The sequence below is a fragment of the Oncorhynchus clarkii genome, chromosome 10 (genome assembly GCF_045791955.1).
Source record: "Oncorhynchus clarkii lewisi isolate Uvic-CL-2024 chromosome 10, UVic_Ocla_1.0, whole genome shotgun sequence".
Classification (NCBI taxonomy): domain Eukaryota; kingdom Metazoa; phylum Chordata; class Actinopteri; order Salmoniformes; family Salmonidae; genus Oncorhynchus; species Oncorhynchus clarkii.
In genome coordinates, this window is record NC_092156.1 from 11,364,209 (window position 1) to 11,508,387 (window position 144,179).

At 42.6% G+C, this 144,179-nt stretch overlaps 2 protein-coding genes across 4 annotated transcripts; one reads left to right on the top strand and one right to left on the bottom strand.

Annotated features, from left to right (window-relative positions):
- Window positions 1-13,878: 13,878 nt before the first annotated feature.
- LOC139419432 (BTB/POZ domain-containing protein KCTD16-like) lies at window positions 13,879-110,578 on the bottom strand. Its single transcript, XM_071169381.1, has 2 exons — window positions 109,735-110,578; window positions 13,879-14,336 (listed from the first exon to the last, which is right to left on the bottom strand). Exons 1-2 carry the CDS (start codon window positions 110,576-110,578, stop codon window positions 13,879-13,881), a joined length of 1,302 nt encoding a protein of 433 aa, XP_071025482.1.
- Window positions 110,579-131,188: 20,610 nt separating this feature from the next.
- Window positions 131,189-143,928, top strand: LOC139418006 (protein YIPF5-like). Of its 3 annotated transcripts, none has more exons than XM_071167081.1 (8): window positions 131,192-131,270; window positions 132,996-133,118; window positions 136,580-136,755; window positions 140,173-140,318; window positions 140,491-140,672; window positions 140,959-141,144; window positions 141,246-142,920; window positions 142,964-143,928. In XM_071167081.1, the coding sequence occupies exons 2-6, from the start codon at window positions 133,006-133,008 to the stop codon at window positions 141,119-141,121; spliced, it is 780 nt and encodes a 259-aa protein (XP_071023182.1). In that variant the 5' UTR covers window positions 131,192-131,270; window positions 132,996-133,005; the 3' UTR covers window positions 141,122-141,144; window positions 141,246-142,920; window positions 142,964-143,928. The 3 variants fall into 3 exon arrangements, with proteins under 3 accessions (XP_071023181.1, XP_071023182.1, XP_071023183.1); XM_071167082.1 differs by having other exon boundaries at window positions 131,193-131,270; window positions 141,297-142,920; XM_071167080.1 differs by having other exon boundaries at window positions 131,189-131,270; window positions 140,959-141,195; window positions 141,448-143,928.
- Window positions 143,929-144,179: the final 251 nt, after the last annotated feature.

Sequence of the window (144,179 nt, forward strand, 5' to 3'; positions counted from 1 at the left end):
CCTTCCTCGCACTGCTCCAGCGAATCCCAGGCGGGCTCCGGCACTCTCCCTGGGTCGGCCGCCCACCTGTCGATCTCCTCCCAAGTAGTATAGTCCATACTCCTGCTGTCCATAACGTCCTCCCATGTCCATTCCTCTTTACACTGCTGTTGCTGCCTGTTGACACGCTGCTTGGTCCGTTGGTGGTGGGTGATTCTGTAACGGTTTTCTTGATGAGAAGGAGAGTCGGACCAAAATGCAGCGTGTCGATTGCGATCCATGTTTTAATAAACAAACGTAAAACACGAATCAATACAAACACTACAAAATAAAGAACGTAACGAAAACCTAAACAGCCCTATCTGGTGAAAACACATAGACAGGAACAATCACCCACAAACACACAGTGAAACCCAGGCTACCTAAATATGGTTCCCAATCAGAGACAATGACGAACACCTGCCTCTGATTGAGAACCATATCAGGCCGAACATAGAACTAGACAAACTAGACATGTAACATAGAATGCCCACTCAGATCACACCCTGATCAACCACAACATAGAAATATACAAAGTAAACTATGGTCAGGGTGTGACAGACGTCATGTTAATGATAATCTCTCATGGACAGATCAACGTAGACATAACTGGTACCATAGAATCTGTCGGGAAAGAATGGGATGCGTGGGATAACGAACAGCAGTAGTTCCTGTGGTTTGGGTTTTTCCTCAAATCATGATTTCGCAAGTGTTCGTATATTTCAAATTTCGGAAGGGGAGGCGACCTTCGGCATAACAACATAAAGCAACAGGCAAATGTATCATACATTTACACAGCAGCCGTGCATGGCGTCAGTTCTATGTGCTGATCGCTTTTTTACAGAAAATGAGTTGACACAAAAATGAGTTCACACCATTTAGATTTAAGAGGTGATTTTGCATGAGGGTTCCGATGCATGTGAAGTTCCATTCCCACGGGGAGGTTAATTAACACTGTAAGTACTCAAACATTATGCACTAATAATGTCACTAGTTATTCTTTATAGGCCTTCTCCCAGGAATCCATTCAGCTTTTCTTCCGTGGACTAATACGATGCTCAAGGCATGAATCAATTGCTATTACATTGCCAAATGACCCTGGAAAGATTTCCTCTGCTATGTGGGTGGTTTAGACAGAACGATTTCCTCTGCTATGTGGGTGGTTTAGACAGAAAGATTTCCTCTTCTGTTTGGAGGTTTAGACAGAAAGATTTCCTCTTCTGTTTGGAGGTTTAGACAGAAATATTTCCTCTTCTGTTTGGAGGTTTAGACAGAATGATTTCCTCTTCTATTTGGAGGTTTAGACAGAAAGATGTCCTCTTCTGTTTGGAGGTTTAGACAGAATGATTTCCTCTTCTGTTTGGGGGTTTAGACAGAATGATTTCCTCTTCTGTTTGGGGGTTTAGACAGAATGATTTCCTCTTCTGTTTGGGGGTTTAGACAGAATGATTTCCTCTTCTATTTGGAGGTTTAGACAGAAAGATTTCCTCTTCTGTTTGGAGGTTTAGACAGGGAGATTTCCTCTTCTGTTTGGAGGTTTAGACAGAAAGATTTCCTCTTCTGTTTGGAGGTTTAGACAGAATGATTTCCTCTTCTGTTTGGGGGTTTAGACAGGGAGATTTCCTCTTCTGTTTGGAGGTTTAGACAGAAAGATTTCCTCTTCTGTTTGGGGGTTTAGACAGAAAGATTTCCTCTTCTGTTTGGGGGTTTAGACAGACAGATGTCCTCTGCTATGTGGGTGGTTTAGACATAAATATTTCCTCTGCTATGTGGGTGGTTTAGACAGAAAGATTTCCTCTTCTGTTTGGGGGTTTAGACAGAAATATTTCCTCTGCTATTTGGGTGGTTTAGACAGACAGATGTCCTCTGCTATTTGGGGGGTTTAGACAGATTGGTGGGATCCTGTGGAAGACCTATATTGAGAATGAAGAATGTGTTTGTTTTAATTGACTGTGTTTTGTATCTTAATGTCTATATTGTCTATATGTCACATCTGCTCCTGCTACACCCCCTAGTGGACATTCGTTGTCTCCTTGACCTGCAGCCACTCCTCAAGTACACTTTCTCTCTCTCGCCCTCCCTTTCTGTTTGTTTGTGATTGTGTGGTTGGAGACTGGTGTGCTGGAGCCAGAACGGATCCTCACCAACTGCAACCTGTTCCATAATCAAGACCTCTACAAATGCTCAGTCTTGCCACTTCCACTCTGCCACATTGTAATCCCTGCTCAGTCAGCTTATGATTCTAGCTATTTATCCTCTCACTGCAGTTTTGACATTATGACTCTGGCTCCTGTTCTAAATTTCACCACCCTGCTACCCTGTTCTGGATTCACCACACCACCACTCCATTGGATTCCTCTCCGGACCTGTTTACCCTGTTCCAACCCAGCTCACTCCATCCCTCCACATCTAATTTCCTACCACTCATCCGAGCTTCTCCGAATCTGCACTCCATATCTCCCTGTGTTACAATAAATACCTTGGTTCATTCATCCCTGTTTCTTGGTCTGAGTCTGATCTTGGGTTCCCCTGTGTTGCTCCGCCTAACACTATATTTATGTTTATCTATACTTGCCTGTTGTATGGGTTTGTTTTTGTATTGTGCAGTTCCCATTTGTAAAAGAGACTTTAGTCTCAATATGACTTCCCTGTTGAATTAAAGTTAAATAGAGTGTGCTCCTTACTGACCCAGGCTGATGTAGAAGGACGTCAATATAATGTAAAAATCCATTAAAAGATCCTGTCCATGAAGGTGAAATGTTCAATATCTGTGTAGGGGATAAAGGGAGAGCATGGTACGATATCGAATTGCTAATTTCCTTTTTAGTATATTTATCTTATAGTCCCAGACAATCTAGACGTCATGTCTAACTGGGGATTGAGCTGTTTTGTGAATGCTACTGTACAAAGGGAAACATTGACATACGCGTCCAAATGCATAGCTGCAAAGACAAAGTACAACTGAAAACAAATCCGCTTCCAACTACAACTGTGCACATATGAGCCTGTGTGTTAATTTATGCAAATCAGTAGCTTTTGTGCTTTGGTTTACTAAGCTTTTCTAAATATTGCTTTTTTATTGTCATTTTATCTATTTTATCTGAGAAGTGAAAGACAACAATGGTGGCTGGATGGGACATGTGAAAGGAGAGCAGAAGTAAATAACCCAGAGGCTCCAACACCCATACATTCAAAGAACGTTGTGAAAATTGCTGCTTTTGCAGATGCAACAACTGGTTTTGTTTGTGAAGCCTTAAGAAGCTATTGGCTATCTCAGAAAGAGATTGGTACACTATTGGCTATCTCAGAAAGAGATTGGTACACTATTGGCTATCTGAGAGAAACACAGAGAGCGACCGAGAGAGATATTTAAAAATAGCTTTATTGGCCCACTACTCAGCTATGTGCAGAATACCGTAGCTTCTCTCTGCTACAAGACAACATCCAGGAGACACATTCAACAACAACTAACACAGGACTGTTACCTACTCCTGTTTCCGTTCAGAAGTTGTGCTGCAAAACGCACTATTCATGACTGTTCATTTAGTTTCTGTGATTCCTACACTATGCTAAGCATGTCCTGAGTGGCATAGCGGTCTAAGGCACTGCATCTCAGTGCTAGATGCATCACGGGTTTGAATCCCAGCTGTATCACAACCTGCCGTGATTAGGAGTCCCATAGGATGGTACACAATTGGCCGGTATAGGCCGTCATTGTAAATAAGAATTTGTTCTTAATTGACTTGCCTTGTTAAATAAAGGTTACCTTTATAACAAATCAAATGTACTTTGTGTGGCTTCCTAAGAATAGAGTGACAGTGGGGCTGAGTTGACTCCCCGAAGAGTAAGTCCAATGCTTGTCCTGATCTTCTTAGTGGATACTAAAGGCTGTATGTAGTATGTTGAGAATGGTGTGAGAGCCATTCAATAGTTTTGTGGGAAGGATTGTTTCCTTTTTCCTCTGCGCCTTATAACAACCTGATAAACACTGATCATCTGATTGCTGTACAGGAGCGACTGCTTTCATCCGTTCTGCTGAAAAATAGATCATGTTACATACATGTCTGAGAGATGGTGCTGCCAGTCCCAAGGTCTCCGGGTCCCTCCCTCTGAGCACACAGAGCACAATCCACAGGAAGATGTTAGGAAGATTGTTCTGCTATTTCCAACCCTGTCTTCCCCTTGTAAATGTGTTTCAGGGAGAGCTTCTCTTCACAAGACAAAAATATTTAAAGCTCACTCATCATCCCATAAATTTGGCAACTTCGGTCTTCTAACAATCATATCCACTTCACGCACATAAATGTAACGTTGGATGTTTGTGATTGACTGGGGGTAAGATCAATCCCATTTACTTTTACCGTCTGGGTTAGCTCTAAGGGGCAAAGTACTGTACATATTTTGAACAAACCGAGATTTGGAAAATGGAACGAAATAACATGTTCTTTGGAACTGATGGTGTTCCAAAGAACACTACCCTCCCTCTCCCCCATTTCCTGATACGCTTTGGGGTGGCAGGTGTTCTAGTGGTTAGATAGTTGGGCCAGAAACCAAAAGGTTGCTGGAAAGAATCCCCAAGCTGACAAGGTAAAAAATAAATCTGTCATTCTGCCCCTGAACAAGGCAGTTAACCCACTATTCCCTGGGAGGCCGTCATTGTTAATAAGAATGTATTCTTAACTGACTTGTCTAGTTAAATAAAGGTTAAAAAAATCGAAAACACACCTTCCCTATCTCCCAATTAACTACAGTAATCCTATTTATAAACCTCTCCTCCAACGTTCAACACCAACCAGGGGTTGGAACCAGTTCAGGGAACAGAACCGAAAACTGGAAAATAACAAAAAAAATTGAGGAACAGAATCAGAAATGGGAACGAAAGTGATCTATACTGTTCTGGAACAGAACCGTTATTTTAAAAGCCTGGGAACTGGTTAATTACATTATTTTAGCTTCTCTGTATTTTTTTAAAGTGCCACCAAAAAATGTTTACAAAGCGCAAAGCTTTTTGCGTATGCAAAAGCCCACTCTGTCACCGTATTCCAGTGTCTGCCAGCCAGTTGAAAATCTTTGCCAGTGTGTTTGCGTGTGTAAGCATTGCCTACTATAGCCTACTGACATTACAAGCGCAATTCAGAAGTTAGGGAGAGAGATGTTTAATGATAAAATAATGGATTCACTTTTTCAATATAATTCTGTGGACCTAATTTAGATAATGCATGTCATAACAAGATGCCCAGTGCTTCAAGCCTCCTCCTCCTCTCTCGCTTTCTCCCCACCCGCAAAATGTCTGTCGAATCTTTCGCCCTACACTTCTCTGTCCAATGCATATACAGTTGAAGTCGGAAGTTTACATACACTTAGGTTGGAGTCATTAAAACTCATTTTTCAACCACTCCACAAATTTCTTGTTAACAAACTATAGTTTTGGCAAGTCGGTTAGGACATCTACTTTGTGCATGACACAAATAATTTTTCCAACAATTGTTTACAGACAGATTATTTCACTTATCACTGTATCACAATTCCAGTCGGTCAGAAGTTTACATACACTAAGTTGACTGTGCCTTTAAAAAGCTTGGAAAATTCCAGAAAATTATGTCATGGCTTTAGAAGCTTCTGATAGGCTAATTGACATCTTTTGAGTCAATTGGAGGTGTACCTGTGGATATATTTTAAGGCCTACCTTCAAATGCAGTGCCTCTTTGCTTGACATCATGGGAAAATTTTAAAAAATCAGCCAAGAAATTGTAGATTTCCACAAGTCTGGTTCATCCTTGGGAGCAATTTCCAAATGCCTGAAGGAACCACGTTCATCTGTACCAACAATAGTACGCAAGTTTAAACACCATGGGACCACGCAGCCGTCATACCGCTCAGGAAGGAGACGCATTCTGTCTCCTTGAGATGAACGTACTTTGGCGCGAAAAGTGAAAATCAGTCCCAAAACAACAGCAAAGGACCTTCTGAAGATGCTGGAGGAAACAGGTACAAAAGTATCTATAGCCACAGTAAAAATGAGTCCTATATCGACATAACCTGAAAGGCCGCAAGGAAGAAGCCACTTCTCCAAAACTGCCATAAAAAAACCTGACTATCGTTTGCAACTGCACATGGGGACAAAGATCGTACTTTTTGGAGAAATGCCCTCTGGTCTGGTGAAACAAAAATAGAACTGTTTGGCCATAATGACCATCGTTATGTTTGGAGGAAAAAGGGGGAGGCTTGCAAGCTGAAGAACACCATCCCAACCGTGAAACACGGGGGGGGGGGGGGGGGCAGCATCATGTTGTGGGGGTGCTTTGCTGCAAGAGGGACTGGTGCACTTTACAAAATAGATGGCTTCATGAGGTAGGAAAGTTATGTGGATATATTGAGGCAAAATCTCAAGACATCAGTCTTGGAAGTTAAAGCTTGGTCGCAAATGGGTCTTCAAAATGGACAATGACCCCAGGCATACTTCCAAAGTTGTGGCAAAATGGCTTAAGGACAACAAAGTCAAGGTATTGGAGTGGCCATCAGAAAGCCCTGACCTCAATCCTATTGAAAATGTGTGGGCAGAACTGAAAAAGCGTGTGCGAGCAAGGAGGCCAACAAACCTGACTCCGTTACACCACCCATGTCAAGAGGAATTGGCCAAAATGCACCCAACTTATTGTGGGAAGCTTGTGGAAGTCTACACGAAACGTTACCCAAGTTAAACATTTTAAAGGCAATGCTACCAAGTACTAATTGAGTGGATGTAAACTTCTAACCCACTGGGAATGTAATGAAAGAAATAAAAGCTGAAATAATTAATTATATTATTCTGACATTTCACATTCTTAAAATAAAGTGGTGATCCTAACTGACCTAAGACAGGGAATTTTTACTAGGATTAAATGTCAGGAATTGTGAAAAACTGAGTTTAAATGTGTTTGGCTAAGGTGCATGTAAACTTCCGACTTGAACTGTAAACAAGTATAGTTTACCCGCTCCATAGCAAGCTGCTCAATCTGCACTAATTTGTGAAGTAATTGAATGTCGAGCTAAATGTAAAACAAATGTTGACTTCTGAGGTTTAAAAAGGAACAGAGAGAAACAATAAACTGTTACTTTTTGTGGTTTCGAACCGGTTCAGAACTTTATTTTGCTGGACGGAACAGTGGAACGATACCAACAAATAAAAAGGTTCTGTTCAGAACGAACCGATTGAAAATGTAGTTGGGTTCCATCCACTGACACCAACACATCTGACTGAACAGCAAACCCACTCTTGTTTTAACGGCTCTGCATTATAAATATTTGAGAAAAATGCATTGTACTGTAGTCTATCTTTTCACAACTTGAGAAGAAATCCAGCCAACAGGTCATTCATTGTACATAATGTTTTTTTATTTGATGGAAGTACATTTTCAAAATTCCTATTCTTGTATCTAAAGACATTTCAGGGGAAGTGGTACTGTCTTTAATTCATAACGTTATACACCTGTGGAGAAACATCAGCAGACACAATCCACACTTTTTGTGCTTATCTTTTGTTGCAAGTATTTTTTGGGGTATTATTTCAGTTTTCACATGTTCACAATAACAGACTAAATTATCTTCAGTAATTCTTATACCAACATGCTCACAATGTTTCTGACCTTTTTGTAATCAAAACAACACCAAACAACACTCTGTTTCTATGTGCTGGTCTATCGTGGCTGCTTCAGTCTACTGTGGGTTTCTTTATGGATCACAGATTCAGAAGGGCGTGTAATAAAAACAACATTACAGGACTTGAGTATTCACTTAGAACAAGGGCTCTACCACTGTGTATAACTAGCTAGAAAACAGTCTCAGACAGATCGCTCCAACTGAAATAGAAAATTGCATACTTTAATCTCCCTCTCTCTTGTAATATATGTTTTTGACGGTAAACAGATCCATCCTCATTTGCATTAATTTCATAATTGATACCTCAAACTGTGTAGGATAGAAGTTTTTAAAATGGCATGGTCTGAATATTCTATTTATTTATTTTTGTTTTGGGACTGAGAAGGCTCTATTTCTGATCATTAATTAATTATCAACTATATTCAAATACCATCCTCTCTGATTGATCTATGATTATGTTACCATATAGTGTGCATTAAGTGAGTATGTACAGGTTTATCTTTTTCAAATACTTTCTTGTTATGTACAATATAATTCAGCCAACATTGTGCAAAAAAGCTCCAGTCTCCATTTGAAGGCCACCGTGTGTCTTGTCATTCTATGCTCTTTTCCAGAACTTGTAAACTAGAGTACTTAGTAAGACTAATCTTTTTGAACTGGGTGTTAGTTTAATCTTTATTTAACTAGGCAAGTCAGTTAAGAACATATTCTTATTTTCAATAACGGCCTAGGAACAGTGGGTTAACTGCCTTGTTCAGGGGCAGAACGACAGATTTTTACCTTGTCAGCTCGGGGATTTGAGCTTGCAACCTTTCAGTTACTAGTCCAACACTCTAACCCCTAGGCTACCTGCCTCTAACCACTAGGCTACCTGCAGCCCAGTGAAGTGGTAAGTAAGGTGATGTAAGGTGGTGGTAAACAATATACAATCAACTCAAAGGAACATGATGTTTTTTAAAACACTGAACACAAACTGCACTCAGGTCCTCACTGTCAGTTCAGTGACTCTGGTTGTAACCAACATGTACAGTATTCAGATTGACAAACACACAAAGGAAATGATCCCATATTTACATATCTGCAAAATGTGCAGCATTCACTTGTACATAGCCATCGTATAACCATCTTTGTTGAGTGTTTAACATGCTGAATAATCCTCTTTATAGGCTCTGCTGTTGTGGAAGTAACACAAAACCACCTTGCAGACTCTCCTGGAACAGGGCTACTCATGTGAGCCTACAACGTGTGTTACGCTCACTGCATCATCAGTTACAGCATATTACAAACTGGGTGGTTTGAGACCTGAATTCTGATTGGCTGAAATTGATATGACAAAACATGTATTTTTACTGGTCTAATTACGTTGGTAACCAGTTTAAAATAGCAATAAGGCTCCTCAGGGGTTTGTGATATATGGCCAAAATACCATGGCTAAGGGCTGTATCCAGGCACTCCACGTTGCGTCGTTCATAAGAACAGCCCTTAACCATGGTATATTGGCCATATACCACACCTCCTCGGGCCTTATTGCTTAATTCGACTATGCACAGGCCAGTGTGAGACACCTCCCACTATGATTCTACAGGTATAATGAAAAGAACAACATTAACATCAGTCTGCTGTATTACTCAGACTTTCATTCAGGTCTCACAGGGATGAGAATGTTACAGCTTGTTGATGGATGTCATTATTTACATATAAAATATAGTACATTTTAGGGTTACTTAGAATATGATATTTACATATGAAAGGTTCTAAAGCTATCCTTTTAAACAAATGTAACTGACAACATAAAATACTTTGGAATGAAGTTAGTCCTTTGTAGCTCAGTTGATAAGACATGGTGCTTGTAACACCAGAGTAGTGGGTTTGATTCCCGGGACCACTCATACGTAAAATATATGCACACATGACTGTAAGTTGCTTTGGATATAAGTGTCTGCTCAATGGCATATGGAATATCTTGATAGAAAATGAATCAAAATGGGGAAAACCACATTGTGTACTGTATTAACCTCCAATCCTCTGTTTGGATAGGAGATGTAAACCATACCACTGAATAGTAGTCAAAATGCATGGATGGATTGCTCATGTTCTTTTTAAAGAAAACATATGTTTTGTATAGGAAGTCAACAACTATATTTTATATTTGTGCTGAGTATTTCATTATAATGTATAATTTCCATGATAGTGATTCTGGAAAATACATAGAATGGGCAGTGCAGGGGCAACTAAAAACATCCTAACAAATAGAGACTGTTTTCGACCGAGACAAATAAATATAATATTGCATCAAATAAAGAAAAATGATGATTTCTGCTTTTGTCTTTTCACTATTTTGGTGTTATTTCAACCCATATCTTTCATGAGATCTGAAACAATTATCACTATTGATCAGAACTGGGTTGAAATACTATTTCAAATAGTTGAATTACTTTCCCATACATTGTAAGTAAGTATTCAGATATAATTTATTTGAAAAGACAAGTAGTTGACAATTTTAATGTATTTGAAAATTGTATTTGAAATAAGTATTTGAAAATCCTCTTAAAATTGTGCATTGTGCATTGAAGATTTGATTATATCTTTCAGTGTTTGATGAGCAGATATATTGAATGGGTTTCATGATATTCATAACATCCCTGTTGTATATCCAAATCCTTTCACGTCATAACGCTTTAAAAACAGACAAAGCCATCTAATAAGCAATAAGCTAAAACTGTGAAGTCACTATGAAAAGTACAACATTCAGTAGCAATGCCTAGTGGAAATTATTGAAAGCTCAACAATTGATCATGCTGTTTAATTAAATATAGATATTTTTTAGGCTGAAGAAACGAGAACATCGTCACCCGTTTGACCTTTGAATCCATCGCTAGAGTGAAAGTATATCCAAAAGAGCGGTTCTGAGGAGAGTGACGAGGTGCCCAACAGCTCACCATCATCTAGTACAGGTTGTTGATGTTGCACATCATAGTTCTGTTGTTCAGTTAGCCTTGAACGTTTTAGCGACTAGCTCTATAGAACTGAAGTGTACTGCAGCAGCAGTTAAATAGACCATGCAGTCTGTATCTGTATCTCACGATAACAAAAGAAGATTTGCAAAGTTTGGCCATATTGTATCAGTTATACTGTATGTAATATTACACAAAATAATGACATTATTATGGAAATGATTAGAAAATGTCTGTGCTTTGTCATTTTTAATTCTCTATTGCGCATTATAAAAAAGAATTGCTCACATAACAAACGTGTGTTGTGACTAAATTGCAACATAATATTTAGATGTGGTATACAGTGAAAACAAGAGCAGCATGTCCTCATCAATGACCTACAAGCCTCATCAATTTCTGCAAGGATGTCCCCAACCATGTCTATTACCCTCATCAATGTACCCCAGCACCTAATCATCAATATCTATTGACCAGCATGCCAACAACTACGACAGAAACCATCAACCTGTCATGGGATGTTGAGCAATGCTATCCTGCCTATTCTTTTCTGCACTCAAGTCACACATCCATTGTTAAAATAAGCCCCTGTGCGTGTGTGTGTGTGTGTTTGTGTGTGTGATTCGTTCTGTGTGTGTGCGTGTGTGTGTGTGTGTGTGTGTGTGTGTGTGTGTGTGTGTGTGTGTGTGTGTGTGATTCGGTGTGTGTGTGTGTGTGTGTTTGTGTGTGTGATTCGGTGTGTGTGTGTGTGTTTGTGTGTGTGATTCGGTGTGTGTGTGTGTGTTTGTGTGTGTGATTCGGTGTGTGTGTGTGTGTGTGTGTGTGTGTGTGTGTGTGTGTGTGTGTGTGTGTGTGTGTGTGTGTGTGTGCATGCACGTGTTAACACCTACGATAACTGTTGTTAACCCCTTTGGGGAAAGCACCTTCTCAGGACTACGCCTCTCTTTTCAGTCCTGTTTCTTGGTTTTTGACTTGTATCTCACTAAAACAAACTCCTCCTTCACGACCCCTTAAGGAACATCTTAATGTGTGTCCATTTCCATCTGAAAGCTGTTTTGATATGTCTTTCGGTGTTTTTCAAATTCGCCAACTGACTATGGCTGTATCCATTTTGGGAGGTTAGCCATCAGTTTGATACTTGGGGGAGTTTAAAGAATAGTGGTGAAAAAATCCCATACTTCCTCTGGAGTCTCCTGCGTTCCTGAAAGTGTTGAAATCGAACCAGCTATTCATCCTACCTACTCTGGCAGCAGGTATTTTTAGAAAGAGCATTGTCGGGACAGCATGAATAATTTATCATTCTGATGCACATTTATCTTCGACCTCCGTGCCATCTGAATGCAGCTCCTCCACCAATAACATCATGGGGTCAAAACTCATCAATGTGTGTAAAACAATGTCACACACAGACCAATTGTGCTCTTTAGTGCTTTTAAAAGATTGTTGATAAAACTGTGCCATCAGATATATCCTTGGAGAGTAAGCGTTTGAGGAAGAAAGATGTATTTTGTCCATTGTCATTATTTCATTGAGAACAGCCATCCAGAACCTAAAGCATAAGTTATACAGTAGACGCTCCGAGGCAGTGGTGAACACATACATACATACATACATACATACACACATACATACAGTGCCTTCAGAAAGTATTCACGCCCCTTGACTTTTTCCAAATGTTGTTGTGTTACAGCCTGAATTCAAAATGGATTAAATGGACACAATACCCCATAATGTCAAAGTGGAATTATTATTATTACATATTAATTGAAAAGCTGAAATGTCTCGAGTCAATAAGTATTCAATCCCTTTGTTATGGCAAGCCTAAATAAACTCAGGAGTAAACATCTTCTTAAAACATCACATAATAAGTTGTATGGACTGTGTGCAATAATAGTGTTTAACATGATTTTGGAATGACTATCTCATCTCTGTACCCCACACACAGAATTATCTGTAAGGTCCCTTAGTTGAGCATTGAATTTCAAACACAGATTCAACCACATACACCAGGGAGGGTTTCCAATGCCTCGTAAAGAATGGCACCTATTGGTAAAAAAAAGAGACATTGAATATCCCTTTGAGCATGGTGACGTTATTAATTACACTTTGGATGATGTATCAATACACCCAGTCACTACAAAGATACAGGTGTCCTTCCTAACTCAGTTGCCGGAGAGGAAGGAAACTGCTCAGGATTTCAACATGAGGCCGATGGTGACTTTAAAACAGTTAGAGTTTAATGGCTGTGATAGGAGAAAACTGAGGATGGATCAACAACATTGGAGTTACTCCACAAAAATAACTAAATGACCAATTGAAAAGAAGGAAGCCTTTACAGAATAAAAAATATTCCAAAACATGTCTCATGTTTGCAATAAGGCACTAAAGTAAAACTGCAAAAAATGTGACAATTTTTTAAACTTTTTGTCTTGAATACAAAGCGTTATGTTTAGTGCAAATCCAACACAACACTGAGAACAATCACTGAGAACTACTCTTAAGAGTTTCAGGATAAAAAATAAACCGAATGGAGCTAAGCACAGGCAGAATCCTAAAGGAAAACCTGGTTCAGTCTGCTTCCAAAGGACACTGGGAGACAAATTCACCTTTCAGCAGGACAATAACATAAAACACAAGGCCAAATCTACACTGGAGTTGCTTACCAAGAAGACAGTAAATGTTCTTGAGTAGCCGAGTTACAGTTTTGACTTAAATCTGCTTTAAAATCTATGGCAAGACTTGTCTAGCAATGATCAACAACCAACTTGAAAGATCTTGAAGAAGTTAAAAAATAATAATGTGCAAATACTGCACAATCCAGGTGTGCAACGCTCTTAGAGACTTACCCAGAAAGACCCACAGTTTTAATCACTTCCAAAGGTGATTCTAACATGTATTGACTCAGAGGTGTGTATGCTTATTTAAATTAGATATTTCTGTATTTTATTTTCAAAACATGTTTTCACTTTTTCATTATGGGGCATTGTGAGTAGATGGGTGGGAAAATCAATGTATTCCATGTTGAATTCAAGCTGTAACATAACATAATGTGGAATAAGTCAAGGGGTAAGAATACTTTCTGAAGGCACTGTACATATATTAAAACATACATACGTGCAAACATACATACATACACACATACAATACCTACATACATACAATACATACAGTTAGCTAAACAGTCATGGTTTTATGCTTGTCTTTGTGACTCCTACAGCAGCTAGCCTGGCTCCGTCTTTGTGACTCCTACAGCAGCTAGCCTGGCTCCGTCTCAGAGACGGTACTTTCTCAGCAGCTCCGCCTGCCACATGTACTTCCTCTCCGGGAAGCGTTCAGGGATCTTGATCTTACGAAAGTCCTGGATGCACTTCTCCAGCTCCTCCTCAATGGTCATCTTCTCCTTAGCTGGCCTCTTCTTACAGGTGCTGGTGTCTCGGGAGCTAGTGGTGAGCGTGCGGAGGAGATCACTCTTCCTGCGCTGTTCTGACTGCTGCAGCATCTGCACTGGGCCCTTCTTCAGCGGCCGGTCCAGGGTCTGGACATGGGAGTGGGACTGCCGGTTGACTGGCCCACAGATGACGGTGCCCTGGGGTGAGCTGGCCTCTGACTGGCTCTCAGAGCTGGAGGTGGAGAGCTCGTTGAAGGAGGTGCCGCTCTCGCCCTCTCCGTCACCCTTGTGGTTCTTGCAGCAGCAGTCACAGGGTGGGGAGGACCACCGAGAGGTGCCACCTGGAACACAGAGGGAAGAGACGGTGAGACAAGGTCTAGCAACAAAATAAAACACAATAACAAGGTTAATTTGGCGCTGGCAATATGCTGCTGTCACTACATATGGCAAACCTGTGAGTATTACATTTTATCTAAATTGTGTCACCTAAAACATGGATTGTCCTTGGACAAAGAAATGGACTCTAAACAAATAAACACACACCAAAGAAGTGAAGTAATCTCTGACACAGAGGAAGAGGAATAAGAAGACAAAGAAAGGTCACAGAACAATGTCCCTTCCTGAATGACATGGTTGCTTTACATAAGAATCAAAGATCCAGACAATTTTTGTTGAAGTTTTAGTCACAATAGGTGGGTCGGAAAGTCTATAGACTATTTATCTGGAATCTTCTTCAGATGTGTTTGAAGCAGACAGCACACTCACCAGCCCCAGACTCAACCGTGCATTGGTAACTTCCTTTGACACTTGGCTATTGTTTGCATGCAACTTTGTGTGTGTGCTTCAATTGTTCCCCAAAAAATGTAACTCAAAGGAAGTGATGTTATGTAAGAAATTGCTGGTTGTATAGTAGAGCAGTGTTCTCAGCTGTAACGTTTAGGTAGCATAGAAACCAAGGCTTATTTATGTTTCATGGTTACCTCTTAAATAATTCAATAAAGAGGGAGCTATTGCCTAGGAATTTATTTCCAATTTAGCAAGAAGAAGACATCGCCTCTTGAAACACGTTTGCTTTGCACACATTTTATTTTCATCAAGTTTAACCCAACAGTTTAATTTTATGTACAGCACAGCATTTAACATAAATAAAAAGTATCTACTGGCAAATATATAATTTAGCTTTTATTAATCTAAGCATCAACAGTGGTTTAAGTTTGTTTACTTACTAGCATGACGAGAATCTATTTATACATCCTACATGTATTCATTTTATACCCCAGTCTTTCCACAAGACCCACCATGAATCATTCACAGTAGGCTATAAATCTATACAGTAATTACAGTCATATAAATACGATATTATTTGCAGTCAGATTTCAGGGAGCTCTGATGTCGTTTTCCAACACTCACTGTCATCTAAGTATAACCAGTGCATAGCTGCACACAGTCGAGTGCTACCTCTGTGGAATAGGGCATGCCATCAAATCTTGTGACAGAAATGGAGCGAAACGCCCTCAGTCACAGCCACTCCGGCAGCCACACAAAAACTCCATGGCTGCCTGCCCTAAGGGCCCTGGTCGAAAGTAGTTCACTACATAGGGAATAGGGTGCCATTTGGCATGCAACCTGTAATTACCACTGACAGCACAACACATCTTCCCCTACTCACTGGAGGACTGTGAATACTAGGCTGACATCTGACATGAGGGTTGGGTTCTTTCTAATGTGTTTATGTGCCGGGGAGGGAAGGCAACAGACATCTCTTGTGTTTATGTGCCAGGGAGGGAAGGCAACAGACATCTCTTGTGTTTATGTGCCAGGGAGGGAAGGCAACAGACATCTCTTGTGTTTATGTGCCAGGGAGGGAAGGCAACAGACATCTCTTGTGTTTATGTGCCAGGGAGGGAAGGCAACAGACATCTCTTGTGTTTATGTGCCAGGGAGGGAAGAACACAGACATCTCTTGTGTTTATGTGCCAGAGAGGGAAGAACACAGACATCTCTTGTCTTTGTGTGCCAGAGAGGGAAGGCAACCAACCTGGACCCAGGGGTAAACGTAAATCCAGGACACTCCAATTAGTATGATACAGTATTCTAAGTTTTGTATGGTATGTATTCATTTGTGGATGTCCATCATCAATTTCGGATGATAAACTCAGCAAAAAAAGAAACGTTCCTTTTTTAGGACCCTGTCTTTCAAAGATAATTCGTAAAAATCCAAATAACTTCACAGATCTTCATTGTAAAGGGTTTAAACACTGTTTCCCATGCTTGTTCAATGAACCATAAACAATTCATGAACATGCACCTGTGGAATGGTCGTTAAGACACTAACAGCTTACAGACGGTAGGCAATTAAGGTCATAGTTATGAAAACTTAGGACACTAAAGAGGCCTTTCTACTGACTTTGAAAAACACCAAAAGAAAGGTGCCCAGGGTCCCTCCTCATTTGTGTGAATGTGCCTTAGGCATGCTGCAAGGAGGCATGAGGACTGCAGATGTGGCCAGGGCAATAAATTGCAATGTCCGTACTATGAGATGCCTAAGACAGCGCTACAGGGAGACAGGACGGACAGCCGTCCTCGCAGTGGCAGACCACGTCTAACAACACCTGCACAGGATCGGTACATCCGAACATCACACCTGCTGGACAGGTACAGGATGACAACAACAACTGCCCGAGTTACACCAGGAACGCACAATCCCTCCATCAGTGCTCAGACGGTCCGCAACAGGCTGAGAGAGGCTGAACTGAGGGCTTGTAGGCCAGACAGGACTGGCAAAAAATGCTCTTCACTGACGAGTCGCAGTTTTGTCTCACCAGGGGTGATGGTGGGATTTGCGTTTATCGTCAAAGGAATGAGCGTTACACCGAGGCCTGTATTCTGGAGCGGGATCAATTTGGAGGTGGAGGGTCCGTTATGGTCTGGGGCAGTGTGTCACAGCATCATTGGACTGAGCTTGTTGTCATTGCAGGCAATCTCAACGATGTGCGTTACAAGGAAGACATCCTCCTCCCTCATATGGTACCCTTCCTGCAGGCTCATCCTGATATGACCCTCCAGCATGACAATACCACTAGCCATTCTGCTCGTTCGATGCGTGATTTCCTGCAAGACAGGAATGTCAGTGAAGAGCCCGGATCTCAATCACATTGAGCACGTCTGGGACCTGTTGGATCGGAGGGTGAGGGCTAGGGCCATTCGCCCCAGAAATGTCCGGGAACTTGCAGGTGCCTTGGTGGAAGAGTGGGGTAACATCTCACAGCAAGAACTGGAAAAATCTGGTGCAGTCCATGAGGAGGAGATGCACTGCAGTACTTAATGCAGCTGGTGGCCACACCAGATACTGACTGTTTCTTTTGATTTTGAACCCCCCTTTGTTCAGGGACATATTATTCAATTTCTGTTAGTCACATGTCTGTGGAACTTGTTCAGTTTATGTCTCAGTTGTTGAATCTTGTTATGTTCATACAAATATTTACACATGTTAAGTTTGCTGAAAATAAACACAGTTGACAGTGAAAGGACGTTTCTTTTTTTGCTGAGATGATGTTACAAATTACAATTCATATGGTATGTAAAAAATTGTAATTTGTACAATATGTTACGAATTGAAATTCGTACAATATCTTACAAATTTGCAGAACGTATGATATGTTACAAATTCCAATTTGTTGTGGCTAACATTACCTAGGTGGCTAATGCTAACTTTAGCTAGGTGGCTAACGTTAGCTAGGCTAGGGGTTAGGCGTTTAAGGTTAGGGTTAGGGGAAGGGTTAGCTAACATGCTAAGTAGCTGCAAAGTAGCTAATAAGTAGAAAGTAGTGACAAAGTTGCTAATTAAGTCAAATGCTAAAGTTGTCTGTGATGAGATTGGAACAAGCCGAACCATCCTACTTTAGTTTTTGTCTTAAGTAACTTTGTACAAATCTGTCGTTTTGCCCCTGAACAGGCAGTTAACCCACTGTTCCTAGGCCGTCATTGAAAATAAGAATTTGTTCTTAACTGACTTGCCTAGTTAAATAAAGGTTAAAATAATTTATTTTTTTAACCATACACAAACGTATAAACGTAACATATCATTTAGTGTCCTGGATTTACATTTACTATGTCTATGAGACTAATTGTGTCACTTAGCATGCATAGGGACTTTTGATCGATGAGCTGGTGCCTCAAAATTGGTGTTGATAAAAATTGGCCCTGACTATACAGAACGGCTAAATCCGCTAGTCAATTTTCATGTCCAAATAAAATTAACAGCTACACCAAAACAGTATTGAAAAATGTTGCCTGTTAGACTTGGTCAGGGTTGGGTAGGTTACTTTCTAAGTGTAATCCGTTACAGTTACTAGTTCTCTGTCCAAAATTGTAATCAGCCACGTAACTTTTGGATTACCCAAATTCAGTAACATAAACTGATTACATTCCGTTATGTTTAGATTACTTTCCCCTTAAGAGGCATTACAAGAAAACAAAAATGTATGTTACCAAATTAATGACATCTATTGCAGGATAAATCAATGTTAAAGTTAACAAATCTGGCCATATATGGATGTTAAATTTTACTTTATGGGTTGGTTACCCATCGCTTTCTACTACATATAATAATGCAATTAAATTATATCTTTACATTAAAAACCAAAGTCGATCAGAATTCCAGTCACTGCAATAAATGTTATACCCCTTGATCTTCAAGAATAGGACTTGGAAATATGGAAGTATAGATTAGCCAAATTGTTTTACCTGAGCATGACCCCAAAACTAAGGACTTATTAGCCAGCCCTACTATGTTTAATATTTAGTTGTCATGGAGAACTGATTGGGTTCATTGACTCCAGTTGAAAATAAATGCTGCGCTCATGGAATGGCATGCTTTCAGCACTACTGAAATGTGCTATTTTTAATTTTTATTTGTTATTTTTATTTCACCTTTATTTAACCAGGTAGGCTAGTTGAGAACAAGTTCTCATTTGCAACTGCTACCTGGCCAAGATAAAGCATAGCAGTGTGAACAGACAACAACACAGAGTTACACATGGAGTAAACAATAAACAATAAACAAGTCAATAACATAGTAGAAAAAAAATAACACAATATACATTGTGTGCAAAAGGCATGAGGAGGTAGGCAATAAATAGGCCATAAAAGTGAATAATTACAATTTAGCAGATTAACACTGGAGTGATAAATGATCAGATGAACATGTGCAGGTAGAGATAATGGTGTGCAAAAGAGCAGAAAAGTCAATAAAATAAAAACAGTATGGGGATGAGGTAGGTAAATTGGGTGGGCTATTTACAGATGGACTATGTACAGCTGCAGCGATTGGTTAGCTGCTCAGATAGCAGATTTTTTAAGTTGGTGAGGGAGATAAAAGTCTCCAACTTCAGAGATTTTTGCAACTCGTTCCAGTTGCAGGCAGCAGAGAACTGGAAGGAAAGGCGGCCAAATGAGGTTTTGGCTTTAGGGATGATCAGTGAGATACACCTGCTGGAGCGCGTGCTACGGGTGGGTGTTGCCATCGTGACCAGTGAACTGAGATAAGGTGGAGCTTTACCTAGGATAGACTTGTAGATGACCTGGAGCCAGTGGGTCTGGCAACGAACATGTAGCGAGGGCCAGCCGACTAGAGCATACAGGTCGCAATGGTGGGTGGAATAAGGTGCTTTAGTAACAAAACGGATGGCACTGTGATAAACTGCATCCAGTTTGCTGTGTAGAGTATTGGAAGCTATTTTGTAGATGACATCGCCGAAGTCGAGGATCGGTAGGATAGTCAGTTTTACTAGGGTAAGTTTTGCGGCGTAAGTGAAGGAGGCATTGTTGCGAAATAGAAAGCCGACTCTAGATTTGATTTTGGATTGGATATGTTTGATATGAGTCTGGAAGGAGAGTTTGCAGTCTAGCCAGACACCTAGGTACTTATAGATGTCCACACATTCTAAGTCGGAACCATCCAGGGTGGTGATGCTAGCCGGGCGTGCGGGTGCAGGTAGCGAACGGTTGAAAAGCATGCATTTGGTGGTACTTGTTACTTATTTACTTGTGAAAAATGAATGCCACATGCTGCATTTGCTTTAGGCCTATTGTTTACCTTGTTGTTGGTGACACTGATATCTTGATAATATGCAGCTGTATAAAGGGCAAATCCATTGATGAAACAATAACAACATGGTCGCACCTTCTCTGTTTAAGTAAAAAGCTGAGGGATGGACTTGGAGAAACTTATCCACTCTCAGATGAATAGACAGAGCTATGGATGCAAGGACTAATCATCCATGATATAACAAGTATTGTTTTAACCATGTTATGAGGGTATACAGTGTTTGTTTACATTTACAATGTTTACAAACATTGGAGAAAGACAAGCTTATATTTTGGGTTCTCATGGAGTGTGACAGTTTAACCCACGAGGCATTTATGAGTTACATTCTGGATATATATCATTTATAAGTTCAAAAATTGATGTAGCAACTACAGATTGTCCCTTTAAGTCTATGAAAAGTGTGTGAGTTTGAGCATGTGTCCGTTAGGCCTATGGATATGTATTTATCAGCATCAATTAGATTGAGCAATAAAAGCCTATGTTATTCCATAGGCTTGGATCGGCACTATGCACCTGTTGCGAGAGCACATTTTTCACTGGCTGTCCACTGGTTTCAAAAACAATGATTGATAGGCAGCTTAAACTTCTTGAATTCAACCATTATTGGGTTCAAATACACATTAAGAATTGTGAACAGCCATCCACAACAACCACAATCCGTAAGGCGCAAATAGCAAACATCAATACGCTATGTAGATATCAATAATAAGTGATATCCGTATCACCGTAGACTACACCACTGCTGTCATCCTTACCTCCAAGCATTTATTCAAGGTGGAAGACAGCAGTCGCACCATTTGAAAACATAGCTTGGACTGTAGCTTACAAAAAACTATTTGTGCTCTTTTCTCATGATTGATCAGATATATTTGGTGTGTCATAGTGGTCTCTGACATCATAGTGGTCTCTGACTTGTGGTCAGACTCACTCAGGTGGAACAAACTTAAACTTGCTTCTTTTTCAATTCTGATTTTAATGTCATTGACAAAACAGAGAAGTGTAAAATATATTTTATTTTTGCAAACATCCTTTCTGATTTTAAAAGTAATCCTCAAGGTAATCATCCAGTTTTTTAAAATATCTATATATTTTTTTGTAATTTAACGGATTACAGTTACCATTTTTTTGTAATCCCTTACATGTAACAGATTACATGTATCTGTTACTCCACAACCCTGGACTTGGTTGTGGGGACAGTAGTTAGGAACTGTACTGCTATTATTTTCTTACAATCTGTTAGGTAAATGACCTGGTGTTGACAGAAAACTTGGACACCTTTTACAGTGTTTAAAACACATGGCATGGTCCTATATACACTTCTCTCACATTCACATCTGGAATGATCACCTGTTTGTCTACGATGATTGAAATTCTTATAATTATGATAATGTCCTTTTAGTGTAATTTTTTTATGTTTGAAAATGCCGCCTAACATTTTTGTCTGTTTTGGTGGGATGGAGTTTTGGCTTGACATCATCAGGCAGTACTTTTTTACTATTTTTGTATATAGTTGACCATTTTGAAAACAATCACAGTGACTTGCTAAGAAGCTATTTTTGTTTCTAGTTGACAATTTTGAAAACAATCACAGTAAGGTACTTAATTGTTACACAGAAATGATTTGATATTGAGATCAAATTGGCTGCATAGGACCTTTAACAATGGTTGTGAGTGACAACCTGAGATACAAATATTACAGACATGACATGACAATGAACTCTAATTCTCTACACTAAAACGGTCAAGAGATTACATTGAAGATGTTTCTGCTCATCACAGGAGGTTAGTAGAAAACATATTAGTGACTCGGGCTCTGACAGCTCTATTCACATCATAAACCACTGGATCAGTGCAGATGAAGGGGAGGAGACAGGTTTAAAACGTTTTTGTTAAGCCTTGAGACAATTGAGACATGAATTGTGTATGTGTGCCATTCAGAGCATGAATGGGCAAAACAAAATATTTAAGTGCCTTTGTATGGTACTGGTACAGTATGGTACTGTAGTAGGTGCCAGGCATAGCGGTTTGACGGTGTCAAGAACTGCAACGCTGCTGGATTTTTCACATTCAATACTTTCCTGTGTGTATCAAGAATGGTCCACCACCCAAAGGACATCCAGCCAACTTGACAAAACTGTGGGAAGCATTGGAGTCAACATGGGCCAGCATCCCTGTGGAACATTTTCTTCACCTTGTAGAGTCCATGCCCTGATAAACTGAGGCTGTTCAGATGGCAACTTAATATTAGGAAAGTGTTCCTAATGTTTTGTACACTCAATGTATAATCTAGTCAGCAACATATACTGTATGCCGTGGGGGATGGGAGGATAGGTTGTTACATGAGACGTGGGCCAGAGTCTCTCTCTCTGTGTCAATCCATACCTCCCATGTTGTAAGCCACGCCTGTGGTTGGCATCTCTCTTTCCCCTGGCACTGTCACAACACCATCACCTGCCCAGGCAGGGGTAGAACATGCTATGTTCAGATCCCTGCTTGGTCCAAGGCTGTGGGGCTGTGGGAATAGAGGCTGTGGAGCTGTGGGAATAGAGGCTGTGGGGCTGTGGGAATAGAGGCTGTGGGGCTGTGGGAATAGAGGCTGTGGGGCTGTGGGAATAGAGGCTGTGGAGCTGTGGGAATAGAGGCTGTGGGGCTGTGGGAATAGAGGTTGTGGGGCTTTGGGAATAGAGGCTGTGGACTGTGGGGATAGAGGCTGTGGAGCTGTGGAGCTGTGGGAATAGAGGCTGTGGAGTTGTGGGAATAGAGGCAGTGGGACTGTGGGAATAGAGTCAGTGGGGCTGTGAGACAGTGGGAATAGAGGATGTGGGGCTTTGGGAATATAGGGTGTGGAGCTGTGGGAATAGAGGCCGTGGAGCTGTGGGAATAGAGGGTGCGGAGCTGTGGGAATAGAGGGTTTGGAGCTGTGGGGCTGTGGGAATAGAGGTTGTGGGGCTTTGGGAATAGAGGCTGTGGGCTGTGGGAATAGAGGTTGTGGGGCTTTGGGAATAGAGGCTGTGGGCTGTGGGGATAGAGGCTGTGGAGCCGTGGAGCTGTGGGAATAGAGGCTGTGGAGTTGTGGGAATAGAGGCAGTGGGGTTGTGGGAATAGAGGTTGTGGGGCTTTGGGAATAGAGGCTGTGGGCTGTGGGAATAGAGGTTGAGGGGGCTTTGGGAATAGAGGCTGTGGGCTGTGGGGATAGAGGCTGTGGAGCTGTGGAGCTGTGGGAATAGAGACTGTGGAGTTGTGGGAATAGAGGCAGTGGGGTTGTGGGAATAGAGTCAGTGGGGCTGTGAGACTGTGAGAATAGAGGATGTGGGGCTGTGGGAATAGAGGGTGTGGAGCTGTGGGAATAGAGGCCGTGGAGCTGTGGGACTGTGGGAATAGAGGGTGTGGAGCTGTGGGAATAGAGGGTGTGGATCTGTGGGAATAGAGGGTGTGGAGCTGTGGGGCTGTGGGAATAGAGGGTGTGGAGCTGTGGGAATAGAGGCCATGGAGCTGTGGGACTGTGGGAATAGAGGGTGTGGAGCTGGTTCATGTGATCTCCTGTACTCTCTCTGACTAGAGGCTGTGGGAATAGAAGCTGTGGAGCTGTGGGAATAGAGGCTGTGGGGCTGAGGGAGTAGAGACTGTGGAGCTGTGGGGCATTGGGAATAGAGGATGTGGGCCTGTGGGGCTGTGGGAATAGAGGCTGTGGGCCTGTGGGGCTGTGGGAATAGAGGCTGTGGTGGGAGCTGGTTCATGTGATCTCCTGTGTTCTCTCTGACTCTGGTACGGGAGGTCTGAGGCTGTCGTTGTCCATCCCCAGCCCACATGCTCCCTCCCTCTCTGACAGACTTCCTATGCCCTGAGCTATTGATCTCAGATCTCAGAGGGGACCTCTGCCGTCTCAGTTATCAGAGCCCACAAAGGGAGCTGCCTCACCTCCTCAGACAGCCACCTCCCTCCTCCTCCTCCCCTTTCATCACACAGCTCTCCTCCCTGCATGGCACTAAGCATCCCTATCAATCTGCCTGCTCCTCCAGCATGCCTACCCGCGCTGCTCTGCTCTGCGTACCAAGCATCTTTCTCCCCTCTGTCTCTCCGTCCACCCATCCATCTTCAGGCCCCTCTGTCTCTCCATCCACCCATCCATCTATCTCCTCTCTGTCTCTCCATCCACCCATCCATCTATCTCCTCTCTGTCTCTCCGTCCACCCATCCATCTCTCTCCCCTCTGTCTCTCCGTCCGTCCACCCATCCATCTATCTCCCCTCTGTCTCTCCGTCCACCCATCCATCTTTCTCCCCTCTGTCTCTCCGTCCACCCATCCATCTTTCTACCCTCTGTCTCTCCGTCCACCCATCCATCTATCTCCTCTCTGTCTCTCCGTGTACCGATCCATCTATCTCCTCTGTCTCTCCATGTACCGATCCATCTATCTCCCCTCTGTCTCTCCATCCACCCATCCATCTTCAGGCCCCTCTGTCTCTCCGTCCACCCATCCATCTATCTCCCCTCTGTCTCTCCGTGTACCGATCCATCTTTCTCCCCTCTGTCTCTCCGTGTACCGATCCATCTTTCTCCCCTCTGTCTCTCCGTCCACCCATCCATCTATCTCCCCTCTGTCTCTCCATCCACCCATCCATCTTCAGGCCCCTCTGTCTCTCCGTGTACCGATCCATCTATCTCCCCTCTGTCTCTCCGTCCACCCATCCATCTATCTCCTCTCTGTCTCTCCATCCACCCATCCATATATCTCCCCTCTGTCTCTCCGTCCACCCATCCATCTTTCTCCCCTCTGTCTCTCTGTCCACCCATCCATCTATCTCCCCTCTGTCTCTCCATCCACCCATCCATCTTTCTCCCCTCTGTCTCTCCGTCCACCCATCCATCTTCAGGCCCCTCTGTCTCTCCATCCACCCATCCATCTTCAGGCCCCTCAGTCTCTCCGTCCACCCATCCATCTATCTCCCCTCTGTCTCTCCGTGTACCGATCCATCTTTCTCCCCTCTGTCTCTCCGTGTACCGATCCATCTTTCTCCCCTCTGTCTCTCCGTCCACCCATCCATCTATCTCCCCTCTGTCTCTCCATCCACCCATCCATCTTCAGGCCCCTCTGTCTCTCCGTCCACCCATCCATCTTTCTCCCCTCTGTCTCTCCGTGTACCGATCCATCTTCAGGCCGCTCTCCAACCATATCAGCATCGGTGGAGGTGTGCAGACAATTTCCCTCAGATTGATTTCTGTCATAAAGCGCCAGGGTATTCACGGAAGAGAAATCATCTCTGTTGAACAAAAGCAAATAACCCCTCTCATTGTAATTTGTTTCAGTTTGGCACGGCAAAGCGACTGACATGCATATTTCTAATAAGCTAAGACAATGTATTCCTTGTTAGAAATAGTGGGTGAGGCTAGATTTGCAGAGTAAAGGCAGGACAGATGTAGGATCTTAATTTGAGCCAGTTTGCTACAGCAGGAAAATAATCCTGCAGCAGCATGAAATGTGAATTATTATGTGGATTATAATTCATGGACACAGGGATGCTGGCCCATGTTGTCTCCAATGTATCCTACAGTTGTGTCAAGTTGGCTGGATGTTCATTGGATGGTGGACCATTCTTGATACACACGGGAAACTGTTGAGTGTGAAAAACCCAGCAGCATTGCAGTTATTGACACACTCAAACTGGTGAGCCTGGCACCTACTACTGTAGGGCAGCCTAGCCCTAGAAGTAACTCTTCTTATCAACTGTATGCAAGAATTTCATTGTGTTGTCTTGGGAATTCAGCCTTCTCTGTGTTGATCTTGCCAAACCCCATTGTTACACCTCTGAAAAGCATAGGTTACATCCTGTAGGTCTGATATCTGATTGGAGGTTAACTTTACATGTACAGTAATATTATTGGTCAACAACTCAGGTTTTGAATCCAAGTAACTCAGATACTTATTAAAGGGTTTAAGATTCATTGTTCTTTCTCTTATGTGTTCCTGTCCTGCTGTGGTGAGATGCTCTCTTTCCTTCTCCACCTGATGCACTTCTGGGGCGTGGCCTTTCAGGCTATGGTTTCAATTCAATTCAAGGGGCTTTATTGGCATGGGAAGCATATGTATACATTGCCAAAGCAAGTGAAATAGATAATAAGCAAAAGTTAAATAAACAATAAAAAATTAACAGTAAACATTTTACACACAAAAGTTCCAAAAGAATAAAGACATTTCCAATGTCATATTATGTTTATATACAGTGTTGTAATAATGTGCAAATAGTTAAAGTACATATGGGAAAATAAATACACATAAATATGGGTTGTATTTACAATGGTGTTTCTTTATCACTGGTTGCCCTTTTCTTGAGGCAACAGGTCACACATCTTGCTGCTGTGATGGCACACTGTGGTATTTCACCCAAGAGGTATTTGAGTTGATTTTTTAAAATTCTTTGAGGGTCTGTGTAATCTGAGAGAAATATGTGTCTCTAATATGGTCATACATTTGGCAGGAGGTTAGGAAGTGGAGCTCAGTTTCCACCTCATTTTGTGGGCAGTGTGCACATAGCCTGTCTTCTCTTGAGAGCCATGTCTGCCTACGGCGGCTTCTCTCAATAGAAAAGCTATGCTCACTGAGTCTGTACATAGTCAAAGCTTTCCGTAATTTTGGGTCAGTCACAGTAGTCAGGTATTCTGCCAATGTGTACTCTGTTTAGGGGCGAATAGCATTCCAGTTTGCTCTGCTTTTGGTAAATTATTTCCAATGTGTCAAGTAATTATCTTTTTGTTTTCTTGGTTGGTCTAATTGTGTTGCTGTTCTGGCTCTGTGGAGTCTGTTTGTGTTTGTGAACAGAGCCCCAGGGCCAGCTTGCTTAGGGGACTCTTCTCTGGGATAATCTCTCTGTAGGTGACAGCTTTGTTACGGAAGGTTTGGGAATCGCTTCCTTTTAGGTAGTTGTTGAACTTAACAGCTCTTTTCTGAATTTTGTTAACTAGCAAGTATCGGCCTAATTCTGCTCTGCATGCATTATTTGGTGTTTTTCTGCATGCAGAGTCACAATTTGGTGGTTGTCCATTTTGTGAATCCTTGGTTGCCATAAGGGGCAATGGGTTCTATAACTGATTCAAGTATTTTTAGCCAGATGCTAATTGGTATGTTGAATTTTATGTTCCTTTTGATGGTGTAGAAGGCCCTTCTTGCCTTGTCTCTCATATCGTTCACAGCTTTGTGGTGCTGATGTTTAGGTTGAAGTAGGCATAGTTTTTTTGTGTGCTCTAGGGCAACGGTGTCTAGATTTAGATTTTAGATGGAATTTGTATTTGTGGTCCTGGCAACTCTGACCTTTTTTGGAACACCATTATTTTTATCTTACTGAGATTTACTGTCAGGGCCCAGGTCTTACAGAATCTGTGCAGAAGATCTAGGTGCTGCTGTAGGCCCTCCTTGGTTGGGGACAGAAGCACCAGATCATCAACAAACAGTAGACATATGACTTCAGATTCTAGTAGGGTGAGGCCAGGCGCTGCAGACTGTTCTAGTGCCCTTGACAATTATTTTATATATATGTTGAAGAGGGTGGGGCTCAGCTGCATCCCCACCCCTCAGCCCTGTGGTAAAAACAAATGTGTGTTTTCTTTTGTTCAATTTTAACTGCACAATTGTTGTTTGTGTACACCGCTTTTTATCAATTTGTATAGAAGAGCCTCATGCCAAATTGAGTCAGAGGATTTTTTTTTTAAATCAACAAAGCATGAGACGACTTTGCCTTTGTTTTGGTTTGTTTGTTTGTTTGTCAATTAGGGTGTGCAGGGTGAATACGTGGTCTGATGTATGGTAAAAAGCTCAGTTGACATTTGCTCAGTACATTGTATTCACTGAAGAAATGTACGAGTCTGCTGTTAATGATAATGCAGAGGATTTTCCCAAGGTTGCTGTTGAAGCATATCCACAGAAGTTATTGGGGTGAAATTTGTCTCCACTTTTTGTGGATTGAAGTGATCAATCCTTGGTTCCAAATATTGGGAAAGATGCCAGAGCTGAGGATGATGTTAAAGAGTTTCTGTTAGTGTTCTGTTACTGTAACTCTACTATAGTGTTATATTACTGTAACTCTACTATAGTGTTATATTACTGTAACTATAGTGTTCTATTACTGTAACTCTACTATAGTGTTATATTACTGTAACTATAGTGTTCTATTACTGTAACTCTACTATAGTGTTATATTACTGTAACTCTACTATAGTGTTTTATTACTGTAAATCAACCATAGTGTTCTATTACTGTAACAATAGTGGTCTATTACTGTAACTCTACTATAGTGTTATATTACTGTAACTCTACTATAGTGTTCTATTACTGTAACTCAACTATAGTGTTCTATTACTGTAACTATAGTGTTGTATTACTGTAACTATAGTGTTCTATTACTGTAACTCAACTATAGTCTTAATATTCCTATTTATCCTATGGAGTCAGATAAAGATAATTCATTTACAGTTTTTTACAATCACTAGGACCCATTTCTCAATACTTGAGAAACTCTTCACACAGTGAGCACAACAGCAGTCTATGTGGGCTAAACTGTGGAGCATTTTTCATTGCTTTGGCACAAAATGCTTCTTTCAAATTTCATGAATTATTTTCTCACTCAGACACAACCACCACCAAAACTCCACGTACCTACAGGCCAATTTGCACATGTTTACATTCTCTTTTCAAAACTGTTAAATTTAAGGTCAAAACATAACATAACACACATTTAATAAGACAGCAATTTGCTACATTTCTACAGTAACACCGTATTTAAATATATTCCAAATCTAAAAAATGAAATACTATCCAAACAATTAGACCAACCACAGCTGATTCCCATTTTATCTGAACACCTACCCAGGTGTTTGTCTTTCAATTTCATTATCATCTATACAAAAGAGGACATTTTAGGAATAATTCTGTACTGTAATGTGAACATGGACCCAGCCAGAGATAGAGAAGTGGCTGACAGAGGAAGAAGAGTGGCTGGGAGAGGGAGAGGGAGAGGAGTACGTATGCATGGTGGAAGAAGACTGAGAGGAAGATCAAGAGCAGTAGTCTCAGATGAGACTAGGGCTACTATAATTGATAATGTAATAAATCATGGTCTATCAATGGGAGAGGCTGGTCTGAGAGTGCAGCCAAGTCTGCAACGCTCAACAGTGGCATCTATTGTGAGAAATGTCCAGCAAAACACCAGGTGAGATGTGCATTCTGCAAGGGCATCTGACTGACCTGCACATTACAGAAGTCAATTGAGCAAAGCCTCCAAACCCACTTGTGTGTAATTTTTGGGGTATTTCTGCTTAGGACCCAACTGTTACCTCCCACAGGTGGGAGAGGTAGGATTTTCATTGCTGTGCAGGAAACTGCAATCTTTGATATGGTCATCAGAAACAATGGCCTAAAACTCACAGAGATTTGGGACAGAGTGTTAGCAGAGAACATTACATTTGGAAATATTCACAATGTAAGCATAACAACTATTTCTAGAGTCCTGAAACAACATCAAGTCAGGGTGAAGCAGTTGTACACTGTCCCCTTTGAGAGGAGCTCTGAACGAGTCAAGCACCTCAGAAACCAATATGTCCATGTAAGATGACTATAAAATGCAGAACTGGTTTTGAACTAAACCAAACAGGGCAGAGGCACACAATAGCATGTTTTAGGTATAATGTAAACTACTGTAATAGCCTAACTCTTATGTTGCCTTGTGGATTTATTTTAGAGAGTCATGGAGATTGAAGCCAGGCAAACACCCCACATATTCATCTTTGTGGATGAGGCTGGTTTCAACTTGGCCAAAACACGACGGTGAGGAAGGAATGTGATTGGGAAAAGAGCCACAGTGGATGTCCCGAGCCAAAGGGGTGCCAACATTACAATGTCTGCTGCAATATCCTCTGATGGTTTGCTGTTACACAAATCGCTAATTGGGCCATACAACACTGAGCGTCTCATTTCATTCCTGGATGACCTCTATGGAAGGGTTGGGCCATACAACACCGAGCATCTCATTTCATTCCTGGATGACCTCTATGGAAGGGTATTGTCAGGTGAGGAAAGGGTTGTAGTGAGGGGAAATCGGCCAACGTTTGTAATTGTATGGGACAGTGTGGCATTTCACCACTCCCGTGAAGTCACAGAGTGGTTTGCAGCCCATCCCAGGATGGTGTCACTTTTCCTCCCACCTTACTCTCCATTCCTCAACCCCATAGAGGAATTATTTTCCTCCCACCTTACTCTCCATTCCTCAACCCCATAGAGGAATTATTTTCCTCATGTAGGGGGAAGGTTTATGACCACCATCCACACGATCAAATGTCCCTCCTGGACACAATGAATGCTGGATTCCTGGACATATCTGCAGAAGATTGCCAGGGATGGACCAGGCATGCCAAAATATGATATATTATACTTTCCTGCAGAAGACAGGGTTGACTAGCATTGCTACTGTATCTGTATCGGTAGATGGTGTATATACACATTGTTGTATTTTGGAATCACTCAATGCCATTCAATGACATAAAACATATTGAAGCATATTGCATAATGCATGATTCATTCCTGTGTCATATACTGCAGTGAATTGTAAACCGTAGAGAGGTGTCTTTCTTGTTTTGTCAAGACATTTGACAACACAAAACATTGTGTAATGCTACCTGTTGTTAGTGTTTTTTAGGTCATTGTTTTATTAGTGACAAAGTGTGCTTGTTGGGTGACAAGCTTTGCTATAGTGTTATGGAAAAGCGAGTTGATGCATGAAGTGTTTTAGTAGTTTTAGTACATTTTGGATGTGAAATTAACTGCTGTGCCAAGGTGGAAGTTGGTTAGGAGAACTGTGCGAAGAGTTTTGAAAAAGTGACCTACAGTATGTATTGAGAAACGGGTCCTAGCGATTGTAAAAAATAGCTGTAATGGGCTAATTGCTTATTCTTATTACGAGTCACATGTGAGGTTTTTATGATATCATACATTATAAATATTATGCCCACTACACTATCATATCCCGTTCAAAAGGCACTTAGATATTTTGTATTGCCCATTCACCCCTTGTCTCAAGACTTAAAAATCCTTCTTTAACCTGTATCCTCCCCTTCATCTACACTGATTGAAGTGGATTTAAGAAGTGATATCAATAAGGGATCATAGCTTTCACCTGGAGTCACCTGGTCAGTCTATGTCATGGAAAGAGCAGGTGTTCCTAATGTTTTGTACACTCAGTGTAGATTAAACTATATGGAACATCTTGAATGATGCCTTTGACTGCATGGGGTCTTCAAACTGCAATCGTTTTACATCAGTCCCTCTGTCCTTTATAGCTGTTGTGTGTGTGTGTGTGTGTGTGTGTGTGTGTGTGTGTGTGTGTGTGTGTGTGTGTGTGTGTGTGTGTGTGTGTGTGTGTGTGTGTGTGTGTGTGTGTGTGTATTTGTGTCCCTCTACTCCCTTGTGAAAATGTCTTGTTTCTTTAATTTAGCAGGGTGTTATATATCTGGGCTAAAAGTGACACTACTTGGTGACAGGTCTCAGCAAGACACTTTTCACATCCCATTTGTTCAGCAGTGTGTGTAACAGTGTGTGTAGCAGTGTGTGTAGTAGTGTGTGTAGCAGTGTCTGTAGTAGTGTGTGTAGCAGTGTCTGTAGCAGTGTATGTAGTAGTGTGTGTAGCAGTGTCTGTAGCAGTGTCTGTAGTAGTGTGTGTAGCAGTGTCTGTAGCAGTGTCTGTAACAGTGTGTGTAACAGTGTGTGTAGCAATGTGTGTAGCAGTGTGTGTAACAGTGTGTGTAGCAGTGTCTGTAGCAGTGTGTGTAGCAGTGTCTGTAACAGTGTGCGTAACAGTGTGTGTAGCAGTGTCTGTAGCAGTGTCTGTAACAGTGTGTGTAGCAGTGTCTGTAGTAGTGTGTGTAGCAGTGTCTGTAGTAGTGTGTGTAGCAGTGTCTGTAGCAGTGTCTGTAACAGTGTGTGTAGCAGTGTCTGTAGTGGTGTGTGTAGCAGTGTCTGTAGTAGTGTGTGTAGCAGTGTGTGTAACAGTGTGTGTAGTAGTGTGTGTAGCAGTGTCTGTAACAGTGTGTGTAGCAGTGTCTGTAGCAGTGTGTGTAGTAGTGTCTGTAGTAGTGTGTGTAGCAGTGTGTGTAGCAGTGTCTGTAGCAGTGTGTGTAACAGTGTGTGTAACAGTGTGTGTAGCAGTGTCTGTAGTAGTGTGTTAGTGTGTAACACTGTTACACACACTGTTACAGACACTGCTACACACACTGCTACAGACACTGCTACACACACTGTTACACACACTGCTACACACACTGCTACACACACTGTTACACACACTGTTACAGACACTGCTACAGACACTGCTACACACACTAATACAGACACTGCTACAGACACTGCTACACACACTACTACAGACACTGCTACAGACACTGTGTCTGTAACAGTGTAGCAGTGTCTGTAACAGTGTGTGTAGCAGTGTCTGTAGTAGTGTGTGTAGCAGTGTCTGTAACAGTGTGTGTAACAGTGTCTGTAACAGTGTGTGTAGCAGTGTCTGTAGTAGTGTGTGTAGCAGTGTGTGTAGCAGTGTGTGTAACAGTGTGTGTAGCAGTGTCTGTAGTAGTGTGTGTAGCAGTGTCTGTAGTAGTGTGTGTAACAGTGTGTGTAACAGTGTGTGTAGCAGTGTCTGTAGTAGTGTGTGTAGCAGTGTGTGTAGTAGTGTGTGTAGCAGTGTCTGTAGTAGTGTGTGTAACAGTGTGTGTAACAGTGTGTGTAACAGTGTGTGTAACAGTGTGTGTAGCAGTGTCTGTAGTAGTGTGTGTAGCAGCCCCATATGCAGGGCCTCTGCTGGGCCTGCTGTGCTCTCCTCTTCATTAAGCTTTTCTTTTAATTAGGGACATCTATTTCCAGGCCATTGAAAAATTGCCTTTTTAAGTTTAGCTTTCAGACTCCTAACCTCGTTTCCAGTGACCAAGTCTACATAAATGAATGGGACCAATTAGTGATAAAGATCATAGTGCCGAACCACAAAGTCTTTAAACACAGAGTTGTAGGGACCACAGGTCACCCTCCTGGGAGCAGGACCTGATAGTCTGTCTGTGTTTAGCGTTCTCTTACAAGGCCTCTGACCAGACCTCTCTCACCTTCTCCCAAATAAACTTCCATCCTTAGAGAGACTATATCACTATATAATCAAGTATTTGCGTGCAGGGTTTAAAAGGCATGTAGACTAGAATATAAAGACACTCATTAACTGTTAACGCATACCATAATTATCTCTTTTGTATACTCCATTTTACTTTACTACATTTGACACACATTTAGCATATAAGCAGTATTTTGCCTTAGCATTGCAAAAGCAATGCAAACTTTATCTAAGAGTATGTAGAACTGAAATGTCCCACTATAAAGCTCTGCAGACATCAGACCACTTCAATATGGAAATGTATCAGAAGAGTTCCGACTGCTCCCAATGCTGTTTCCACGTCATTTCAACAAAAAAATGATATGTGATGACGTTGAATCAATGTTGAAAACTGATCGGATTTTTAAAAAGTCATCAACATATGGAATTTAGTATTTTTTTCCACCCCACTTTCAACCTAAATCCAATGACGCTCTGAAATGTTTTATTGATTTAACATTTTCAATTCAAGTTAGTTGACAACTCAACCAAATGTCGATCAAAACTAGACATTGACCGTAAGTGGCCAGTGGGCTGTCTCGTACTATGATAGAGAAGGATCTTGTTCTTGTTCAGTTTTGGGTTTGAGCTAAATATAGCTCTCGTCTCGGCCACAGAGGACCGTCTGCGTTAGTCTTTAAAATGACAAAGCTGCATCGATGGCCGTGTAAAATCAAAACATTTTATATGAGAAAGACCCGGTAGGATATCTTACTAGTCACATCTTGTTTTCACATTGTACTACAAATTCTACAATAACCACTACTAGTATGAATACGGACATTCCCAAACTACAGTATGCAATGGGTGTTTTGTATGTCAATTACAAATCTTCCAGTTTTTTGATAGGATGTAATGTGATGACTGTTAGTCCCACAAACTGATTCTACTGCAACCGTAGACTGAATACTGTTACAGTGTAGGCAGACAAACACTCTCCAACACACTGGCCTCTGATTAATTATGAACAGATGATGTCTATATAAACGTCCCATCAGCGGCGGTTCTAGCCTGTATGGCTCCCTCGGCGAACCCCCCACCATTCTGCACTAACTGTCATTTTTATTCAGACATTTGGAACAAAACAAATAAATAATCATAACAGTTAAAACAATATAAATATAATATAAATAAATATAATAATAAATATAATATAAATATATATCATATATATAAATATATAAATATATAAATATATATATAATATATAATATAAAAATATATATACAAATAGAAGTAACAAAGACAAATATAAACAAATTTGTGTTGATTTGGCACTCGAGCATCAATACATTACCCATCCCCCAACACTGTCAACCAAGAGTCAAGACTAAACCGATTCACCTTGGTGGTGTGCAGACTGGTTTTATATCATTCTTAAAGAGTCAAGACTAAACCGATTCACCTTGGTGGTGTGCAGACTGGTTTTATATTATTCTTAAAGAGTCAAGACTAAACCGATTCACCTTGGTGGTGTGCAGACTGGTTATATATTATTCTGAACCATTTCACACAAACCAGAAAAAAATGCAACAACATGTCTGTGAAACTATATATTCACAGTATTATGAATGAATTGTGGTTTATTTGGTAGCATTTCGTAGTGTGACTGATTGACTAATTGCATTAGTACTGTACAAAGTTAGAGGTGCGATATTTGATAGATTCCCCCGCTCCCCCTACCTCGGGCTTCCAGTGTGGAGACCTTAGGTCAACCTATCCCCGCCCCCCTCCCCATCTTGTACTTCTGAGTGGGAGACCTTCCCAGGCAGTAGCCTGCCTAGCTCACAAACTAGAATCAGGGCTCCCACTCCGACAAGGTTAATTGACCCACTGTCCCACACGGTGACATAATATCATTGACGTGATGTGCAAATGGGTGATAGAAAATCGATCGCACAAATGTCACCATTCCCCCCCAAAATTGTGCGGGCAGCCCTGTGCCGCCCCCGGCAAGATGCCGCCCTGGGCGGCTGCCTATGTCGCTTATACCTAAATCCGCCACTGCATCCCATAATCTGCAAACAATATCATAACTATTATCATGCACCAACAGAGCCCTTCCGCCTTTCTCTCGCTCTTTCTGATGTTCAATTTCTCTCTCTCCCTTATCCTTCCTCCCTCCCGCATGTGTGCCCCTCTCCCGCTGTCCGCAAGAGCTGCTTACAGAGAGCAAACATATTGGTATGGCCATGCTGATTCCTTTATCTGTCTCGCTGCAGGAACAAAGTGTTGATGCTGCATTCGGGGGAGAGTGGTCCGGCGGTAGATAAATGGAGAAACCAGAGCTCCAGGACACCAATAATGAGCAAAATTAGCACTGCATCCACTCTCCCTCAGCAAACAATTGACCGCCTAATTCATGGCCAGCTTTTCCCACACAGAAAACAACCTCTTTTGAGACTGGGGGATGTCAAAGTAAGAAAGGCTCAGGTCATTTTTAAAGGGAGAGCAGATTGATGGGTGTCAGATCAATATGCTGTATCAGACGTAAATCCCCTTATCATGTCACCGCTGGCTCGGCGTCTCTGCCTGCCGCTCAGATCTATGCTCAGAGATGCTTATCTTAAAGGGCATGTGAAGGATGGAACAGGGGAAATGTGTGTCCAGCAGCAGCATCACTCATATCCCACCAGGGAGGGAAGGAATCTCTCTCTGGCTACTGATGGATCTGTCCCCAACACTGGCTCTGAGCGTGTGTGTGTGTGTGTGTGTGTGTGTGTGTGTGTGTGTGTGTGTGTGTGTGTGTGTGTGTGTGTGTGTGTGTGTGTGTATACACTGTAAACAAAATCAGGGATGACTAGCTAGGGAACAAGTAGTCTCTCTATTTCTTTACTAAGGTAGGCCTGGATTTCAACACAATGTCTTCTGTAATTAGTCTGACCAGGCTCCCAGCTAGTTGCAAACAGCCTGATATTTGAAAGATATCAGTCGAGCAGCCTGAGAGTATATACAGTACAGAGCAGTAGACTAGAAGTTTTGTTTGCACACTTCCTGACACTTTTAAAATGGGGCACATTTTTCTATGACTGCCTGGCTTTTAAGCTCGATCAAATTATTTTATAGCAATGCTGCCGGTCCTTCCCAGGAATTGTTTAGAAAATACGGATTTTGCGTCTGGTCATGCCAGCTCACTGAGACTAAAATGTCATATCTTGATGACATGCAGGTATGATAGCAGAAAACAACAAGCTGAGAGAGTTCCTAATGTTTTGTACAGTCAGTGTATATAAAGCCTGCCTGTGAATAAATATGATAACATTAATATGATAATATAATACTGGTGATGATGCCAGTCTGTTCTCACCACGTGGGCCAAACGCAGGCCTTGAGATTCAAAGGCAGCTAGAGACAGTCTGGAAATCAATGGAGCCATTCCCAGGGGTCTCATTAGGGCTGGGGGAACGAAACGGCATTGTGGATATGGGACACAAACGCTGGAGCGAGCCTCCAAATATGCCCTAACTATGCTAATTCAAGTCGCAATTAAGCCATGTGTTTTCCAGCTTATCGGCTGTGACTTAGAGACGTTTGTGCATATGCTAGCTCACAACTTAAGACGGAGAGAGAGCCTCAATGAGCTTGGCGACGTCAATGCAATTTCATACAGAGGCTGTAAGCTACAGTAGCTCATTTAATTCTCACTTTTTAGCACAGCCCTGTGTTCTTGACGAACTTAATGGCATTAAATGTGACGTGTGCGTCAGCTCGGTTTACAGAGCTGAGCAGTGTGTGTGGTGGGTCACTAGGTACAACAGCTTTGGCTCGTTGTGGCTTTCTGACTCGCGCCAGACTTGCTCTCACAGAATATCATTACATAGTTACGTCAGTGTGTTTCACACATCTGCTGTTTGTCAGGGCTTTAGCAGCGGGGCCGTGGATCTGACACACTGCATTTAGCTCCACATAGCACTCTACATGAAGCCTCCTCCTACACATATTAGTCATATTAAAGCCAATAAATACTACATATCATGGAAATAACATGTTTCTCACAACATCAGTGAAGCTTATGAATCTGCCTTATGAAACATAAATATATTGGTAAATGACTCTTAAATGTCAACCTGCAGTTGCTACATCCATTTTTGGACTTATAAATTAATGATGTGTAAAAAAATATTTAAAAAAATAAATAAAAAAAAACATTGAGTATTGAAGAATATAATTTATAAATGCATTATTAGCTTGGTACAACTATCGTACCCCATCAAAACCCAACATATAAGCTTGTTTTACTCCAATGTTTATAAACAAAGCAAATGTAAACACCATATACCATTGAAAAAAACATTAAGACTATAATTTTGATATATATCATGGATGATCAGTCCTTGCATCCATAGCTCTGTCAATGAATTTGAGAGTGGTTACATTTCTCCATGCTCATCCCTACGGTTTTTACAGAAAGTGGTGGGGAAGACACTTAGTCATTGTTTCAACTGCTGATTGTTACTTTAATGAAAACCACTAAGATTGTTGTGGCGTTTCTGAGGGTTCAAAGGTTGGCCACTATGACGGACACAAAAGAACAACATAGATCTGTAGTCATAGTTACGGCAACGCATATACCTGTCAGCCCCTCACAGCTTGAGCAGACACAGTGGAGAGTTTAATGGCTCCAGCAATGTGCTTAGATGTTGCATCTACTGTGGGAGAAAAATCCAGCTCTTTGGTAATTTTACATTACCCATGTTGGAGAGTCTCCGGTCGCCTAGTAATCCCATACTATTCCCTTTGGAAGTAGGAAGAAGAAGCAGTATAAGACTAAGCGCAGGAGTGGTCCAAAACAGAGTTAAACATTAGACATAATGAAATAGAACTACAGTATTTATAATACATGTAGTATTCCTTATAGAGGACCTGTGGGTGCACCACCAATTTAATCTAACCTAAGCCAGATGTGGGCGTACACAAGCCAGAATTAAGTCACAAAGATAATAGTGGCGTGTGGCCAAGGGGAGTTAATCATCTACATGAGAAGGAGGGAACATGTCTGGTGGAAATACTGATGTTCTGAACAAGAAGGGCTGTTCCTCCATGGAATTGCTCGGCTTTGTTACTTTCTGTAATAAAGTCTATTTGAGTTCACAAGCTCCTGTATCTGAGAAATATTTGACTCAATATTTCCACTACACTATCAGCCTCTTTCAGGCAGGCCTCAAAACCATAGAAACCACGAGCAGGACTGTCAATAACCCAATTCACTGTAGCATGAAAGACAACATGGAAATTACGAGTATGTAGCAGCTCAGATGTACCAGGTGCAAAACAACGCGGGCATCAACCTAATTGTGTTTGGCAGAGTCTCGTGTTGAAATTGCACAGCTTGTACATATGGCAGAAAGTTCCTCTCCCTGATTTGGTGGCAACATTATTTTTAAAACCTCGAGTAACTAATTTTTTGGTTGAATACCTCCATAGTGAATTTACTGGTGAATGACTAGCCATCGAGTTCGGTTTATGACTGTCCATTTGCAGCAATCAGCCAGCTAAGATCAAAACCCTTCTGCTCCAATCCTAGGTGTTAAAGGCAGATGCTGCTCTGTCATAAACGCACGGTGAGACCGGCAGCCAGAGACGGATGGCTGGGAGCAGACGCCGCTTCCTTTTAGTGGTGTTTAGAAACAGCAGGTCTTTATAGGGACTGGAGTGGAGCCCTACTCTTATTCTGCCAGATGTTGCCTCTTATTCAGCATTCTGGGCCTTGGCCATCTCTGTCTCTCTGTCTCTGTCTCTGTCTGTCTCTCTCTCTCTCTCTCTCTCTCTCTCTCTCTCTCTCTCTCTCTCTCTCTCTCTCTGTCTCTCTCTCTCTCTCTCTCTCTCTCTCTCTCTCTCTCTCTCTCTCTCTCTCTCTCTCTCTCTGTCTCTCCTCTCTCTCTCTCAGCAGGTCCACTGTGCATCCAGTCTACCAGGATGGGCAAATCTTCAATCTCCTAATAGTCACTGCCATTACCTGAATCATAGGTGAGGGAATCAATAGAGGCAGATGTCATGCTCTCCATTCCGCCACAGGGAAACGATGACATCAGTCATCCTTTTCAGGGGACCAATCAAATACAGCATTGTTTAATTTGTCTTCATTAATACATTGAATTTCTTAGACTTGGTTATGGACTTGGATATTTCCAACTCCTTCCATCATCTACCAACACAGTAATGATCAATCCAACAGCATTCAATCAATGTTGCCGTATCTTCTCAAATGATACATTTGATCTTTCATTCAATGACATGTTTTATTGCAGGTTTTAATGGACTTTGATGGAAGATGTGAATGGAAGGAAAATAACGTTGAAAGAAAAGCCAGGCAGTGCCCATTTAGCAAAATGAAAAAGGTCCCTGGAAATAATAATAACGACCACAGACATTCCTATTTCTATTTCAATGTGCAGTGCAGAAGCATCCTTTCCTAAATGTGAGTCGGTTCAAGAATTAATACTGTAAGTCTTTATCATTGTGGTTCACTGATGAAAGTTTGAAAAGTTCATGAAATACGGCTGACAATCCACTCTGCGAATGCCTATAATTAAATAAATAATTTTTGATAGATGAACAATTGCATATGATCGCCATTATGAGAATGGTATTGCTCAGTTGAAAGAGCAGTGGACTGTGAACGCACACCTTAGATTGTACAGTATATATTATAAACAGCCCACACATAGGAATAGGCTGTCATTAAAACATCCCTGGCTATAAAGTCACTATAAATCTGTTCTTAGAGTAAACAACTGTTCTGATGATGGATAAATGCCATCGGCCCAGTGCACTTTGACAAGATCAGCACTCCACACCAGTGCTGTTTTGGACAACCAACTACCAAGCCAATAAAGCTTTGATGAAGATGATGGATGTGTTCTATTTCTTTACTGTAAATCTCAACGTAGATCTGTAAAGCTAAAGTTAAGTTGTGAATTAGCTGTGTGACATTTGCAACTTTTTTTCATTAAAAGCCCAAAAGTACAGGATCCACTAAATGTCAAAAATGACATGAAAATAAATTGAGGGACAAGAGGTTGCCCCATGGAATGGAAATATTGTTTTTCCCCACCTTATTTACAAACAACATATTGAGCCTGACACTATCAGGAAACGAGAGCGCCACTGCTAAGCTCTTCATTACACTTGTGTCACTATACGTTGACAAACAGGCCTTATGGAGAAAAAAAAGAACATATTAATGGATTGACATATTATGATTGCGTATTCACCTGTAAAGATATACATGATATATATCACATATGTAAGTCTGTGCAAACCATTTCAATAACAGCTAAATGTTGAATGAATCCAAGCACACAGATACTAACACATTAACTTTGAAAAGTAATAAAGAACTTAGTTAGATAGCAGACACCCTGCATGTCTCATTTGGTGGTCTCTGTGTTCAGCTCCACTAAACTGTGCATAGTCCTCAAAAGCTCTTATTCTAATCCACCAATTAATGTCTAGTCTGTGGGGTGGCCTCCAATGCCCTCAAAGGTATTCTACTGCTCCACTTCCCACCAAACTTCTCACAGCAGAATTCATTAGCATGTCAAGCACAGAGCCAATTATTTGGCATTAGAGTGTCTGGCTAAAGGGCTTACCTACAGTACATGAACTTGTCAAATCACACTTGCATCAACCCAAACTAGCGTTGCATAGGGAGGTTATATTATTGGAAACTTTCTAAGTTTACCAGTAAACTACCCAGTAAACTACCCAGTAAACTACCCAGTAAACTACTCAGTAAACTACCCAGTAAACTACCCAGTAAACTACTAAAATAAAATGAATGACAAAGCTGTAAAACATTATTCTGAATATAAACCATCAACTAAGTGAATACCATTGTTGTTTAATATGAGGGTTTCTGCATGAAATATCCTTGATTTATTTTTTTAAACGCACTTTAGTTTATTTTGCCATGTCAATATGTCTTTGTTTTGAATGTTTTGCCGCCAAACTGGTAACAGTTGTGAAAAAGGAAAATAGTTGGAAAAGGTGCAGAGTTAATTGGAAATAATGGCATTGATGATTAGATGTTTTTTATTATTAATTAGGCTACTTTCTCTTGTTTTTCATATGGTCTATCCTATAAAGACTGCCATAGATTACTTGTGAATTACCAAAATTATGGAAGATTCCTGTAACTACCTCATCCCCATATTGTTTTTATTTACTTTTCTGCTCTTTTGCACACCAGTATTTCTACTTGCACATCACCATCTGCTCATCTATCACTCCAGTGTTAATTTGCTAAACTGTAATAACTTTGCTACTATGGCCTATTTATTGCCTTACCTCCTAATGCCATTTGCACACACTGTATATAGACTTTCTTTTTTTTCTATTGTGTTATTAACTGTATGCTTGCTTATTTCATGTGTAACTCTGTGTTGTTGTTTGTGTCGCACTGCTTTGCTTTATCTTGGCCAGGTCGTTTTTCTGGAGGCCTTAAGAGTGGGCTCTTTAAACATTAATGGGGGAAGAGACAGGAATAGGAGGGCTGTAGTGTATAAGTTTAGTAAGAGACAGGAATAGGAGGGCTGTAGTGTGTAAGTTTAGTAAGAGACAGGAATAGGAGGGCTGTAGTGTGTAAGTTTAGTAAGAGACGGGAATAGGGGGGCTGTAGTGTATGAGTTTAGTAAGAGACAGGAATAGGAGGGCTGTAGTGTGTAAGTTTAGTAAGAGACGGGAATAGGGGGGCTGTAGTGTATGAGTTTAGTAAGAGACAGGAATAGGAGGGCTGTAAGTGTATACGTTTAGTAAGAGACAGGAATAGGAGGGCTCTAGTGTATAAGTTTAGTAAGAGACAGGAATAGGAAGCTGTAGTGTATGAGTTTAGTAGGACACAGGAATAGGAGGGCAGTAGTGTATAAGTTTAGTAAGAGACAGGAATAGGAGGGCTGTAGTGTATGAGTTTAGTAAGAGACAGGAATAGGAGGGCTGTAGTGTATGAGTTTAGTAAGAGACAGGAATAGGAGGGCTCTAGTGTATGAGTTTAGTAAGAGACAGGAATAGGAGGGCTCTAGTGTATGAGTTTAGTAAGAGACAGGAATAGGAGGGCTGTAGTGTGTAAGTTTAGTAAGAGACAGGAATAGGAGGGCTGTAGTGTATAAGTTTAGTAAGAGACAGGAATAGGAGGGCTGTAGTGTATACGTTTAGTAAGAGACAGAAATAGGAGGGCTGTAGTGTATAAGTTTAGTAAGAGACAGGAATAGGAGGGCTCTAGTGTATGAGTTTAGTAAGAGACAGGAATAGGAGGGTTGTAGTGTATGAGTTTAGTAAGAGACAGGAATAGGAGGGCTGTAAGTGTATGAGTTTGTTAAGAGACAGGAATAGGAGGGCTGTAGTGTATGAGTTTAGTAAGAGACAGGAATAGGAAGCTGTAGTGTATGAGTTTGTTAAGAGACAGGAATAGGAGGGCTGTGGTGTATAAGTTTAGTAAGAGACAGGAATAGGAGGGCTCTAATGTCTGGGTTTGGTAAGAGACAGGAATAGGAGGGCTGTAGTGTATAAGTTTAGTAAGAGACAGGAATAGGAGGGCTGTAGTGTATAAGTTTAGTAAGAGACAGGAATAGGAGGGCTGTAGTGTATGAGTTTAGTAAGAGACAGGAATAGGAAGCTGTAGTGTATGAGTTTGTTAAGAGACAGGAATAGGAGGGCTGTAGTGTATAAGTTTAGTAGGAGACAGGAATAGGAGTGCTGTAGTGTATGAGTTTAGTAAGAGACAGGAATAGGAGGGCTGTAGTGTATAAGTTTAGTAAGAGACAGGAATAGGAGGGCTGTAGTGTATGAGTTTAGTAAGAGACAGGAATAGGAGGGCTCTAGTGTATGAGTTTAGTAAGAGACAGGAATAGGAGGGCTGTAGTGTATGAGTTTAGTAAGAGAGGAATAGGAGGGCTGTAATGTATAAGTTTAGTAAGATACAGGAATAGGAAGCTGTAGTGTATGAGTTTAGTAAGAGACAGGAATAGGAGGGCTATAGTGTATAAGTTTAGTAGGAGACAGGAATAGGAGGGCTGTAGTGTATAAGTTTAGTAAGAGACAGGAATAGGAAGCTGTAGTGTATGAGTCGTTTTTCTGGAGGCCTTAAGAGTGGGCTCTTTAAACATTAATGGGGGAAGAGACAGGAATAGGAGGGCTGTAGTGTATAAGTTTAGTAAGAGACAGGAATAGGAGGGCTGTAGTGTGTAAGTTTAGTAAGAGACAGGAATAGGAGGGCTGTAGTGTGTAAGTTTAGTAAGAGACGGGAATAGGGGGGCTGTAGTGTATGAGTTTAGTAAGAGACAGGAATAGGAGGGCTGTAGTGTGTAAGTTTAGTAAGAGACGGGAATAGGGGGGCTGTAGTGTATGAGTTTAGTAAGAGACAGGAATAGGAGGGCTGTAAGTGTATACGTTTAGTAAGAGACAGGAATAGGAGGGCTCTAGTGTATAAGTTTAGTAAGAGACAGGAATAGGAAGCTGTAGTGTATGAGTTTAGTAGGACACAGGAATAGGAGGGCAGTAGTGTATAAGTTTAGTAAGAGACAGGAATAGGAGGGCTGTAGTGTATGAGTTTAGTAAGAGACAGGAATAGGAGGGCTGTAGTGTATGAGTTTAGTAAGAGACAGGAATAGGAGGGCTCTAGTGTATGAGTTTAGTAAGAGACAGGAATAGGAGGGCTCTAGTGTATGAGTTTAGTAAGAGACAGGAATAGGAGGGCTGTAGTGTGTAAGTTTAGTAAGAGACAGGAATAGGAGGGCTGTAGTGTATAAGTTTAGTAAGAGACAGGAATAGGAGGGCTGTAGTGTATACGTTTAGTAAGAGACAGAAATAGGAGGGCTGTAGTGTATAAGTTTAGTAAGAGACAGGAATAGGAGGGCTCTAGTGTATGAGTTTAGTAAGAGACAGGAATAGGAGGGTTGTAGTGTATGAGTTTAGTAAGAGACAGGAATAGGAGGGCTGTAAGTGTATGAGTTTGTTAAGAGACAGGAATAGGAGGGCTGTAGTGTATGAGTTTAGTAAGAGACAGGAATAGGAAGCTGTAGTGTATGAGTTTGTTAAGAGACAGGAATAGGAGGGCTGTGGTGTATAAGTTTAGTAAGAGACAGGAATAGGAGGGCTCTAATGTCTGGGTTTGGTAAGAGACAGGAATAGGAGGGCTGTAGTGTATAAGTTTAGTAAGAGACAGGAATAGGAGGGCTGTAGTGTATAAGTTTAGTAAGAGACAGGAATAGGAGGGCTGTAGTGTATGAGTTTAGTAAGAGACAGGAATAGGAAGCTGTAGTGTATGAGTTTGTTAAGAGACAGGAATAGGAGGGCTGTAGTGTATAAGTTTAGTAGGAGACAGGAATAGGAGTGCTGTAGTGTATGAGTTTAGTAAGAGACAGGAATAGGAGGGCTGTAGTGTATAAGTTTAGTAAGAGACAGGAATAGGAGGGCTGTAGTGTATGAGTTTAGTAAGAGACAGGAATAGGAGGGCTCTAGTGTATGAGTTTAGTAAGAGACAGGAATAGGAGGGCTGTAGTGTATGAGTTTAGTAAGAGAGGAATAGGAGGGCTGTAATGTATAAGTTTAGTAAGATACAGGAATAGGAAGCTGTAGTGTATGAGTTTAGTAAGAGACAGGAATAGGAGGGCTATAGTGTATAAGTTTAGTAGGAGACAGGAATAGGAGGGCTGTAGTGTATAAGTTTAGTAAGAGACAGGAATAGGAAGCTGTAGTGTATGAGTTTAGTAAGAGACAGGAATAGGAGGGCTCTAGTGTATGAGTTTAGTAAGAGACAGGAATAGGAGGGCTGTAAGTGTATGAGTTGAGTAAGAAACAGGAATAGGAGGGCTCTAGTGTATGAGTTTAGTAAGAGACAGGAATAGGAGGGCTGTAGTGTGTAAGTTTAGTAAGAGACAGGAGTAGGAGGGCTGTAGTGTATACGTTTAGTAAGAGACAGGAATAGGTGGGCTGTAGTGTATAAGTTTAGTAAGAGACAGGAATACGAGGGCTCTAGTGTATGAGTTTAGTAAGAGACAGGAATAGGAGGGCTCTAGTGTATAAGTTTAGTAGGAGACAGGAATAGGAGTGCTGTAGTGTATAAGTTTAGTAAGAGACTGGAATAGGGGGGCTGTAGTGCATGAGTTTAGTAAGAGACAGGAATAGGAGGGCTGTAGTGTATGAGTTTAGTAAGAGACAGGAATAGGAGGGCTGTAGTGTATAAGTTTAGTAAGAGACGGGAATAGGGGGGCTGTAGTGTATGAGTTTATTAAGAGACAGGAATAGGAGGGCTGTAAGTGTATACGTTTAGTAAGAGACAGGAATAGGAGGGCTCTAGTGTATAAGTTTAGTAAGAGACAGGAATAGGAAGCTGTAGTGTATGAGTTTAGTAGGACACAGGAATAGGAGGGCTGTAGTGTGTAAGTTTCGTAAGAGACAGGAATAGGAGGGCTGTAGTGTATGAGTTTAGTAAGAGACAGGAATAGGAAGCTGTAGTGTATGAGTTTGTTAAGAGACAGGAATAGGAGGGCTGTGGTGTATAAGTTTAGTAAGAGACAGGAATAGGAGGGCTCTAATGTCTGGGTTTGGTAAGAGACAGGAATAGGAGGGCTGTAGTGTATAAGTTTAGTAAGAGACAGGAATAGGAGGGCTGTAGTGTATAAGTTTAGTAAGAGACAGGAATAGGAGGGCTGTAGTGTATGAGTTTAGTAAGAGACAGGAATAGGAAGCTGTAGTGTATGAGTTTGTTAAGAGAAAGGAATAGGAGGGCTGTAGTGTATAAGTTTAGTAGGAGACAGGAATAGGAGTGCTGTAGTGTATGAGTTTAGTAAGAGACAGGAATAGGAGGGCTGTAGTGTATAAGTTTAGTAAGAGACAGGAATAGGAGGGCTGTAGTGTATGAGTTTAGTAAGAGAGGAATAGGAGGGCTGTAATGTATAAGTTTAGTAAGATACAGGAATAGGAAGCTGTAGTGTATGAGTTTAGTAAGAGACAGGAATAGGAGGGCTATAGTGTATAAGTTTAGTAGGAGACAGGAATAGGAGGGCTGTAGTGTATAAGTTTAGTAAGAGACAGGAATAGGAAGCTGTAGTGTATGAGTTTAGTAAGAGACAGGAATAGGAGGGCTCTAGTGTATGAGTTTAGTAAGAGACAGGAATAGGAGGGCTGTAAGTGTATGAGTTGAGTAAGAAACAGGAATAGGAGGGCTCTAGTGTATGAGTTTAGTAAGAGACAGGAATAGGAGGGCTGTAGTGTGTAAGTTTAGTAAGAGACAGGAATAGGAGGGCTGTAGTGTATACGTTTAGTAAGAGACAGGAATAGGTGGGCTGTAGTGTATAAGTTTAGTAAGAGACAGGAATACGAGGGCTCTAGTGTATGAGTTTAGTAAGAGACAGGAATAGGAGGGCTCTAGTGTATGAGTTTAGTAAGAGACAGGAATAGGAGGGCTCTAGTGTATAAGTTTAGTAGGAGACAGGAATAGGAGTGCTGTAGTGTATAAGTTTAGTAAGAGACTGGAATAGGGGGGCTGTAGTGCATGAGTTTAGTAAGAGACAGGAATAGGAGGGCTGTAGTGTATGAGTTTAGTAAGAGACAGGAATAGGAGGGCTGTAAGTGTATAAGTTTAGTAAGAGACTGGAATAGGGGGGCTGTAGTGTATGAGTTTATTAAGAGACAGGAATAGGAGGGCTGTAAGTGTATACGTTTAGTAAGAGACAGGAATAGGAGGGCTCTAGTGTATAAGTTTAGTAAGAGACAGGAATAGGAAGCTGTAGTGTATGAGTTTAGTAGGACACAGGAATAGGAGGGCTGTAGTGTGTAAGTTTCGTAAGAGACAGGAATAGTAGGGCTGTAGTGTATGAGTTTAGTAGGAGACAGGAATAGGAGGGCTGTAGTGTATGAGTTTAGTAAGAGACAGGAATAGGAGCGCTCTAGTGTATGAGTTTAGTAAGAGAGGAATAGGAGGGCTGTAATGTATACGTTTAGTTAGAGACAGGAATAGGAGGGCTGTAGTGTATGAGTTTATTAAGAGACAGGAATAGGAGGGCTGTAAGTGTATACGATTAGTAAGAGACAGGAATAGGAGGGCTCTAGTGTATAAGTTTAGTAAGAGACAGGAATAGGAAGCTGTAGTGTATGAGTTTAGTAGGACACAGGAATAGGAGGGCTGTAGTGTATAAGTTTAGTAAGAGACAGGAATAGGAGGGCTGTAGTGTATGAGTTTAGTAAGAAACAGGAATAGGAGGGCTGTAGTGTATGAGTTTAGTAAGAGACAGGAATAGGAGGGCTCTAGTGTATGAGTTTAGTAAGAGACAGGAATAGGAGGGCTCTAGTGTATGAGTTTAGTAAGAGACAGGAATAGGAGGGCTGTAGTGTGTAAGTTTCGTAAGAGACAGCAATAGGAGGGCTGTAGTGTATGAGTTTAGTAGGAGACAGGAATAGGAGGGCTGTAGTGTATGAGTTTAGTAAGAGACAGGAATAGGAGCGCTCTAGTGTATGAGTTTAGTAAGAGAGGAATAGGAGGGCTGTAATGTATACGTTTAGTAAGAGACAGGAATAGGAGGGCTATAGTGTATGAGTTTAGTAAGAGAGGAATAGGAGGGCTGTAATGTATACGTTTAGTAAGAGACAGGAATAGGAGGGCTGTAGTGTATGAGTTTAGTAAGAGACAGGAATAGGAGGGCTGTAGTGTATAGGTTTAGTAGGAGACAGGAATAGGAGGGCCATAGTGTATAAGTTTAGTAGGAGACAGGATTAGGAGGGCTGTAGTGTATAAGTTTAGTAGGAGACAGGAATAGGAGGGCTATAGTGTATAAGTTTAGTAGGAGACAGGAATAGGAGGGCTGTAGTGTATAAGTTTAGTAGGAGACAGGATTAGGAGGGCTGTAGTGTATAAGTTTAGTAGGAGACAGGAATAGGAGGGCTGTAGTGTATAAGTTTAGTAAGAGACAGGATTAGGAGGGCTATAGTGTATAAGTTTAGTAAGAGACAGGAATAGGAGGGCTGTAGTGTATGAGTTTAGTAAGAGACAGGAATAGGAGGGCTCTATTGTATGAGTTTAGTAGGAGACAGGAATAGGAGGGCTGTAGTGTATAAGTTTAGTAAGAGATGGGAATAGGAGGGCTGTAGTGTATACGTTTAGTAAGAGACAGGAATAGGAAGCTGTAGTGTATAAGTTTAGTAAGAGACAGGAATAGGAGGGCTGTAGTGTATGAGTTTAGTAAGAGACAGGAATAGGAGGGCTCTAGTGTATGAGTTTAGTAGGAGACAGGAATAGGAGGGCTATAGTGAATAAGTTTAGTAAGAGACAGGAATAGGAGGGCTGTAGTGTATACGTTTAGTAAGAGACAGGAATAGGAGGGCTGTAGTGTATGAGTTTAGTAAGAGACAGGAATAGGAGCGCTCTAGTGTATGTGTTTAGTAGGAGACAGGAATAGGAGTGCTGTAGTGTATACGTTTAGTAAGAGACAGGAATAGGAGGGCTGTAGTGTATACGTTTAGTAAGAGATGGGAATAGGAGGGCTGTAGTGTATGAGTTTAGTAGGAGACAGGAATAGGAGGGCTGTAGTGTATGAGTTTAGTAAGAGACAGGAATAGGAGCGCTCTAGTGTATGAGTTTAGTAAGAGAGGAATAGGAGGGCTGTAATGTATACGTTTAGTAAGAGACAGGAATAGGAGGGCTATAGTGTATGAGTTTAGTAAGAGAGGAATAGGAGGGCTGTAATGTATACGTTTAGTAAGAGACAGGAATAGGAGGGCTGTAGTGTATAAGTTTAGTAGGAGACAGGAATAGGAGGGCTATAGTGTATAAGTTTAGTAGGAGACAGGATTAGGAGGGCTGTAGTGTATAAGTTTAGTAGGAGACAGGAATAGGAGGGCTATAGTGTATAAGTTTAGTAGGAGACAGTAATAGGAGGGCTGTAGTGTATAAGTTTAGTAAGAGACAGGAATAGGAGGGCTGTAGTGTATAAGTTTAGTAGGAGACAGGAATAGGAGGGCTATAGTGTATAAGTTTAGTAAGAGACAGGAATAGGAGGGCTGTAGTGTATGAGTTTAGTAAGAGACAGGAATAGGAGGGCTCTAGTGTATGAGTTTAGTAGGAGACAGGAATAGGAGGGCTATAGTGTATAAGTTTAGTAAGAGACAGGAATAGGAGGGCTGTAGTGTGTAAGTTTCGTAAGAGACAGGAATAGGAGGGCTGTAGTGTATGAGTTTAGTAGGAGACAGGAATAGGAGGGCTGTAGTGTATGAGTTTAGTAAGAGACAGGAATAGGAGCGCTCTAGTGTATGAGTTTAGTAAGAGAGGAATAGGAGGGCTGTAATGTATACGTTTAGTAAGAGACAGGAATAGGAGGGCTATAGTGTATGAGTTTATTAAGAGACAGGAATAGGAGGGCTGTAAGTGTATACGTTTAGTAAGAGACAGGAATAGGAGGGCTCTAGTGTATAAGTTTAGTAAGAGACAGGAATAGGAAGCTGTAGTGTATGAGTTTAGTAGGACACAGGAATAGGAGGGCTGTAGTGTATAAGTTTAGTAAGAGACAGGAATAGGAGGGCTGTAGTGTATGAGTTTAGTAAGAGACAGGAATAGGAGGGCTGTAGTGTATGAGTTTAGTAAGAGACAGGAATAGGAGGGCTTTAGTGTATGAGTTTAGTAAGAGACAGGAATAGGAGGGCTCTAGTGCATGAGTTTAGTAAGAGACAGGAATAGGAGGGCTGTAGTGTGTACGTTTCGTAAGAGACAGGAATAGGAGGGCTGTAGTGTATGAGTTTAGTAGGAGACAGGAATAGGAGGGCTGTAGTGTATGAGTTTAGTAAGAGACAGGAATAGGAGCGCTCTAGTGTATGAGTTTAGTAAGAGAGGAATAGGAGGGCTGTAATGTATACGTTTAGTAAGAGACAGGAATAGGAGAGCTATAGTGTATGAGTTTAGTAAGAGAGGAATAGGAGGGCTGTAATGTATATGTTTAGTAAGAGACAGGAATAGGAGGGCTGTAGTGTATGAGTTTAGTAAGAGACAGGAATAGGAGGGCTGTAGTGTATAGGTTTAGTAGGAGACAGGAATAGGAGGGCCATAGTGTATAAGTTTAGTAGGAGACAGGATTAGGAGGGCTGTAGTGTATAAGTTTAGTAGGAGACAGGAATAGGAGGGCTATAGTGTATAAGTTTAGTAGGAGACAGGAATAGGAGGGCTGTAGTGTATAAGTTTAGTAGGAGACAGGATTAGGAGGGCTGTAGTGTATAAGTTTAGTAAGAGACAGGAATAGGAAGCTGTAGTGTATAAGTTTAGTAAGAGACAGGAATAGGAGGGCTGTAGTGTATGAGTTTAGTAAGAGACAGGAATAGGAGGGCTCTATTGTATGAGTTTAGTAGGAGACAGGAATAGGAGGGCTGTAGTGTATAAGTTTAGTAAGAGACAGGAATAGGAAGCTGTAGTGTATAAGTTTAGTAAGAGACAGGAATAGGAGGGCTGTAGTGTATGAGTTTAGTAAGAGACAGGAATAGGAGGGCTCTAGTGTATGAGTTTAGTAGGAGACAGGAATAGGAGGGCTATAGTGAATAAGTTTAGTAAGAGACAGGAATAGGAGGGCTGTAGTGTATACGTTTAGTAAGAGACAGGAATAGGAGGGCTGTAGTGTATGAGTTTAGTAAGAGACAGGAATAGGAGCGCTCTAGTGTATGAGTTTAGTAGGAGACAGGAATAGGAGTGCTGTAGTGTATACGTTTAGTAAGAGACAGGAATAGGAGGGCTGTAGTGTATAAGTTTAGTAAGAGATGGGAATAGGAGGGCTGTAGTGTATGAGTTTAGTAGGAGACAGGAATAGGAGGGCTGTAGTGTATGAGTTTAGTAAGAGACAGGAATAGGAGCGCTCTAGTGTATGAGTTTAGTAAGAGAGGAATAGGAGGGCTGTAATGTATACGTTTAGTAAGAGACAGGAATAGGAGGGCTATAGTGTATGAGTTTAGTAAGAGAGGAATAGGAGGGCTGTAACGTATACGTTTAGTAAGAGACAGGAATAGGAGGGCTGTAGTGTATAAGTTTAGTAGGAGACAGGAATAGGAGGGCTATAGTGTATAAGTTTAGTAGGAGACAGGATTAGGAGGGCTGTAGTGTATAAGTTTAGTAGGAGACAGGAATAGGAGGGCTATAGTGTATAAGTTTAGTAGGAGACAGGAATAGGAGGGCTGTAGTGTATAAGTTTAGTAGGAGACAGGATTAGGAGGGCTGTAGTGTATAAGTTTAGTAAGAGACAGGAATAGGAGGGCTGTAGTGTATAAGTTTAGTAGGAGACAGGAATAGGAGGGCTATAGTGTATGAGTTTAGTAAGAGAGGAATAGGAGGGCTGTAATGTATACGTTTAGTAAGAGACAGGAATAGGAGGGCTGTAGTGTATGAGTTTATTAAGAGACAGGAATAGGAGGGCTGTAAGTGTATACGTTTAGTAAGAGACAGGAATAGGAGGGCTCTAGTGTATAAGTTTAGTAAGAGACAGGAATAGGAAGCTGTAGTGTATGAGTTTAGTAGGACACAGGAATAGGAGGGCTGTAGTGTATAAGTTTAGTAAGAGACAGGAATAGGAGGGCTGTAGTGTATGAGTTTAGTAAGAGACAGGAATAGGAGGGCTGTAGTGTATGAGTTTAGTAAGAGACAGGAATAGGAGGGCTCTAGTGTATGAGTTTAGTAAGAGACAGGAATAGGAGGGCTCTAGTGCATGAGTTTAGTAAGAGACAGGAATAGGAGGGCTGTAGTGTGTACGTTTCGTAAGAGACAGGAATAGGAGGGCTGTAGTGTATGAGTTTAGTAGGAGACAGGAATAGGAGGGCTGTAGTGTATGAGTTTAGTAAGAGACAGGAATAGGAGCGCTCTAGTGTATGAGTTTAGTAAGAGAGGAATAGGAGGGCTGTAATGTATACGTTTAGTAAGAAACAGGAATAGGAGGGCTATAGTGTATGAGTTTAGTAAGAGAGGAATAGGAGGGCTGTAATGTATACGTTTAGTAAGAGACAGGAATAGGAGGGCTGTAGTGTATGAGTTTAGTAAGAGACAGGAATAGGAGGGCTGTAGTGTATAGGTTTAGTAGGAGACAGGAATAGGAGGGCCATAGTGTATAAGTTTAGTAGGAGACAGGATTAGGAGGGCTGTAGTGTATAAGTTTAGTAGGAGACAGGAATAGGAGGGCTATAGTGTATAAGTTTAGTAGGAGACAGGAATAGGAGGGCTGTAGTGTATAAGTTTAGTAGGAGACAGGATTAGGAGGGCTGTAGTGTATAAGTTTAGTAGGAGACAGGAATAGGAGGGCTGTAGTGTATAAGTTTAGTAAGAGACAGGATTAGGAGGGCTATAGTGTATAAGTTTAGTAAGAGACAGGAATAGGAGGGCTGTAGTGTATGAGTTTAGTAAGAGACAGGAATAGGAGGGCTCTATTGTATGAGTTTAGTAGGAGACAGGAATAGGAGGGCTGTAGTGTATAAGTTTAGTAAGAGATGGGAATAGGAGGGCTGTAGTGTATACGTTTAGTAAGAGACAGGAATAGGAAGCTGTAGTGTATAAGTTTAGTAAGAGACAGGAATAGGAGGGCTGTAGTGTATGAGTTTAGTAAGAGACAGGAATAGGAGGGCTCTAGTGTATGAGTTTAGTAGGAGACAGGAATAGGAGGGCTATAGTGAATAAGTTTAGTAAGAGACAGGAATAGGAGGGCTGTAGTGTATACGTTTAGTAAGAGACAGGAATAGGAGGGCTGTAGTGTATGAGTTTAGTAAGAGACAGGAATAGGAGCGCTCTAGTGTATGTGTTTAGTAGGAGACAGGAATAGGAGTGCTGTAGTGTATACGTTTAGTAAGAGACAGGAATAGGAGGGCTGTAGTGTATACGTTTAGTAAGAGATGGGAATAGGAGGGCTGTAGTGTATGAGTTTAGTAGGAGACAGGAATAGGAGGGCTGTAGTGTATGAGTTTAGTAAGAGACAGGAATAGGAGCGCTCTAGTGTATGAGTTTAGTAAGAGAGGAATAGGAGGGCTGTAATGTATACGTTTAGTAAGAGACAGGAATAGGAGGGCTATAGTGTATGAGTTTAGTAAGAGAGGAATAGGAGGGCTGTAATGTATACGTTTAGTAAGAGACAGGAATAGGAGGGCTGTAGTGTATAAGTTTAGTAGGAGACAGGAATAGGAGGGCTATAGTGTATAAGTTTAGTAGGAGACATGATTAGGAGGGCTGTAGTGTATAAGTTTAGTAGGAGACAGGAATAGGAGGGCTATAGTGTAAAAGTTTAGTAGGAGACAGTAATAGGAGGGCTGTAGTGTATAAGTTTAGTAAGAGACAGGAATAGGAGGGCTGTAGTGTATAAGTTTAGTAGGAGACAGGAATAGGAGGGCTATAGTATATAAGTTTAGTAAGAGACAGGAATAGGAGGGCTGTAGTGTATGAGTTTAGTAAGAGACAGGAATAGGAGGGCTCTAGTGTATGAGTTTAGTAGGAGACAGGAATAGGAGGGCTATAGTGTATAAGTTTAGTAAGAGACAGGAATAGGAGGGCTGTAGTGTGTAAGTTTCGTAAGAGACAGGAATAGGAGGACTGTAGTGTATGAGTTTAGTAGGAGACAGGAATAGGAGGGCTGTAGTGTATGAGTTTAGTAAGAGACAGGAATAGGAGCGCTCTAGTGTATGAGTTTAGTAAGAGAGGAATGGGAGGGCTGTAATGTATACGTTTAGTAAGAGACAGGAATAGGAGGGCTATAGTGTATGAGTTTATTAAGAGACAGGAATAGGAGGGCTGTAAGTGTATACGTTTAGTAAGAGACAGGAATAGGAGGGCTCTAGTGTATAAGTTTAGTAAGAGACAGGAATAGGAAGCTGTAGTGTATGAGTTTAGTAGGACACAGGAATAGGAGGGCTGTAGTGTATAAGTTTAGTAAGAGACAGGAATAGGAGGGCTGTAGTGTATGAGTTTAGTAAGAGACAGGAATAGGAGGGCTGTAGTGTATGAGTTTAGTAAGAGACAGGAATAGGAGGGCTCTAGTGTATGAGTTTAGTAAGAGACAGGAATAGGAGGGCTGTAATGTATATGTTTAGTAAGAGACAGGAATAGGAGGGCTGTAGTGTATGAGTTTAGTAAGAGACAGGAATAGGAGGGCTGTAGTGTATAGGTTTAGTAGGAGACAGGAATAGGAGGGCCATAGTGTATAAGTTTAGTAGGAGACAGGATTAGGAGGGCTGTAGTGTATAAGTTTAGTAGGAGACAGGAATAGGAGGGCTATAGTGTATAAGTTTAGTAGGAGACAGGAATAGGAGGGCTGTAGTGTATAAGTTTAGTAGGAGACAGGATTAGGAGGGCTGTAGTGTATAAGTTTAGTAAGAGACAGGAATAGGAAGCTGTAGTGTATAAGTTTAGTAAGAGACAGGAATAGGAGGGCTGTAGTGTATGAGTTTAGTAAGAGACAGGAATAGGAGGGCTCTATTGTATGAGTTTAGTAAGAGACAGGAATAGGAAGCTGTAGTGTATAAGTTTAGTAAGAGACAGGAATAGGAGGGCTGTAGTGTATGAGTTTAGTAAGAGACAGGAATAGGAGGGCTCTAGTGTATGAGTTTAGTAGGAGACAGGAATAGGAGGGCTATAGTGAATAAGTTTAGTAAGAGACAGGAATAGGAGGGCTGTAGTGTATACGTTTAGTAAGAGACAGGAATAGGAGGGCTGTAGTGTATGAGTTTAGTAAGAGACAGGAATAGGAGCGCTCTAGTGTATGAGTTTAGTAGGAGACAGGAATAGGAGTGCTGTAGTGTATACGTTTAGTAAGAGACAGGAATAGGAGGGCTGTAGTGTATAAGTTTAGTAAGAGATGGGAATAGGAGGGCTGTAGTGTATGAGTTTAGTAGGAGACAGGAATAGGAGGGCTGTAGTGTATGAGTTTAGTAAGAGACAGGAATAGGAGCGCTCTAGTGTATGAGTTTAGTAAGAGAGGAATAGGAGGGCTGTAATGTATACATTTAGTAAGAGACAGGAATAGGAGGGCTATAGTGTATGAGTTTAGTAAGAGAGGAATAGGAGGGCTGTAACGTATACGTTTAGTAAGAGACAGGAATAGGAGGGCTGTAGTGTATAAGTTTAGTAGGAGACAGGAATAGGAGGGCTCTAGTGTATGAGTTTAGTAGGAGACAGGAATAGGAGGGCTATAGTGTATAAGTTTAGTAAGAGACAGGAATAGGAGGGCTGTAGTGTGTAAGTTTCGTAAGAGACAGGAATAGGAGGACTGTAGTGTATGAGTTTAGTAGGAGACAGGAATAGGAGGGCTGTAGTGTATGAGTTTAGTAAGAGACAGGAATAGGAGCGCTCTAGTGTATGAGTTTAGTAAGAGAGGAATGGGAGGGCTGTAATGTATACGTTTAGTAAGAGACAGGAATAGGAGGGCTATAGTGTATGAGTTTATTAAGAGACAGGAATAGGAGGGCTGTAAGTGTATACGTTTAGTAAGAGACAGGAATAGGAGGGCTCTAGTGTATAAGTTTAGTAAGAGACAGGAATAGGAAGCTGTAGTGTATGAGTTTAGTAGGACACAGGAATAGGAGGGCTGTAGTGTATAAGTTTAGTAAGAGACAGGAATAGGAGGGCTGTAGTGTATGAGTTTAGTAAGAGACAGGAATAGGAGGGCTGTAGTGTATGAGTTTAGTAAGAGACAGGAATAGGAGGGCTCTAGTGTATGAGTTTAGTAAGAGACAGGAATAGGAGGGCTGTAATGTATATGTTTAGTAAGAGACAGGAATAGGAGGGCTGTAGTGTATGAGTTTAGTAAGAGACAGGAATAGGAGGGCTGTAGTGTATAGGTTTAGTAGGAGACAGGAATAGGAGGGCCATAGTGTATAAGTTTAGTAGGAGACAGGATTAGGAGGGCTGTAGTGTATAAGTTTAGTAGGAGACAGGAATAGGAGGGCTATAGTGTATAAGTTTAGTAGGAGACAGGAATAGGAGGGCTGTAGTGTATAAGTTTAGTAGGAGACAGGATTAGGAGGGCTGTAGTGTATAAGTTTAGTAAGAGACAGGAATAGGAAGCTGTAGTGTATAAGTTTAGTAAGAGACAGGAATAGGAGGGCTGTAGTGTATGAGTTTAGTAAGAGACAGGAATAGGAGGGCTCTATTGTATGAGTTTAGTAAGAGACAGGAATAGGAAGCTGTAGTGTATAAGTTTAGTAAGAGACAGGAATAGGAGGGCTGTAGTGTATGAGTTTAGTAAGAGACAGGAATAGGAGGGCTCTAGTGTATGAGTTTAGTAGGAGACAGGAATAGGAGGGCTATAGTGAATAAGTTTAGTAAGAGACAGGAATAGGAGGGCTGTAGTGTATACGTTTAGTAAGAGACAGGAATAGGAGGGCTGTAGTGTATGAGTTTAGTAAGAGACAGGAATAGGAGCGCTCTAGTGTATGAGTTTAGTAGGAGACAGGAATAGGAGTGCTGTAGTGTATACGTTTAGTAAGAGACAGGAATAGGAGGGCTGTAGTGTATAAGTTTAGTAAGAGATGGGAATAGGAGGGCTGTAGTGTATGAGTTTAGTAGGAGACAGGAATAGGAGGGCTGTAGTGTATGAGTTTAGTAAGAGACAGGAATAGGAGCGCTCTAGTGTATGAGTTTAGTAAGAGAGGAATAGGAGGGCTGTAATGTATACATTTAGTAAGAGACAGGAATAGGAGGGCTATAGTGTATGAGTTTAGTAAGAGAGGAATAGGAGGGCTGTAACGTATACGTTTAGTAAGAGACAGGAATAGGAGGGCTGTAGTGTATAAGTTTAGTAGGAGACAGGAATAGGAGGGCTATAGTGTATAAGTTTAGTAGGAGACAGGATTAGGAGGGCTGTAGTGTATAAGTTTAGTAGGAGACAGGAATAGGAGGGCTATAGTGTATAAGTTTAGTAGGAGACAGGAATAGGAGGGCTGTAGTGTATAAGTTTAGTAGGAGACAGGATTAGGAGGGCTGTAGTGTATAAGTTTAGTAAGAGACAGGAATAGGAGGGCTGTAGTGTATAAGTTTAGTAGGAGACAGGAATAGGAGGGCTATAGTGTATGAGTTTAGTAAGAGAGGAATAGGAGGGCTGTAATGTATACGTTTAGTAAGAGACAGGAATAGGAGGGCTGTAGTGTATGAGTTTATTAAGAGACAGGAATAGGAGGGCTGTAAGTGTATACGTTTAGTAAGAGACAGGAATAGGAGGGCTCTAGTGTATAAGTTTAGTAAGAGACAGGAATAGGAAGCTGTAGTGTATGAGTTTAGTAGGACACAGGAATAGGAGGGCTGTAGTGTATAAGTTTAGTAAGAGACAGGAATAGGAGGGCTGTAGTGTATGAGTTTAGTAAGAGACAGGAATAGGAGGGCTGTAGTGTATGAGTTTAGTAAGAGACAGGAATAGGAGGGCTCTAGTGTATGAGTTTAGTAAGAGACAGGAATAGGAGGGCTGTAGTGTATAGGTTTAGTAGGAGATAGGAATAGGAGGGCCATAGTGTATAAGTTTAGTAGGAGACAGGATTAGGAGGGCTGTAGTGTATAAGTTTAGTAGGAGACAGGAATAGGAGGGCTATAGTGTATAAGTTTAGTAGGAGACAGGAATAGGAGGGCTGTAGTGTATAAGTTTAGTAGGAGACAGGATTAGGAGGGCTGTAGTGTATAAGTTTAGTAAGAGACAGGAATAGGAAGCTGTAGTGTATAAGTTTAGTAAGAGACAGGAATAGGAGGGCTGTAGTGTATGAGTTTAGTAAGAGACAGGAATAGGAGGGCTCTATTGTATGAGTTTAGTAGGAGACAGGAATAGGAGGGCTGTAGTGTATGAGTTTAGTAGGAGACAGGAATAGGAGGGCTATAGTGAATAAGTTTAGTAGGAGACAGGAATAGGAGGGCTGTAGTGTATACGTTTAGTAAGAGACAGGAATAGGAGGGCTGTAGTGTATGAGTTTAGTAAGAGACAGGAATAGGAGCGCTCTAGTGTATGAGTTTAGTAGGAGACAGGAATAGGAGTGCTGTAGTGTATACGTTTAGTAAGAGACAGGAATAGGAGGGCTGTAGTGTATAAGTTTAGTAAGAGATGGGAATAGGAGGGCTGTAGTGTATGAGTTTAGTAGGAGACAGGAATAGGAGGGCTGTAGTGTATGAGTTTAGTAAGAGACAGGAATAGGAGCGCTCTAGTGTATGAGTTTAGTAAGAGAGGAATAGGAGGGCTGTAATGTATACGTTTAGTAAGAGACAGGAATAGGAGGGCTATAGTGTATGAGTTTAGTAAGAGAGGAATAGGAGGGCTGTAATGTATACGTTTAGTAAGAGACAGGAATAGGAGGGCTGTAGTGTATAAGTTTAGTAGGAGACAGGAATAGGAGGGCTATAGTGTATAAGTTTAGTAGGAGGCAGGAATAGGAGGGCTGTAGTGTATAAGTTTGGTAGGAGACAGGATTAGGAGGGCTGTAGTGTATAAGTTTAGTAAGAGACAGGAATAGGAGGGCTGTAGTGTATAAGTTTAGTAGGAGACAGGAATAGGAGGGCTATAGTGTATGAGTTTAGTAAGAGAGGAATAGGAGGGCTGTAATGTATACGTTTAGTAAGAGACAGGAATAGGAGGGCTGTAGTGTATGAGTTTATTAAGAGACAGGAATAGGAGGGCTGTAAGTGTATACGTTTAGTAAGAGACAGGAATAGGAGGGCTCTAGTGTATAAGTTTAGTAAGAGACAGGAATAGGAAGCTGTAGTGTATGAGTTTAGTAGGACACAGGAATAGGAGGGCTGTAGTGTATAAGTTTAGTAAGAGACAGGAATAGGAGGGCTGTAGTGTATGAGTTTAGTAAGAGACAGGAATAGGAGGGCTGTAGTGTATGAGTTTAGTAAGAGACAGGAATTGGAGGGCTCTAGTGTATGAGTTTAGTAAGAGACAGGAATAGGAGGGCTCTAGTGCATGAGTTTAGTAAGAGACAGGAATAGGAGGGCTGTAGTGTGTACGTTTCGTAAGAGACAGGAATAGGAGGGCTGTAGTGTATGAGTTTAGTAGGAGACAGGAATAGGAGGGCTGTAGTGTATGAGTTTAGTAAGAGACAGGAATAGGAGCGCTCTAGTGTATGAGTTTAGTAAGAGAGGAATAGGAGGGCTGTAATGTATACGTTTAGTAAGAGACAGGAATAGGAGGGCTATAGTGTATGAGTTTAGTAAGAGAGGAATAGGAGGGCTGTAATGTATACGTTTAGTAAGATACAGGAATAGGAGGGCTGTAGTGTATGAGTTTAGTAAGAGACAGGAATAGGAGGGCTGTAGTGTATAAGTTTAGTAAGAGACAGGAATAGGAGGGCTGTAGTGTATAAGTTTAGTAGGAGACAGGAATAGGAGGGCTATAGTGTATAAGTTTAGTAAGAGACAGGAATAGGAGGGCTGTAGTGTATGAGTTTAGTAAGAGACAGGAATAGGAGGGCTCTAGTGTATGAGTTTAGTAGGAGACAGGAATAGGAGGGCTATAGTGTATAAGTTTAGTAAGAGACAGGAATAGGAGGGCTGTAGTGTATACGTTTAGTAAGAGACAGGAATAGGAGCGCTCTAGTGTATGAGTTTAGTAAGAGAGGAATAAGAGGGCTGTAATGTATACGTTTAGTAAGAGACAGGAATAGGAGGGCTATAGTGTATGAGTTTAGTAAGAGAGGAATAGGAGGGCTGTAATGTATACGTTTAGTAAGAGACAGGAATAGGAGGGCTGTAGTGTATGAGTTTAGTAAGAGACAGGAATAGGAGGGCTGTAGTGTATAAGTTTAGTAGGAGACAGGAATAGGAGGGCTATAGTGTATAAGTTTAGTAGGAGACAGGATTAGGAGGGCTGTAGTGTAGTGTATAAGTTTAGTAGGAGACAGGAATAGGAGGGTTATAGTGTATAAGTTTAGTAGGAGACAGGAATAGGAGGGCTGTAGTGTATAAGTTTAGTAGGAGACAGGATTAGGATGGCTGTAGTGTATAAGTTTAGTAGGAGACAGGAATAGGAGGGCTGTAGTGTATAAGTTTAGTAGGAGACAGGAATAGGAGGGCTATAGTGTATAAGTTTAGTAAGAGACAGGAATAGGAAGCTGTAGTGTATAAGTTTAGTAGGAGACAGGAATAGGAGGGCTGTAGTGTATAAGTTTAGTAAGAGACAGGAATAGGAGGGCTGTAGTGTATAAGTTTAGTAGGCGTAAACGTTTAAATGTGGTGGTCCTACAAGAGACACACAGTGATGGTGGTAATGAGGTAGTGTGGGGCACGAAGTGGGAGCGGGAAAATTTCCAATCTAAGTGCAGGAGAAGCAGATTCTGTTCTCACCAGGTCTAGATCTTAAAGTAAAATCTACCTCAGAGGTTGAGAAGTGGCAGGTGTTTTTTTCTGCATTTGTTTTGTTCATTTCTATGCTCCCAGCAGGGGGGCTGACCGGGTGCAGCTTTTTGAAAAGCTTAGACAGGTCCTGCTGCAGTATGACAGGAATAGCTGTATTGTAATGGGGGGGGACTGTAACTGTACGACAGATTACATACTAGATAGGAACTGAGAGGAAGCCCATCCACAGTCGGGGGTGGTCTTAACCAACATGTTGAAACAGCATGGACTAGTAGATATGTGGAGAGTCAGAATCAGGGAGACAGGAGCTACACATGGGTGAAGGTGGTGGAGGGAAAGATTAGTGCAGCTAGACTAGACAGGATCTAAGGGGAGCTGTAACAGGGTTCTGGGCTCCTAGTGGTTTATCAGGATCTATGTCAGTAAGGGGAGCTATAACAGGGTTCTGGGCTCCTAGTGGTTTATTAGGATCTATGTCAGTAAGGGGAGCTATAACAGGGTTCTGGGCTCCTAGTGGTTTATCAGGATCTATGTCAGTAAGGGGAGCTATAACAGGGTTCTGGGCTCCTAGTGGTTTATTAGGATCTATGTCAGTAAGGGGAGCTATAACAGGGTTCTGGGCTCCTAGTGGTTTATCAGGATCTATGTCAGTAAGGGGAGCTATAACAGGGTTCTGGGCTCCTAGTGGTTTATCAGGATCTATGTCAGTAAGGGGAGATATAACAGGGTTCTGGGCTCCCAGTGGTTTATCAGAATCTATGTCAGTAAGGGGAGCTATAACAGGGTTCTGGGCTCCCAGATCTGCTCTAGTGGCTTTTCAGACCATCACATGGTAACGATTGAGTATAGCTTGTCAGGTGTACCTCGTCCAAGGTTTTACTGTCACTTTAGTGCTAAATTATTGCATGATTCCCCTTTTTCTGATTGGTTTAGTGTCTTTTGGGAGAGTTGGAAAGGAAAGAAGGTTGAGTTTGAGAACCTAAGACAATGGTGGGAGGAAAACACACTGCCCATGGAACAGCTAGGATAAGGTCTACTATTCAGAATTTGGAGCAGGATATTAGAGACATTGAGAATAGCCTTGTTGGGCAGGAGGACTTAGGGTCAGAGAGGGAGTTCAGGGCTAAGCGGACACAGCTGGGGTATTATTTTACAGGATCAGGTGAAGGGTACGCTCATTAGAGAACGGATGCTACCCTGACGGACATGGATGCTCCTAAAGCCGGAGAAGAAGTTGGCGCACCTTCCACTTGATGTGACCTTCACGGTCTCTGACGTCGGATCCAGCGGAGATGAGGAGGATGACTATGGATTCCTATGCAAATGTTTCTGTGGTGTATTTCAGGTGTCCTTTGAGAACTCTGAACTACCAGTCAGCTACCAGCAGGCAGTGCTGTCACTACTGCCGTAGAAGGGGGACTTAGCTCTATTGAAGAACAGGAGGAAGGTTTCGTGCTCTGCTTGGATTACAAAATACTGTCCAAGTGTTTGGCTAATCGGCTGAAAGGTTGTTTGGAACCAATAGTTCACAGGGACCAGGCATACTGTGTGCCTGGGTTGGACAATAATGGGCAACTTGTTTCTTTTGAGAGATGTGATAGACATCACTGGGATGCATGAAGGTCCAATTATAGGGAGATGGGCCAGAGCAGGATCTCCTCGTCTTCCTGGGGGGCTACAGTGGGACAGAGCAGGATCTCCTCATCTTCCTGGGGGGCTACAGTGGGGCAGAGCAGGATCTTCCTGGGGGGCTACAGTGGGCCAGAGCAGGATCTTCCTGGGGGGCTACAGTGGGCCAGAGCAGGATCTTCCTGGGGGGCTACAGTGGGCCAGAGCAGGATCTCCTCGTCTTCCTGGGGGGCTACAGTGGGGCAGAGCAGGATCTCCTCGTCTTCCTGGGGGCTACAGTGGGGCAGAGCAGGATCTCCTCGTCTTCCTGGGGGGCTACAGTGGGGCAGAGCAGGATCTCCTCGTCTTCCTGGGGGGCTACAGTGGGGCAGAGCAGGATCTCCTCGTCTTCCTGGGGGGCTACAGTGGGGCAGAGCAGGATCTCCTCGTCTTCCTGGGGGGCTACAGTGGGGCAGAGCAGGATCTCCTCGTCTTCCTGGGGGGCTACAGTGGGGCAGAGCAGGATCTCCTCGTCTTCCTGGGGGGCTACAGTGGGGCAGAGCAGGATCTCCCTGGGGGGCTACAGTGGGGCAGAGCACTATCTCCCTGGGGGGCTACAGTGGGGCAGAGCAGGATCTTCCTGGGGGGCTACAGTGGGGCAGAGCAGGATCTTCCTGGGGGGCTACAGTGGGGCAGAGCAGGATCTCCCTGGGGGGCTACAGTGGGGCAGAGCAGGATCTTCCTGGGGGGCTACAGTGGGCAGAGCAGGATCTCCCTGGGGGGCTACAGTGGGCCAGAGCAGGATCTTCCTGGGGGGCTACAGTGGGGCAGAGCAGGATCTTCCTGGGGGGCTACAGTGGGCCAGAGCAGGATCTTCCTGGGGGGCTACAGTGGGGCAGAGCAGGATCTCCCTGGGGGGCTACAGTGGGCCAGAGCAGGATCTTCCTGGGGGGCTACAGTGGGGCAGAGCAGGATCTTCCTGGGGGGCTACAGTGGGCCAGAGCAGGATCTTCCTGGGGGGCTACAGTGGGGCAGAGCAGGATCTCCTCGTCTTCCTGGGGGGCTACAGTGGGGCAGAGCAGGATCTTCCTGGGGGGCTACAGTGGGGCAGAGCAGGATCTTCCTGGGGGGCTACAGTGGGGCAGAGCAGGATCTTCCTGGGGGGCTACAGTGGGGCAGAGCAGGATCTTCCTGGGGGGCTACAGTGGGGCAGAGCAGGATCTCCCTGGGGGGCTACAGTGGGGCAGAGCAGGATCTTCCTGGGGGGCTACAGTGGGGCAGAGCAGGATCTTCCTGGGGGGCTACAGTGGGGCAGAGCAGGATCTTCCTGGGGGGCTACAGTGGGCCAGAGCAGGATCTCCTCGTCTTCCTGGGGGGCTACAGTGGGGCAGAGCAGGATCTTCCTGGGGGGCTACAGTGGGGCAGAGCAGGATCTTCCTGGGGGGCTACAGTGGGCCAGAGCAGGATCTCCTCGTCTTCCTGGGGGGCTACAGTGGGGCAGAGCAGGATCTTCCTGGGGGGCTACAGTGGGGCAGAGCAGGATCTTCCTGGGGGGCTACAGTGGGCCAGAGCAGGATCTCCTCGTCTTCCTGGGGGGCTACAGTGGGCCAGAGCAGGATCTCCTCGTCTTCCTGGGGGGCTACAGTGGGCCAGAGCAGGATCTCCTCATCTTCCTGGGGGGCTACAGTGGGCCAGAGCAGGATCTCCTCGTCTTCCTGGGGGGCTACAGTGGGCCAGAGCAGGATATCCTAGTCTTCCTGGGGGGTTACAGTGGGCCAGAGCAGGATATCCTCGTCTTCCTGGGGGGCTACAGTGGGCCAGAGCAGGATCTCCTCGTCTTCCTGGGGGGCTACAGTGGGCCAGAGCAGGATCTCCTCGTCTTCCTGGGGGGCTACAGTGGGCCAGAGCAGGATATCCTAGTCTTCCTGGGGGGTTACAGTGGGCCAGAGCAGGATCTCCTCGTCTTCCTGGGGGGCTACAGTGGGCCAGAGCAGGATCTCCTCGTCTTCCTGGGGGGCTACAGTGGACCAGAGTAGGGATGAAGTTCCTAGGGTTGTTGGTGGAAACTGGGAGGGGCTGGTGGAGAAGGTTGTGGCTAAGTTGTCTAAATAGCAGTGGTTGTTGCCACTGATATCTTTCAGGGGAAGGGTCCTGTTCGCCTGGCCACTACAATTTTTTAGCACAGGCTGATGATGTTGGATCCCCCACAGTGTCTTGTCAAGCAACTTCAGAGGTTACTGGTGGATTTATTTTGGTTTGGCCAACACTGGACACGTGCAGCAGTGTTAAACCTCCCTTTGCATGATGGGGGTCAAGGGCTGGACGTTCCATCTACAAGCTGCACAGAGACTTCTGTAACAGCAGGTGGTGTCTTGGAGAGACACTGCTTGGGCTGTACTGAGGAGAGCAAGGGACCTTGTTCCTGTTGAATCTAGAGCAGGTCGATATGTGAGCCATTACTCCTCTGTACCGTGCCGTGCTTTGGGCGTGGGGAAAGACTATCTGTTCACAGAGATGTTTCACGGCCAGGAGCAAGGATAATGGAGAAGCAACTGTTTCACAATCCACTCATCCAGACCTCTGTCAGGTTGCGGGCCAGGCTTGTGAGAGTGGGTTTTCCTAAGTTGGGTGACCTGCAAGAAGAGTCTGGGTGGAAATATGGCAGCGACATGGTGGAGGCTTCCTCCATAAAGTCAACCAGGCTGCTGCAGTAGGTGGTGGAGGGGTTCCGAGCTGCACTGCCAGACTCGTTCAGAGAGCTGCTGGGGACTAGGCAGAGACTGGACCGTCTAACTACGAATGACACTGACCTACCTCCGTTCACCATTGCTGCCGCTGCAGGGGAATACCAGGAGGGTGAGGGAATGATGTTATCGTTTAAGACTCCGGAGCTGGAGTCCTTTTGCACAGCCAGCAAAAAAGCTCTGTATGCGGTGGCTGTGAAGGTGGCTCTGAGGGCAACAGGGTGGCCGGGGTTTTGGGACCGGGCTCTTCTCTGAGAGGATGTTGGCGCTACCTGTATAATCCTCCCATAGAGGAGCTTATTGCTGATCTACAGTGGAGGATTATTCACGGAGCTATTGCTACAAACAGATATGTGTCACACCTTGATCCATCAGTGGGGAGGAGGTGTCTTTTCTGTGGGGAGGAGTTTTTTTCTTATTCCAGGTTGGTAGGGATGTTTTCTGCGTCTTGGGGGGTGGTGCACAGGCCTAGGTTTGGGATTGACTGTGGACCTATATGTAGCAAATAGGCGTGGTGGATTACATGGGGGGCAGGCAAAGTTTCAATATGGAAGAAGAGGAAACATGAGATGCTGGGTGTGGGACGTAGGGACCCCAGAGCTGTGTTGCTGGGGCTGGTGCGGTCTCGGCTACAAGTGGATTATGTATATGGGGCGCTGGTGAACCGTCTGGGGAATTTTGTGGAGATGTGGGGTATCAGGGGGGTTCTATGTGCGGTGGGAGGGGGAGGCTTGGTTTTAACTTTCAAGTTTGTTCAAATTTAATTAAGTTTGTGTTTTAATGATGTAAGTATTTGTGCCAAGTGAAGGTATTTTTAAAATCATATATCTCTCTCTCTCTCTCACCAGCAAGATCTCGCCAACGAGATCTCATGGTCTCATTTCAGTATTCAATGTTTGTCCAGGGAGGGTTAAAACAGGAAGAAAAAAAATATGATTAAATGTAGGCATTTATTCTGACGGGTTGTGGTAAGTAATAGGGTTTCGGATAGGATTAAAACAGAAAAATTAGTGCCTAGCACGGGGATTGAACCTGCGAATCTTGGAGCCGTAGCTCGCGGTTTAAGCACGCTCTATTGCAAACTGCTTGCCTACTAGATGGTAATAGTTGCTCATGTTGCCCTTAGTGGATGGTATCGAAGGCATCTCCCTACTAGATGGTAATAGGTGCTAACATTGCCCCTGGTGGACAATATCAAAGGCATCTCCCTACTAGAGATGCCTTCGCATTACCATCTCCCTGCTAGATGGTAAAGAGGACTGGAATATGTTCCAGTCATCCTCAGAGAACAACATCAACCTATGCGTTGACTCAGTGAGTGCATTTATAAAGAAGTGCATTGGAGATGTTGTACCCAGAGGTGGGACCAAGTCATTGTTTTACAAGTCACAAGTAAGTCTCAAGTCTTAGCACTCAATTCCCAAGTCAAGACAGGCAAGTCCGAGTCAAGTCTCAAGTCCTAAACTTTGAGCATCGAGTCCTAAACTAGTCATAATGTGCTCTTCACCAAATGTAATACCATTTCATATTTTTAACAAGAGTAATAGTTAGTATATCACATTTATGCAAACCATGAATGCTTTAAAAAATATCTATATGTTTACTACTTTCCAAATAAAGGTTATATTTCCATGGGAATACATGGGTAGTCATGTAGTGATGTATCGACTATCGGGACCGCTATGGGGCGCAATCGGGCGATGTAGGCTTGTACACAATCACACACACACACTCTCTGTGTGTGTGGTTACAGTAGACTAACATATGTCAATGGTTTTAGGAACAGCAGTAAAATCAGGCAGGATTTAGGCTACTAACTGCCTAGCCAGTTTTAGCTCAATCTTGGGTGCAATGATCACGTTCCCGCACTCACTGACTGTGTGGAGGCTCATTGATTTAACATTACGTTAGCCTACATGCAACACTAGCAAAGTTATAAATTACATAGCTGCCGGCTATATTAGCCATGACTTACAGTTCTTTGTGCAGCTTCAAATGTCGAACAAAGTTGGAAATTGCTGCACCTCCGTCTGTAATTTTCTTCCTGCTTGTTTTGTAAGTTGCAATCCGCTTTTGTTGATACAGCGTCGTCTTTATATCCGTCATTTTTGGGTATCATCTTTCCAAGGGCTCCATCTGAATTCACCCGCTGACGTTCCTCTGCACTGCCACGCACAACTTTTTCTCAGCTGGCACAATTTGATTGGCTGCTGTCCGATTAACACTGTAATCCGTTAAATGAAGAGTTGATGCGCTGCACACTTTATTAATGGCATCATTTTTAATATTTGGGCTTGAGGAGGGTATCAAGTCTGGTCGAGTCAAAAGGCTAAATTCCAAGTTAAGTCATGAGTCACTGGTGTTAAAGTCAAAGTCGAGTTGCAAGTCATCATATTTGTGACTCGAGTCCAGGTCATTTGACTCGAGTCCACATCTCTGGTTGTACCCACTGTGACAATTAAAATCTACCCTAACCAGAAACCGTAGATGGATGGCGGCATTCGCACAAAACTGAAAGCGCGATACACCGCATTTAACCATGGAAAGACGTCTGGGAATATGTCTAGCTATTCCCCCAGCTATTCCCCCTGTCTAGCTATTCCCCCTGCAAGGCAATCAAACAAGCAAAATGCCAGTACAGGGACAAGGTGGAGTCGCAATTAAACAGCTCAGACACAAGACGTATGTGGCAGGGTCTACAGAAAATCACAGACTACAAAAAGAAATCCAGCCATGTCATGGACACCGACGTCACGCTTCCAGACAAACTAAACACTGCTGAATGCTTTGAGGATAATACAGTGCCACCATCGCAGCCCACTAAGAAGGACAGCGCCCCCCCGCCCCTTTCTCTGGGGGTAAAACATTTCAATGTGTTAACCCTCGCAAGGCTGCTGGCACAGACGGCATCCCTAGCCGCATCCTCAGAGCATGTGCAGACCAGCTGACTGGTGTGTTTACAGACATATTCAATCGCTCCCTATCCCAGTCTGTTGTCCCCACATGCTTCAAGATGGCTACCATTGTTCCTGTACCCAAGATGGCAAAGATAACTGAACTAAATGACCACCGCCCGTAACACTCACTTCTGTCATCATGAAGTGCTTTGATAGACTAGTCAAGGATCATATCACCTCCACCTTACCGGCCACCCTAGACACACTTCAGTTTGCTTACTGCCCCAACAGGTCCACAAACGACGCAATCGCCATCACACTGCCCTATCCCATCTGGACAAAAGGAATACCTATACCTAAGAATGCTGTTCATTGACTACAGCTCAGTATTCAACACCATAGTACCCTCCAAGCTCATTATCAAGCTGGAGGGCCTGGGTCTCAACCCCACCCTGTGCAATTGGGTCCTGGACTTTCTGATGGGCCGCCCCCAGGTGGTGAAGGTGGGAAACAACATCTCCACTTCAATGACCCTCAACACTGGGGCCGCACAAGGGTGCGGTTCAGTCCCCCAAGGGTTCAGTTCCCTCCTGTACTCCCTGTTCAATCACGACTGTGTGGCCATGCACGACTCAATCATCAAGTTTGCAGACAACACAACAGTAGTGGGCTTGATTACCAAAAACGACGAGACAGCCGACAGGGAGGAGGTGAGGGCACCCGTAACACTCACTTCTGTCATCATGAAGTGCTTTGATAGACTAGTCAAGGATCATATCACCTCCACCTTACCGGCCACCCTAGACACACTTCAGTTTGAGGGTGTCAGGAAACCTCACTCAACATCAACAAAACAAAGGAGATGATTGTGGATTTCAGGAAACAGCAGAGGGTGCACCCCCCTATCCACATCGTGACAACCTCAGGAGGCTGAAGAAATTTGACTTGTCACCCAAAACCCTGACAAACTTTTAGAAATACACAATCGATCACTAGTCACTTTATACAATGAACTCTAAATAATGCCACTTTAATAATGTTTCCATATCTTACATTACTTATTTCACATGTATATACTGCATTTTATACCATCTATTGCACCTTTGCCATCACTCATCCACACTTGTATGTACATATTCTCATTCACCCCTTCATATTTGTGTGTATTAGGTTGTTGTTGGGGAATTGTTAGATTACTTGTTAGATATTACTGTTAGATATTATTGTTAGATATTACTGTTAGATATTATTGTTAGATATTACTGCACTGTCAGAAGCACAAGCATTTCGCTACACTCGCATTAACATCTGCTAACCATGCGTATGTGACAAATAAAATTTGAAATGATTTGATTTAGGTGCTCATGTTGCCCCTAGTGGACGGTATCGAAGGTATCTCCCTACTAGATGGTAATAGGTGCTCATGTTGCCCCTAGTGGACAGTCTTGAAGGCATCTCCTGATGTCCTGAGGACCTGGACAAATGTCTAAAACTGCTGTGGATCTGGTGTGACCTGGCTGCTCTCACACACACACACACACAAGAATGAGTCACACTGTGCAGAATGCACTCATACACACACACACACACACACACACACACACACACACACACACACACACACACACACACACACACACACACACACACACACACAAACACACAAACACACTGATTTATATCATCAGTCCCCTGGATCAAACCCCCCCAGCTCAGTCTGAAGGACACATTGAAAGGCCAGTACACACATAAAGAGCAAATTAGTCAACTGTATAACAGTGGAGGCTGGTGGGAGGAGCTAGAGGAGGACGGGACTCATTGTAATGGCTCTTATGGAGTAAATAGAATGGAGTCGATCATGTGGTTTCCATGTGTTTGATGTGTTTGATACCGTTACATTTATTTCATTCCAGCCATTACAATGAACCCGTCCTCCTATAGCTCCTCCCACCAGCCTCCTCTGCTTTATAAGTTGTCTGTCATAGTACTATGAAATAAAATGGGAGTCCTTTTACCTTTCATACCCTTTTTATACATTCACCTATTCATTTTATTTGGTAGTCAAAGACGTTTTTTTTCCCTTTTCACTGCTGTTGCTGAAGGTTTCGCTGCGTTGTTTTCGATATTCTGGTGACCTGATTCCGCGTGTGACCTTGTTCTGTAAATGAGAATCTTCGTCCCTAACCATAGAACATGGAATAAAAATTAGCTTGAAAATAGGAAAGGAACGCTGCTGCAGACCTCAGACTCCATGCAGTCAGCTGTCTGAGGAGAGGGACGTGGGCTATGACAAAAAAGGAAAATAGACGATCACAGGAACACTCTAAAGTCCTTTGTGCCTCTGAAGGAGAGAGGGATGAAATGGATGTGAGCACTCTTGTCTCCTGGAGGGCATGATGAAAGCACATTCCTCCCTGGCTGTTTATTTAGTTAGACTGTGGTTTGGGGTCGGATTGTGTGGGTGGCTTGGGAAGATGTTAAAATGCTTCAGTGCATTCTTTCCATTTGTCTACTTTTCTCAATGCCGCTATGCATCCTCCATCCTCAAGAGTACCCCAGCTATGCTGCAGTCCCACTCCTGCCTCCATCCACAAGAACACCCCAGCTGTGCTGCAGTGCCACTCCTGCCTCCAAGGTTAGGGTTAGGTTTCAAATCAGATTTTATGACTTTGTGGCTGTGCCAGTTAGTGACCATTCTGCAGAGCTGCCTCTAGAACAAGATTCATGACGAAAAAAACGTTAACTTGCGTGAGAGTCACAGGTCAGTTATGCTGTCGGTTCCTGAATTAACTTGAATTCACTTATTAAGATGGCTTGTTAGACCAAGGTAGTTTTACAGTAGTAGTCCCCTGTTGAAAACGATAACACATTTTAGAAAATGCATGTACAGTAGTATTGTTATTATTATGATGAACTGTATGCATGTTGTACTAACTACAGCACTGCTAAAAGCACTGTACTATGTTCGCTCATTACATTATGTAACATTTCCTCAAAGTCCTTTCTTTCAATTGCACAATATATATTTATTTGTTTATTAGTAGGGAACTATTAATTTAAGATTAATGAATAGGAATAAAATTAATGCTTCAAGTTGACTGATGTACTTGGCTTATCAAAGAAGCAATTTTCCAGTTCTCTTTAATGTAACAAATCAGAATGATGATAACAATCTTTTCCCCAGACAAATTGATTGTGTCTACGATCATTGTAATCAGGCTCTCATACGGCTTTCTGCTGGTGCTCTTTAAATCTGAATTTATGGCTTGGATACTCTGTCAGATTTGACTGCCAGGCAGGTGTGGAGAGCTAAGGAGGCTGTATCTCTTTAATGTGCATTGGGTTGGCAGGATGAGAGCCTGGCTTTGACATCAAAGAAGAGATGAGCACATCCTTATCCAAGCTGTGTGCTTCAGAGGAACTTCCCAGCTGCATATCGTGTAACTCCTTGTCTCCATCCACTGTTAACACCTCCCCATGTCAGACTGGGCCACTGACCAACATGCCTCTAGACTTAAGACTTTTTATTTTAACAAGCCCAATGTTGCAGCCACAGAAGAGAAGTGTGTCCACTGCCACAGCTCTGAAGTGAGACGTGGACTTCCTCTGTGGTTCTGTCTGTGTGAAGTGTGTTCTCATATTTATGGTGGCAGTTGCTGGAGCAGCCCCATTCAGTCACTAGAGAGGCTGTCTCCATCATTCCTCTGACCTCCTGCAGTTAATGAGGCACAGGACCCCTGTACCGCACCCTCCCTCTCTCTCTTCCCAACCACCTCCCCCTCCAGCCCCTCTAACTCACCCCATCCCAACCGCTCCTCATCCTCCTCCCTCTCTCTTTTCCCAACCACCTCCCCCTCCAGCCCCTCTACCTCACCCCATCCCAACCGCTCCTCATCCTCCTCCCTCTCTCTCTTCCCAACCACCTCCCCCTCCAGCCCCTCTACCTCACCCCATCCCATCCGCTCCTCATCCTCCTCCCTCTCTCTCTTCCCAACCACCTCCCCCTCCAGCCCCTCTACCTCACCCCATCCCAACCGCTCCTCATCCTCCTCCCTCTCTCTCTTCCCAACCACCTCCCCCTCCAGCCCCTCTACCTCACCCCATCCCAACCGCTCCTTATCCTCCTCCCTCTCTCTCTTCCCAACCACCTCCCCCTCCAGCCCCTCTACCTCACCCCATCCCAACTGCTCCTCATCCTCCTCCCTCTCTCTCTTCCCAACCACCTCCCCCTCCAGCCCCTCTACCTCACCCCATCCCAACCGCTCCTCATCCTCCTCCCTCTCTCTCTTCCCAACCACCTCCCCCTCCAGCCCCTCTACCTCACCCCATCCCAACCGCTCCTCATCCTCCTCCCTCTCTCTCTTCCCAACCACCTCCCCCTCCAGCCCCTCTACCTCACCCCATCCCAACCGCTCCTCATCCTCCTCCCTCTCTCTCTTCCCAACCACCTCCCCCTCCAGCCCCTCTACCTCACCCCATCCCAACCGCTCCTCATCCTCCTCCCTCTCTCTCTTCCCAACCACCTCCCCCTCCAGCCCCTCTACCTCACCCCATCCCATCCGCTCCTCATCCTCCTCCCTCTCTCTCTTCCCAACCACCTCCCCCTCCAGCCCCTCTACCTCACCCCATCCCAACCGCTCCTCATCCTCCTCCCTCTCTCTCTTCCCAACCACCTCCCCCTCCAGCCCCTCTACCTCACCCCATCCCAACCGCTCCTCATCCTCCTCCCTCTCTCTCTTCCCAACCACCTCCCCCTCCAGCCACTCTACCTCACCCCATCCCAACCGCTCCTCATCCTCCTCCCTCTCTCTCTTCCCAACATCCTCCTCCCTCTCTCTCTTCCCAACCACCTCCCCCTCCAGCCCCTCTACCTCACCCCATCCCAACCACTCCTCATCCTCCTCCCTCTCTCTCTTCCCAACCACCTCCCCCTCCAGCCCCTCTACCTCACCCCATCCCAACCACTCCTCATCCTCCTCCCTCTCCTCACGTATTCATGACTCCCTGCCAAGGACGATTACTTATTCAGAAGAAACTCTATAAATCATGTCATACAGGGTGTGACAGCCGTTGAAATATGGCCTTGCTGGAATTTTCGGTCATACTGACAATTAACTCTAGTATTGATTTCATTTTAGCGCCTCTGACAAACCTAAATGCTGATGCGAAAGCTGCAAATCCAATATTCGAGCTAAACCTAGAACAGTTTACTCACAACCACATTGGTATATTGACGTGTGGGAATGGCTCAATTTTTACTGCTTTAACAGATTATTAGAGTAGATGACAGTAAAAGACAACTATAGTTATTAGAAGCTAAAACCTTGTGGCGAACTTTCACACCTGGACATTGAGCTGAGGGTGGATAGTAGAGCATCATAGGAGATGGTTGCTGACCCCAGCATGCTCCTATCTGATGGGTGTCGCACACACATCTGGGGATTTCTCCCTCTTCATCTCTACGTTAACGGTACATCTCTACACTAACGCTACATCTCTACACTAACGCTACATCTCTACACTAACGCTGCATCTCTACACTAACGCTGCATCTCTACACTAACGCTACATCTCTAAACTAACGCTACATCTCTACACTAACGCTACATCACTACACTAACGCTACATCTCTACACTAACGCTACATCTCTACACTAACGCTACATCTCTACACTAACGCTACATCTCTACACTAACGCTACATCTCTACACTAACGCTACATCACTACACTAACGCTACATCTCTACACTAACGCTACATCTCTACACTAACGCTACATCTCTACACTAACACTACATCTCTACACTAACGCTACATCTCTACATTAACGCTACATCTCTACACTAACGCTACATCTCTACATTAACGCTACATCTCTACACTAACGCTACATCACTACACTAACGCTACATCTCTACACTAACGCTACATCTCTACACTAACGCTACATCTCTACATCTCTACACTAACGCTACATCTCTACACTAACGCTGCATCTCTACACTAACACTACACCTCTACACTAACGCTACACCTCTACACTAACGCTACATCTCTACACTAACACTACATCTCTACACTAACGCTACATCTCTACACTAACGCTACATCTCTACACTAACGCTACATCTCTACACTAACGCTACATCTCTACACTAACGCTACATCTCTACATCTCTACATTAACGCTACATCTCTACACTAACACTACATCTCTACACTAACGCTACATCTCTACATTAACGCTACATCTCTACATTAACGCTACATCTCTGCACTAACGCTACATCACTACACTAACGCTACATCTCTACACTAACGCTACATCTCTACACTAACGCTACATCTCTACACTAACGCTACATCTTTACACTAACGCTACATCTCTACATCTCTACACTAACGCTACATCTCTACACTAACGCTGCATCTCTACACTAACACTACACCTCTACACTAACGCTACACCTCTACACTAACGCTACATCTCTACACTAACACTACATCTCTACACTAACGCTACATCTCTACACTAACGCTACATCTCTACACTAACGCTACATCTCTACACTAACGCTGCATCTCTACACTAACGCTGCATCTCTACACTAACGCTACATCTCTACACTAACGCTACATCTCTACATCTCTACATCTCTACATTAACGCTACATCTCTACACTAACACTACATCTCTACACTAACGCTGCATCTCTACACTAACGCTACATCTCTACAATAAATCTCTATGTTAACGCTACATCTCTACACTAACGCTGCATCTCTACACTAACACTACATCTCTACACTAACGCTACATCTCTACACTAACGCTACATCTCTACACTAACGCTGCATCTCTACACTAACGCTACACCTCTACACTAACGCTACACCTCTACACTAACGCTACATCTCTACATTAACGCTACATCTATACACTAACGCTACATCTCTACACTAACGCTACATCTCTACACTAACACTACATCTCTACACTAAATCTCTACACTAACACTACATCTCTACACTAACAATACATCTCTACACTAACACTACATCTCTACACTAACGCTACATCTCTACACTAACACTGCATCTCTATACTAACACCAGCACCGCCACTGCAGCACCAGAGCAGGAAAATTAATAGGTAGCTGATAAGTTACAGCCACTCCTCGTCTGTCTAATAAGTTACAGCTACTCCTAGCCTGTCTAATAAGTTACAGCCACTCCTCGCCTGTCTGATAAGTTACAGCCACTCCTCACCTGTCTAATAAGTTACAGCTACTCCTCGCCTGTCTAATAAGTTACAGCCACTCCTCGCCTGTCTAATAAGTTACAGCTACTCCTCGCCTGTCTGCACAGCGGGATACAGATGGAGAAACAGAAGGGAAGAGAGAGCCGATGGCAGTTTCTGAGAAAAACAAAAAATAGAGAAATATGGAGAGAGCAGCTAATTGGTGGTGCCAAACGACGGCACGGCCATAATGTATAATTACCTCCATTACCATCATTACTCTTGTATTGAAATGTACCCACTTTCCCTCTCCGTCTACAAATGCCCCAAAATAGCTTTGAATTTTAAATTATACATTGTGATGGAATTAGATGAACCCCCACCCTCACGCTTCTCGTCTTCTCTCACAGATTTTTGTTCCAGAGCACATGCTCTCGTTAGTCGTGCCCCTCTATCTTTCTGAGCACTGAGTCAGCTGACGAGACGGGGGCCATCTTGACAGCCCCATATTAACTCCAATAAGAGTGGGCCATTCCTGTTTTTGTTTATGTTCTTTGCCTCCGCCTCCGCAATTACCGCAGAGTGCCTTTCAAAGCACTCATTAGGAATGCAAATAGCGTTTTCTTCACATCGACAGACACAAGCCCTACAGCTAGTTGGTCATTTTTTATTCACATCGGTCTAAGAGCCCCTGATAGTGAATACTATATACAGGACGGCCTTAACATGCCACTGTAAATATGGCTCATTTACACATAGGATTTGCCTGAAAAGCAATGCAATGACACGATTACTGGTTGTCCCAGGTTGGGAAGGAGGCAGTGATGAATACACACAGCTGTTTTATACTGAACAAAAATAGAAAAGCAACACGAAACAATTTCAAAGATTTTACTGAGTTACAGTTCATATGAGGAAATCAGACAATTGAAATAAAGGTCCCGATTTAAATGACAATCAGCATAACGTCTTCAAAAGAACTATACAAATGTGTTACAAAGCATCTATAACTGTATGTCATGCTTTATAAAGGGTTTATAAATGTGGCACAACTGTGTGACAAAATCACCAATATCAAATGTGACATAACCCACTATGTCGAATATGATATAAATATGTGCTCTATAAATGGTGACATGCGGTGCTGAAGAATGACACACGCTCTAAAGTAAAGTCATGTTCGTCACATTACACCTAATCTCCTTCCCAGACACATCTGCCCAGATGCACGAAAGGTTTCGTGGACCAACGCATCAAACTTGACCTTCAGTAGTTAGTTAGGGTTAGGTTAAAAAATAACATTTTAAGAAGATATATTTTGGAAATGGGAGGGTTATAGCCATAATTATGACTGTGGCTGTCCTTCATAAATCAGCAGAACATTAATAACCTATTTATTGACACTATGTCGTGTCCTGTAATACTTTGTTTGAAGTGAGACACCTTTGTACATAACACATAACACATGCATATAAATGCCTTATGTCGCACGATGCTGTACTTACTTTAAAGTTAGACCCCTTTGGTCATTTATAACACATACATACAAGCCTTATATCGTATGATGCTGTATTTACTTTAAAGTTAGACCCCTTTGGTCATTTATAACACATACATACAAGCCTTATATCGTATGATGCTGTACTTACTAGAAAGTCAGACACATCAGAAGTCTACCCCTGATGAGGTTTAAACATTGTTGTGAACACAGAATATCCAATTTTGTTATTTTTCTATTAAAAAAGTGGGGTAAAACCGAAGCCTGGAAAAAACAAAACATATAGTTTTCTTTTAGAAATTTGAAAAAGGCCCTACAAACGTATTTTGCTGTTTATGACTGCACTTTAGAGTGTGTCATCCTGCAGCATTGCATTTTGGGGAAAGTTGAGGTCAGCTCCAATATGCACCCAAAAAGGAAAGAGATTGGGCCATCCTAGAAATGTTTTATAGTAATATAATGTATACAATTTAACAGACACTTCTATCCAAAGTGACTTACAGTCATGTGTGCATACATTTTTACATATGGGTGGTCCCGGGAATCGAACCTATTATCCTGGCGTTGCAAGATGCATGACAAGGTTATAAATGCTTTGTGAAGCCTCAATTTAGTATGATTTATAAAGCCTTTATTATGCGGTGCTTATGCCACCCTTTATAAAGCACAGGTTTATGTCATATTTAACCTCGTGATTTAAGTCACATTTGACATTGGCGGTTATGTCACACAGTTATGCCACATTTATGAACCCTTTATAGAACATGACATACGATTATGGATGATGTAATGTAATGTAAAATGTAATGTGATGTTAACCTTCTAAATGAGAAAATATGGGTTTTCATATAAAGTTAACCAAATCAGTGGCCACGCCCACGTGAGTATAGGCATTACGTCGGCGTCATGGACCGCCCTTTTCTCAGAAGTGTATAAAACCCACTCCTGACAAAATGTATATTAGACTAGAAAACATGCAGCTGATGCTACATGTGAACTGGTTAAGAACTACAACTCTATAGGCCATTAAGACTAGAAAACATTCAGCTGATGCTACATGTGAAATGGTTAAGAACTACAACTCTATAGGCCATTAAAACTAGAAAACATTCAGCTGATGCTACATGTGAACTGGTTAAGAACTACAACTCTATAGGCCATTAAAACTAGAAAACATTCAGCTGATGCTACATGTGAACTGGTTAAGAACTACAACTCTATAGGCCATTAAAACTAGAAAACATTCAGCTGATGCTACATGTGAACTGGTTAAGAACTACAACTCTATAGGCCATTAAAACTAGAAAACATGCAGCTGATGCTACATGTGAAATGGTTAAGAACTACAACTCTATAGGCCCAGGAGACCATACAGCGCGTAGCGTTGGCTACACGGCTGGAAATAGTTAAACTCTGAGACTATGGATCACTACAGAATAAGACCAAATCTTAAACGTAGAATTACTAGTCTGCAGCTGGAAATTACGTAAGTCTAGTACGGGAATACCGACAACCTCGGAAGCATCTATTCTATGCAACAACCATCTGTACGCCTGACGTATCCATTACAACAGACACTTTCCAAACCCTCTGAGAAAGCTACAACCACGAAAGACATTGTGACTTCTAGGGAACACTCTGATGAACTGACTCTCCAGCAGACGGACCAGCGATTCTAACAGAGAAGACAACAACGACATACGGGCATAAATATATACATTGCAATTATTTTTGAATGAGCAGCCGTTCATGTGCAAAGGATTAGCATTTCAATTAATATAATTATCAACTGTGTGTAGTGAATCCATTTTGTCTTTCCCGCTTTTTATCTGTCCCCACCCCTTTCCATTGTCTACCAAGCCGTCATACAGGTTTAGCCCACAAGGGACTTATCAATGCATTGTGTTAGTAACCAATAACTACGTTGTTTGTTTATGTAATTCTGTGATTTGATTAGTTAGTTAGTAAATAAATAATTAAGCCAATTTGTATATGCTTATTCATTTTGGAGGCTAATGTTAATGCTGATATCTAAGGGTTTGCGACGTTCAGTAATGAGAACTGATGAGGTAATAATAATACATTAATACAACAGTGTACTTGACAAGATATGAAAATATCTGAAGAGTTATATTAGGGAATTGAAACTCTATAAACATCATATTCCTGTGGTGCCCCGACTTCCTAGGTAATTAAAGTTACATGATTAGTTTAATCGCGGAATTAAATTACACATAGAGAATTGATTTGTTAAGATACAATCTTCACATTTAATGACAGTCCAGACACGACAAAAAAATGCTCACTAACAGGGATATAAACAAATTTATACAGACAGTAATAAGCTTTTTTGTGCGTCTGGAAAATTTCTGGGACCTTTTATTTCAGCTCATGACACATGGGACCAACACTTTACATGTTGCGTTTATATCTTTGTTCAGTGTAGTATGATCTCATGGAGAAATGGACACGCTAACATTGTTTATTTACCTTTCAATTCCTTGGAGCCATGAGTGTGTGATAAAAAAACAACATCAATCATGCAATTACGTTCCTCACAGAGGTAATGCTTGTTAATCACCTGTCACGCCCTGACCATAAAGAGTCCTCGGTGGTTCTCTATGGTGTTTTAGATCAGGGCGTGACTTGGGGGTGTTCAAGTCTTTAATTTCTATATTGGTGTGAGTATGGTTCCCAATTGGAGGCAGCTGATGATCGTTGCCTCTAATTGGGGATCATACTAAGTGTGGTCCTTTTCCAACCTGTGTTGTGGGATATTGTTTTTGTTTAGTGCGTTACGAATAGTTTATTTATTTGTTGTTTTGGGTTTCACTTAATAAATAAGTGGAACTCTACTCAACCTGCGCCTTGGTCCGCTCATTATAACAAACGTGACATCACCAGGGTCACGGTTCATGTTCATGTTTTACTGGACATAGAGGTCATCCATTTCAGGTGTCCAAATCAAGTGTCTGAAATTCAAATGATCAGACAAAAAGAACACAAGTACTGTATTAATACAGTACATTATTTACTGGTTGAATGCAAACTCATATCATACTCTTATTTACATTTCTACAGACTCCATCCTCCTTTAGTTGCAATAGGTCATTAAAAAGTACTGAAAAGAAATAGAGAAATACAGTAGCTAAAACGGCAGCTTGAGGGCATACATTAATAAAACAAAATTAATTTTCCAAATGATGATTGTGTTTATTAACTAGAGTAATTTGACTGTCAATTGTTTCATTCTCCCATAACTGTATTGGCATTTTAAGAATGTGTGGACTTAAAGCTGTTAAATATTATCCGATAAAACTGATGAGCACACACCAAACCATTTTAGTTGCAAAAGGCTTTTGGAAAGTTAGAGACATTCATCAGTGACTAGTACGGACTGCGATCAATGTGCTCGACATTTAGGAAATGTAATGAACAATCCCTCTCCGCACTGCAATGCTAAAATTGCTTTGTGTGAAATGTCTACCGCCGGTAATGGTGATATTTTCCGAGGAGAGGGAGAGAGAGAGCACTCGGGATGAAGTTATCGACTGGCTCTAAGACTGAGTAAACCTGACACGGTAATCCCTTCCCCCAGAGCCATCCTCTTGCTTACCTCTCAACAGCCCTGCTAAGAGAAGAGTTCCTACTACAGCCATGGAATCCCTTGGCCTAGGACTGAGGGCGGGCAGGCAGGCTGCACACACAGCCTCCTGAACGGGTGATGATGCTGCCAGGTCCTGGTGGACAGCTCTAGGGGAGGTGGATAACATACCTGTAAATGATGTAGTCCCTCTGCTCTGTTGAAGTAGAACATTAGTCAGTTGGGTTCCTTGTCATGGAGATTCCGAAGAGTTAATTGGGAAAGGGTTATTTTCAGAAGCACTTAACCTGCTTAATTTCCTCCTGTCTGTTGGTGCAATTACATCCAAAATCAGACACAACAGCACTTAATGCTCAGCCCAATTCAAACGGATGCCGGACTAGAGTAAACGCAGGCCTACAAATTAGCATCTATTTAATTACAACTGGTGTTTCCTTATAGTCAAATTGCTTTTCAGCAACTAACAGAAAATGGCCTTAACTATCTGAAGGCTCAGTGTATAATACACACTAAAGAACCACGTAAAACTGCCTAAAAAACATTGGCAACAGTGAAAAGAGGGCAAAAGATATTGGGACAGAATACATAACAAACACAATACCTTAAGCTCTAACTAACCTGACGTCATGCATCTTGCTCCTCCACCTGTGCCCCCTGCTGATTCTCCCCCTGAACACAGAGATAATGACTCATTTAAGACGCATTAGCATGTAAACCATTCCACCTCTACCTGCTGTCAAAATGGGCACATCACGTTCCCAGGAGAAATACCAGGAGACAGCATCAATGCCACGTCGTCCCTCGTAATAAACAGCATGAAAAAAGTTCCAATGATCAAGTCAGAAGCACGGGGACCCATTGAAACAGCGGAACATGCATGAGTAAGTGTTTGACATTTTGACAAGAGCATTTTGTATGCGGAAGGACCGGAGGGACGTAGGGAGAGAGAGACAGAGACGGCCCGCAGTTCCCCTTTTGTCTTCTGTTTTGTTGGGTTATTCAGAGTGACTGTTCAGATAGAACTAGGAGGAGGCTGGGGCTGATGCTGGGGCTTGTCATGCAGAGGCACGCAGCCTTGCAGCCCATGGGTGAGACTCAACCTTAACGTGCCAACCAGCCATTGCATGGTGTGCCAGTCAGTCAGTCCTGTGGACCAAGCTGTCCAGGTTTAGCATTTCCAGCAGCATATCCTATCCTACTGTAATAGCTTCATGCAGCACCTCTTGCTTCTTCCTCTGTCCCCATACAACCTCAGAGGCCCCACGAGTCTATCAAGTGACCTGTCCTTTTACAGCTGCCAGAGACGATTAGCAACCTATGAAAAACCTGCTTATTATTACTACCAGAAGCGGAACACTCCATATTGTTCACTTTGTTTGTATCAGCATAGTATCTGACCAGAAGTGTAGGGGGGCATTCAAGCCTGGCTGAGTGCTGGCTAAGAGCTGGCCGAGTGGGGTCAAGGGTCAGAGGAAAACATATCCATCAATTTGCTAAGCTGCAGCCTAGGGCTGGGCTTCTGGACATTAGAGCACACTGGCTATGACTTATTATGACTGTATACTTTACGGGCATGTCTCTCTTCGTGAGGTGTATAGCACTACATTAAAAACCAAGGCTTCCTGATGAGAATTAGCATAGGGATCTAGCCAAGTAGTGATTTAATGCAGTAATCCATGCAATTAGTAAGATATTGAGCATAGTTCAATGCTAAGCAGCCTGCAGAATTTGATCTTGAGTATGTCCTTCCTCACAATACAATATTTTCCAAATGCCAGTCATCCAATATTACAAACAGCTTGCTGTATAATTCAATGCAACAGAATGCTGACTCAATTAGGCGTTAGAACTTTTAGAAAGAGCTAATCGTTCTTGTTTGAGACACCACTAACCAGGCATTGAGGCCTGCTTCGAGTATATGCCTGCCCTATATGGATCTCTGATCACGATGCAATAGATAGCCTGTCACCAGTGACTGGCCTAATGTAGGTCCAACAGCTTTTAGCTAATGTAATGGCTAAGTGCTAGACTCAGATGGCTACTGCTCTCTCTTACTGTATTTCAGAGGTTTTGGCTCTCTCTTCCTATATTTTAGGTTTTGGCTCTCTCTTACTATATTTCAGAGGTTGTGGCTCTCTCTTACTGTATTTCAGAGGTTTTGGCTCTATTTTACTGTATTTCAGAGGTTGTGGCTTTCTCTTCCCTGCTATATACAGTACCAGTCATAAGTTTGGACACTTGTCCCGAAGCTACTCCTGCGTGTCTTGGCTGTGCACTTAGGGTCATTGTCCTGTTGGAAGGTGAACCTTCGCCCCAGGCTGAGGACCTGAGCGCTCTGGAGCAGGTTTTCATCAATGATCTCCCTGTACTTTGCTCTGTTCATCTTTGCCTCGATCCTGACTGGTCTCCAAGTCCCTGCCGCTGAAAAACATCCCCACAGCAAGATGCTGCCACCACTATGTTTCAACATAGGGATGGTACCAGGTTTCCTCCAGACTTCACACTTGGCATTCAGGCCAAAGAGTTAAAACTTGGTTTCATCGAGCCAGAGAATCTTGTTTCTCATGGTTTGAGTCCTTTAGGTGCCTTTTGGCAAACTCCAAGCAGGCTGTCATGTGCCTTTTACCAAGGAGTGGCTTCAGTCTGGCCACTCTACCACAAAGGTTTGATTGGTGGAGTGCTGCAGAGATGGTTGTCCTTCTGGAAGGTTCTCCCATCTCCACAGAGGAACTCTGGAGCTCTGTCATACTGACCTTCGGGTTCTTGGTCACCTCCCTGAAAAAGCCCCTTCTCCCCGCAGTTTGGCTGGACGGACAGCTCTAGGAAGAGTCCTGGTGGTTCTTCTTCCATTTAAGGATCATGGAGGCCATTGTGTTCTTGGGGACCTTCAATGCTGCAGAAATGTTTTGCTACCCGTCCCCAGATCTGTGCCTCGACATAATCCTGTCTCAGAGCTCTAAAGACAATTCCTTTGACCTCATGGCTTGGTTTTTGCTCTGACATGCACTGTGAACTTTGGGACCTTATATAGACAGGTGTGCACATTTCCAAATCATGTCCAATCAATTTAATTTACCACAGATGGACTCCAATCAAATTGTGGAAACATCTCAAGGATGATCAATGGAAACAGGATGCACCTGAGCTCAATTTCAAGTCTCATAGCAAAGGGTCTGAATACTTATGTAAAAACAAAGGTTTTTCAATTTCTAAAAACCTGTTTTCACTTTGTCATTATGGGGTATTGTGTGTAGATACCTGAGGATTTTGTTTTTATGTAATCGATTTTATAATAAGGCTGTAACATAACAAAAGGTGGAAAAAGTCAATGGGTCTGAATACTTTCCGAAGGCCCTGTATATATACATATATATATACATGAGATCTGTGTATATATATATATATATACTGAACAAAATGTAAACGCAACATGTAAAGTGTTGGTCCAATGTGCTGAAATAATGCACAATATGCACTAAAAGCTTATTTCTCTAAAATGTTGTGCACAAATTTGTTTACATCCTCGTTAGTGAATGTTTCTCCTTTGCCAAAATAATACATCCACCTGACAGGGGTGGCAAATCAAGAAGCTGATTAAACAGCATGATCATTACACAGGTGCACCTTGTGATGGGGACAATAAAAGGCCACTCTAAAATGTGCAGTTTTGTCACACAGCACAATGCCACAGATGTCTCAAGTTTTGATGGAGCATACAATTGGCATGCTGACTGCAGGAATGTCCAGCGGAGCTGTTGTTACAGGTTTTCTCTACCATAAGCCGCCTCCAATGTCATTTTATGGAATTTGGAAGTACATCCAACCAGCCTAACAACTGAAGACCATGTGTAACCATGCCAGCCCAGAACCACCACGTCCGGCATCTTCACCTACGGGATCATCTGAGACCAGCCACCAGGACAGCTGATGAAACTGAGGAGTATTTATGTCTGTAATAAAGCTGAACAACCCATGGCTGCACCCCTGCCCAGTCATGTGAAATCCATAGATTGGGGCATAGTATATTTATTTAAATTGGCTGATTTCCTTATATGAACTGTAAATTGTTGCATGTTGTGTTTATATTTTTTGTTCAGTGTTTATACACTACTGTTCAAAAGTTTGGGGTCATTTAGAAATGTCCTTGTTTTTTAAAGAAAAGCAACATTTTTTGTCCATTAAAATAAAATAAAATTGATCAGAAATACAGTGTAGACATTGTTAATGTTGTAAATGACCATTGTAGCTGGAAATGGCAGATTTTTTAATGGAATATCTAAATAGGCGTACAGAGGCCCATTATCAGCAACCATCACTCCTGTGTTCCAATGTCATGTTGTGTTAGCTAATCCAAGTTTATCATTTTTAAAAGGCTAGAGGAACTGGATAGAGGAACTAGAAGGCCAGCATCCTCTTCACTGTTGACATTGAGATGTTGGTGTTGATGTTGATGTTGGTGTTTTGCGGGTACAATTTAATGAAGCTGCCAGTTGAGGACTTGTGAGGCATCTGTTTCTCAAACTAGACACTCTAATGAATTTGTGCTCAGTTGTGCCTCCCACTCTTCTTTCTATTCTAGTTAGAGCCAGTTTGCACTGTTCTGGGAAGGGAGTAGTGCACAGCGTTGTACGAGATCTTCAGTTTCTTGACAATTTCTCACATGGAATAGCCTTCATATCTCAGAACAAGAATAGACTGACAAGCTTCAGAAGAAAGTCTTTCTTTCTGGTAATTTCGAGCGTGTAATCGAACCACAAATGCTGATGCTCCAGATACTCAGCTAGTCTAAAGAAGGCCAGTTTTATTGCTTCTTTAAGCAGAACAACAGTTTTCAGCTGTGCTAACATAAATGCAAAAGGGTTTTCTAATGATCAATTAGCCTTTTAAAATGATAAACCTGGATTAGCTAACACAACATGACATTGGTTGCTGATAAAGGGCCTCTGTACGCTGATGTAGATATTCCATAAAAAATCTGTTGTTTCCAGCTACAATAGTCATTTACAACATTAACCATGTCTACACTGTATTTCTGATCAATTTGATGTTATTTTAATGGACAAAAAATGTGATTTTCTTTCAAAAACAAGGACATTTCTAAGTGACCCCAAACATTTGAACGGTAGTGTATATATATACACAAAGGTATGTGGACACCCCTTCTGTCACGAATTCCGTTTCCTGAGTCTGTTTTTTTTTGCCTATGTTCTGTCCTGGAGTGTTTTTTCCGGCGTCCTGGAACGCACCCTGTCTGGTTGCTGGGCAATGTAGCCAGTTGGGGTTTCTGATTACCCGCACCTGTATCCCATCAGCTATCTGCACACCTGGTCCTGATCATCATCTCTCCTCTTCATAAACCCGGACCTGACATCCATTCCCTGCCGGATCGTTAGCCATGAACAGTATGTTGTGCCAGAGTATCAGCCTCAAGTTGGATAGAATTTGTTTTGTTGTTTGTTACGTATTGCTTGCCTTAAACTTACCTCTGTTTGTTTTGTCTTCAGTTACTCACCCGGATCATTTACCCCATTCCCGCCTGGTCGTCGGAGGATTCCGCTTCCCCATTGGATACACCTATTTACTCCCATCAACTCACCACCGCTGCCCGCTACGCCACCTGGATATATCTAACCATTCACTTTCACTTGTAAATAAATACTCACCTTCTTCCTACTCTCCTTGTCCTGGTCTGCTTCTGGGTTCGATTTTGAAGAAACGTGACAGAACGATCCGGCCAAGAATGAACCCAGTGGACCTGGATTCCGTTTGCCATGCCATTACCCAGCAAGGGAAGACATTGGGACAACACAAGACGGCGCTACAGGAGATAGCGGTTGCAATCCAGAACTTATCTGATAGCTTGACACAAATCCAGGATCAGCTCAGTTTGCTGGCGATTCATTCACCACCTGTTTCACCCATCTCACCTGCCGTGTCTGATGCGGTTTCCTTCTGTGAACCCAAGGTACCGACGCCTGATAAATATGAAGGGGATTTGGGAAGATGCCGTTCGTTTCTTATGCAGTGTGGGTTAGTGTTTGATCGGCAGCCCCATTCTTACGCCACTGACAAGGCTAGGATAGCCTTTGTTATTGAACTGCTGCGTGGAAGAGCTCTGGAATGGCCTTAAGCCGTTTGGGAACGACAGGGGACCTGCATGGCTTCATACCAGGAATTCACGGGAGAGATGAGAAGGCTTTTTGACCATCCAGTCCGAGGTAAGGACGCAGCTAAACGTTTGTTCACTCTTCGCCAAGGAGCTCGCAGTGTGGCAGACTTTATGATCGAGTTCAGGACATTGTCTGTAGAGAGTGGTTGGAATGAGGAGTCACTACAAGCGGCTTTTTACCAGGGGTTGTCGACGCAACTCAAGAACGAGCTGATATCCTATCCAGAGCCTAGTGACCTAGACAGCTTGGTCACTTTATCTATTTGGGTAGATAATAGAGTCCAAGAGAGGAGGGAGAAGCAGTGGGGTCCATCTAATCAATCTGAGACTCGGTTACCATTCGGGTCAGGAAGTGGACCAGAACGGGTTGATCGTTATTCCCCACACGGGATTAGTGGAGGGGTCTTGCCACCAGATCCTGAACCAATGCAAGTGGGGCGACACGGGCTAACTAAGGAGGAGCGCCAACGTAGACGTGAGACCAACAGCAGTCTCTACTGTGGTAGCTCAGGACATTACATCTCCGCTTGTCCACAGCGCTCGTTAAACTGCCCGGCTCGCTAGTTTTGGGAGGAATTTTAGCGAGCCAGATTCAACCTCTCAAGAATCCTGTCAGACCCCGTTTTCCTGCGACCCTTATGAATAAGGATCAGAGCTTAGAGATGAACGCTTTTATCGATTCAGGTGCCGATGGCAGCTTTATTGATGCCGACTTGGTGGAACAGCTGGGGCTTTCCAAGGAGCAATTGCCGGAAGCCATTGAAGCAACCACTCTGAACGGCAGTAGTCTGGCATGGATCACTATGAGGACTGAACCGGTTAAGATGTTGTTGTCGGGGAATCATTCAGAGTTTATCTCCTTCTTCATTCTGTCCTCGCCCCATGTTCCTCTGGTTCTTGGTTACCCCTGGCTGAAGGAACACAATCCCTCGTTTGATTGGGTGACGGGTAAGTTAACTAGTTGGAGAATTGATTGTCATGCTAACTGTCTTAGGACTGCCTGTTCTCCTGCCGTTTCCAGTCAGGTCAGTGACTCTGCTCCTCCTGATTTGTCCCTGGTTCCAGAAACATATCACGAGTTGGGTGAAGTATTCAGTAAACAGAAGGCTCAGTCCCTTCCTCCCCACCGACCTTATGACTGTGCGATTAATCTGTTTCCTGGAGCCGCCTTTCCCAAGGGACGGTTATACAGTATCTCTCGACCTGAACGTGAGGCCTTGGAGACCTACATCAAGGAGTCTCTAGCTGCAAGTCTCATTCGGCCCTCGTCATCACCTCTGGGAGCAGAATTTTTTTGGGGGAGCAAGAAGGATGGCTCTCTTTGACCGTGTATTGATTATCGGGGTTTGAATGATATTACGGTCAAGAACAAGTATCCCCTGCCCTTGATGAGCTCTGCTTTCGATTCTTTACAGGGTGCTACGGTTTTTACGAAGCTTGATTTACGTAATGCTTATCATTTGGTTCGGATCAAAGAGGGGAACGAGTGGTTGACTGGGTTCAATACTCCGATGGGACATTTTGAGTACCAGGTGATGCCGTTTGGACTGACCAACGCTCCTGCTGTGTTCCAAAGTATGGTGAATGACGTTCTGAGAGATATGATTGGTATTTTTGTGTTCGTTTACCTGGATGATATCCTCATCTTCTCGAAGGAGCTTTCTAGCCACGTTCAGCATGTCAAGCAGGTCCTGCAGCGGTTATTGGAGAACCGTCTGTTCGTGAAGGCTGAGAAGTGCGACTTTCAAGCCCACACGACGTCCTTCCTCGGGTACATCATCTCCAGGGGAGAGATCAAGATGGACCAAGAGAAGGTTCGGGCGGTTCGGGATTGGGTCCAGCCCGGTACGAGATTGCAGCTCCAGAGATTCCTGGGGTTTGCGAATTTTTATCGGAGGTTTATCCGTGATTACAGCCGGGTGGCCGCCCCTTTAACTGTACTGACGTCTTGCACCAGAAAGTTTTGTTGGTCTCCTGAAGCAGACCGAGCATTTCTAGATTTGAAGAGCCGATTCACCAATGCCCCGATTCTCTCTCAACCTGACACTTCCCGTCAGTTCGTTGTGGAGGTGGATGCGTCTGATGTGGGGGTGGGCGCCATCCTGTCCCAGCGTAGCTCCACTGACGGTAAACTCCATCCCTGCGCCTTCTACTCTTGTCGTCTTTCTCCAGCTGAAAGAAACTACGATGTGGCTAACCGGGAGCTTCTCGCTGTGAAGCTTGCCTTGGAGGAGTGGCGTCACTGGTTGGAGGGAGCGGAGCAACCGTTTGTGGTCTGGACTGACCACAAGAATCTGGTTTACGTGCAATCGGCTAAACGTCTCAACTCCCGTCAGGCCCGGTGGGCTTTGTTTTTTGTACGCTTCAATTTTTCCCTGACGTTCCGACCTGGGTCGAAGAACGGGAAGGCGGACGCCCTGTCCCGGATGTTCTCCAAGACGGAGGAGAATGGGGCCAAGACTGAGACGATTCTTCACCAGAACGTTGTCGTGGGAGCCGTTACATGGAGGATTGAGGAGGAGGTGATGGCGGCTCTTCGGACACAGCCCGGGCCCGATTACGGTCCACCCGGTCGGTTGTTCGTGCCTGAGTCGGTTCGTTCTGTTGTCCTTCAGTGGTCCCACGCCAGCAAGATAGCTTGTCACCCTGGTGTTGCTCGGACTATGGCGTTACTGTGCAGACGATTTTGGTGGCCTGCCATGGGAGAAGATACCCGGAGGTTTGTTGCCGCTTGTCCTGTTTGTGCGCAGAATAAGAGTACCAATCGGGCCAGCTCTGGGCTTCTTCACCCCCTACCTATTCCCCGGCGACCTTGGTCGCATCTGGCCCTGGATTTTGTCACGGGGTTGCCCTCTTCTGTTGGTAACACGGTTATTCTGACCATTGTGGATAGATTCAGCAAGTTTGCCCACTTTGTTCCCCTCTCCAAGCTGCCTTCTGCCACTGAGGCGTCCAAATCCTGGTTAGGGAGGTGTTCAGGGTCCACGGGTTGCCCTGTGACATTGCTTCTGACCGTGGTCCTCAGTTTACCTCTGCTGTCTGGAAATCCTTCTGTTTGGCCATTGGAGCTACAGTCAGTCTCACATCTGGATTTCACCCCCAATCTAATGGTCAGGCGGAGAGAGCCAACCAGAAGATGGAGTCCACGCTGCGTTGTCTTGTCTCCTCTGATCCCACCTCTTGGTCATCTCAATTACCCTGGGTCGAGTATGCCCATAATACCCTTCCCTCATCTGCCACTGGGATGTCCCCCTTCCAATGCCTGTACGGATACCAACCTCCCTTGTTTCCTTCTCAAGAGAGGGATCTTTCGGTCCCTTCTGTCCAGGCCCACATTCGTCGTTGCCACCGGACCTGGCATCGGGCCAGGAAGGTCCTCCTTAGAGTTTCTGACCGGTATCAGATCCAGGCGAATCGTCGCCGTATTCCTACTCCCGCTTATACCATCGAAGATAAGGTGTGGTTGGCTACACGGGATCTTCCTCTACGGACTGAGTCGAGGAAACTGTCACCAAAGTTCATTGGTCCGTTCGTGGTGGAGAGAATCATTAACCCTGTTGTGGTCCGACTCAAATTGCCGGCAACGCTTCGAGTACACCCCACCTTTCATGTCTCCTGCCTCAAGCCGGTTCACCTCAGTCCTCTGTTACCCCCTCCTCCTCGTCCTCCTCCTCCTCGGATGATCGGAGGTGGTCCTGTCTACACGGTGCGCCGCATCATGGACTCCAGACGGCGGGGTCGAGGGTTCCAGTATTTAGTGGATTGGGAAGGATATGGTCCTGAGGAGAGGAGTTGGATTCTTGACGATGACCTGCTTCGTGACTTTTACCGCCACCACCCTGGCGCTCCGGGTAGTCCGCCCGGTGGCGTTCGTCGGAGGGGGGGTACTGTCACGAATTCCGTTTCCTGAGTCAGGCAAAAAACAATGTTCTGTCCTGGAGTGTTTTTTCCGGCGTCCTGGAACGCACCCTGTCTGGTTGCCGGGCAATGTAGCCAGTTGGGGTTTCTGATTACCCGCACCTGTATCCCATCAGCTATCTGCACACCTGGTCCTGATCATCTCTCCTCTTCATAAGCCCGGACCTGACATCCATTCCCTGCCGGATCGTTAGCCATGAACAGTATGTTGTGCCAGAGTATCAGCCTCAAGTTGGATAGAATTTGTTTTGTTGTTTGTTACGTATTGCTTGCCTTAAACTTACCTCTGTTTGTTTTGTCTTCAGTTACTCACCCGGATCATTTACCCCATTCCCGCCTGGTCGTCGGAGGATTCCGCTTCCCCATTGGATACACCTATTTACTCCCATCAACTCACCACCGCTGCCCGCTACGCCACCTGGATATATCTAACCATTCACTTTCACTTGTAAATAAATACTCACCTTCTTCCTACTCTCCTTGTCCTGGTCTGCTTCTGGGTTCGATTTTGAAGAAACGTGACCTTCTGTCACGCCCTGACCATAGAGAGCCCTTGTTTCTTGATGGTATAGTAGGTCAGGGCATGACTGGGGGTATTCAAGTTTATTATTTCTATGTGGTGTTGTAGTTTTATTTTTCTATGTTGGTGATTTGTATGATTCCCAATTAGAGGTAATCGTTGTCTCTAATTGGGGATCCTATTTAGGTAGCATTTTTCCCACCTGTGTTTGTGGGATATTATTTTGTGTTTTGTGCATGTGCACCACGTAGTCACGTCTCGTTGTTAGTTTATTTGATTTATTGTTTTGTTTTGCTAAGTTTCACTTTATAATAAATATGTGGAACTCAACACCCGCTGCGCCTTGGTCCGTCTCTCCTCACGTTTGTGACACCTTCAAATTAGTAGATTCAGCTATTTCAGCCACACCCATTGCTGCCAGGTGTATAACATCGAGTACACAGCCATGCAAACTCCATAAACACACATTTGTAGTAAAATGGCCTTACTGAAGAGCTTAGTGACTTCACATTTTGTCAAATATCTGCCCTGCTAGAGCTGCCACGGTCAACTGTAATTGCTGTTATTGTGAAGTGGAAATGTCTAAGAGCAACAACTGCTCAGCCGCAAAATGGTAGGCCACACAAGCTCACAGAACGAGACCACCGAGTGCTGAAGCGCGTAGTGTGTAAAAATGGTTTGTACTTGGTTGCAACACTCACTATTGAGTTCCAAACTGCGTCTGGAAGCAGTGTCAGTACAGCAACTGTTTGGTGGAGGCATCATGAAATGGGTTTCCATGGCCGAGCAGCCACACACAAGCCTAATATCACCATGTCCAATCCCAAGCATCGACTGGAGTGGTGTAAAGCTTGCCGCCATTGGACTCTGGAGCAGTGGAAATGCGTTCTCTGGAGTGATGATTCACATTTCACCATCTGGCAGTACGACGGACAAATATGGGTTTGGCGGATGCCAGGAGAACACTACCTGCCCCAATGCATAGTGCCAACTGTACCTTTTGGTGGTGGATGAATAATGATCTGGGCTAGGCCCCTTAGTTCTAGTGAAGGGACGCTACAGTATACAATGACACTCTAGATGATTCTGTGCTTCCAGCTTTGTGGCAACAATTTGGGGAAGGCCCTTTTTCTGTTTGAGCATGACAATGTCCCCGTGCACAAAGCAAGGTCTATACAGAAATGGTTTGTCGAGATCAGTGTGGAAGAACTTCACTGGCCTGCACAGAGCCCTGACCTCAACCCCACTGACTACATTTAGGATGAATTGGAACGCCAACTGCGAGTCAGAACTAATCGCGCAACATCAGAGCCCAACCTCACTAATGGTTGAGAGCTGAATGGAAGCAAGTCCCCACAGCAATGTTCCAACATCTAGTGGGAAGCTTTCCCAGAAGAGTGGAGGCTGTTATAGTCAAAGGGAGGACCAACTCCATATTTATTCCCATTATTTTGGAGTGAGATGTTGGATGAGCAGGTGTCCACATACTTTTGGTCATTTAGTGTATACAGAGAGAGAGAGAGAGAGAGAGAGAGAGAGAGAGAGAGAGAGAGAGAGAGAGAAAGAGAGAGGTGAGTGAGTGAGTGAGTGAGTGAGTTAGAGAGAGCACTGGGAGGGCTCTGTTGGGGCATGAAAATGGTCATGCTATTGTTTGCAGATTATGGGATGTTTATATAGACATCATCTGTTCATAATTAATCAGAGGCCAGTGTGTTGGAGAGTGTTTGTCTGCCTACACTGTAACAGTCCATAGAGAGACTGCAGAGAAGGAATTTAGAAAGATCTAATCACATTCATATTGAATGTGCAGGAATTAGAAGCTAAAAGGCCCCCAACACAACACAAAGCAGCCTGCCACTGACATTTCCACACCCAATTAACTATTTGGAGCTACACTGAACAAAAATATAAACATGTAAAATGTTGGTCCCATGTTTCATGAGCTGAAATTAAAGAAATGTTCCATACTGTACGCACAAAAAGTTTATTTCTCTCAAATGTTGTGCATAAATGTGTTTACATCCCTGTTAGTGGGCATTTCTCCTTTGCCAAGATAATCCATCCACTTTACAGGTGTGGCATATCAAGAAGATATGAAAGGCTATGAAATATAGCAACCAGTGCATTAAATGCTGATGAGATTATTCCATTATTCATCATAATGTTTGGAGATTAACATATATTTCCAAATGAGTTGACTGTATTGTAAAGGTTGTATTAAAAATATTTTGACTGATTGAGGAATTAGGCAGTGGCATGGGAATAGCCTGTAGGAATGGCTCATGAAGATGACGATAAACTGAGCATAGCCCACAGTTCCGTTGTCATAGTCAGCTACATACTGTCAGCAAATAAAACATTTTGGTACACGGCTAAGGATAAACATTGGTTTTATATGTGCATAATAACTTATTACACTATAAGGCCACAAACCCCTGAAACCATGCTGCTGGCTGATGCAGTGGATTTAACTACTGCACAACATCTCAGCTTATTTCCATGCAATCATGTCCTATCTGTGTAAATTTCAGGATTATGCTGGCTGTGGTGCAATCTGAATTATTTTCAACATGATTTGCTGTCAGTGCAATTGGTGCAATGAGGCAAACTTGGACATCATGAGGTACGGCAAGAGAATGCGAGAGTGAGAGAGTCTGACAGAGACAAATTAAGCAAAACAATGGCACATCAGACTAGAAATGTTATTTTTCTCAGAGAGGATTAACTTGTGTTTGTCTTAAGGGACGGCTGGGGACGTTTTCCTCAGAGCCACCGTTCCTCAAAGCGCATGCAGTCAGAGAGCCATAACAGGCGGAACCGGACACATTGTCTTTCTCCCTCCATTGGTGCTGCTGATGTTGGAGCTTTACTGCAGAGCTAATTCAGTTACCGTGTGCGAGTGCTGCATTATGAAGTGTGCAGTGCATTTCCTCCCTCCATGCCTGAGTGAATGTGAAAACAGAATAACGTCCTGCTGACGTTTTCTCTCTCTCTCTCTCTGCCTCTCTCTCTCTCTGCCTCTCTCTCTCTCTCTCTCTCTCTCTCTCTCTCTCTCTCTCTCTCTCTCTCTCTCTCTCTCTCTCTCTCTCTCTCTCTCTCTCTCTCTCTCTCTCTCTCTCTCTCTCAAACCTGACTAGGCTTTGATGTCTGGAAGACTCGCTGGAAAACTTCAGCCGTCTCTAGGAAGGCACGGAAACCGTTTGAAGAGCAAATGCAAACTTCCCTAATGGTGTGTGGGTGGAGGAAAGGAAGCAATGTTGAAATGATCTTATGATTTGACAATAAAAATGGTTGTTGGTTGTGATTCGAAATGTACCCAATTGGCTTCTTATGGCATGACCCTGGTCTTCACACAGCTTGCACAGAGAATCAATGAAGCTACTGCATCTTCCCCTCAGAGTTCTCCTGCCCCTCCCTCCTTAGCTACAGTTCCTTGGGTAAGGAAGGCATAGTTCAAATAACACAGACGTCATAGAGGAATACTCTACAATTTACTTCCCCTGCCACCCAAACCTAGTCCTCTGGGACAACCAGGTTTCCTAGAACTGTTTACACTAGAAGCATTGGAGAGGACATCTTTATTCAATTGATACTGACCTTCAATCCCACCAACGCCTATAACGGCCATAGGCCACATTCCCGGATCAGCCTTCCTCACATGTCCACTTATACACATTCTCATCACAGCACAGCAAAGCTAAGAGCCTCCAGAGAGTATAATTGTCCTTAGCTAGCACTGTTCCACTGCTCATTGGTAGGAAAGAGTTGTTGAGACGAGGCGATTGTTGACTCAGGCATTCTCATGCAGTAGAGGGAATTGTGTGCTCATTAGCCAAGACTATGATCTTGCAAACATTTGTCTTCAAATGTACACTTGCAAAGTAAGTGAACAGTAAGCAGATACGTTTGTGAACAGAAGGATAATACAAATCTTCATTGCACTAATGCCAGATATATCCACACGTCTAGAGCTTACTGCATTCTAACACATTAGTAGTATGGAGGTATTATGCTTGGTCAGGACTGGGAAGTGGCCACTAAAGGCCACAGCATATAACCACAGCATATAACCATTTTGAAGGGAATAATCACACATGATGATATTCACCCAATGTTGATCATAACTATTGCTGGACCTCCCACGGATGACATTTGGAGAGTTTATGTTAATGAGCGCTTTGGAGGAAAAGCAGAGACCCATAGTCTGTGTAGCACAACGGACTCAGCAAACCTCTAGGGTTCTCAGTGACATTTTGCTTAGAAGAAATATATAAATATTTCTTTATTCTTTTTGATGTTGAAAACAGTTTCTAATTAATTTCTACTGTTTGAGTGGAAGATTGCTTCCACCAGGATTACAGTTTTTTTAAAGCAATTATATTTTCCGTTATTTTGTCTCCGATGTGATTGAGCATCATTCACATAGTCATCACACTAAACATTTTCAGTGTTTAACCATAATAATGTTTTCTGTCTATAGAGAAATGTGCTGTAAACCAAATTCACTCACTTGTTTAATGAAACACTGTATATTGTATGTGTATAAACATGCATGGAAAGCATATCTCAGGCCGACTAACTATGTCTATTAGACTGTATCAGACAAAGATTTCATTCTCTTTGTTATGTTTATCTATGCCACAGCCATTCTATATACAGTAAGATCTGTGAGAAGATGTGCTTGGATGGTGACAGCAGGACAGTGAGATATCTTCTGTTTCATCATCTAGGGATGATTTAACACTTACTATTTATCATTCTGGAACGAATTGGGAAAATCTCTGAAGCTGGTGACTTTTATCTCCCTCACGAACTTTAAACATCAACTATCTGAGCAGGTAACCGATCGCTGCAGCTGTACATAGTCCATCTGTAAATAGCCCACCCAATTTACCTACCTCATCCCCATACTGTTTTTATTTTATTGACTTTTCTGCTCTTTTGTACACCAGTATCTCTACCTGCACATGTTCATCTGATCATTTATCACTCCAGTGTTAATCTGCTAAATTGTAATTATTCACTCCTATGGCCTATTTATTGCCTACCTCCTCGTGCCTTTTGCACACAATGTATATAGATTCTTTTTTTTCTACTATGTTATTGACTTGTTTATTGTTTACTCCATGTGTAACTCTGTGTTGTTGTCTGTGTCACACTGCTTTGCTTTATCTTGGCCAGGTAGCAGTTGTAAATGAGAACTTGTTCTCAACTAGCCTACCTGGTTAAATAAAGGTGTTCTCAACTAGCCTACCTGGTTAAATAAAGGTGTTCTCAACTAGCCCACCTGGTTAAATAAAGGTGTTCTCAACTAGCCTACCTGGTTAAATAAAGGTGTTCTCAACTAGCCTACCTGGTTAAATAAAGGTGTTCTCAACTAGCCTACCTGGTTAAATAAAGGTGTTCTCAACTAGCCTACGTGGTTAAATAAAGGTGTTCTCAACTAGCCTACCTGGTTAAATAAAGGTGTTCTCAACTAGCCTACCTGGTTAAATAAAGGTGTTCTCAACTAGCCTACCTGGTTAAATAAAGGTGTTCTCAACTAGCCTACGTGGTTAAATAAAGGTGTTCTCAACTAGCCTACCTGGTTAAATAAAGGTGTTCTCAACTAGCCTACGTGGTTAAATAAAGGTGTTCTCAACTAGCCTACCTGGTTAAATAAAGGTGTTCTCAGCTAGCCTACGTGGTTAAATAAAGGTGTTCTCAACTAGCCTACGTGGTTAAATAAAGGTGTTCTCAACTAGCCTACGTGGTTAAATAAAGGTGTTCTCAACTAGCCTACCTGGTTAAATAAAGGTGTTCTCAACTAGCCTACCTGGTTAAATAAAGGTGTTCTCAACTAGCCTACGTGGTTAAATAAAGGTGTTCTCAACTAGCCTACGTGGTTAAATAAAGGTGTTCTCAACTAGCCTACGTGGTTAAATAAAGGTGTTCTCAACTAGCCTACGTGGTTAAATAAAGGTGTTCTCAACTAGCCTACCTGGTTAAATAAAGGTGTTCTCAACTAGCCTACCTGGTTAAATAAAGGTGTTCTCAACTAGCCTACCTGGTTAAATAAAGATGTTCTCAACTAGCCTACGTGGTTAAATAAAGGTGTTCTCAACTAGCCTACCTGGTTAAATAAAGATGTTCTCAACTAGCCTACGTGGTTAAATAAAGGTGTTCTCAACTAGCCTACCTGGTTAAATAAAGGTGTTCTCAACTAGCCTACGTGGTTAAATAAAGGTGTTCTCAACTAGCCTACGTGGTTAAATAAAGGTGTTCTCAACTAGCCTACATGGTTAAATAAAGGTGTTCTCAACTAGCCTACGTGGTTAAATAAAGGTGTTCTCAACTAGCCTACGTGGTTAAATAAAGGTGTTCTCAACTAGCCTACGTGGTTAAATAAAGGTGTTCTCAACTAGCCTACGTGGTTAAATAAAGGTATTCTCAACTAGCCTACGTGGTTAAATAAAGGTGTTCTCAACTAGCCTACGTGGTTAAATAAAGGTGTTCTCAACTAGCCTACGTGGTTAAATAAAGGTGTTCTCAACTAGCCTACGTGGTTAAATAAAGGTATTCTCAACTAGCCTACCTGGTTAAATAAAGGTGTTCTCAACTAGCCTACGTGGTTAAATAAAGGTATTCTCAACTAGCCTACGTGGTTAAATAAAGGTGTTCTCAACTAGCCTACCTGGTTAAATAAAGGTGTTCTCAACTGGCCTACCTGGTTAAATAAAGGTGTTCTCAACTAGCCTACCTGGTTAAATAAAGGTATTCTCAACTAGCCTACGTGGTTAAATAAAGGTGTTCTCAACTAGCCTACGTGGTTAAATAAAGGTGTTCTCAACTAGCCTACCTGGTTAAATAAAGGTGTTCTCAACTGGCCTACCTGGTTAAATAAAGGTGTTCTCAACTAGCCTACCTGGTTAAATAAAGGTGTTCTCAACTAGCCTACGTGGTTAAATAAAGGTGTTCTCAACTGGCCTACCTGGTTAAATAAAGGTGTTCTCAACTAGCCTACCTGGTTAAATAAAGGTGTTCTCAACTGGCCTACCTGGTTAAATAAAGGTGTTCTCAACTGGCCTACCTGGTTAAATAAAGGTGTTCTCAACTAGCCTACCTGGTTAAATAAAGGTGTTCTCAACTAGCCTACCTGGTTAAATAAAGGTGTTCTCAACTGGCCTACCTGGTTAAATAAAGGTGTTCTCAACTGGCCTACCTGGTTAAATAAAGGTGTTCTCAACTGGCCTACCTGGTTAAATAAAGGTGTTCTCAACTAGCCTACCTGGTTAAATAAAGGTGTTCTCAACTAGCCGACCTGGTTAAATAAAGGTGTTCTCAACTAGCCTACCTGGTTAAATAAAGGTGTTCTCAACTGGCCTACCTGGTTAAATAAAGGTGTTCTCAACTAGCCTACCTGGTTAAATAAAGGTGTTCTCAACTGGCCTACCTGGTTAAATAAAGGTGTTCTCAACTGGCCTACCTGGTTAAATAAAGGTGTTCTCAACTGGCCTACCTGGTTAAATAAAGGTGTTCTCAACTAGCCTACCTGGTTAAATAAAGGTGTTCTCAACTAGCCGACCTGGTTAAATAAAGGTGTTCTCAACTAGCCTACCTGGTTAAATAAAGGTGTTCTCAACTGGCCTACCTGGTTAAATAAAGGTGTTCTCAACTAGCCTACCTGGTTAAATAAAGGTGTTCTCAACTAGCCTACCTGGTTAAATAAAGGTGTTCTCAACTAGCCTACGTGGTTAAATAAAGGTGTTCTCAACTAGCCTACCTGGTTAAATAAAGGTGTTCTCAACTGGCCTACCTGGTTAAATAAAGGTGTTCTCAACTAGCCTACCTGGTTAAATAAAGGTGTTCTCAACTAGCCTACGTGGTTAAATAAAGGTGTTCTCAACTAGCCTACCTGGTTAAATAAAGGTGTTCTCAACTAGCCTACGTGGTTAAATAAAGGTGTTCTCAACTAGCCTACCTGGTTAAATAAAGGTGTTCTCAACTAGCCTACGTGGTTAAATAAAGGTGTTCTCAACTAGCCTACCTGGTTAAATAAAGGTGTTCTCAACTAGCCTACGTGGTTAAATAAAGGTGTTCTCAACTAGCCTACCTGGTTAAATAAAGGTGTTCTCAACTAGCCTACGTGGTTAAATAAAGGTGTTCTCAACTAGCCTACGTGGTTAAATAAAGGTGTTCTCAACTAGCCTACGTGGTTAAATAAAGGTGTTCTCAACTAGCCTACGTGGTTAAATAAAGGTGTTCTCAACTAGCCTACCTGGTTAAATAAAGGTGTTCTCAACTAGCCTACGTGGTTAAATAAAGGTGTTCTCAACTGGCCTACCTGGTTAAATAAAGGTGTTCTCAACTAGCCTACCTGGTTAAATAAAGGTGAAATACATACATCCATGACATCAAAGAGTTGTATAGGTAAGCATGCTTGTCCTTGCTGCATGTCTTCATATAATGGGCTATTTTTCTTTTCTGGTGCGTGGAAAACGCCTTACTCCAAATCTACACGACAGTCATGGCTTTGTCACAGTGAGGTATATAAGCCTGAGCAACACGCCCCTACAAAATAAGAACATTAAATGTCCCGCGTGGCTCAGTTGGTAGCGCATGGCACTTGCAACACCAGGGTTGTGGGCTTAATTCCCATGGGGGACCAGTATGAACAAATATGAAGACTTATGCACTCACTACTGTAAGTCATTCTGGATAAGAGTGTCTTCTAAATGACTAAGATGCAAATCATGTCTAAATCACCATGTGATGGGTGAGTAAGAGCAGTCCAAAGGGGAACATGCTCTACCAAAATATACCAGCGCAACACTACCAGAACCTCTCTCTCAGGGGTCAGTATCTGTCAAAAAGTTTCAAATGAGTGGTGTGTGTGTTTTCCTGAAATTAATTAAATTGCCAGACTGAATTAAAAGCCCTGGACATATTTAATGCAAGAACTCTTAATTGCAGTTTGTTAAATTACTGCTGCCTAGTCACAATTTCATTTCATGTTCTGAGCAAGGGTGTTTGTCATGCCTCATCCCTGAGAGAAGAGAAGGATTCCTTAAGATAGCTCCTCGACAGGGATGTGTTCCAAACGGCAACCTATTCCCTACATAGTCTACTACGATTGGCCAGAGGCCTATGGGCCTTGTTCAGAAGTAGTGCACTATATATCTAATAGGATGACTTTTGGGACAGAACAGGGGCAGCACAGCCAGTTTCACACTGTTGTAGACTTCAAGGTGGGTCATAATAGCAAGCTGAGCACGTCACAATTATAATCAAACTCGCATCTCCTCTACATGCTGCCCACAAAGCTGTCCCAGTTGCATACCAAGAAAAAGTCATTTTACCTCCACCGTAATATTTCTACAAAACATCAGACAATTCGTGCAGCCATCAGCAGAGATATTACAAGTTACAATATTTCAAGCCAAACCGATCTGTCCTTTAAAGTCCATGCAAGTCCATGTCCATGCTGACGGAGACTTAACGTCATTCTCCATCTCAAGGTTATATTTCTGAAGGGCTCCTGGATAGAGAGTTTCCTTCAGACTCTTTCAGGCAATTTTTATTACTGCATCATTGAAGTGAAAACACAGCTCAGGTATTATCCATCTCCCCACATTCTACTGTAGGTTAGATGTGGCTACATTCCAGACAGCCATCAGAGCCCAGCCGACTGTGCCTTTTTGAAAAGAGCATTTCCCTGGCAGGCTGGCACCGATCCTGCCAGTCAGTCCATTATGGCTGGAAGGTTTCACATGAGTTTTTCCCCACAAAAGGGCTTTATTACAGACATAAATATAAAAAAATGTCACATAAACTGAAATTAGGCAAACTATTAGAATTTTAGCAACCAGGAAACGGTGGAGAGATTTCTGCATATTGCACATTTAAGTGAGAGAATGTATCTGCACCCTGTGTTAGTCACTGTTTACTGAATTTCTCTCAAATTGGTTTTCTTCTATAAGGTCTCCCAGAGGTGTGGGAGGCTCAGGCAATTTGCCAAGCAGTTTCCCAACCTGTCAGAGGGCACACATCGGGTGATCAATTGTACTCTAAATACCACAAAAGCTGCTGAACTGAAAGGAAATATGAGTTGATAACGTTAGATGTGATTTCTTACTTTTTCCAAACCTTGTGACCTTGTAATTTATGATCCACGTAAATGCTCGTATGAGGGAAGATTCATAGGGAATAACTTAAAAAATAAAGTAATGATCAGTAAAACTTCAGTAAGATGTTATATGACACTTATATACTGCACTGAACTACACATCAGCTGTGTAACATAATTCAATTGTGATTGCGCATTCAATTCAAATGTACTTTTAAATATACATAAAATCTCAGAATATCCACAGTAGACTATCTTTTATACGTGTATCTATAGCTGCAAAGCTACAAAGTTTACTATTTCTGAATGTCTACTATCGGGTGTTTCTCACAATTCTCCACATTTTGCATGGGACAGAGATATTTTTTGCTGTTTTAAAGCTAATTTCCCGCAATTCTACACCTTTTGCATGGGGCAGAGATTTTTTTGCTGTTTTAAAGCTAATTTCCCACAATTCTAAACATTTTGCATGGGGCAGAGATTTTTTTGCTGTTTTAAAGCTAATTTCCACAAATTCTATGCATTATTCCATGTCTTATGTGTGTTTATATGATACCAGGGGTCAAAGCCCGACCTAGTAAAAAAAATAAGAAGAAGAACATTTGAGTATGGAGGGTATAGAAGATGCACCAATTCACATCATAAAACCCACCCATTCTAGAACCTCATCCTTCATGAGCTCTTGGGAATAAGTCAGTAGCCCTATTCCTGCAATATAGCTCAAGGGATCCTCCAGTGAGTGGGTGACCCAGGAACTCCCAGCTGGCTGGGGTCTAATGGAAACTTATTGTGCGAAGGCGATGACAAGCTGAGACATTCTTCTGCAGTCATTTACTGTCTACCAAATACAGACAGACAGGGTCACAATTTAATCTCATGATTGACGGTGACAATCTGGGCCATTTTTCTGTGTCACAGAGGGGTCGAGAGGAAATCAGTTCTGCACTCAGGAGAGTTTCTCAGGAGCTGCAGAAAGGAACAAACAGCATCCCTTCATCAAACCCCTCATCAACTGTAAAAATATGTATAAAGTAAGATAAGGCAGGAGACAGACAGAGAGCACCTCCACTGAGTTTCCTCCTTTTCCAGGACCCTCAACCACTGGCAGAGGGACACAACATAAGCTGTAGTCTAGCCATGTCAATTAGCTCCATCAGCCATGTATGTGCAATGCAGTATGGTTTACCTTACAATCTACAGCCAGGTTCTTCAGCCGTGTATATGAAATGCAGTATGGTTTACCTTACAGCCTACAACCAGGTACTTCAGCCGTGTATATGAAATGCAGTATGGTTTACCTTACAGTCTACAACCAGGTACTTCAGCCGTGTATATGAAATGCAATATGGTTTACCTTACAGTCTACAACCAGGTACTTCAGCTGGGTATGTGAAATGCAGTATGGTTTACCTTACAGTCTACAACCAGGTACTTCAGCTGGGTATGTGAAATGCAGTATGGTTTACCTTACAGTCTACAACCAGGTACTTCAGCTGGGTATATGAAATGCAGTATGGTTTACCTTACAGTCTACAACCAGGTACTTCAGCTGGGTATGTGAAATGCAGTATGGTTTACCTAAAGATCTAGAAGCTTCCAATTGTATCAAACTGTCAAATTCAAGGTTCTCAAGCATTTATTTAGTTGTAAATCATCTAGGACTGATTTTACCTCACCATTGCAACTGTTGACAGTAGAATTCAAAACCTGAAACTGTGTATACTACACTTAATGCCATATCTATGAGCAAGTAATGTGAACCTTACGGAAAACCACTACATTCACACAGAAAGCCAAGGCAATATTGCATCTCACTCCTTTCTACATAAATAGACTTGTAACCTTGCATTGTGGGGCAGCAGTGGCACAATGACACAGTCATTAAAATGTGAATTTAGAATTAGAAAAACTTTATTGTCCACACATTGTGGACATTTGTCTTTGGGTAATTTTGTGAAGTAGAACAGCACCAGTAACTGCTAAGGTGGAAATAATGAGGTAATGAAGTGCAGCAATGAGAGATGAGACTAAAACAAAAGCACCCACCCATCAGCCCCGGGCTCTGCATGCTTCAGCTGAAGTAAAGAAATCATTGGAAATGCAGCATACACCAAAACTGGAGAGAACAGTCGGCCCAGCTATCTACAGTTCAAGTCAGAAGTTTACATACATCTTAGCCAAATACATTTAAAGTCAGTTTTTCACAATTCCTGACATTTAATCTGAGTAAAAATTCCCTGTTTTAGGCCAGTTAGGATCACCACCTTATTTTAAGAATGTGAAATGACAGAATAATAGTAGAGAGAATGATTTATTTCAGCTTTTATTTCTTTCATCACATTCCCAGTGGGTCAGAAGTTTACATACACTCAATTAGTATGCAGCAAAGCACCCCCACAACATGATGCTGCCACCCCCGTGCTTCACGGTTGGAATGGTGTTCTTCGGCTTGCAAGCCTCCCCCTTTTTCCTCCAAACATAACCATGGTCATTATGGCCAAACAGTTCTATATTTGCTTCATCAGATCAGAGGACATTTCTCCAAAAAGTAAGATCTTTGTCACCATGTGCAGTTACAAACCGTAGTCTGGCTTTTTAATGGCGGTTTTGGAGCAGTAGCTTCTTCCTTGCTGAGCGGCCTTTCAGGTTGTCGATATAGGACTCATTTTACTGTGGACATAGATACTTTTGTGCAAGGTCCTTTGCTGTTGTTCTGGGATTGATTTGCACTTTTCGCACCAGAGTAAGTTCATCTCTAGGAGACAGAAAGTGTTTCCTTCCTGAGCGGTATGACGGCTGCGTGGTTCCATGGTGTTTATACTGCGTACTATTGTTTGTACAGATCTACGTGATACCTTCAGGCATTTGGAAATTGCTCCTGAGGATGAACCAGACTTGTGGAGGTCTACAATTTCCTTTCTGAGGTCTTGGTTGATTTCTTTTGATTTTGCCATGATGTCAAGCAAAGAGGCACTGAGTTTGAAGGTAGGCCTTGAAATACATCCACAGGTACACCTCCAATTGTCTCAAATTATGTCAATTAGCTTTTCAGAAGCTTCTAAAGCCATGACATCATTTTCTGGAATTTTCCAATCTGTTTAAAGGCACAGTCAACTTACTGTATGTAAACTTCTGATCCACTGTAATTGTGAAACAGTGAATTAATTATAAGTGAAATTATCTGTCTGTAAACAATTGTTGGAAAAATTACTTGTGTCATGCACAAAGTAGATGTCCTAACCGACTTGCCAAAACTATAGTTTGTTAACAAGACATTTGTGGAGTGGTTGAAAAACGAGTTTTAATGACTCCAACCTACGTGTATGTAAACTTCCGACCTCAACTGTACCTGCACAGTCAACCCAGCTATCTACCTGCACGATCAGCCCAGCTATCTACCTGCACAGTCGGCCCAGCTATCTATCTGCACGGTCGGCCCAGCTATCTACCTGCACGGTCGGTCCAGCTATCTACCTGCACAGTCGGCCCAGCTATCTATCTGCACGGTCGGCCCAGCTATCTACCTGCACGGTCGGCCCAGCTATCTACCTGCACAGTCGGCCCAGCTATCTATCAGCACGGTCGGCCCAGATATCTACCTGCACGGTCGGCCCAGCTATATATCTGCACGGTCGGCCCAGCTATATATCTGCACAGTCGGCCCAGCTATCTACTTGCACAGTTGGCCCACCTATCTATCTGCACAGCGTTTACATGCTCTAAATGCTACAGAAAGAGCACAAAGGCTTGATCCGAGAATCGAGTGCATTAAACTCCCTGGACTGCAGAGTGTTCTGCAGCTCTTAGTGCAGTTACACAGTGCATTAAGCTGCCTGGGAATGAGACAAACCTTTTCTGGCTGTTGTTAGCGTGGCGTTTGTTAGCGTGGTGGCTGTTAGCGTGGCCGTTAGCATTATGTCTGCCTCTGCAAGTCGAAGGAAATAGTTCACCCTCTGTAAGAGTTGAAGGGAAACCAGAGGAGGAATGTGGGGAGAAGCTGACCCACTCAATAGTAGGTTTTGAAGACGAGGGAGAGCTGAAAAAAACTCTCTGTATGCCAAGGAATCAAAACAATAAAGCCGTCCTTCAGTTGGCCTTGGTGCAATATAATCAGGAGGAAGGATCTGGGCCCCTCGCTGGTACAGATCAGGACAGATTATTACAGCATATACGTTTACACGTTTATACGTATCTGCGCTTATCTCCCTGCTTCACAGTTTTAAGAGCTTAACCAGTGTTGATCATTTTTGTGTTGCAGGCTAATTGCTGTGGGTCCAGCTACAATGTCGCTGGTCGGCGCTCTGCTGGACAGGATGTGTGCTGATTGCAGACATCCTGGCAACACCGTGGAGGAAGGCGTAGTGATTAAACGGTAGCTCTGCACAGAAATGTCAGCCTATAACATCTCTAATGGGCAAACATTTGATTCAGGGGTGATGGATTCTGATAATTGTCTGCTCTGTCTGCCTCTTCCACACACATTCCCCTCCACAGGCACGCACACCCTTCTGAATACATTACCAACACCTTGGGCCCCCATCAACAGAGCTGAACATACTGATCTCACAATGAGAGGTATACCTCCGAGGCATGTTTGGTATCTTTACCATGGCCCCCGCTGACTTCTCACACTATTCAAAAAGCGGGGTCTAAAGCCAGTTGCGTCCTGAGTCCTGATGCAAACAAATTAAATATTCTATATGTTTGCTCAAGTGCAACACAAGGGATGAAAAATTCAAAGCACATAGGAGATTTCCCTGAGGCTCGGTATGTAGCTCTTTGAAACATGTCAGGGGACCTTCAAAGCTGGAACATCTAATCTTAATTTGACCTATACTGTCACAGCAACATAATCCTGCAGCAACAGGATTTGAACGTTTAGTCCATAACAATATGGTGGGTGCTTATATTTGTTCTATTTCACACCTGATTTTTGCATATCCCACTCTTCCCGAGACCCCCACAGAGCAGGGTCACAGCCAGGGTTTGACATTCAACAGCAACCCTGGAGGTATTAGGGTTAAGTGCCTTGCTCAAGGGCACTTCAACAGATTTTTCACCTTGTCTGCTCTGGGATTCAACCTAGCAATCTTTCGGTTACTGGCCCAACGCTCTAACCACTAGGCTACCTGCCGCCTTGTTGCTTGATCAGTGGTTAGGCTATTAGCTGGCCAAAAGTAGGCTACATGAAAAGTGCAAAACTGTTAATATAACTGTGTGTTAGTGTGGGTTATCAGTAAATGTATCCTACATTTGTACTATCACAAACACACACAGTGAGACTACAAAACAAACTCTGTCATCCATAAAGATCGGAAAATCATATATTCCAGGACCACATACGCACAGATGCATATGAAGCTCAGGTTTCAGGATTAAGGATTGTATTCTTAATAGAATCTTGATCCATTGCAATACCACTTCTCAAATCCATATCAACAATGCCACAGGTCATCAAGCTATAGATCAGGGATGGGAAACTCCAGTCCTCGGGGGCCGGAGTGATGTCACACTTTCCCCCCATCCCTAGCAAACACAGATGATTCAACTAATTGGATTCGAAACTGAAGATCATGATTAGTTGATTATTGTAGTCAGATGTGTTAGCTGGAGCTGGGGCAGAAGTGTGACACCGATCAGGCCCTTGAGGAATTGAGTTGCCCATCCCTGCTATTGCTATGCCATCAAGGAAGAACTGCTGGTCATATCTTGGTGGAATCTTCACTGGGATTCTATTGAAATAAACATTTTTGAAACAATATTATCCTGCCCAAAGCCTAAGACGCTGGATAGCCTTTCATAAAATTGATATTGGCTACACAAGTATTACATTCTCAAGAACATCTCTACAGTTCCATTATAGGTAGAAATGATTCAGCTCACCAGAGTAACATAAACGTGTTAAAGTAAGCAGAGAGCATAATCTTTCTAAAGGCTCATTTTAACATCGGTGGGCCCATTGCACCCATCTTCCTCTAGAATTACAACAAGAATAACTCTACTCTCCAAATGGGAGATGTCATGGCCACTTTCTGGCGAAATGGGTACCAAAACTGTGCAGTATCAAGCAGTTGAGATGGGTACTTAAAGTTAGATGGGTATGAAGGGTCAGTATCCTCACCATGTGGATATCCACATTCAAAAGTGCAGATTGGTCATTTAAGTTTCATGGTTATAAAGGGTCAGTATTATAAGGAATAGTCTCATCACCATGGATATCCACATTCAACAGTTTCCTTTGTTATTCTTATAGTTGGTGACATGTACTTCCTTGGATAAAGATTACATTTCTAGACAGTCTACAGACAGACTTGGATATGCTGTGCATATAAATCAGTGGTGTTCTTCCTCTAAGTTACATTTAGATGCTGATTACCATTTGATTGTCTAAGTGCATCAATTGCAAGAGAGGATTTATCGAGCACCTACTCTAACCTCAACAGATATCCAATAATGCAATGACATGCACGTATTTATTCGAAATTGTCAATGAGATTAGTTTTTTTTTTTTAAACAAATGCTTATGTTATTTTCAATACTCTGCCAAAGCCAAGTGCCCAGTGTTACGCTATGTATGGCAGCATCAGCGTATTTGTGAAGTCACTCTTTGTCCCATTATCTGTTGCACCAGAGAGCACTTACTCCATCACAACAGCAGAGGCATCCGCCTTTTCAATCCACTGTGCATACAACCATGCATAGAAAACATCAGAAAATAAAATGGATTGATAGAGACGTGGGAGCAGGTTGTTTGCGCTGTGCAATCTTTCCCTCAACAGGTCTTACTTAGTCAAATGCACAGCATCTCCAGAGTTCCCAGGATTGCCTTGGGGCCTGTGATTGCAGTCATTACACAGTTTGGAGAGCAGGTCAAGGGCCAGCCAGACAATCCATTCCATCCTATGCAGATATCCTTCCTCTCTCCTCTCTTCCCCTGCCTCCCTGGTTCTGTCTGAATAATGCAGACTTTGGGCTTGGTGACTGCCCCCCTGACAGACTGGACTGTGGAGCAGCTGCACCTATCAAGAGCAGTCTTTGCACTGTCATGCCTTTTCTCCAGATAAGCAAATTGGTTGAAACAGGCATAGGGCTCCATCCCAAAATATCACACCAACATTTTACTGTAAAATGTTCATTATTTTTAGCACCTTGATCCAGCTGAAACCGGTGCATGTGTGTTTTTATGATTCCACTCTGATGGGGTGTTAAGGTCTTGAAAGTGTGGGGTCACAAATGGTGCCATGCACCCTGCCACCCACCTGCCACAACACATTACAGGATAATTATTCATTTCTAAGCTAATAGAGTTCCCTGTCACACGACTTACCATCAACATATGAAAGGCTTTCGCAATGACAGAATCTTCTCTAACGTAATCATTTAATGTACACATTTACACCAAAAGGAGGGGCCCAGGCAAAATTTATAATTTTGCAAACAGTTTAGAAATGATTATTTTGCCACCAAAAATGATAGCATGATTTATTATGTCTTCGACATGCAGGCCCTAGCAGTGAGTTATCATAATGTCTTTGCAAATGATTGATTATCAATCACTCTAACCATGCGACAAATTGGTAAATAAATTAGCTTGCGAGGGATAGCAGGCGACGCAGCCGCCGAGACGGAGCAGTGAGACCTATGAAAGGCAACTGGTGCACTCTGCCAGGGGCGACGGGGGAGCAGGAGCGTGCCAGGGAGCCAGAGAGGGAGAGAAGACTAACAAGAGGCTGTCACTGACTTCATTGATTCCACTGGGTGCCTTCAACCTTTACAAACTTCCTGTGTGCACTCACCAGCTAAATATTGGTTGACCGGATCCAGAAAGCAATGTTATTTCACTGTAAACAAGGAGAGGTCTTCGGAGCATACTCTCATTGACAAATAGACAGGGTGTCACTGGAACTTGCGTTTGTGTAGACCAGACAGTGACAATTGCATGCTACTCATCAGAACTGTGTGACTCGTGACACAGATTTACCTACTGTGGAATAGTATCTGCTCATTTTCTAAAGGAATAAACTTGGAGAATCTCGAGATTGTTGCACCTGTTAATCAGGAAACTTAGAATGCTCCCAACATTGGAAGTCTAATAACATCTCCCTTTAACTTAATGACACAGCAGTATCTACAGTATATGCTTTAAAAAAGGGTCTCAATATGTTTTATGAGCTCAGAGTGGAATGCAGTCACAGTATAAGCTTGCTTTGCGTTCTACCTTTTGGCAGAGCCTTTGCAGCAAAGGAACACATTATGTACTTTCAACTCTGATTATATGTGGTTTTTTGTTGCACCATAAAATATTATGAGAGCCATTATAAAAGCCATCATCCTACCCTGCCTCCAAATGATGGCTTGGAGAGAAATGAAGAGAGGCTGCAGCACACTCAGTATGGAAGATGAATAGCACTTCCAGGTAGGAATTTCTGGGAACAAATGGGTTTAGGCCCATGGGGGAATTCAACAGAGCACTAAGAGGGAACTCATATAAACCAATTAAAGGAGTGAAATCGATTTAGATTAGCTCCAGAGTGGGCAGACAGACTGTCCTCAACACATACCAGCAATCACAATACACATGATGTTGCTCAATTTGTAGAAGGCTGTTTTCAGTTGTCTTTTTACAGGGTGGATTGGAACATACCATTTCCACATAAGATACACAGTTTGGCAAAGCATTGATCACTGGCACACACAGCCGGGGACTGAGTGACTATCTCTGTGCATCATGTTCTTGTGTGTGTGTGACCACTCTCAGAGCTACTTCAAAAGCAGAATGCCTGGGGGGAAACGTGTGAAGCAAGTGTGCCTTCTAGTGGTGACTTGGAGGACTATTTGACATGGGGTGTGTAGTTAAACTGACACCTGGTAAAAACGAAAGCCACTTACGATAGAAGATGTATTCAGTGTAACTTGACCAGATCTTGTCTTCTGTGTGTTGATTCACGGATGACGCTGTGACTGAAGAGTTACAGGCAACCATCTGGAAACCACACTCGGACAGCATGTCAAATGATCTCTCAAGGTGTTTGAACTTCAGGTAAAACCTGGAAGTATATCGATCCGGTGTCCTGTCCGGATCTCGACTCTCGTTCAAGGTCTCCCCAAAAACTTCCTTGGCTAACGCAACCCTCCCACAAATCAAAATCCGCGGGACCCTTCTGAATTTGGAGTCGGTTTGACTCTCTCTGCCTATTGTACAAGAGCCCCTGTACCCAACCGTAATAAATCCACTTTTTCTGTCTGCCGGAACGAGTGATGACGGCGGACACATCTTGTGGTCGCTGCCTTGAGAACCATCTTCAAAATCACTGTGGAAGTATTCGTCTGGGCTGTGTTTTAAATCTTCGGGCGTCAATAGTTTGACCAAGTCTGGCAACTGGAAGTACTCCCCCTCTTTCCTAAGCCTCCCCTTCTCTGGAAAATGGTCGGGCAGTACAACTTGTTTGTCTCTGAGGTAGTCCAACACATATCGAAATAGAAATCCATCTCTGTCGATAAAATAGCGTCCCTTAGGGTCCCGCGCCAAATCATTAGTGGCATCCTTCTTAGGTGAGAATATTTTGCCTAGCAAGGAATTTGGGTTGCTTACTAACGTTGCATGACGCGTGTAATACACCTGTCCCCCGACATTTAATTCTACAACATCTGGGAAACTATTCTGAACAGATCCTTGTTCTTTTGACGTAGGGTTAGTCCTACAGTTTCCACTCAATGCCATTGTTTCCGTCATGAATGACTAAAAACTCCACCGAATTTTAGATGGTGGATTGAAGTCCAAAAGTTGCTCTCAATGTTTACTTGAAATTAAACAAGGTATCTTGGTGTTTGATTATTATTTTTTAAAGCTACAATTAATAATTCAACAAACTGAACGTAGATTTTGATAAAGAAGCCGTATAAAGCCAGTCATTCACCTACCAGTCCTAGTGGTCGTAGAATAATAGCCTAGTGGAGGATGTCCAAGAGACCGCTGTCAAAATGTACAATTAACAGAGCTGTGCAGTTGAAAAATTTGTGTTCTGAGAGTACAAAAAAATATACGGACGCATCAAAGGTTTGCACCGTACCAGCCTGCATCAGTTGCTCTGCAATAATTGGCCCTGGGAGAAGAACATTACCGAGGGAAATGACTGAGGTTCATGAGAATCACCGCGGCCAGATAACATAGAAACACTGACAAACGGAACATCAGCTGTCTTTCTGCTGTTTGCCAGAGCAAAATGAATATAGATAATACTCTACATCAATTTCAAAATATATCTACAATATGTTAAATTAAAAAACTCCCCCCCAACAACTTCCAAAGTCCAAAGGGAAATGTATCGTTATCACCGGCGTTTTATCTTTAACTTCCTTTGAACACGAGGAATTGGTCTTGCTGATGAAAAAGACTGTCTGAAAAATAGTAACTTCACATGGGTTGAATCCACTCCGCCCTAAGGAGCCATGTAGTGTAGTAGCCTATTACTGAGAACACCTGGTCCAGATTGAAATCTATCCAATTGCAGAGACAAACCCAGTGCTGAGGTTGTGCTGTTAGCGGTCCGAGGCACTCATTTTGTCATGGGCGTGCGCGCGCTGAAGGCTGGATAGCTGGAGCTGTCGGAGGAGATGAAACGATTCTCCCGGTCCCCTCCAAGCAGGGTGGTGCCCGTAAAAAAAACGTCTCTGCTGATGTTGCCTCAGCGGTGCAGGGATAAACCATAATGGGTATTAAATAATGACATAATCTTAAAGTAATATACTGAAATATATATTGAATATACTGAAATCCACCTTTCACATTTTTTATTTCGACCTCTGATAAAATTACAGTATAGGTTAGTCGTGTGCCAACTGAAAATGAGCCTAACAAGACTACGTTTCAAAAGCCAACACCCAATCCGAGTGCGATCATTTCTCCATTAGCTCAGTCCATGAGAGGTTTTCGTGAGTATTTAAAACGTAAACAATTTCAGACTCGGATAGAATGGGCCTTAGGGTTGTCAACCAGAGTAAGCCATGATAATCAAAAATAAATAGGCCTACTAAACAGTATCAATTTGCACTGCAATTCAAAGGTCTGGTGTTGCTTACAGCTACTGCCTTAACTGTTAACTTCAACTTTCTGATAAATATGCAACAGCGCCACTCGCTGTATGTTCGACGCTCCGAAATAAAACGCTCCTTGTTTCAGAACCACGGACAGCTCCACCCGCTCACTGGCATCTTGCACGGCGACGCGCCACTATAGTTTGCTGCACGTGCACGTTTTGGCATTCTTTGTTGAAGTTTGTTGAAACTCAACGTGCTAAACAATCAAAAAATTAGGGGTTCAACAAGGGTTCTTCGAAGAACCTTAGGGTTCTTTGCACTGAAAATTGCCCCCGAAAGGTTATTCCAAGAACCAAATAGGAGGTGGAGTTCATCGAGGAAACTCCTTAGTTGGTGTGGGTTCCTGCAGGAAACTAACTGCCCAATTGAAACATGTAAAGATCTCCTCAATTCAAGGTACGGTTTGTCCCTTGTATGATTTAAATGTATCTTGTTTTAGATATCAATCAACAAAGAGGTAAGAATATGTAGCTATTTGTATGCTATACAAATATGTTGAAGGATAGCTGTATTGGGTGAGGATGACTGAACTGCTCACTTTTGTGTCTGTGTCTGCAGGTTTACAGATGAGGAGGCATACAAAGGTATGTCATTTGGTATTGGTATGTTATACAGATCACATTAACCATCCTCCTCCCTTACCTCGTCAATGAATATCCCATAGGCCTCTACATTATGGACAATGTTTATGTATGAAAACCATTATCAAAACAGTTTTTTTTCATTCACATTCATCACAAAACCAAGGTATGAATACTGTCATGTGCATGTTTTGTATAATGTGCATCTGTTTAATTACTATTTTTGGGGTTCACAGATTCTGATGAAGATAACAGGAAACCTGTTTGATCACCATGCACTGTAAAAATCCTTCTGGCTATGGATACGGAGAACATCAACATGTCAGAGGATAGATATACTGCTGGGAGTTTACCTCATATTTAGATTTAGTTTATTCTGCTTTGCCACTAAAATCAAGTCAGTTAAGAACAAATTCTTATTTAAAATGACGACCTACCGGGGAACAGTGGGTTAACAGTCTTGTACAGAACATCATATTTTTACCTTGTCAGCTCGGGGATTCGATCCAGCAACCTCTCAGTTACTGGCCCAACGCTCTAATCACTAGGCTACATGCCGCCCCTAAACAAACACTGCCAACTAAAATATTGTGTTATTGTTGTTATTGTTATGGGTATTATTATTAATAATAATAATAATAATAGGGGGGTAGTTCAAAAATGAACCCCAAACGGTTCTTCAAAAGCTTCTTCAAGGATCCATTAAAAGGGGTACTTAAAAGGGGTCTTTGAAAGAACGTATAGGGGGTTCCACACAGTTTCAATTTGAAGAACCCTTAAATGATACTCCAGGAACCTTTTCTTTTTGTAGTGTAGTCTGTGTTAATGTCTGTTAAGTGTTATTCTACATCTCATACAAGAGTAGAATAGTTATCTTGGATAGAAGTGTTAGGGGCGAACAAGGCAATTATTGAGCCCCCGATACACAAATCATTTGGCCTAGCGATACTTTTTCATGGATAAGGCTAAAAAGCCCTATTGATTTTAGAAGCCAAGATTGCACACAGTACCCAAATAGACCATGTTTGGAATAACTTCACAATATGTTCAAGATAACTACTAAGCCTACATTTCAAAACAAAAGATAGTACTGCTACTACTTTGTTAGATACAAGTTCGCTCTGGATTTGGACGTGACTGGAAGTCCCAGCAGTCATTGTAAATGGGTGTTCTGTCCAAGATGCCACATTACATCTGAGAGGGGTGGTACCTTCATATTTAAAATAATTTACCTTCAATTTGAATATTTGATGGATTCCTCTCTCTGCAACTTTCATCAAGTGATTAAAAACCGCTCTAGCGGTTTGACCCTGGATGATACTCAGTTACTTCAACAGGCCAATACAGTAATTAGAAGAGAAGATGCAATTGCCCTCTTTTAAAAAAGACTAAAACTGTAAATGTTTGTTTTCTACTCAATGTCTCCTGTGGTATTTATGTAGGCCTGCTGCTCCTCAGAGAGGGGGCCTTGCTGAGACCTCTGTGCACTCAGTTGGAAGTAGGCCATGGCTGTAATCATGAATAAATGCATGCAGCCTTCACCAACGCCATGTGCTGCTATTTAAAAGGCCTATGATGACCACCTGTAAGTTGTTATACTGTTGGTGTAGTAGGGTTATGGCAGTTTCAAATGAGGTTCATTACAAATCAACATCACGCTCTTGCATTTCCATCTGTTGTCTCTCTTTCATCTCTTGTCTCATTGCAAAACTTAGAGGCTTTGTTCAGTGAGCGGGAGATGAAAACCTAGTTAATTGTAACAATCTATCATCATTAGACACCTGCAACTGACTGGAGGAGCGGGTCTAGATCTACTAGATCTACTTTACCATTGGTAAAGACTACAGCCCCTCTCAGACTACAGCCCCTCTATGGATGGGGCTTAATGGAAGCATCTCAGAGACAGAGAACCCCCTACTCACTCACATCTCTCTAGACAGAGAACCCCCTACTCACTCACATCTCTCCAGACACAGAACCCCCTACTCTCTCACATCTCTCTAGACACAGAAACCCCTACTCACTCACATCTCTCTAGACACAGAACCCCCTACTCACTCACATTTCTCTAGACACAGAACCCCCTACTCACTCACATTTCTCTAGACAGAGAGCCCCCTACTCACGCACATCTCTCTCGACAGAGCCTATGATGTATGATAACTTAATAATTCAAATCAGGATTATTTGGTGCGTGCGTGCATGCTTGCTTGTGCTTCCTGCCCAGATGAATCCCTCTGCATTTCATTGCACTGCTTTCAGCCACTTGCAGCAGGGGATTGGGGCCCCTCCAGAACCGTGTGGATGAGATTCAGGGGGAACTGGCGCCTCGGAGGAAAAACTGATTATAGATCTGAGAAGCAGATAGATGGCAGCATGTCCCTTTATTTAGCACTTATCATTGAACCTGATAAGAGTTATTGCGGGGTTTGTGTCTGTGCGATAAGCCAGGCGGTTGACAACTTGCTATTAGAGCTGTTGAGTGGGCCTTGGCCTTAGTGGCTTAGTCATCCACATCTCTATCACCACAACTGTGTTGCTGCTCTGGGGAGACAATTATATTGGAAGACTTCTGCAGTTTTACATACAAGCTCACGTATCAATGCCAAGTCCAGCCTTTAGGCCAAAGTAGGTTCAGGAGGACAGACAGAGTGTTGTTTAAAAGTGATTATTTGTGTATTTCTTCTAAATCCGGCCTAGTCCAGATTCAATGGAGGACATTACAGCATGTGTTCTAAATATATAGCATGTGTTCTTAGACCATCATGATGAAACATGTAGTGACAAGAAAAAGCATGTGAACCCTTGGGAAATGCCTGGATTTATGCATAAATTGGTCATAAAATTTGACCTGATCGTCATCAAGGTTACAACAATAGACAAGCTAAGTCTGCTTAAACTAATAACACACAAACAATTGTATGTTTTCATGTCTTTATTGAACACACCGTGTAAACATTCACAGTGCAGGGTGGGAAAAGTATGTGAACCCTTGGATTTAATAACTGCTTGGCCCTCCTTTGGCAGCAATAACCTCAACCAAACGTTTTCTGTAGTTGTGGATCAGAACGGCACAACGGTCAGGAGAGATTTTGGACCATTCCTATTTATAAAACTGTTTCAGTTCAGCAATATTCTTGGGATGTCTGGTGTGAACTGCTCTCTTGAGGTCATGCCACAGCATCTCAATCGTGTTGAGGTCAACACTCTGACTGGGCCACTCTAGAAGGCGTATTTTCTTCTGTTGAAGCCATTCTGTTTTTGATTTACTTCTGTGTTTTGGGTCTTTGTCCTGTTGCATCACCCAATTTCTGTTGAGCTTCTATTGGCGGACAGATAGCCTAACATTATCCTGCAAAATGTCTTGATAAACTTGGGAATTCATTTTTCCATCGATGATAGCAAGCAGTCCAGGCCCTGAGGCAGCCAAGCAGCCCCAAACCATGATGCTCCCTCCACCATACTTTACAGTTGAGATGAGGTTTTGATGTTGGTGTGCTGTGCATTGTTTTCTTCACATATAGTGTTGTGTGTTCCTTCCAAACAACTCAACTGTAGTTTAATCTGTCAACAGAATACTTTGCCAGTAGCGTTGTGAAACATCCAGGTGCACTTTTGCAAACTTCAGACGTGCAGCAATGTCTTTTTTGGACAGCAGTAGATTCTTCCTTGGTGTCCTCCTATGAACATCATTCTTGTTTGTTTTTTTACGTATCGTAGATTCGTCAACAGAGATGTTAGCATGTTCCAGCGGTTTCTGTAAGTCTTTAGCTGACACTCTAGGATTCTTCTTAACCTCATTGAGCATTCTACGCTATGCTCTTGCAGTCATCTTTGCAGGATGGCTACTCCTAGGGAGAGTAGCAACAGTGCTGAACTTTCTCCATTTATAGACAATTTGTCTTACCGTGGACTGATGAACATCAAGGCTTTTAGAGATACTTTTGTAACCCTTTCCGGCTTTATGCAAGTCAACAATTCTTAATCTTGGGTCTTCTGAGATCTCTTTTGATTGAGGCATGGTTCACATCAGGCAATGCTTCTTGTGAATAGCAAACTCACATTTTGTGAGTGTTTTGTATAGGGCAAGGCAGCTTTAACCAACATCTCCAATCTCGTCTCATTGATTGGACTCCAGGTTAGCTGACTCCTGACTCCGACTAGCTTTTGGAGAAGTCATTAGGGGTTCACATACTGTTTCCAACCTACACTGTGAATGTTTAAATGATGCATTCGATATAGACAAGAAAAATACAATGATTTGTGTGTTATTAGTTTAAGCACACTATGTGTGTCTATTGTTGTGACTTAGATGAAGATCAGATCAAATTTGATGATCAATTTATTCAGGAATCCAGGTAATTCCAAAGGGCTCACATACTTTTTCTTGCCACTGTATATCATCTGATGTACTGGGTGCAACATACTGTTTCTACTCCTTGTACATACACACCAAAAAGAAAAGGCTTATTGAGTATCCTTCAGGGGTTTATCAAATTGAAACTTTGGGGGAAGCCCTTTAAGTTCTCTGAAAAAACCTTTAAGGGTTGTTCAAATATCCCCTTTCAATGGATCCTTGAAGAACCTTTTGAAGAACATACCCCCCCCCCCCTATTATTATTATTAATAATAATAATACGCATAACAATAACAACAATAACACAATATTATAGTTGTCAGTGTTTATTGTGATTTTAGTGGCAAAGCAGAAGTAAAACATCTAAATGAGATAAACTCCCAGCAGAGCCCCAAGTCCGATGGATATATCCTCTGGCGTGTTGATGTTAAGGTGTTGATGTTCTCCGTATCAAAAGCCAGGATGATTTTGCTGTGCATGGTGCCGTAACAAGTTTCCTGTTATATTCATCAGAGGTGTAGGGAGGGAGTCTGTCAATCAAACAAAATGTAATTATACAGGTGATTAACAAAACACACTCACGACAGAATTCATATCGTGGTTTTGTGATGAATGTGAATGAAAAAACCTGTTTTGATAATGGTTTTTATACACATACCTTGTCCATAATGTAGAGGCCTATGGGATATTCATTGACGAGGTAAAGGACGAGGATAGTACATGTGATCAGCTGTCCCTGCGCACAATTGGCCCAGAGTCGTCTAGGTTTGGCCGGTGTAGGCCGTCATTGTAAATAAGAATTTGTTCTTAACTGACTTGCCTAGTTAAATAAAGGTTAAATAAATAAAAAATTCTATAATAAATGTAAACATACCAATACAAATGACATACCTTTGTATGCCTCCTCATCTGTAAACCTGCAGACACAGACACAAAAGTGAGCAGTTCAGTCATCCTCACCGAATACAGCTAGCTTTCAACATATTCTTATAGCCTACATATTCTTGTTATTGATTGATTTCCATTTTCTATTTTAGAATGATTTGCACAAATATGAAAAGATAGATGGTATCATCATTAAACAAGATCAATTTAGATCATACAAGGGACAAACCTTACCTTAAATTGAGGAGATCTTAACATATTTCAGTTAAGTGCCTGCACCTGCTGCCCTTTCAAATCCAAATGTTTCAATTGGGCTGCTACGTTCCTGCAGGAACCCACACCAACTAAGGAGGTTCCTCGATGAACCCCACCTCCTATGAGGTTCTTGGAATAACCTTTTGGGGGACATTTTCAGTGCCAAAAACCTTAGAAGAAGTGTAGTTGAGTCTTGATGCAGTACATTGCAGGTGACTGATTGTTATTTGATCACCCAGTTGCAGGAGAAGTTTCCAGCAATGCAGGAAATGTCAAACCTGCAGTGTATTGGAGGTTTATCAGACTTGATTTTGCCTTATGAAAACATCCATTAATTATAAACCTCATAATAATTCACATTTCCTGTTGCTGCAGGATTATTTTCCTGCTGTAGCAAAACTGGCTCCAATTAAGATCCTACATCTGTACATTACCTCTGGCTACTGGATGAGTCATTAATACATGATTTGATTTATTCAGTAGCCTCTCTGATTTGTTGGGGCACAGTCAGAGGGTCCTTTGGTGACTTTGAAACATACCCTCCATGAAGCATTTTCTAATTTGCAGCCGCTTTTGTTGCCCTAATTTTCATTTTGAAGTTTAAGCTAATTATTTGAAATTGGCAATTCCAAAATCATCACATTTGGTTGTGTTTTAGAGTGTGCATAGGGACTTATAAAACAATTATAGGAATGTCTTCTGAAATGATTTCCCCTCTCCAATTCTCCTATTCACTTTCCCCTCAAACTAGCAGTTATAGTATAGTGTTCCCTTGTTTAATCAATCAGTTGTAGTGTAGTGTTCCCTTGTTTAATCGATCAACAAAAATTATGTTTAATTAACTTCAGTACACAACGGACTGTGTATCTACTGTACCTTGGACCATCATGGCAGGGATTTGTTAGTGAGGGTGCTGCCACAGGAATCTGGCTGATACCAAACTCAAAATCCTCCTGACTTCAGAGTCTGGAGAGGCTGTTTTGATGTTGTCAGCACCATGCGTTGATAATGAAGGGGCTGTTCTTTTCTTGGTTGGTTCTCCTCTTCGTCTTTCTCACTCAAACACCCACAGGCACAGCCACCACCACAGGCACAGCCGAAACCACCCCCTACCATTACAACAGGCACAGCCACACACTGCCTCCGAAACCACCCCCTACCATTACAACAGGCACAGCCACACACTGCCTCCGAAACCACCCCCTTCCATTACAACACTTAGGGGTCAACCAAAAAACATTGTAGAGAATCAATCAATTCGTCCACTCAATTTCTGAGCAAATACTTCATTAACAAACAGCCTCCTTTCCAAACCAGCGAGGCACAGCTCATCCTCGCTGTGTGGTCACGTGGGTCATGTCAGCCAGGCTAGTGCCACACCAGGTTAAGATTTTTCCTGAGCCTTTCTCAGTGGCTGCTCCATATACTTTGGGCACAGGCAGGCAGTTTTCTCTGCTAAACTAGGTCCAAGGCTGTCCCCAGAGAGAAGCAGCTTTAACATGGAGCCTAGTGCACATTAAGGGCTTTGGCAGGCGCTCCAGGAGCTGAAATAAGTGGGGCCACCAGACAGGGAAAGAAATTGGAGTGCTTGTCCCAGAGCCAGCAGCTCTCTCAAATCAAGTGCAGGGCCATCATCCTGTTGTCTAATGAAGGAGCCTGCTGCAGGTGCAGGGAAGGATCCCTGGCTGCGGGCTAAGTCAGATTGGGGTAAACAGAAAAGCAATAGGAAACAAAAGTGATTATACGCCCACCGTTGTTGTATACAATGCCCATCTGATGCCGCTGGCCACCGGGTCTCAGCCCCCGGATTCTGGAATCCTGGTTGGTTGCCAAGTTGCCATAGTTGAGCAGGATGACATGATTCATTAATCAGTGTTCAAGTTCTGCATGTTACCCGTCGAGAGCATATTCTCTGGGCTGAAGACATGTGGACGGGTTTAGAGATACTTGGAGCTTGATTACAGTCTGTTAGGATGGGAGGTGGGAGATGAATGGGGAACAGTTCATTTTACAGAATACAAAGTGGCAAGACGGGTATCGTATAGGCCTAAGCGAATTACATGAGCATGCAATGTTTTACATAATGCATATATGTTGAATATATACTCACTTGCCTATTGTGTATTCACTAGCTTGATTATGTATTCACTCAGTAGTCTTTAGTTGTGTACGTCAGCTGTACATTGTTGAGGTTACATAACATAACTCTCCGCACTCAGCCTTGTGGTGTCTGTGGTTGCTTGAACTATAGGATAAGTTCTGCACTATAGAGCTTTGAGATAACTCTGTAATGAAAAGCGCTATACACATCAAATGTATTATTATTATAGCTTTACTCTCAAACTGGCTGGAATAAGAGCAGAGTACAAGAGATGGAGCAAGTAAAGGGGATTTACACCACTGTAACCCCAGTGACATCGCATTCCCTTGAGTTGTTTTTGCTGTAGTTTTACGACACATTTACCAGCATGTATAACTCTGTGGTGTCTCCCATGGGGGGCTTTTGATATGTGGCCACTCTTTGGAAGAGTGGTATCCTCCCAGCTTCTAGGACATTAACCCTGTTGATTTGGTAAATCATGCAGAGGAGATGTTGCTAAGCACCCGCTCTGCTTCTGTCAGGGGAGCTGCCACTTTGGCTTTATACACTAGAGGATTTATGGGGCTGCTCTCAGTAATACTAAGGCTGTTTGCTTTTATTATACTTTCTCATTGTCTTGTCTTATGTTTGTATGGTCCAGGTGCCTGTCAGGGGCATGTCAGGGGCCTGTCAGGGGCATGTCAAGGGCATGTCAGGAGCATGTCAGGAGCATGTCAGGGCTGTTGGCTGTTTTCCTTCCCTTCTCCTGGGCAAGTTTTTACGGAGGTCATCAAGGCCTCTAATCTCTCGGTAGTGGATACCATTAACTGGCATCTGATCAATCAAGGTCTAGTTGTCATTTTCTCAAATGTCAATGGGGCATCATAAACTAATGCTGTGGTTATTGATCAAGTTTTCATCAATAGAATGTGTTATTTTGTTCCATAACAGTAGGTGCATAGAAAAATGCCCCTTCTAGTAAAAAGACCAGTGGTAAATGAATGCAATTCTTATCAAGGATAAAGAACAGTCTCTGCTCTCATTTAATGTCAACAACCACCGCAGTAATAACCTTACATCCACATTAAACAGAATAACGTGCCTGCCTAGAACATGGACTCCTCTGAAACTTGTTTTTGGCTTTATGTTACAAACAGGAATTCTGGGAGATAGTTAACAATTCATTATTTGTGTGTGAGTCAAAGGGAAAGTGACACACCAGATCTGGAGAATGTATAATTCAGTTGTAATATATGTCTTCCAATGAGTTTTGTTTCTGCCAGCTGTGATTCTATCAGAAGTGGAGCACATCTGTGGGCGTGGTCCTCTCCTTCCTTTATTTTCTCTTCACAACATTTTGCCTCTCACAGACATGTGGAGAAGTGCTATGACATAACAGCAGGTACTAGTGAGTCGACTCTCGCACCAGTTCCGGGATTGTAGATAACTAATTAAATCGGCCATGTAGTTACACCATAATTGGCTGAGAAATGGATGAAAGGATAAAACGTGTTAACATGTGAAATATACATTCTGAGTTATAGCATGAGTAAAATATTTAGAATTCAGACTTTGCAGAGTATGTGTCAGAGTATGTGTCATTTTGTCTGTCACTTGCTTTCACTGAGAAACATGTTATTATGAAAATGTACACCTATTTCACTTTGTAAGAGTTCCATGCTGAGAAGAGCAGAGAGGGACGGGGGTGGAGATGGTGGTAAAAAGGCTGTTGTAAACCACTCAGATACTCAGGCAATAACACAGCATTAAAGCAAACTGTTTTGCAGTAGGTTATTATTCCTGCATAGCAATGCTCTGACCTAGATTCTCCACATTCTCTGTCAGTTTAACATGTTCTCTAATTAAGTGGAGAAAGGAGAGACATGTTTTGAAATGATTAGAGGGGAAAGCATTTTTAGGGCCATGATTAGTCAAGGTTTTTTTCCCTGAATGAATTTGAGTTGGTGTATCAAATTGATTTCTCTCATACCAGGAAAAAAGACGGATTCATGTCTGCATCCATACGTGGTTTAAGTGATTTATTGTATTTTCTCCTCTCCCCCAGTGTTTGGAAGTCGGTATTGTCAGATCTGAGTCTGTCAAGCTTTGACTCCATGTGTACCTATGAATTTGAATATAATTGATGTAAGTGCACATCAAAAGAACAGACGCTACAGTGCGAAGTGACTATCCCACTCATATTAACGTCACAGAAATGATATGGTAATAGGTACTAGCTACAGAGGAGAGTCAGAGGACAGAATATTTCTGTCATTCTGTGCTCCTTTAGCTCTTTGTACTCCCTCGTCCATTTTGTACAGGTGAAATCTACATCAGTGTTCATAGTGAACCTTACATCACGGTCACTGACTTTCAGTCTCTTCCTGCACATTGTTCCATTAGAAGCCATATCCTCCTATTATTTCACAGTGTCTCTCACCATCAAAGGTGAATCCTCCCACAGCATGTGTCAGTCCCCAGTCCTCCTAATCACACACCTTCCTCTGAGTTTCTCCCTCACAGAGCCATTGATCTCTTCCTCTTCCTCCTGATGAAAGAGGCTGGCATTGTTCATGCAGGGCATCTCATAGACTTGTCTTTGAAAGATTTCTGCCCTCAGATTCCATCTGTTACTAATAGCCTTTACAACCCACCCTCCTATACCTACACTAACCCATTCATCTTATCAGAGCCATTCCCAAATCAGGTGTACTTTACTGTGAAATGCTAACTTATTAGCCTTTTCCCAACAATGCAAGTTAAAAAGTAAGAAAAATTGGCAAAAGAAAAAAGAAAATAGTAAAACAATAAAATAACAATAACGAGGCTATATACACTGAACAAAAATATAAACACAACATGTAAAGTGTTGGTCCCATGTTTCATGAGCTGAAATAAAATACCCCAGAAACTTTCCATACTGAAAAAAATGATTATTTCTCTCAGATTTTGTGCACAAATTTGTTTACATCTCTGTTAGTGAGCATTTCTACTTTGCCAAGATAATCCATCCACCTGACAGGTGTGGCATATCAAGAAGCTGATTAAACTGCATGATCATTACACAGGTGCACCTTCTGCTGGAGACAATAACAGGTCACTCTAAAATGTGCAGTTTTGTCACACAACACAATGCTACAGATGTCTCAAGTTTTGAGGGTGTGTGCAATTGGCATGCTGGCATGTATGTCCACAAGAACTGTTGCCAGAGAATTGAATGTTAATTTCTCTACAATAAGCCGCCTCCAACGATGTTTAAGAGAATTTGGCAGTATGTCCAACCAGCCTCACAACTGCAGACCACGTATGTGGCGTTGTATGGGTGCATTTTATCGATGGCAATTTTAATGCACAGAGATACCGTGACGAGATCCTGAGGACCATTGTGGTGTCATTAATCTGCTGCCATCACCTTATGTTTCAGCATGATAATGGACGGCAAAATGTGAAGATCATCCCTTCCCCTACTCTGCGTCTCACAAAGACACGCAGGTTGGAACCAAAAATCTAAAATTTGGACTCATCAGACCAAAGGACAGATTTCCACCGGTCTAATGTCCATTGCTCGTGTGTCATTTACTTGAACTCTGTGAGACATTTATTTGGGCTGAAATTTTGAAGGCTGGTAACTCTAATAAACGTATCCTCTGCAACAGAAGTAACTCTGGGTCTTCCTTTCCTGTGGCAGTCCTCATGAGAGACAGTTTCATCATAGCACTTGATGGTTTTTGCGACTGCACTTGAAGTTGGAGTGTCAGTGAAGTACGTGTGAGTGTGTGGGTAAAGTCCAGTGAGTATGCATGTGTCCCAACCACAGCCTAAACATGTATCATGGTACCATGGTTCTCAAAACATACACAGATTGGCAATGACGCCACGGTCTCTACACACCTTCATGAACAAAGCTCTCATCTGAACAATTGTTAAAGGGGTGATTTAATATAATGTATATGTTCCACACAAATAATGGCCACAAGGGAAATACTGTGGTTCCTACCATGTCACAGACATTTCTACCTTTATATTTCTATAATCGGATAACTTCCTATGAGTTTTTAAAATATTTTGGTGTGTAATATTGTTTCCTCTCTCCATGCAGTACTTTTGCTTGCCAGAAGGTGGTGCCAAAATGTATTCGCAAACAAGAATTTGAACCCTTTGATGCAGCATCTGCAACCTAGCACGACCAGGGAAGACAACACACATTTATTCATTTTTCTCATTAGCGTCATGACAGACACCAGCTAGATCAAAGACAGCAGAGTATGAAGATAGGCTAAAACTGCTTCTCCAATAGAAATCACCGATCACACTTGTAGGCGATGTTATTGCGACGGTGGCTAGTTAAGCGCATGCGCAGAAATACGCCATCGGTTGTCTTGTGCCGAACTGCGTAAGTGTGCACCGTTAACCCAAAAGCACTCCTTGAATATAAAGTTTTTTTTGACGACAATTAAATTGTGTCAGTTTGCCTCTTTCATGAGGTTGGAGTAATAACATGTTCAACTACTTAAAACATTGGCTCTAATCTAGGTTGTGCCTTTAGATTTCGAGAAAATTAAGGAAGAATTTTTCACATTGACTTCTCACCCCCCCCCCCCCCCCCCCCCCCCCCCCCCCCCCCCCCTCACGATGTTGAGTCTACGGGTTCAGAAGCTCTGTACCTGGATCCTATCCACATTAAGACTTCCGGTTATTGGATTTTGCCTTCCAAATAAAAGTCGCGGTAAAAAAAAAATGCAGCTTTGCGTAGTACATTTCTTAAACATTGAAATGTAGTGTTTAATAAAAGTTTTATTGTACTTTTGTTGTATTTGTAACAGTACTCTTCTTGCGTTGTGTACAATCAGTCATCGACACGGAACTCCAACATGTAGCACCAGTCATGTAGATTTATTCTGATAGGAACGGCACAAAATTGCACGTCATGCAATGCACGTCTCACCATCCAACTCTGCACTCACGCACGCTGGTTTGGTGCTTGTTCACTGGGCTAGTTACCAAAATAATACAATTACAATATAATATCTTTAACAATGCAGCTGATAGGAACTGCACAAAATTGCACGTCATGTAATGCACGTCTCACCATCCAACTCTGCACTCACGCACTGTACAAAATATATGAACCCCCCCACCAGATACAGTAAGTTGCTAGCTAGTACTGGCGGGAATTCTCTACAACAAAATGCACAACAAATATTCTCCAAAAACCGCTGCATCTTATGTGTGATGTTCGAATAACATTTACAAACAATATGATGTACATTTAAATCATCACTTGAGAGTATAAAAATCACTTTTGATGTACAGTGCTTTGCAACCAACAACTTACCGCTGGTTTGGTGCTTGTTCACTGGGACGATTCTTACTGGAACATCCCCCCTCGTAAGCAAGCTATGCAAACCAGTCAATAAGATGCCATGTTGAGTAGGTGAAGGCAAGACAAACTCAAACCAAAAACCCATTGGCTTAACAATAAAGTGGCAAGGGGAATCACCAATATAACCCTGTTACATATTGCACAAACAAATTGCACTGTACAGGAACAATTATTGACTATGTGTCCATAAAACCAGGGCCCAGTCTAGTCACTGCAAATCAAATGAGTTTGAACAAAAAGGTAGGACATAAGAAGTGTTGCTGGACTTTTACTATGGTCAAACAGCTTAAAATGGGGTGCCTGGACACTATATGGTACAAATACAGCACTGTACAGGAAAAAAGTTTACTTGTGCCGATGTTAAAGTGGGGTGGGTAGTATTCAGTAGGGTCTGTAGAATGTTGTCATCTCATGGGGCTCCAAATAATATGGTGTTGCTGGACTTTTCTGTGGTCAAACAACTTAAAGTGGGAGGCCTGGACACTAATGAGGTACAAATATAGCACTGTACTGGAAAAAACGATTGATTGTGTGTCCATAAAACCAGGGTCCAGTCTACTCACTAGAATACAAATACAAATCTCCAAATTCTGTATGTGGCAAACATGTGGCCCATAAGCATATTCATGTGATTGCAGCCTGCTGGTTATTATTTGGTTGTTCTTGTAATGCTTACATTTAATCCTGCATGTTATATTCATTCCAAAACAATCAATTAATTGACTGTTTTGTGTTTAATATCAGTTGGACAAATAAAACACCTTAACTTTTTGTTGTTGTTGTTGTTGTTGCTTACCCTAGTGTGAAATAAATCGCCATACCATACACGACTTTCAAGCCCTACTGCCTTGCACTAATGGCACTAATGGATGCGCCAAATACAGATTATTAGCAGGTGATTAGTTAAGAATCCAACTGCTTCAAAGACTGCAACAATCATGGACTGTCATATCTGTATGACTGAGACACATTTATACATTATGTTACTAGTGACAAGGTGAAACAAAAGAAAATATTTTAAACAGAGAATGTAAATGAGGCTCATGTTCAGAACCTATTGCCTGAGGAGAGTTCAAATGAGGGATTGTCAACTGCTCAGCGAAGACCCTCAGAGTGCAAAATTTACACACTTTTGATGATAAAGAACATGCTTCTGATTTTCATCCTGTGGTAGCCAAGATGTCATATGATGGAGTGTCAGTGGAGCAGCTCAATCAAATCTCAGAAACCCAAGATACAGAAAGTTATGGTAGAGGTTTATCAGATGAGGCAATCTTAAACTCTATGAAAACTGAATCAGATGAGCAGCATTTAACTGGAGAGGTTGAAGTTGAAATAAGCGAGGATACACTGAAATGTGTTTTGTCAGATGGGGCAAATTTTGGAGGGTTTAGGTGTACAAATCATAATAATTGTGTGTTTACATTGACTCGTGATGAAGGGGAGAGGGTCCTTTCGGAGAGATGAGGTAGGTACTGTACTTCAAAACATTCTCATGGGTAGGCCTATTTGCATGAAAGATTGAAGAGTCCAATCCTTACCGTGTAGTACATTTTCGATATCCTAACATTTCAGTCACTCAGAAAAGGATCAAGCTCCAGAGAGGGAGCAACTTGCATTGTCATGACATAATAGTGCCGTATTTAAGGTGCTCAGGGAATGAATAGCCAATGCCGAACTCTGATGTTTGGCTGCTCAGATCAGAAGCGTGTGATTGGACGAGATACATCAAGTCTGTACAACACAAATAACTTTTTGGAAATCAGTCACTGCAATTACTGAAAGAAAAACTTAAACATCGGCACAAATAATCATTTTTCCTGTACAGTGCTATATTTTTACTATGTAGTATCCAGCGGAGTATGTGAGCGGAGTGGAGCAGGAGCGTAAAGAGAGAGGAGCAGAACACACCCAATTTGACTGGAGTGAAGAGCGAAATTCCAAAAGGCTAGCTTCAGCCTTCTCGCCCGCTCCAGTAGCGCTCCAAGTAGCGCTCCAAGTAGCGCTCACTTCACGATCTCAGGACATGCCCGGCCCAGTATGCATTTGTAGTCTACGTGTGTTCTGCTATAGCCCTTGCTTTAGCTACTGTTATGGAGTTCGCAAAATATTTTCAGAAAGAAACTGACAAAAGACAAAGGTGCAAAATCAAGGTGACTTACTAAGATGAGGACCAAGAGCAAGAGAGAGAGTGCCGTGATGTAGTGTCCACAACTAAAGAATCATTGAGGAATCTGAAAAGACACATATCCCGAAAGCATGATGGTGTACTTGTTACATACACATGCTAAAATAAAGGAACGAGTTGGGTAGCTAAGTAAGTGTGTCATTGTAGCAAAGTATTATAAACAAAAAATCTGATCTCTTAAAAGTTTTGTTCATTTTTGTTATATTATCTATACAATAGGCCTGGTATATCCTCACTTTCAAGGAGCTTTCCGTTTTGATTGGGTTATTTTGCCTTAAAACCTTTAGGCCTACCTATAGAAGAAGACAAAAAAAACTGGGGCTCTGAAGGGTGTTTTGCATCCCCAAGGGCTCTGCGAGTGGAGAAGTTATTCTCTGCTGCTGGCCTACTCTCCAGGCACCATCGCAGGAGACTGAAACTCATGTTTCTTAAAAACAAATTCAAGGGCACTGTGCCTAATAAGGCATTTTTTGTTTAATTTGTATTTAATTCTAAGTCACAGCCTGTATGGGCAATTTATAATCCATAATGTTTTAATACAAAGAAATGTTGTTTAAATGGTGAGCGCTTTATGTCCCTACCAGCCTGTTGTCGCACTCCCAAATACTTCACAATGCATTTCTTTGTAGGCTATAGCCTTGAAATAATTATAATAATATAGCCTAAATAATACATTTTAGTTCCTTCTTAGGCTCCCTGTCTGACTCTTGACCTATTTAGTGTTTATATGCTGTTTAATATGACATGTAGCCTATTTGAAATGATGAGCGGTTCTTACATTCACCTTTTCATGTTTATTAAAATACTTTTTATTCAAATCATATGGTAGCTCCAGGTATTCACAAAAATTGATGGGTGTTGGTTAAATTGCGATTTTAATGAATGGAGTGAATTCGGAGCTGCAGTTTTTTTCCTGTGAGTGCAGAGCGGTTTGTAGCATTGGATGTGGAGCACTATGAGTGATGTGCGGGATTACCGACGTTCAACTCCTCTCACTTACTCTGGTGTCCAGGCACCTCATTGTAAGCATTTAGACCACAGAAAAAGTCCAGCAGCACTCCCTCCGTATTATTCAGAGCCCCGTGAAATGACACCAAATATAGATTTTACATACCCTACTGAGTACTCCCCATAATACTTTTACTGCAGCACCTAGAATAGTTTATGCTCTATAATCTAATATGTATTTCAGATACATTGATTTGACCTTAGAACATGTTTTAAAACCCAAATATATATTTTTAATTTTATTCCACCTTTATTTAACCTGGTAGGCTAGTTGAGAACAAGTTCTCATTTACATCTGCAACCTGGCCAAGATAAAGCAAAGCCGTTCGACACAACACAGAGTTACACATGGAATAAACAAACATATAGTCGATAATACAGAAGAAAAAAGTCTATATACAGTGTGTGCAAATGAGGTAAGCTAAGGGAGGCAAGGCAATAAATAGGCCATGGTGGCAAAGTAATTACAATATAGCAATTAAACACGAGTGATAGATGTGCAGAAGATAGATGTGCAGAAGATGAATATGCAAGTAGAGATACTTGGGTGCAAACGAGAAAGATTAATAAATAAATACAGTATGGGGATGAGGTAGTTGGATGGGCTATTTACAGATGGGCTATGTACAGGTGCAGTGATCTGTGAGCTGCTCTGACAGCTGGTGCTTAAAGTTAGTGAGGGAGATATGAGTCTCCAGCTTCAGTGATTTTTGCAGTTCGTTCCAGTCATTGGTAGCAGAGAACTGGAAGGAAAGGTGGCCAAAGGAGGAATTGGCTTTGGGGGTGACCAGTGAAATATACCTGCTGGAGCGTGTGCTACGGGTGGGTGCTGCTATGGTGACCAGTGAGCTGAGATAAGGCGGGGCTTTATCTAGCAAAGACTTGTAGATGACCTGGAGCCAATGGGTTTGGCAACGAGTATGAAGCGAGGGTCAGCCAACGAGAGGGTACAGGTCGCAATGGTGGGTAGTATATGGGGCTTTGGTGACAAAACGGATTGCATTGTGATAGACTGCATCCAATTTGTTGAGTAGGGTATTGGAGGCTATTTTGAAAATGACATCGCCGAAATCGAGGATTGGTTGGATGGTCAGTTTTACGAGGGTATGTTTGGCAGCATGAGTGAAGGATGCTTTGATGTGAAATAGGAACCCGATTTTAGATTTAATTTTGGATTGGAGATGCTTAATCTGAGTCTGGAAGGAGAGTTTACAGTCTAACCAGACACATAGGTACTTGTAGTTGTCCACATATTCTAAGTCAGAACCGTCCAGAGTTGTGATGCTGGACAGTCGGGCAGGTGTGGGCAGCGATTGGTTGAAGAGCATGCATTTAGTTTAACTTGCATTTAAGAGCAGTTGGAGGCCACGGAAGGAGAGTTGTATGGCATTGAAGCTTGTCGTTAACACAGTATCCAAAGAAGGGCCAGAAGTATACAGAATGGTGTCGTCTGCGTAGAGGTGGATCAGAGAATCACCAGCAGGAAGAGCGACATCATGGATGTATACAAAGAAGAGAGTCGGCCCGAGAATTGAACCCTGTGGCACTCCCATAGAGGCTGCCAGAGGTCCGGACAACAGGCCCTCCGATTTCACACACTGAACTCTATCAGAGAAGTAGTTGGTGAAACAGGCGAGGCGGTTATTTGAGAAACCAAGGCTGTTGACTCTGCCGATAAGAATGTGGTGATTGACAGAGTCGAAAGCCTTGGCCAGGTCGATTACTACAGCTGCACAGAATTGTCTTTTATCGATGGTGGTTATGATATCGTTTAGGTGCACCCATGACTAGCTCTGATACCAGATTGCATAGCGGAGAAGGTACGGTGGGATTCGAGATGGTCAGTAATCTGTTTGTTAACTTGGCTTTCGAAGACCTTTGAGAGGCAGGGTAGGATAGATATAGGTCTGTAGCAGTTTGGGAATAGAGTGTCTCCCCCTTTCAAGAGGGGGATGACCGCAGCAGCTTTTCAATCTTTGGGAATCTCAGACGATACAAAAGAGAGGTTGAACAGGCTAGTAATAGGGGTTGCAACAATTTCGGCAGATCATTTTAGAAAGAGGGGGTCCAGATTGTCTAGCCCGGCTGATTTGTAGGGGTCCAGATTTTGCAGCTCTTTCAGAACATCAGTTACCTGGATTTGGGTGACGGAGAAATGGGGAGGCTTGGGCGAGTTGCTGTGGGGAGTGCAGGGCTGATGACCGGGGTAGGGGTAGCCAGGTGGAAAGCATGGCCAGCCGTAGAAAAATGCTTATTGAAATTCTCAATTATAGTGGATTTATCAGTGGTGACATTGTTTCCTAGCCTCAGTGCAGTGGGCAGCTGGGAGGAGGTGCTCTTATTCTGCATGGACTTTACAGTCTATGTGTGTGTCATAATGCGTGTGTCACTTAAATATGGGATTAATATTTTTTTATATGACATGAAGAAATACAGGTTGTTGACACTTTTCTACTATTACGTGGAGGACTTTTATTTTTTAAATGTTCGGAATTCGGGACCCGGAAGTACTGTTTTAGTGTTGCTGATATTATTCTCTTGACACGTAGCTAAGTTGGCGGAGTCCAGAGTAGAATTGTTCTACGTTGCAGGTAAAACAGTTAGTATTGCTTTGTGAAGGCCATAGTACATAAATATATATATAGCTTGATTAAGTATTTTATCGAGGCCCACATTAATTTAGTATGTTTTCAGTTGTGCTATAAACGAGCTAACGTACCAGCCACTCTGACATTCTGCTCTAAATCTAAGCTAGGCAGCAGCCAGTTAACTTTAAATACATTTGCATAGTTAGCTGATAATTAGGTAGCTACCACCGTTTTTAGTGAATTAACGATTTAGCTAGATATCGTTTTAATTTAGCTAACATTTCGCTACATTATTATTGGCTAACGTTAACTGTGCCCTAGCTAGCTGACCTCGTTAGCAAACTACTTAGCACCTTTTTCGGTTGGTTGGCTAGCTGGTCACTACTTTGGCTAACACAATTAGTTAGCTAACTAATGTTACCCAACAATCACTTTACCGTTAGGTAACGAGCCCGGTGCCGAATTGTGTAGTTTAAAAAAACGAACGTTAGCTATAATTTCATTGAACTCCTGATTAAAGCTAAATCTGCCTGGGTACTTTTACACAGGCAGCCCAATTCTGATCTTGTTTTCACTAATTTGGCGTTTTCTCAATCAGCTCAGCTCTGAAAAATATCTGATGTGATTGTTCAAAAGACCTATTGGTGTAATAAAAAAGAATTATGGGCTGCCTGTAAATGCAGCCTAAAATTGGTAAGAAACGTAAATACAGTATTTGCTAATCTAGCAGTAAAGTAATGAGGTCAACCACAAACTAAGACCTTAGTTTCCTGGAAACCAAACATTGAATTACGTTGATTTCTATATCGTGGAGAAATTATCGTTTGAATCAAGAAAGCTACCTCGTGTCTACAAGTCAGAATTGTTGAATGCAATTATATCTTCATTATTTTCACGTATTTTACTGGTTGTCCGTGTGGATGGCCCTTTTTGTCGGTAGGAATGTGAAACAATATATCCACAGGAAAGTATAATTACATAAACTTTTCAAAGCCTGGTAGTGTGTTCAGATTTCTACACCTGAAACATGCGGGCAGAACAAAGTAAACTCGTGCACCAGCTATATTTTAATATTGTGCCATGCTTCAGGTGATAGAAATGTAAATGCACTACCAGCGCTTTAAAACGTTCATTTAATTACACTTTCCTGTGAATATTGTCTCACATGCCTACCCCCAAATGGACCAACCGCACGGACAACTGGTAAAGTTTAAATATATTTTTATTCAACATTGTGACTTGTAGAGGATGTGAGCGAGAACTTTCCTGATTCAAACATTAATTTCTGCCCGACGTAGAATTCAATTTGGGTTTCCATGCGAAGGTGTTGGTTATCAGTATCTTCGCTGCACCGACATTATTAGCTGTTAGCTATCCAGCCAGATAGCTATGTAGCAGCTAGCTAGCTATTATCCCAAATGAAAACTGAATGCTTACAGAGTTCGGTATGATTGCACAACATCAATGTCACTGTTCAGATGGATTAACGTCTTGAAATTTGGCGAATGGCGTTCCCCATGATGCTGCGTTTCTAGCTAACGTTTGCCATCTCACTAGGTTAATCTGATTTAGCTAGTTACTTGAAAGGATGAAGGGCAGGAATAACACACACAATAACTTCCCAGATACCTATGCGTCAAGAAGCTGTGCTATGCCATCTATTGAATACTGTTGACAATTTTCTCCTCCAGCCTTACTAGTCTTATATGAACCATTTGTTTTTTGCAGACGGTCAGAAATGTCAGGGTTTGACAACCTCAACACAGATTTCTACCAGTCCAGCTACAGTGTAGATGACCACGGGCAACCAGCTGGATATGGCTACAGTAACACGGAAGATCCCTACAAACAGTAAGTTTTGTCAACCTGTTAGCAGTGCATTAATCATGAAGTGCTTTGAGAGGCAAGTTAAGGACCGTATCACTTCCACCTTTTTAAATGTTTTATTTGACCTTTATTTAACTAGGCAAGTCAGTTAAGAACAAATTCTTATTTTCATTGACGGCCTAGGAACAGTGGGTTGGTTAACTGCCAACTTGCAGACCTGCCTGCATTTTGCGTACCAACTGTGCAATTCTGTTCATGTACGAGATCCGAGTTAAAAGTACGCAGAAATGAATAGGGTCTGATTATTTATATAAATAAATATATCTTTATTTACATTTGAATGAAAAATAAATCTAACATCCCGATTCTCGAGCTGCAACATGTAGACATGTCCATTGACACAAACTCTGTACATGGAGATGAATACATCATTATTCGATGTAGCTACTACCCCCGTGTCTGCCCTTCCTGTTTTTTGTGATGCTGAGTTTTCCGACTCAGCTGTACGTAAACACATGGACAAATCCCTTATCGACTCCGTGTGTTGTGGAAAGGTAAACACTAATTGTTTCAAGCTAACGTTAGCGAACATAAGATGGACGTTCAGCGGGCTCTAAAGTGCCAGCAGTTCACTCGCATTTGCTAGTGAAAGAAATTAAATGCAAATACGAAAAATATCTGTTTGAATTTGTGCGAGTTTGATACATTTAATTCTGCGTCCCATTAGTTGTATTTTCTACGTAACATTACGAGGATCACGCATCCTGATAGACTAACTAATTATGATCCACGTCACAAAAAGCATAAAAGTAAAATAAATATAAATATCTTGGCATTAAATGGAGTGGGGAGTTTAGAAGACTGCGTGATGGAGAATGATTCAGTGTCGGGTATTAGCTAAAGAGGTAATGCTTCTAAAAATGCCTTTGCACTAGATTTGAGATTTTATCAATTTCGAAAATCTGAAATGATGTATGTGCTGCAAAGAAATCTAATAGGCACCTTTACATAGGCTGAAACGGCAGACTCTTCTAGCGAACAGCGGTCAGATTCCCTTTGAGGTAGCCTACTTAAGCTTTGCGTAACCAGTTTGCGGTCTGTGTCGATGCAATCATTTGTTTTTGTTTTTATGTTTTCAAAATGATTTAGTTTTTAATGTTGATTTAGGAACCGTGTCTAAAAAGCCAATACTTGTGAGCTGGCCCTGTTTGAGAGGTGACATGCGTTCCTCTACTATAGTGACTTGGGGGCATGTGCTTAGAAAAACATTCTAGATAATTATCTCCATTCTACACTGAACATGTAATGGTATAAACATACAATCTGTGCTAATTCCACAAAACATATATTTTATATGTTCTGTACTTATCAGTATGAATATTTTATTTGTTTTATTATTTATTTATTATTTATTTATTTATTTGTCTTTTCAATGGACTGAACTGAACCAGGTGTGATCCATAATGTTTAAGCACATGAATATCCAATTTCCAGCTTGCGTCTGGTACTCTAAAAAGTTTGACACGGTTGGCAGGCCTGGACTTCCTGATGGGCCGACCTCAAGTGTTGTTGCCTACCTTCACCACATCTGCCACGCTGATCCTCAACAGGGGGGCCCCCGCATGTGTGCTTGCTCAGCCTCTTGTGCTCAGCCCCTACTGTTCACCCATAAGTGTGTGGCCACACGTGTCTTCAACATAATCATCAAGTTTGCCGATGACCAAACAGTGGTAGGCCTGTTTACTAAAGCTGAAGAACATACGGACATCAAGGTGCTGGAGATGTAGGCAAACTCATGGAAAACAGAAAGGAAAACGCTGCACACTGCTTATATATATATATATATTTTTATTTTATTTTATTATTATTAGGGGCAGTACTCAGTGACATCACTTCCTGAAACGAGGTATTACCAACCACAATGAGACAACCTACAGTGAGGAGGAGAGCACTCTGACAGAAGTGGTACAAGGAAAATAACCTCTCCCTCAACTTCAACAAAACAAAGGAGCTAATCGTAGACTACAGGAGACTGCACAGCAGATGACCTGGCCTCCACGATCACCCGACTTCAACCCATCTGAGATGGTTTGGGATGAGTTGGACCGCAGAGTGAAGGAAAAGCAGCCAACAAGTGCTCAGCATATGTGGGAACTCTGTTGGAAAAGCATTCCACTTGAAGCTGGTTGAGAGAATGCAATGTGTGCAAAGCTGTCATTAAGGCAAAGGGTGGCTTCTTTGCGGAATCTCAAATATAAAATAGATTTTGATTGAACTTTTCTTTGGTTACTACATGATTCAGTACATGTTATTTCATAGTTTGTCTTTATTAATCTACAATGTAGAAAATAGTAAGAATAAAGAAACCCTTGAACGAGTAGTTGTCCAAACTTTTGACTGGTACTGTATACACACACACACACACACACACACACACACACAGTGGCCATTTTAGTAAGTACACCACCCTGTTCAAGAATTGGTTCGCTCCTACAGACCGTGAGTCACGTGGCAGTGGCGATATATAGATAGCAGACATCGAGGCATTCAGTTACTGTTTGATTGAATGTTAGAATGGGCAAAACAAATGACCTAAGCAACTTTGAGTGTGGTATGATTGTCAGTGCCAGGTGTGCCAGTTTCAGTATCTCAAACATCCGGCCTCCTGGGCTTTTCACATATGACGGTGTCTAGGGTTTACTGAAAATTATGTAAAAACGGTAGTCCTTTGGTCGAAAACAGCTCGTTGATGAGAGGTCAAAGGAGAATGGCAAGAATCGTGCAAACTAACAGGCAGGCCACAAATGGGCAAATAACAGCGCAGTACAACAGTGGTGTGCAGAACGGCATCTCGGACCGCATAACATGTCACCACACCGGTTTTCTTTCCAATCAGCTAGAAACAAGAAGCCGCTCCAGTGGACACATTGGACAATTGAGTGGAAAAACCACGCCTGGTTTGACGAATCCCGTCATGCTGATGGCAGTCAGGATTTGGCGTAAGAGGCATGAGTCCATGGCCCCATCCTGCCAGGTGTCAGCGGTACAGGCTGGTGGGGTGATGGTTTGGGAAATGTTTTCCTGGCGCACATTAGGTCTCTTGATACCAATTGAGCAATGTTTCCATGCCCCGAATAAATCGGGCTGTTCTGGAAGCAAAGGGGCTTAATTTACTTGACTTTATGTGCGTTTTGTATTGTTAGGTATTATTACTACACTGTTGGCGCTAAAAACGCTGGAGTATCGCTGCACCTGAGAACATCTGCAAATCTGTGGATGCAACCAATAAACGTTGATTTGATCAGTCACTTCTCTCACTGTGATCTGAGAATAGCTACACTTTAGAAAAGCCTGTCTCCAATTTCTCGCAAGGGCCAGTTTTGCTAGTTCTGTTCCCATGTTGCTTACTAGCTTGAGACGTGACATGTTTGTGTTTAATAAAGGCTTGGAGGGGTTCTGAGAAGTGTTCCTGTGTGTCACCCCAGGGGTCAATATGGTCAGTATGACTACTCCCAGCCAATGGGATACGCAGCCCCAGGGATGATGCAACCTCAGCAGCCCTACACCGGCCAGATCTACCAGCCCACACCGGCCTTCACACCTTCCCCCACACAGTCCATGTACGGCAGCAGCTTTGACGAAGAGCCCCCGCTGCTGGAGGGTAAGGATAACCCGGTGGTGAGACTCCACAGGGGAAAGGGATGGTAAAGAATGCTTTATCCCAAATCAAGCCCTTTCATCCACCTCCCTAGGCACCTTTGTTGATCTGAGAGGATTGGCTAGTTTTAAGCAATATGGCACAAATTCCACGTGATCTATCAGAAGCCAGGTGGAGCTTTTCGATTGAATCCTATACTCTCAGACCTATGCCAGAGCATGGGGACCAGAGCATGGGGGCCAGATACTTGGGATTGATTGGGGGAATGAAAGACACTGGAATTTCCTCAAGGTGAAAGAGTGGGCAGAGGTCAGGGGTCGAGGTCGACCAACGATTTGTCAACGCCAATTCCGATTATTGGAGTTTAAAAAAGCAGATACCAGATATTTTATTTATTTATATATTTGTAATAATGACAATTGCAACAATACTGAATTAACACTTATTTTAACTTAATATAATAAATTACATCTATTTAGTCTCAAAAATAAATAAATAAATAGTGAAACATGTTCAATTTGGTTTAAATAATGCAAAAACATGTTGGGAGAAGAGAGTATGTGCCATGTAAAAAAGCAAACATTTAAGTTCCTTGCTGAGAACAAGAGAACATCTGAAAGCTGGTGGTTCAATATTCCCAGTTAAGAAGTTTTAGATTGTAGTTATTATAGGAATTATGATGCGTTGACTTTTTCTCTCTATACCATTTGGATTTCATATACCTTTGTTCTTATAGGCACTGGAATTGATAGGCTTGAAGTCATAAACAGCGCTGTGTTTCAAGCATTGCTAAGAGCTGCTGGCAAACACAGTAAAGTTTGAATGAATGCTTACGAGCCTGCTGCTGCCTACCACAGCTCAGTCAGACTGCTCTATCTAATCATGACTTAATTATAATAAGCACACAGAAATACCAGCCTTTGGTCATTTAATATGGTCAAATCCGGAAACTATAATTTCGAAAACAAAATGTTGATTCTTTCAGTGAAATACGGTCCAAATGTTTCTGTTACATTGCACAACCTTCAATGTTATGTCATAATTATGTATAATTCTGGCAAATTAGTTCACATTTCGCAACGAACCAAGCAAATTGTTGCATATACCCTGACTCTGCTTGCACTGAACGCAAGAGAAGTGACACTATTTCCCTAGTTAATATTGCCTGCTAACATGAATGTTTAACTAAACATGCAGGTTTAAAAATATATACTTCTGTGTATTGATTTTAAACAAGACATTGATGTTTATGGTTAGGTACATTTGTGCAAAGATGGCTTTTTTCGGCAATGCGCTTTTGTTAAATCACCCGTTTGGTGAAGTTGAAGAAGGCTGTGATTCGATGATAAATTAACAGGCACCGCATTGATTATATGCAACACAGGACAAGCTAGTTAAACTAGTAATATCATCAACCATGTGTAGTTAACTAGTGATAGTTAAAAAAAAAAAAAAATTATAAGTTAACAATCTTAAGTTCAATGCTAGCAAACAACTTACCTTGTGGATGCAAGGAGCCAAGGTCCTTTAGATGCTGCACTCGCTTAACAGGTGGTCAGCCTGCCACGCAGTTTCCTCGGATTGCAATGTAATTGGCGTCCATGCCGATTTAATCGGTCGACCTCTAGTCAGGGGAGCCCTATGATGGGTTTCAGATGTCTTCAAATCAAATGTTATGTTGCATGCTTCGTAAACACCCGGTCACTAACAGTGAAATGCTTACTTACTGGCCCTTCCCAACAACGCAGAGAAAAATATACAAATAAGTAGGAATAAATACACGGTAATGATAACCTGGCATTATACACGGGTACCAAGTCGAAGTGAAAGGGTATGAGGTAATTGAGGTAGATGGTACATATAGTTAGGGATAAGTTGACTAGGCAACAGGATAGAAAATGAACAGTAGCAGCAGCATATGTGATGAGTGTGTGGAAAAAGGGTCTATGCAGGTAGTCTGGGTAGCTATTTGGTTAACTATTTAGCCGTCCCATGGCTTAGGATAGAAGCTGTTCAGGGTCCTGTTGGTTCCAGACTTGGCGCATCGATACTGCTTGCTGTGCAGTAGCAGAGAGAACGGTACATGTCTTGGGTGGCAGGAGTATTGGAACATTTTTAGGGCTTTCCTCTGGAGCTCGGCCCCAGTGATGTACAGGGACGTAGTGTCTTGCAGTCGTATGCCAAGCCGTTGCCATACCAGGCGGTGATGCAGCCAGTCAAGATGATCTCAATGGTGCAGCTGTATAACTTTTAGATCTTTAGTGAGATCTGTTCTGTATCCGTGTTGCATTCCCCCTGAGACGGGAAAGTCTCTAAGTCAGAGTTGCCCAGTTATCCAGCTGTGTGCACTAAATGGGTCTGCAGTCTAGGGCCATCCTGCTGGGGAGGAGCCACCAGGGCCATCCTGCTAGGGAGGAGCCACCAGGGCCATCCTGCTAAATCAAATCGCATTTATTTATATAGCCCTTCGTACATCAGCTGATATCTCAAAGTGCTGTACAGAAACCCAGCCTAAAATCCCAAACAGCAAGCAATGCAGGTGTAGAAGCACGGTGGCTAGGAAAAACTCCCTAGAAAGGCCAAAACCTAGGAAGAAACCTAGAGAGGAACCAGGCTGTGTGGGATGGCCAGTCCTCTTCTGGCTGTGCCGGGTGGAGATTATAACAGAACATGGCCAAGATGTTCAAATGTTCATAAATGACCAGCATGGTCAAATAATAATAAGGCAGAACAGTTGAAACTGGAGCAGCAGCACGGCCAGGTGGACTGGGGACAGCAAGGAGTCATCATGTCAGGTAGTTCTGAGGCATGGTCCCAGGGCTCAGGTCCTCCGAGAGAAAGAAAGAGAGAATTAGAGAGAGCACACTTAAATTCACACAGGACACTGAATAGGACAGGAGAAGTACTCCAGATATAACAAACTGACCCTAGCCCCCCGACACACAAACTACTGCAGCATAAATACTGGAGGCTGAGACAGGAGGGGTCAGGAGACACTGTGGCCCCATCCGAGGACACCCCCGGACAGGGCCAAACAGGAAGTATGCTAGGGAGGAGCCACCAGGGCCATCCTGCTAGGGAGGAGCCACCAGGGCCATCCTGCTAGGGAGGAGCCACCAGGGCCATCCTGCTAGGGAGGAGCCACCAGGGCCATCCTGCTAGGCAGGATCTTATTTTGGAGGTAGGCATACATCTTCCACTCCATTCATCTGATACAGTGGTGTCATAGGGAGACATGCGTTCTCGTCATAAATACTTATTTCTTGGCTTGTAATTTCCCTTAAATTTAAAGTGTATTTCATTCTAGGGGGTATATAGATTTTTGTTCAGACTATTGTATGAATGAGTTGTCCCTCTCACCCAACCCTTTTTCTTATATCTCATATTGTTTTAATATCTTTTCATGGGTATGCCTCATAGAATTAGGCATAAACTTTGACCACATCTGGCAGAAGACCCTGACAGTGCTACACCCCATGAAGGCAGCAGACGGTAACATTATGAACGAGACTGACCTGGCTGGACCCATGGTGTTCTGTCTGGCCTTCGGAGCCACTTTACTTCTAGTAAGAACTATTCTATTGATGCAGTACATCACTTGAACACTTACATGGTATCAATATGTATTTAAAATTTTACCTTGTGCTATAATATAACATTGTTTGTCCTGGGAAGAGATGACTATGTAAAAGGGGATGGCTGATGAGTTGTCTATATGTTCCTGTCTAACTGCTGCAGACAGGAAAGATCCAGTTTGGCTATGTGTACGGCATCAGTGCCATCGGCTGCCTGGGGATGTACTGCCTCCTCAACTTAATGAGCATGACCGGCGTGTCGTTTGGCTGTGTCGCCAGCGTACTGGGCTACTGCCTGCTACCCATGATCCTCCTTGCCAGCTTCGGAGTCATCTTGTCTTTACAGTAAGTACAAACATGGGCCTGAGAAGAGGTTAGCTCCATATGCTCCTGTGTCACTACAATAGATTGTATCTGTTTATTGTAAGTGTCGGGTGGTGCACAACAATTTTATAATCAGCCTTTGACTTTTGATGCCCTATTTGTTTGTATATGGAGTATTACAGTGCAATTATCTTAACCACACCAGTGTTTTCCCTATGATATTTTTTTTCTGCCATGGTAGTGGGTTTGGTGGTCCGGGTGCATGCCGACATTTTACTAACTGATCTAACTTAATTTACCTTTTCAGAGGCATGTTTGGAATAATCATCGCAGCCACGATAATTGGCTGGTGCAGTTTCTCTGCTTCCAAGATCTTCATCTCGGCCCTGGCCATGGACGGACAGCAGCTTCTGGTGGCGTACCCCTGTGCCCTCCTCTACGGGGTCTTCGCTCTTATCTCTGTCTTCTAAATGTTGTGTCTGTCTACACCAGGGTTCCCCTAACTCGGTCCTGGGGCTCTGGTGTTGTGTCTGTCTACACCAGGGTTCCCCTAACTCGGTCCTGGGGCTCTGGTGTTGTTTCTGTCTACACCAGGGTTCCCCTAACTCGGTCCTGGGGCTCTGGTGTTGTGTCTGTCTACACCAGGGTTCCCCTAACTCGGTCCTGGGGCTCTGGTGTTGTGTCTGTCTACACCAGGGTTCCCCTAACTCGGTCCTGGGGCTCTGGTGTTGTCTGTCTACACCAGGGTTCCCCTAACTCGGTCCTGGGGCTCTGGTGTGTTGTGTGTCTACACCAGGGTTCCCCTAACTCGGTCCTGGGGCTCTGGTGCACATTTCCTTTTTTTGCCCTAGTACTACACATGTTTTGAATAACCAACTCTTCAAGCTTTGATTATTTGAGTCAGTTGTGTAGAAATCCAAAACCAAAATGTGCACCCAGGTGGTGGGACCAGGACAGAGTTGGGGAAACCCTGGTCTAGAACAGTGTTTTCCAACTCCTATCGTCCTGTACCTCCAACAGAACGCATTCTTCCTGTAGCCCTGGACAAGCACACCTCAACTTGTCAACTAATCAAGCCCTCATTGAGTTGAATCAGGTCAGTTTGTCTGCGGCTACAACAAAAAAGTGTATGCTATTGGAGGTACTGGAGGACTGGCATTGGGAAACACTGGTCTACACCTTGCAAACGGACCAACAATCTCAACTAACTTTAGGGCCTGTCAGAGGCCCTTCTGTGCTGCACCCCCATCGCAGTGGTGTGGCCAGTTACCCTGTCTGTTGCATTCCATTTTTACACCTGCCTACACGGGTCCGCGCAAAAGTATCAATTCCAAACCCCTTCTATTCAGGACTAAGGACCAATCCACCGACCACCACAGAATCTTCTATTCCCTGTAAAGCTTCTTTATTCTGTATGTTTGTTTCTTAGATTTATTTGAGCCTTGAGGCCTTCAGAAAATGGTTTGCACAAGTATTTTCAATTTTATTCAACTGAAGCAGGAGATTTGAAATAGAGTAGTTAGTTAATTCTGTCGGCCCTCTCATGCATACATGCACATCTGGGTACTCTGAGGTCAACTTGCAACTCGGAAGAGACATGTCTTACAAAGCTGAAATCGTTTTAAATTGCTGAAACACCAAAGCTCTGTGCCCTTCCCCACTATATTTCCCAGCCCTAGGTGCATGGCGTAACAGTGAGCCTCCTTAGCTAACTACATGTGGTCAAGGGTGTGTTAGTTATGCAGCTTGTGTGATTGTGAACTTTGGTCAGTCAGTGCCTGTGTAATGACAGCTGCACACATGCAGACTCAAAGAATTTATGTCCCAAAAAAATAAGAATGTTGTTTTTTCATTTTCTCTATTGACCAGTGGGAACCAGCTAATGTGTGCCTCATGACCTAGTTTTTGTTCATATTTACCGGCACATTTATTTTTATTGTAAAATGATAGTTTGTTGATCACATTAAAGCTGAAATATGTAACCTTTTGGGCGACCCTACCAAAAGTTATAGCTCTGCCATTCTCATTTGAAAGCAAGTCTAAGAAGCGGTAGATATGTTCTTTGTGCGCTATTTCTATGCTTTCCTTAAGTTAAGTTTCACTGTGTAATGGTATTGTACTACAGGTTGTTAAACCACACACGAAGGAGCTCACAGATCCTGAGTTTTGTCTCCTACATCTTAACTTAAAATCCTCCTTTTCATGCAGTTTGCATTTGATCAGTTTTCTATTGTTTCAACCCTGTTCCTGGAGAGCTACCGTCCGGTAGGTTTTCACTCCAACCCTGTTCCTGGAGAGCTACCATCCGGTAGGTTTTCACTCCAACCCTGTTCTTGGAGAGCTACTATCCTGTAGGTTTTCACTCCAACCCTGTTCCTGGAGAGCTACCATCCTGTAGGTTTTCACTTCAACCTTAATCTAGCGCACCTTCTATTAGTTAGCTGGTTGATAAACTGAACCAGGTTAGTTACAACTGGAGTTGGAGTGACAATCTACAGGAGGGAAGTTCTCCAGGAACAGGGTTGGAGACCCCCCTGCTGTAGGCTATGCGTTGAGTTTTTTTTTTACTTCAGGTTGAAAGTTTCGGTTTTTTGCCATTCACTTTGGACTGATATTAAAATGTGGCTTTGGAATTTTGGTTTCACACACAGGTGTCATCTGAGAGGCTGTTAATGAGCACAGGGTTTTAAGGTCATTGGGGGTTTGTTTTTTTTGTTTTTCCTATAGATTTGTTTCTGAGCTCCTCAAATGGATTGGTTTTAATATTTTTGCCCTCTTAAGCAAAATGCGGCAATGAAAATGGAGTGCATTTCAATTTCAACAAATGTTAAGGGGATACTGCATTTAAAAAACCCAGAGGAAATACAGTAAGTAGCCTTTCTCGAGCTAGCTGGAACGGCTCATAGGAGCAGATCTCCTGAGGTAGCTTGACGTACAAGTATACCCCCTGGACAGGATGCTAGTCTATCGTAGGGCCTTACCCAAAATCTATCTCCTTAATGCTGAGTGCCAGGCAGCGACGCATCGTGTCCCATTCTTAGTCTCTTTGTATGATGCGGCCAGGGATCAAACTCCCAACCTTTCAATCTCAGGGCGGACACAAGGCCACTGAGCAATTACAGTGCTGCTCTTATATGGCCAAGTATTTATATACTGTATCATTTGTTTTGTACATCAAAGTCGATGTTGTGCTTTTGTCATGTGGAAATTCTTGATAGATGGGCGTCGTGCTTGGGTGGTTTTATCTGCCACTATCTAAATAAAATATCTCATGTCATCTATGGTCCGTTGCATCATTTTTACATGCACGTGATGTGGCGTCCCGCCTGGAGTCCATTTTAGTATTTCTCATGCTTTCAGCCTAAAACATTTTAAGGTTTGGTATTTATGGAATTCATCCTGTAATGACTGGGTGTTGGAACCAAAACCACACTCACTCTGAGTCTACTGTATAACGTATTCTTTGTTATCAGAAATATAATTATTAGAAATACAACCTATTATCATTGAGTTCAGTTTTACATAAGC

Excerpts from the sequence above, each read along its gene's own strand:
- LOC139419432 (XM_071169381.1), bottom strand. The coding sequence starts at position 110,578 with ATGACGGAAACAATGGCATTGAGTGGAAACTGTAGGACTAACCCTACG. Across the intron at positions 14,337-109,734 it reads CACTGAATACATCTTCTATC|GTGGCACCTCTCGGTGGTCC; the intron begins GTAAGTGGCTTT and ends TCTGTGTTCCAG.
- LOC139418006 (XM_071167080.1), top strand. The coding sequence starts at position 133,006 with ATGTCAGGGTTTGACAACCTCAACACAGATTTCTACCAGTCCAGCTAC. Across the intron at positions 136,756-140,172 it reads AGAGCCCCCGCTGCTGGAGG|AATTAGGCATAAACTTTGAC; the intron begins GTAAGGATAACC and ends TATGCCTCATAG. Across the intron at positions 140,673-140,958 it reads GGAGTCATCTTGTCTTTACA|AGGCATGTTTGGAATAATCA; the intron begins GTAAGTACAAAC and ends TTACCTTTTCAG.